This window comes from Eschrichtius robustus, chromosome 2 (assembly GCF_028021215.1).
Source record: "Eschrichtius robustus isolate mEscRob2 chromosome 2, mEscRob2.pri, whole genome shotgun sequence".
Lineage (NCBI taxonomy): Eukaryota > Metazoa > Chordata > Mammalia > Artiodactyla > Eschrichtiidae > Eschrichtius > Eschrichtius robustus.
The window spans coordinates 8,859,746-8,978,379 of NC_090825.1; the positions used below are offsets into that span (position 1 = coordinate 8,859,746).

General features: G+C 46.1%; 1 protein-coding gene and 1 non-coding gene across 2 annotated transcripts; one reads left to right on the top strand and one right to left on the bottom strand.

Annotated features, from left to right (window-relative positions):
- Nucleotides 1–3,968: 3,968 nt before the first annotated feature.
- Nucleotides 3,969–91,534, top strand: ANKRD33B (ankyrin repeat domain 33B). The gene is made up of 4 exons (XM_068531893.1): nucleotides 3,969–4,322; nucleotides 57,258–57,387; nucleotides 80,872–81,012; nucleotides 90,705–91,534. Exons 1-4 carry the CDS (start codon nucleotides 3,969–3,971, stop codon nucleotides 91,532–91,534), a joined length of 1,455 nt encoding a protein of 484 aa, XP_068387994.1.
- On the bottom strand, nucleotides 54,266–54,338 carry TRNAQ-UUG (transfer RNA glutamine (anticodon UUG)). The gene has a single exon. It is a non-coding gene; the product is annotated as a tRNA-Gln (tRNA).
- Nucleotides 91,535–118,634: the final 27,100 nt, after the last annotated feature.

Here is a 118,634-nt window from a genome sequence, read left to right on the forward strand (position 1 = left end):
ATCTGCTCTTTATCCCCAGCTACACTGCCTTCCAAAAGAAAAAATAAAAAGCATTTCTCATTCACCTCACGTGAGCTAGTTCTCTGGCAAATAGGGCAACACATTTGGAGAAGCAGCTCTTGCAGAGCAGTTGTATGATAAGTCGAATGGATACTTTAAATTTAATAATAATGAAAGTTAACAGTCATTTGTATGCTAAATTCCAGACAACGTGAAGTGTTTAAAATCATTCTGCCGTTGGATCCGGAGGTGGGGTGTTATTTGGTGAGCAGTGGGGAGGGTTTGAGTTTGCTCCACCGTTAGGTCCCCCATCCTGCCCCCCCAGCACTTTGCCTTCTAAACATAGTTGCGGGAGGAGGCCATTACAGGTGCATTTGGTTTTCAAGCTTTAAATACACTGCTTGTAATTTTGAAAGATCTTCCTGGTGTTACAGGTGTTACAGTTAGGTGGCCTCTTTGAGAACTATAAAGTAGTGAATCTTTTTTTTAATGGCTCAAGGACAAATTATTCAACTAAATCAACAAGTTGCTTAATTGCCATACATACACAACACTTAAAAAATCATAAATTAGAATAGTTCATTGAAATTGAACAGTTCTGGATAAAATACAGTTTTTTGTTGTTGTTGTTGTTTTAAAATTTATTTATTTTTATTTATTTATTTTTGGCTATGTTGGGTCTTCGTTGCTGTGTGTAGGCTTTCTCTAGTTGCAGCGAGCGGGGGCTACTCTTCATTGCAGTGTGCAGGCTTCTCACTGCGGTGGCTTTTTTTATTGCGGAGTACAGGCTCTAGGTGCAGGGGCTTCAGCAGCTGTGGCTCACGGGCTCTTAAGAGTGCAACCTCAGCAGTTGTGGCGCACGGGCTTAGTTGCTCCACGGCATGTGGGATCTTCCCAGACCAGGGCTCGAACCCGTGTCCCCTGCATTGGCAGGTGGATTCTTAACCACTGCGCCACCAGGGAAGCCCTAAAATACAGTTTTGCACGATGTTGCTCATTTAAGAGTTATTCTAAAAAAAAAAGTTATCCTGAGTGTGTTGGCAGTTTTGATAAGCTACTTTCACCTTCTTATGTAGATTTTGTACATATAATATGCAACGTTGACTTTACAAAAACTCTAAATGCCTAATTTTATGTTCTTTTACAACACTGAGAATCTCTTGTCTTTGTGGTAAAAGGGGTGCATTTTTTTAAAATTTATTTATTTAATTTATTTATTTTTGGCTGCATTGGGTCTTCGTTGCTGCGCACGGGCTTTCTCTGGCTGCGGCGAGCGGGGGCTTCTCTTTGTTGTGGTGCGCGGGCTTCTCATTGCGGTGGCTTCTCGTTGTGGAGCACACGTGGGCTTCAGTAGTTGTGGCACACGGGCTCAGTAGTTGTGGCTCACAGGTTCTAGAGCGCAGGCTCAGTAGCTGTGGCACAAGGGCTTAGTTGCTCCGCGGCATGTGGGATCTTCCCGGACCAGGGATGAACCCGTGTCCTCTGCATTGGTAGGCGGATTCTCAACCACTGCGCCACCAGGGAAGCCCCAAGGGGTGCATTTTTGAAGGAGAAAATAATCAGTTTAGATTTGGAGTCCGATCACTCACAAATGACGAGTCCTTATTCAGAGCGGGCTGTTTCAGAAGTTTACCTTTAAAGGTTAAACCATTTAGTGCTATTTGCACCCAAATTTCTGAGGAAGGAAAGGAGGAAGTGGTGAACTCTAAAGATAGAGCTTGAATTTTGTTGCTAAGTGACCAGGGATGAGGACCTAGGGGCTGCCCACTCCAGAAGAGGGTGCCCGGTGCTCCACTCCAGGACTGCAGCCAGGAAGGCCACTGCCCCAACTCCACCAGGACCCTGTCACAGGCCTCTGGGGTACCCTGTGCCGGCTGGGGGGAGAGGAGGGCCAGCAAACCCAACCCGCCTTGGGGGTGAGGGGGTGTTGGTCACTTCAACTTGTAAATCCCCTGACTTCATTTAACAGGCCTCTGGAAACACCAAAACAGCCATCAACTTTGAAAGGGGGAAATTCCGAGTGGGAATGTACGTAAATACGGCTAGTTACAGAAAAAGGTAAAAAGCAAACAACGATCTGGGGTATTTTGGGCTTCGGAGAGAAAGCCCCGGACTACAGAAGGAGGCCAGTGCACGCAAGTTCACTTCTGGCTCAGGGCTCGCTCACGCGTCCAACTGTCTTCACCAGAAGTCGCTGTCCTCCGGCCGCGGCCCTCCCTGCCTCAGGAAGCCACGTTCCGAGCCCGCCCCGAGGACACTGGAGGCCAGCGTGATCACCACCGCAGTTCCAGCCCAGCGCAGGGTAACGCCAGGGGCTCAAGATCAAGCGGCCTTCGGCAGGCAGTTCAAACCTCACTCTGGCCTCCACCGCCCACCCCGGGTATTTCTGACCGCGTTCCCCACTGTAGCCCTCAGCTTGCCCTCCCGGGGCCTAGGGTCTTCTGGTTTGTCCCCAGTGCCTGCGGCGGCCCGGTTTGGTTCACCTTTGCACCCCGAGGGCCTCTCACGCGCTGGCACCTGGCAGGCACGCTGTCAAGAGCGGTGGAAAGAAAAGAAGGAAAGGAGGGAGAGGGGACAGAGAGAAAGAGGTGGTGTTTGCCTTGTGGTCTCCGCATCTGCCCCTGGATCTGCGATGCTTTCTGTCAAAGATGCAACACCGCCACCCCAGGCTCGGCGCGCCCTCACACCGCGCCTCCACGCAAAGCCTTTTCCACGAGGATCTGGCCCACGGTGCACCCTCCTCCAGGAGGTCAGGGGCTCCCCGCAGCTAATCCTCATCCCCTGCACCGGGACGGACGGGGAGAGGCCGAGCGCCGGCCAGGGAGAGTCCGGGGATGGGCCCACGGCCGTCGCCCGCGGGGCTGCTCTCTGGGTTTGGTGGCCAGCCGCGGAGTCAGCGCCCTGTCTCGGCTTGACGGGGTTAATCCGTCTCGACTCCGCAGATCCAGGGCACGGTGACATTGGCCAGGGGTGAAGGAGGAGGGAACCCTACTGGCCTGGAGGCGTCCTGTCCCACCCAAATGTTACCCCCAGAGGCTCCTGGACACCTGCCCAGGGACGCTTTTTTAGGAGTAACCTGAAAGCCACAGCTGGTCCGGGTTCTGAGTGACCTGGGGACTCCGCGAATCCTCCCCCCGCGCCCCACGCCCCGCCCCGGGTTGGGACTAGCCGGTGGCAGCACGGAGCTCCCAGTTCAGAGGGGCACCGGGGTGGACACCACCTCCCACGCATCCACTTGTCCTCCGTGCCCAGTGCGCCCCGGGGATGCCCGGGTCTGAAGCCGGGAGTGAAGCTGGCCCCGGAGCCCAGACTCCTGGGAAGATGCAAAAACGGGCTCGGTGCCTCGGACGCTGAGAAACTTCCCCCACCCCAGCCCGGGGGCCTGACGCCCTGGGCGGCTCCGGGCCTCGGGGATCTGGGCGTTCCCGACGCCAGAGCAGGCTCTGCTCGCGGCGTTCCCCGACCCCTACCTTCACCCTCATCCCCGGGGCCGCCGGAGGGGAGGGGCGGGGCCGCCCGCCACAAGGGCGTTCGGGTTCTGTAGTTATTGCGTCTGGTTCTCCCGCGCGTGCATCTCTCCGCTCCCCGGCAAAGCAGCCGGGTGCGCTGTCCCCGCGGCGCCGAGGAGCCCCTGCTTCGCTCTTAACTTTTGCCAGGATCGGGCCTGCCGGGCGCGGGACCCGGGGCGCGCGCCTCCTCCGGCGCGACCGCCCCGCCCGCCCACCCGCCAGCCGGCCGCGCTCGGAAAGCCCCCGCGGCTCCGCCCACCCCCTAGGGGCTTTCTCCAGCCTCCAGCGACTGGAGTCCTGGAGCGCAGCCGCCGGGCGCGCGTTTCCGCCGAGCTGGGGCGCGCAGAGCATTGCTTTTCTGGGGCCGCAAGAGACAAGAGGCGGTGACCTCGGTGCGCGCCCCGCGTCCCCGGCTCCCGGCCAGCTCCCCGGCCCCCGGCCCGCGCCCCGGCCGCCAGCATGGTGCTGCTGGCCGGGCCCGGGCCGGAGGGCGGCGGGGCACGCCGCGTGTCCCCGCAGTCGCCGTCCCCACCCCGGGACGCGCAGGCCGGGGAGGACCCAGCTGACTTCGAGGAGTACGAGGACTTCTCGAGTCTGCCCGACACCCGCAGCATCGCCTCGGACGACTCCTTCTACCCTTTTGGAGGCGAGGAGGAGTACAGCTCCGTGAGCGCGGAGAGCGTCCCGGAGGCCGTGCCGGAGGCGGCGACCCTCCTGCGCGCCGCCTGCGCCAACGATGTGGGGCTGCTGAGGGCGCTGGTGCGGCGGGGGCCCAGCGCCGAGGAGGTGCAGGAGACCGACCGCAACGGCCGGGTAAGCGGGCGTCTCCGCAGGTTTCGGGTCCCCTCCGCGTTCCTCCTATTGCCCGCGCCACCCGGATCCTGACTCTGTCCAGCGCCCGCGGTGAACCCTTTGCCTCGCTCTCTGGGCGTGGGGCACGTGTGGAGCCCTGGGTGGCCTGCCCATCCCGGCTGGGGTGGGGCGGCACGACTGATCTGCCGAGGTCACAGCGCCGCGGGGGCCGCCGCTAGTCCCGCGTGCTCACCGCAGCCCCCTCTCGTTTCCCGCCCCCGGAGTCCTCTTACTCCCGCCTGAGGCCCGCGCCGGGATCTGGGTTGGAAGCCTCTCGCCGGTCCCCTTCACCCTGGGTCCCCTCTGACCGTCACCCTTGCTCGCCTGCCGGGGAGAGCCCTTCTGCCCAGAGCCCCACTTGCCCCCAGTCCTCGGCCCTCGCGCTGCCCCTGCACTTTCCCTTCCAAGCCCGAGCGCGGATCGGCTTGCTCCAGCCCCCCGCGTTCGGAGTTTCCTCTGGGACCCCCTGCTTACCCGTACCCCTCCCCCCTCCCACGCCCGGCCGCTCCTGGTGACCCACGCGGTGACCTGCCAGCGTGATGTCCGACTTGGCTGTCTGCACGGTCACCGCGGAGAGCCAGGCCCCGGGGAGGGCCGCAGAGGGGCGCGTGCCCAGCAGGTAAGGCAGGCGGGCGTGGAGGCGGGGAGAGGCACGGGGTACGCATCAGTCAGGGCGAGACTCAGAGACGATGAGACACACTTAGAAAGAAAAAGTTGGCTTGAGAGGAACTGGCTCTCAGAACACAACCCACCAAAGCAGCTGGAGGGAAAAACCGCAGGGTGACCACGGCGGCCAAGTGCCCGTGGTCTGTGCTGTGTGCGTAGTGGCAGAGATCTCACCTGATTGTCACATTTCCCGGTCCCCGGGGGATCCGCAGCCTCAGCCTGGCACAAATCGGGAGGGAAAGTGCTTTTGCTCGGGAGCCCATGCCTGATAAGAAAGATGTGCATTTCCCTGGGAACTGGTGGGACCCTGTGCCTTTGGTTTATCTCAGGGGGCCAGCTGGTTCGCCCCTGACTCTGGTCTGGGCCCGACTTACGCAGACAGGAGCCCTTAGGCAGACAGGAGCCTGGGGGAGGGTCATTTTCTGCTGCTACACGTATGGTCTAACTTGACACAGCATTTGAACTTGGGGAAGGTTCTACACTTGGTGTAATGTGTCAGGTGGTGCGGGCCCAGAGGCCCCTAGAGCTGGGGGAGCTAATCTGGGGTCCTCGTGGGCAGATCACGCTGGTGGCGCTGGGACACCCGGCAATGACTGCACCTCAGCCCTCCCTCTGGTGTCCAGGCAATGGGTGCTGTTTCTGCAGGCTCTGCTTTCACTTTTACTAAGGTGACTTTTCACAAACAGATGCTTATGTGAGACCTCACTTTCCTGAAGCAGGTAACCAGGGCTGCTTTAAAGGAAGCCCGATAAGCATCAGGAAGAACACGGATGGGGTAGGTCTCTCCTGGGTTTCGGGCAGCCTGGGGTCTCCAGTGGGCAGGGGTGGGCCTGGCTCACCCAGCCCCCACTCTGAGGCTCCCCTGGGCTGGGCTTTGTTGTTTCCTTTGGGGCCAAAAAATAAAAGTTGGAAAACAGCTGCACTGGAGACCACTGAGAACAACGTAAACCATCCCCAAGGGGCTTGGGTCTGACGGACTGAGTTTCTGGGCCACTTTGAAAGCCCCTCCCTCAGTGCAGAGTCAGAGGAGGCTGGCTCCATCCTCTGAGTGCCCCTCTGCCTCAGTTTACCCGTTGTGATGTAGGGCTGACAGCAGCTCCAACCTCCTGGGGTTGTGAGCACGAGATGCCCTAACACACAGCACTCTGACATGGCCGTGTTTACTGTCTTGTCCTGTTTTTCACTCACCTACCTTCTCCTTGCTCGGAAGAGCCGTCCTCCAGCGTTTTATCTTTCTTCCTTCGACCAGGCAAAGCTCTTTTTCTCTCTGCTTTTGCCTTTGATTAAAGAGCCTCCCTTTGTTTTTCTGCTTTGAGTCTCCTCCTCTCTGCTCCCCACCAAATCAGGATGGAGAAACGGCGCTCGGCCCACCAACAGCAAGACCCCTGGTTCTTTTATCTTCTGATCAGAAGGAGGGCGTCCTGGGTTCTGGGCTTTGAAGGGGTGAGGCGAGAGCTTCTGTTCTTCCCAGTGGCTTCTTGATGCTATTATCAAACAGCCTCTGTCTATTCTGAAACACTTCGAAAGAATAAAGTGTCTCAAGGTCCAAAACATGACCCTGTAGCGAATGGGATAATGAGTCACCGTTGAGTGGTTATTGCAGACCTACTGTGTACAAAGCACGGTTTGGCGCTGCAGGAGACTCCAAGGTGAATCAAACAGTCTCTGCCTTTTAGTTGAGGAAGAACTCAGAGAAATAGTACCCAGTGCTTAGAGAGTAATAGTGCTCAGTGCTTAGAGCCAGAGGCAGGATGTGAGAGGGGCCCTATAAAAATGCAAAGCAAATGTCTTGGAAGCAGGGAGCTGAGGACAATTCTGGAAGCCCAGCAAGGGGAGCCTTTTGGAGATGGTGGTGGGAAGACATTCGAGCCAGACAGATGGAACGAAGGGGGTGGTGGCAAGTGCCGTGTGGTTGGTCGCAGTGCGGGACGATGTGGGTGCTAAAGCCGGAGAGGCCTCCCGGGGGGCTAGCTGATGAGAGGCTGGCCTGGAGCAGCCCGCTAAGAAACAGAAAATCGGGAAACAATGTGGTTTCAGCGTGCCAGGGTCCGGCCTTGGGGCTGTGGTGTGCCTCCCCAGATGGCCATTCACTCACTGCCTTCAGGTTCTGGTCTTAAGGGCATCTCCTCAGGGAGACCTTTCCTCCCATGCCTAGCTAAGCCAGTGGCACTGGGAGCTGGGGACGACAATCCAGGTGTTCAGAGACTAAGGGCTGAAATTGTATATACGTAGGGTGGTCATCTGAGAGGACAGGTGACATTCAAGTAAAGATGTAGAGAAGATAACTCGGGCAGAGCACTCCAGACAGAGGGCACAGCATGTGCAAAGGCCCTGAGGCAGGAGCCCTTTGCGACTGGTCTATGATTAGTAGCAGTAAAAAAGCTTACAGAGCTTTTGCCGGAGGAGTGAGGTAATTGCATTAACTATAGAATTACAGGTGCTGCCGGCAGCAGCTTCGCAGAAGAAAAATATCTCTAAAGGTGTTTTGGCGGGGGGGGGGTGTTTTTGTTGAGCTGTTGATCTCTGGTCAGTTAAGAAGAGAGTTTGCTTGAGCTGACAGAGGTTTCATTTGGTTGGAGTAACTAAGGATCATGTTTGTTTTTAGGTGTGTTCTTTCCTGGCTCCTGAGGTTCATAGAATTTTGGGTGTGGCTCAGCACAGTCTTCTAAAATAGTTATTGCCCTAAAAGGATGGTGTAATTGAATATGCAACCTATAAATATCTGTCAAACAATTCTTCAGCAATATTCAAAGTGTGCTCTGCTGTCTCATACATTTATGCGTGTTTTGTTCCCACTGACGCTGGGACAGTGGAAGCTACCACACTTCTCCTTCTTAATTCTTCACTTCTCTCTCAAGGTTCAGCCTGACAGCCCTGACAGCTCTGCAGACAGTACTGAAACCAAAGGAAGTGTTTGTGCTGTGTTCACTGTTACAGAACGGCAGTTTGAATGTCAGGCAGCTCTTGAACCAAATTAGGCCCAATTATGCTAAATTTAAAATATTGTACTCCTTTCTTTTCTTTTTAATTTTTTATTTATTTTTACTTATTTATTTTTGGCCATGCCCTGCAGCTTGCAGGATTTTAGTTTCCCGACCAGGGATTGAACCCTGGCCCCCAGCAGTGGAAGTGCGGAGTCCTAACCACTGGACCGCCAGGGAATTCCCACTCCTTTCTTGATATAATTCTTCTCGTGCATGTTTAAATTCCAGGGCCTCTTGCTGAAGTTTTTCGAAGGCCTCTCCAGCCATTTGCTCTATGGCTCAGGAAGGCCCACACTGCAGACCCAGTATGGGGGTGTCTCCCTTTGCTCCTGGGGGGCTTAAATGTTTCATAGATTTGTAGCAGTGATTGGGACCTTTATCTTGACATATACGTGAGAAATGTTTTGTTTCTGTTTTTGTTGTTTTTTTGAATGCCATAGTAAGATATATAAACTTTGGAATCACCTTTCCCTAAAATGAGAATCAAGTTTGAACTCACACCCCCTTCTGCATTTACCAGGCTTCAGTATTCATGGGCCTGCATGCGCTTAGAACTGGCTAGTTGGTACAGAAAGCGAATTCTGGCCTCAGGCCTCCATACGTCTGTCAAGGGTCATCCAGCAGAGAAGGAGCCTGGCTTTGCTGTTTGGGGATGTATCAGTATGTTAGTGTGTTAGCTGCACATTCTGAAGTGTGGGAAAGGGGGTGAGAAGGGAGAATGAGCAGATTAGACTGGGAGCCCAAGGGGCCAAACCAGAGAAGCTGAAGTGAGCCTGGGAAAGCCTGGGCTTGGGACGGGCAGGCTGACAGGTGTTGGCCTTTTCCTTCTCCACTGACCAAGGTAGGGGCCGCTCTGGGCCCAGAAGCAGTTGAAAGCCTCATTTGTTTTGTTTTTTTCATTTAAAAAAAAAAAAAGGACACAATTTTTTAAAGAGCAGTTTTAGGTTCACAGCAGAATTGAGGGGAGGGTACAGAGATATACCCCCTACCCAGCCCCCCAGACACATTCTGCCCTGCACCCCCATTGTCAACATCCCCCATCAGAGTGGTACATTTGTTATAACTGATGAACCTACACTGACACATCCTAATCAGCCAAAGTCCACAGTTTACATTAGGGTTCACCCTTGGTGTTGGACATCCTATGGGTTTGGACAAATGTGTAATGACGCTTATCCATCACTGTAGTATCAAAAATTGTCCCATGTGTTCTTCACGTAAGTGTATCAGTTATCTGTGGGCACAGCAATGCTGCATAACAAATAACTGAAACCTCATGGGTGTATACACCAGTCACATTGTGCTAAGGGTGGCCCAGCTCAGCCAGCCTCAGCTGGATTTGCTTTTAGCTGGGTTTGGCTGCAGATGGCGGGACTGGGAAGGTCTTGGCTGGGGTGGCTGGTCTCTGCTCCATGTGGTTTCTTGTCCTCCAGCAGGCTGGCCCAGGCTTGCTCTCCATGGCAGGGGCAGGGCTCCCAGGAAGCAAGCAGAGAGAATAAGGTTCAGTGTCAGTTCTGCTGAAGGAAGTTACAAAGCCAAGCCCAGATTTACCCTCTAAGTGTGAATTTGCTTTTGTTTGTAATGAATGCTATTCCCTAACCCTAAGCATTTCTGTTTATCTAAAATTTATTTTTATTGAAAAACATTTCAGATAGGTGCCCAAGAAGAGGGTATCAAGACCCTCCCATGTCCTAATCATTCAGCATCAACAAGTGTCAGCCCCTGAAGGCCGGTTTTAATTTTGATGGAAAGGATTATAGGATTTAATGCCGCTTTTGGGGGGTGTGTGTGTATGAAGGTTTCAGAAACCTAGGAGGACCATTGTCAGGGGATTTTGAAGCTGGAATGGATTTTAGAGGCTAGTGGTCCCCATCATTTTGTTGTAGAAGAAAGTGGGGCTCAGAGAAGAGGGCAGCTAGATGTATCAGGAGAGCTGGGTTCTAGAATGATCCGGAAGCTGTTCGTGATCCTCCTTTTGACCCCCCCACGGGCCTCTCCAAGGGGCTTCTGAGCCTCCCCCCTTTGCCTCCTGGCTGCCCATGAGGAATTGGCTACCTAGAAATTCTGTGGGGTGGTTTGGGTGATTTTGAACATTTGATTTCTTTTCCATCCTATGCTTGTAAAGGAAGACTAAGGCAGGTGTTATAAAAATCTAAAACAATAAGAGAGCTTAGGGACTCTTTTGGAATCTCATTTATTCATCTAACATTCATATCAATATAATATGTGAGCTATTATTCAAAACTACTTTGAATGACAACTTCTAGTAGATATGGCTACAGTATAGGAAAAGCTTTAAATGTTATTTAGCTAATTGTAAGTTACTAAAATTCAATTCCTCCTATCAGACCTTTAGGTCAGTAACTAATGGTTATAGGATTGTTCAGATTTTCTCTTTCTTCCTGAATCCATTATGGTAACCTCTATTTTTCTAGGAAACGGTTCCATTTTTTTATTCCCCTAAGTTTTGTTTTGTTTTTTTAAAATTATTATTTATTTATTTATTTGGCTGTGTTGGGTCTTCGTTTCTGTGCGAGGGCTTCCTCTAGCTGCGGCAAGCGGGGGCCCCTCTTCATCGCGGTGCGCGGGCCTCTCACTATCGTGGCCTCTCTTGTTGCGGAGCACAGGCTCCAGACGCGCAGGCTCAGTAGTTGTGGCTCACGGGCCTAGTTGCTCCGCGGCATGTGGGATCTTCCCAGACCAGGGCTCGAACCCGTGTCCCCTGCACTGGCAGGCAGATTCTCAACCACTGCGCCACCAGGGAAGCCCTCCCCTAAGTTTTAAAAGTTAATAGTATGAAGTTTTTACAGAGTTCTCTTTTTAATCTCTGCTATAACATTATTATATTCTGTTTTTCTACATTTTTGAATTTATGCTGTCTCTCTTTTGTGACATATTGTCAAAAATATTTTATTAGTCTCTTCAGAGAATCAGCTTTTGTTCTGGATCTGTTTCCTTCCTCACTATTTCATGAATTTCTGCTTTTCTTTTTATTATTTCCTTCCTTCAGGTTTGTTCTACATATAACTTTCAAAGTATCACTTTTGGTTTTTTTCCCACAAATTTTGATATGTAATATTTTATTATTGTTGTGTTCTCATTTACGTTATGATTTCCTCTTTTTTTGACCTAGAAGTTATTTAGAATGGTGTTTAAATTTTTTAAATACATATTGTTAAGCTTTATTAAAATATTTCTTTATTTATTTATTTTGGCTGCATTGGGTCTTCGTTGCTGCACGCAGGCTTTCTCTAGTTGCAGCGAGCAGGGGCTACTCTTCGTTGTGGTGCGCGGGCTTCTCATCATGGTGGCATCTCTTGTTGTGGAGCACGGGCTCTAGGCGCGCCGGCTTCAGTAGTTGTGGCACGCGGGCTCAGTAGTTGTGGCTCGTGGGCTCTAGAGCGCAGGCTCAGTAGCTGTGGGGCACGGGCTTAGTTGCTCCATGGCATGTGGGATCTTCCCGGACCAGGGATCGGACCCGTGTCCCCCTGCAATGGCAGGTGGATTCTTAACCACTGCGCCACCAGGGAAGTCCCTAAAATAATTTTTAAAACCTGATTCAGAGACTATGGTCTGCATGATATTTTGAAATTTCTTGAGACTGGCTTTACAGCCTATTGGGCCAGTAATTCTAAATCATAACCATGTGACATTTTATGATTTCTCCAGATTAACTCAAAACAGTTCCATATATAAAACAATATATAATTCCCTTTAATTAAAGGAAATAAGAAGGATGTAGAGAAGTTGTTAAAATATGTGAACAAAGGAAATATGCTTCATTCCAGACGGTTGGGAAGTAATTCTTTTAGACAGCTGGTCGAATGAAGGTGTTTATATGGCTCTGTGTGTGTGTGTGTGTGTGTGTGTGTGTGTGTGTGTGTGTGTGTTCTTAAGAGGTCAGATTTTATGATGAAGTAGGATGTTAGGAATCCTTGATGTCACTCAGTGTGTGTGTACAAAAAGAATAGAGACTGTTTTTAATGGTGCTCCTGAATTTGAAAGACAGTTGAAGGTGGCATTTACTTATTTATTTCTTCTAAGTCAGAGACACATAAATTCAGGTAGACGTGAAATCCCAAGTGACAGTTGGCTTGGTGGCAAAATTGGATTGGAGTGGTGGGATTTGAGAGCAATTTCAAAGTAACAGAAAAGCAACGTACGCTTACAAAGGCACATCTACGTCAGCTCCGAGGAAGTTCACATCCAAAGTCGGCATGTGATGCGGCGGAGGACCAAGCATTTCCCTCTGGCTTCTGTTTCTGGAATTTAACTGACTCTCGGGTTAGAGGCCAGCCCTGGTGAGGGACATCCAGAGGAGGGGGGTGTGGAGGTGAGGCTTCCGAAGAGGCACGAGCCCTGCTCAGGGGCAGTGCCTGCCAAGTAAAGGGTGTGAAATTCACAGTAGCACATTTTCCGGAATAAGGGAAGACACGTAAAGTCAGTGTAAAAATAAAGGAAGATGGAGAAGTTGGGCTGAGTGAAAAAAAATTCCATCTCTAAGGATTATATGCTGTATGGTTCCGTTTATGTAACCTTCGCAAAGTAATGCAGTTGGAGGGAGGGATGGAGAACAGCTTAGAGGTTGCTGAGGTTAGAGCTTTGGGGAGAGGAGTGGGTGGTACTCTCACTGGGACAGGCCTGCTTCTAGATTGTGTTGGTGGTGGTTATGGGGAGCTGCACGAGGGTTAAAATGGCAGAGAGCCACACACACACGTGACTGGGGACACCTGAACACGCTCTGTGGATTGCAGCAATGGCCATTTCATGTTGTTCTTGTACTGCAGTTATGCAAGATGTTGGTATTGGGGAAGAACGCCCAAGGGGGGAACTTCCTACCAGTAGGCAGACAGAAAGGAAAGGTGAGGCTCTGTGAACCGCTAAGATGGAGACAGATTAAGGAGTGGCTAGTTACCCAAGAGTTTGAGCCAAGCTTCAGACACACACTATTTCAAAATCAAAAGTTTAGTAAAAATGAAGGAAGGCATGCATTACCTTTAATCTGAAGCCCTATCGCATGAATAGACTGGATTTTGGAAACTAAAGCAGGATCAGCGCTGGTTACGGGGGAAATGGGACCGACTGGGAATACTGGGTGTTTGAACCACTGCTACTCGAGTGTGCTAAAATGAGTTAGCAGCGTGCCTTCCTCTGGGAGTTTTTCCCAAATGCAGGATCCCAGGCCCTCCCTAGGCATACAGAACCAGAATCGACACTCGCTTTAAGCTGGTCTTGGTGATTGGTATGTACGCTTGTTGGAAGAGCTCTAGAACTTTATTATGAGAGTAGAAAACAAGTGTGGCGGCCAAAGATAGCAGGCTTAGGTTGGTCACATGATCCTGGACAAGTCACATGATCTTTCCATCCTCAATTTCCTCTAGATCCCCATCTAGAAAGCGGGGATGCTTTTTATGAGGCTAACGACACCTCACAGAGGTCCTAGGGCCTAAAAAAGTGACTTACACATACAGTGGGTACCACATCATAGGCGCCTGGTGAGTGCGGCTGTTGTTTCTATGGGTGAGTTAACCTCAAGATGGGTTTCCAGTCCTGCTTTTTCAATTTCAGCCAAGGGAAGAGATGGGAGCAAATTAAACGTCTAACCAAAGAGGAGTGGTCAAGAAAATGGTGTGTCCGCTTGGTAAGGACCCTTTTGTAAATGTAAACATTAGTTAAGAGGGTCGATCTCCTGTTACGTGTTCATCCCGCAAGGAAAGTGGCAGTTGGAGCCATGGGTGCAGGTGAAGCAGGGCGGGAGGGGGAGGAGAGGCAGGGCAGGGGCTGGGGCCACATCTGGGCACATCTGGGGAGCACCTTTGATTATGGGTGGGTGGAGGCAGAGGCTTGGAGGAGAATGAGCGGGGTCCAGACTGATGACCAATGAGGAAGGAGAGCACCCCGAGGAGGGCAGAGATAACCATCGTGCCAGGGACGGTCACGAGCCCTTTTCCTTTCTTCAGCATTTCCTGTGAGTTCAAGTTAGGGCAGAGCCCCTGCTGGGAGCCCTCGTGCATCCCGGGACTTTCAGGGCCTGATTCTGTCATGATGTCCTGCCATGAACAAGCAGCTGCTATGGGTGCCCAAAGTTTCCTTCCATTTCTGCTTCTCCTCCACTTTGTCCAGCCAGGCATCCCCAAGGGCCTGGCCCTGCCCACTCCGATCAGGAGGGTCAGGCTGCATCGATTCCTTCTAGACCTTCCAGCTCTTGTATTTGGAAACACAGTAGTCGTGCGCTAAAAACAGCAGTGGTGACACAGCTGCCGGGAAGGTTTTGCAGAGCTGTGAGTCAGGCCTTCTTTCCTTGGTCATAGGAAATGGGTGGGTTTCTAGGAAATGAATTCCATGTACAGTGGCGCCGGGATGGCCCGATGGCCCGATGGGGGTGAGGAGACCTGTGTCACCTGGCGACGCTTCTCCCTGCTGACCGTCATGCTTCAGAGGATCCAGTTGCTGGGGGAGCCAGTTCATCCGCAGTGAAAAGGGGCACAGGAGGCACTGTGGAGCAGGGGAAGGAGTGACTCTGGTGTGTCTTGTCACCTACACATCCTCCTCTCTTGAGGTCCCCAGGCTTACCCTCCACGTGCTGTGGCTGGTGGGAAGCATCCGCTGGCCCTGCAGAAGGATCAGCTTGCTCTGGTCTGCCCAGGATTTTCTCATGTTGGCACAGAAAGTCCCACATCCTGGGAAACCCCTGTGCCCCCGGCCAACTGGGGTGGTTGGTCACCCTACCTAGGAAAGCCACTCCCGTGTTGGGGCCACACACAGTGTCACCTCAGAGAAGCTGAAAGGCCCACTGACTGCAGAATTCCTCCTTTAGCGGAATCTGGAAACCCTACTTTGGAGGAAAGCTGCTGCATTAAGTTATGGTATCCAGGGCACGCCCACTGGGAGGGAAGCTTTTGCCTAAACGCAGTCGCTTAGACTGGGTTCTTTGATCACAGGACAGAGCTATCTCCCAAGGGGGACATTATCTTGGGAGGCTTTTGGGAGACAGCAGAGCCCTTGATCAGGGGGGGCCCATGGCGGGAGGGCCTGGAGCGGGGTTAAGTCTCCACCGCCATACATGAAAAGTAGAATAAATACATTTTTCTAAGAAATTCAGCTACTTAAAATGCACCAGGGAATCTCTGTTGAATTTGTTTTTAATAGAAATAATTATTTTAAAATGTTGTTTGGTGTACACAAATCTAAATCCTTTGGGTTTGTTTAGAATGAGGTACAAGTGTATGGGGTTAACTCATTTCATTTGTGAAAGGCAGTGACTTACAGTGGTTCTGCTAATAATACTATTGGGTCCAAGAATACTTAAGATACTGTTACATTGTTTTTTTTTTTAAATAACCTAAGGTTAATTTGGTTGAGTGGCCTTTGAAAATAACTGAAAACTCATTAACATTCTGTTTGCATCTGGCAAGTTCCATCTATCAATCTGCACATAGCTTGATTTCAGCGTAAGTGTTTTAGCAAATACGCGGAGTCTGTCTTTCCTTATCAGTAGCATGCGTACTTTAGAAAGAAGTCAGCGTAAGAAGAAAAAAGGCTTGTTTTTCAAAGAAGTGCATATTCCTGAATGTTGAGTATTAAAACAGGTCTTAGTCCATTTGGGCTGCTGTGACAGAATACCACAGACCAGGGGGCTTATGAAAATCAGACATTTATTTCCCACAGTTCTGGAGGCCGAAGTCAAAGATCAGGGCCCTGCGGATTCGGTGTCTGGTGAGGGCCCAATTCCTGGTTCGTAGACGGCCGTCTTCTGTCTGTGTCCTCACCGGACAGAGCGGGGGAAGGAGCTCTGGGGGGTCTCTGTAGGGACAGTCATCCACCCGCATGACCTAATCACCTCCCAAAGGCCCCATCTCCTAGGACCATCACACCTGGGGGTTAGGATTTCAGCATATGAATTTTGGGGGGACACAAACATTCAGTCGATAGCAAAACACATCAAATACTGAAGGAATCAGTAAAAAAAAAAAAAAAAAGCATTTAAAGTGTCTTTCCACTTGCAGAAGAGGTACATAATTTTTCAAAATTTGATATGTGTAAGACTTTCATTCAGAAAATTCCAGAGTCTCTATGTGGAACATTGGATGGGTTTACATATAGAGAATCTCCATATCTAAAAATAGGGAATCCTGCTATTCTGTGATTTAAAACAAAAGTTCAGGTGAATAAAATGAAATCGTTGAAAATTAAGTAGTCACAAGATGCTTAGAAATAGAAAAAAAAAATTCTCAAAGAAAACAGAGCCTTTGAAGTTCTAAGTGATGGGAAATCCCCAAAATGCAAAATAAAAGGAAGTAATCTAAAAAGGAAAGTGAAGAAAATGGATTGTTTTTAAAAAAAGCAGTATTGATATATAATTCACATACTATACAATTCACCCATTTAAAACCGTACAATTCAGTGATTTTTTTCGTATATTCCCAGATAACGGGCAGGCGTCACTGCAGTCCATTTTAGGACATTTTCATCACCTCAAAAAGAAACCTTGTACCCTTCGGCTGTCACTCCTCTATTCCCCATTCCCTCCAGCCCTAAGCAACCACTAGCTCCTTTCTTTGTTTACATTACTTATAAAAGGGTTTTTATGAAAGATGAACTATATGCCAACATATCTTGACAGTTTTCTCAGCAAAGGAATACAACGCACTTCACCACAAGAGGTGCCTGCCAGACAGAGTGACGTGTGTGGGTTCTGCCTTCAGGGTCTTAGCTGTAAGTTTCCTATAAATTACGGTGTATGATAAAAAATTACGTTCTTTACAAAGTATGCAAAGCCCCAAACTTGAACCATTTCACGGTGAGCCTTGGGCCGAGCTGTCCTTTTGTTCACCTCTACTTGGGCTTGCTGACCTGTCGCTGAGGTCCTCAAAGTGTGGCCTCCGCTCAGCAGTGTCAGTGGCACCGGGGGCCTCGTGACTCGGGAACTCGGGTGGGAGCAGCACGCTGTTCAACAGCCTCCCAGGGGATTCTGATGCGCACTTTGGGTACCACTGGTTGATTGCACTCCCATCTTCTCTTTAATGTTTCTGCCAGCTCCACCTAGGAGACTCTCTCTCCACCTGGGCACGGCCTGGCTGTCTATCTAGTTTGAAGAGAGGATGGAGGGCCAGCCTGGCTTTGTCCTTGACCGGGCTTCTGGGGCAGGGGGCTTGGGAAGTGCCCAGTGAAGGCCGTGGATGGACTGTCTCCGCCATCCCTGCCCCTCTGAGCGCAAACCCCTCCCCCAGTGGGCTTGGTCCCCACTTGCCGCTGACCCGGCCACTGTCCATCGCCGCCTCTCACGGCCTCTTCCATCTCTCCCTCTCTGCTAGCTCTTTCCCTTCTTCTTACAACACCTTTGGATCTCTTCTGTCATAAAAAAGAACACACACGCACAAACTCCAAATCAAACAAGCCCAAGACTCACTTGCCTGCAGGCTCCTGAAGTCCTCTGCTTCCCAAGGCCAAGGGTGTGCGGGGCTGCCCAGCCTTGACCCGGGGGCTGGGGGGCTCTTCTGCCCCTGCTCGCTCTGTTCCGGCACCTTCTCTGGCTGCCCCTGCAGCTCGGTCTTCAGCTTCATTGTTGGGTGTTGTGAAAGCGTCCCTTCCTGGGTCCGGGCCTCACCCTCTTGAGCTCTGATTTCTTTCCTCCCAACCCACCCCTGGAACTGCTCATGGCCATGGCAGGGCTGCCTGCCTCCCCTACCCCCCAGCATTTTGGGCACTGTTGTCTGCATGATCTTGACCGTGGCCTGACTAGGGGTGGAAGCATCCATTACCTGCAGCTGGGATCACGCCCCCAGAAGCCACTTCCTGGGACTCCATAGGTCTCCCACACATTGCCCACTTCCGGTTTCCCCTGGGCCTTCTGGTTGCCACTTCTTTGCCCTGAGGCTCTCTTAACCCGCTTCTCTCTTTACTCCCTGTGGTGGTTTTTTTTTTTTTTTTTTTTTTTTAAACTTATTTTTGCTGTGTTGGGTCTTCGTTTCTGTGCGAGGGCTTTCTCTAGTTGCGGCGAGCGGGGGCCACTCTTCATCGCGGTGCATGGGCCTCTCACTATCGCGGCCTCTCCCGTTGCGGAGCACAGGCTCCAGACGCGCAGGCTCAGTAGCTGTGGCTCACGGGCCCAGTTGCTCCGCGGCATGTGGGATCTTCCCAGACCAGGGCTCGAACCCGTGTCCCCTGCATTGGCAGGCAGACTCTCAACCGCTGCGCCACCAGGGAAGCCCATGTGGTGGTTATTTTTAAGTGTCAGCTGGGTTAGGCTATAACACCTAGTTATTCAACCACACTAGTGCCATGAAAGTGTTCTGTGCATGTGGTTAACAGCCATAATCAGTTGACTTGAACTCAAGATGACCACGGACAGTCTGGGTGGGCCTCATGCAATCAGTTGAAGGCCTCAAGAGCAAAAGCAGGTTTCTTGGGAAGAAGGAATTCTGCCTCCAGACAGCGGCATCAGCTCCTGCCTGAGTTTCCAGCCTGCCAACCCCACCATCGTGTGAGCCAGTTCCTTAAGTGTCTGTATCCCCTGTTGGTTCTGTCTCTGCAGAACCCTGACTCGCGTATTCCTTGGGAATCTCACCTGCTTGGCAGAGCCCCCCGGGCTTGTACAGCTGATGCCAGCTCTCAGCCCTCGACTGCTCTCCCAAGAGTCACACTTGCATTCAAGATCAACTGCAGGGTTTCTCCTGCCAACCTCCCAGCATCTTGTACTTTTCTGTGAACTCATCCCAACGCCCCAGCCCCAACTTTTGGGCACCATTTCGGTTGCCAAGACTTTGTGGGGATGTAACCTGTGCAGCTCCAGCGCTCCGTGTTTGAGAGGGCCTGTGTTTGGGGTGCTGCTCTGCTGTTGCTGTCTTGAAATTCTTAATGATTTTGAACCTGGGGTCCCTTGTTTTCACTTGACACTGGGGCTGCAAATTACGTAGCTGACTCTGATTGCCCCATGCTGCTGGCTGCTCATATTTGCAACCCTGGAGGTGACCCAGCCTCGCTCAGCTCCCATTTCCAGTCGTGTTCTAAGCACTGCACAGTTCCGGTGATGGTCCCCACTTTTCACTGGAGTCTCACCACCTCTCTAACTTGAGGCTTTGAGACATCTCACTTTAACAAATGTGGTACTTCCTCTCCGGTCTCCCCACTGCATCTCACCACTTTCCGGTCTGTTCTGCGACTATTGGATTTATTTTCATTTGTGTGGCTCGTGTTATAACAGCATCATCTTCAGAAGCCCTTCCTTGAAGGCCCCTGACAATAGTGTTTCAAATGCCTGCCTGATTTTCCACGGTTTCCTTTTGTGTCACAGAAGCGGGTGACTTTCTGTCCCCACAGCCATGGTAGATCCTTATTCTCCCTGGGACACACATCGTTCCCTTCTCTCTACTGCAAGGCAGTGTCACCTTCCCCGTGAACTCCCATGCCCCTTGCTGGATGGTTTCTCTCTGACTTTGGAATCTCATCACAATTTGCAATTTGTTTATGAAACTCCTTTCTTTCTGCTTTGTTTTATAACGATTTGTTGATGATTGATGTCTCTGAGCTTGATGAGCTCCATGAGGGAAAGTCCTCAGCATCATTCATTCAGCTTGTGTTCTCTTCAGTCAAACAGAGTTTGTTGCACATAGTAGGTGATTTGTATCTGCTTATCGGATAAAATTGGGCTACTGTGTCTTGCTGCCAGTTATAGAACCTTGATTTGAAAATACTTAAAAAGATAGTTTCAGGTCTTACATTTAAGCCATTAATCATTTTGAGTTGATTTTTGTGGTTGGTGTAAGATAAGGGTCCAATTTCATTCTTTTGCAAATGGATACAGTTTTTCCAATACCATTTACTGAAGAGATTATCCTTTTTCCATTGTGTATTCTTGGTGTCTTTGTCTAAAATTAGTTGACCATACATGGTTGGGTTTATTTCTGGGCTCTCTCTTCTGTTCCATTGATTTATGTGTCTGTTTTTGTGCCAATACTATACTGTTTTGATTATTATAGCTTTGTAATATAATTTAAAATAAGGAAGTGTGATGCTTTCAACCTTGTTCTTCTTTCTCAAGATTGCTTTGGCTAGTTGGGGTCTTTTGTGATTCCATATGGATTTTAGGATTCTTTTTCCTATTTCTGTGAAAAATGCCATTAGAATTTTGATAGGGATTGTGTTGACTCTGTATACCTCTTTGGATAGCATGGACATTTTAACGATATTAATTTTCTATATCTTTCCATTTATTTGTGTCTTCTTCAATTTCTTTCACCAGTGTTTTATAGTTTTCAGTGTAAAGATCTTCACCCCCTTGGTTAAATTTTTTCCTAGGTATTTTATTCTTTTTGATGCCATTGTAAATGGGATTGTTTTCTTGATGTCCTTTTTTTGGATAGATCTTGGTTGGTGTAAAGAAATGCAATTGATTTTTGCATGTAGATTTTGTATCCTGCAACTTTACTGGACTTGTTTATTCTAACAGTTTCTTTTTTGGTGGAGTCTTTAGGGTTTTCTCTATATAGGACCATACCATTTGCAAACAGATAATTTTACTTCTTCCTTTCTTATTTGGATGCCTTTTATTTCTTTTTCTTGTCTGATAGCTCTGGCTAGTACTTCCAGTACTGTGTTGAATAGATATGGTGAGAGTGGTCATCCTTGCCTTGTATCAGAAGTTAGAGGAAAGACTTTCAGTTTTACCCCATTGATTATGATGTTAGCTGTGGGCTTGCTATAAATGGCCTTTATTGTGTTGAGACTTCTCAACCTTGGCACTACTGACATTTGGGGCTGAATAATTCTTTGTTGTGGGAGCTGTCCCGTGCATTGTAGGATGTTGAGCAGCTGCCCTGGCCTCCACCCACTAGATGCCAGTAGCACACCCGCCCTGCCCCAGCGTGACAACCAAAAATGTCCCCAGACATTGCCAAATGTCCCTGGGTGGGTGGGGGGAGCAAAACCACTCCCTGCTTGAAAATTACTGAAATAGAGAATAAAGGCAGCCAAATTGTTTGAGTTGTGGACAAGAGTGCCTTTTTACATGGAGAAATTCCCGAGGTTGTAGAAGGATCTAGAGTATTTGTCAAGCCTGGTTGCTCTCTCCTCCCTCTTCTCAGTGAAAGTTGGGACAGGTGTTTTTTAAAGTTAAAGAATTTACATGGCTTAGCAGAAAAATTATATCCACCAGCTCCTCCGAGTCCACAAAACGAGAGAAACCTATGATTAGAATTCCCAGCACTTGTAAACACTCCTCAGTTTCTTATTTGGAGTATTTCTGGTTAGAATCTTAACATTTGACCGTACTTTCCTTTTGAAAAATACTCATAATTGGACAAGTTGTGCTTTTAAAAATGTAATACGAGGAGATTAGCCCCAGGAGGCATGACACATCCACTCCAAATTTCATTGAGTCTGCCTTTCACGATGATCACTCCATCTTTCTCCAGACCCAGGAGGACCTTGGAGGCGGCCACCACGTGCTCAGTGGACATTTAATTGATAATGAAGCTTATGAGGAACCAGAGATGACCACTTCATGCCTAGCAAGATGGCGTGCGGTGCATTCTACCAGGAAAACTTATCAAACGCTGTGCAGCAGTTCCTCCTTTAAAAAGAAATATCACAAAAAAGTGTGTACCCTGCACCAGGCACTGTTCTAGGGAACAGAGCGCTGAGCAAAGGGGGAAATTCCCATTCAGATGGGGCTCACATGCTTTTGGGGAGGAGGAGAGGTAGACCAGGCAGGGTACGGGTTATGCAGTGTTGGGTGGATGCTGAAATTCTCCCTGAGGAGAGAACCTTCGAGTAAAGACACTGTGGAGGGGAGAGTCTCCCTGCATGGTTGTAGAGGAAGATTGGTCCAGGCAGATGGAGCAGCAAGAACAAAGGCCATGAGGTGGAGGACCCGGAATGTTCTGGAACAGCCAGGAGGCCAGAGGGGCTAGTGCAGAATGAAGTGGGGGAGCTGACAGGAGCAGTGGTCTAGTGATACTACCCAGAGACAGACTTGGGCAACCAGTTAGAGCAGAAGAAAAAAGACCCACTTCCACTCAGATGTGAACGTTTTAGCAATGTCTCACTGAGATTTGGTGCTCTTTCAGGAGGACAGAGTGTTCCAGGCCAGAGGTTTTTTAGGACTGGTGTGGTGAGCTTGTCTCTTGCATCATACCTAACTGGACTGCTGCCTTTTCAATATTCATGTAATTAGATCATCAGCTATTTCACGGACGCACATGGCATTTGAAATTGGGCTCCCCAAACACTGTCCTTAGATTGACAGATCCGTTTTTGGGCTTGTCATCCGGTGTCCTTAACCTTTGGCTTTTTATTATTTGTTTGTTTGTTTATTTATTTATATTTTTTGGCCGTGCCGCGCAGCATGCGGTATCTTAGTACCCGGACCAGGGATCGAACCTGCGCTCCTTACAGTGGAAGTGCAGTGGCTTAACCACTGGACTGCCAGCGAAGTCCCAAGCTTTGGCTTTTTAGTTCTGACTTCAAGTCTGGGGGATCATTTCTTGAACAGGAAATTTAAGAATGTGATTATGTGAGTCTGTGGAACACGAGGCTTCCCTCTTATGAAAGGAAACCCCGAGAAAAACCCCTCAAGCTAGAAAGCACTTCCTGGGGGCTTGCGGCTTCCCCTGTTGGTCCGTGGCCTGGCTGCCCCGAGGCCTGTCTGTCTGAGAGGTGTGCTGGGTGCCCGGTCGGAAGAGGAGGTGCTGGGCCATGGGGTTTGACGGGTTTCCACCCGGGTTTGAGAATACCACATGGGGCATGCGTCAAACAGAGAGATGCGAGGTTCTGGGGTCAGAGATTCAGGACGGTACCTCTGAGCCCTGCTAGGCCCCTCCCACCTCCTTCCTCACCTGCATGGAGGCACCCATCCATCCTCCACCCTTTCCAGATCTTCCCTGATGCCTTCTCAGTGCCCAGGGATGATGCCTTCTGCATGCCAGGCCCTGGGCGGGAGCCTGGAGGCCCAGAGAGCTACAAGTCCTGGGGCCCCATCCTCAAGGAACCGACAAACAGCAACATGGTCTTGAGAGTTTCTCCATGAGCTCAGTGCCACGCTGAGTAGTACAGTGGACCATTGAACAATGGGGGGTTAGCGGCTCCACCCTCCTGTGCAGTGGAAAACCCACATAACTGCCACCTCTGCCTGAAAAACAAAGGAATTGATAAGTGACTCACCCAAGGGCAGAAAGCGGAAACAGTTTGGACAGTCTGGACTCAAAGCCTAGTTGTTTTGCTTTCATATGTTGTGATCTCTAATCGGACAGAAACTTTCCCTCACACTTAGTTGATTTCAAGATCTGTAAAATGAAAATACATACTATATTTATTGAAAAAAGTACATGTGTAAGTGGGCCTGTACAGTTCAGACCCATGGTGTTAGAGGGTCGGCTGTATTTCTTTTTTCCATTATGTGATAGTAGGAAATCATGCAACTCTACAGGAAGGAGAAAGAGCCAGGGGGTCTTTACCTGGTTGGGAGTCATTGTTTGAATCTGATACACTGTGAAAACACCATGTGGATGGGTTCCTGTAATTCACTGTGTGTGTTTACATATGTGTATAATGTTTTCTTATCTCTATTTTCCATCTAGTTCATTACAACATTAGACCAACAGAATGGTTCTTGTCTGGTCTTTTCATGCTTAATTTTTTGGTGTGCTCTCTTTTGTGTGTGTGTGTGTGTCTGTGCTCTCTTAATGAGTAATTGAGGAAATTGCTATTGGTCTTCTGTAGTCAGAGCTGATTCAAACGGGAAAAGATTTTTCCAGTGCAAATGTGAGCCTTTTCCAATACATTTACATTTCTCTGGTCATTATCATGTGTTTTCTGGCTCTCAACAGCAGTATGTGCTTGGCTAAGAGGTTGGGAGACTCTTTTGCTTGCTGAATTTCAAGGGGCAATGAAGTTGGGGTACATGAAGGTTTCATTGGGCAGACGTTTCTGATGTTAATGATTTGCGAAACTCCTTCTGGATAGAGCTTGATTTTTTGCTGTGAATGAATGATCACACCATGCTCTGATCCTTGCTCCTTTACTCTGACATTTAACAGTAATATTTATTAGATATTTCTTTCTGCTTCCGATAGAAATATTTAGGTGTGGAAAATGGAAAAAAAAAAAGTACAAAGGAGAAAATAAAAACAAGTGACCAGTACCTGGAGATAATGAAGTTAACATTTGATATGATCTGTTCATTTGTTTATCTATCTCTAAAGTTTATCTTATAAATAAAATTTTGGATCCTGCTTTTTTCACTTATAAGCATACTCTGAGCTCATTTCTATATTAAAAGTACTTTAGAATCTTGATTTTTTCAAAACCCATTTCTGTACACATCATAGTTTAGTTAATCATTTTTGGGCATTTTGGTTGTTTCTGAGATTTTGCTCTGTGAATAATGCTCTGATGAATGGATGTCTTAGTATATCTTTTATTGGTACTTGGAGCATTCCTTTTCAGATCAATTCTGAGAAGGTATATTATTAACTTTACGAGTATGAGCCTTTTAAAGGCCATCTTACTTTCTAGGAAGATTGTACTAATTTCTCCTTCCACCAGCAGGCAATAAAACTGCCTGTTTTGCTGTATCCTCATCATGCAGCACATTAATTATTAAAAATGTTGAAATGGCTTATTGGTCTTTGCAACATTAAAAATCATACATGCTTATTGTAAATATTCAGATAACATAGATAGGTAAAATGCCAAATATGAAAATCGCTGATCTAGAGATAATTAAATTTTTTTCGATATAAGTTGAGTCATTTCTTATGCTACATGTAATCTACTTTTTTCCTTAGCAACTTATTGAGGCAATGTTTCCATTTCTGCACATACACATCATTATTTTTAATTACTGCAATATATTCTGTATTTTGGATATTTTCACTTTTTAAACTTTTGACTTCCTGATGTGCACTGAGGTTATTTCGAGTTTGTCATTTACGAGCACTACAGCGATTTGCATATGTCTTTGCACATTGATCTAATTATTTTTAAGGAACTGTTGGGTCTTGAGTGTGGATCCACGTGGTGGGTCCTATTATTTTCACAAAGACTTCTGCCTCTCCCTGGAGCAGTAGACTTCTCTCTCTGTAGCCTCATGTTTGGCTGGGCCTCTTGCTCTGGCAAATTCAGTGTGAGAAGTGACTTGAGTAACCTTGCTCATGATTTTTAAGACCCAGCATATGATCTGCCATACCCTCTTTTCCCTCAGTGATGAAACTTGTGATATTCCAGGTAGAGGGAAAACAACATGGGAAGGAGCTGCAGCCCACTTACAGTGGACATGTCATGTGGGAAAGTAGACTTTTGTCATAAGCCATTGAAATTTGGGGGTTGCTTGTTACTGCCACACGACCTACTTATCCTGACTGACTATAATACATGGTAACAAAGTGCCCTTTTTAGGAAGAGTGTACCTGCTTGTGCTCACCAGCAAGATAAGAGCGTGCCTTTCCTTCCACTTTGCCAAAGCTAGTTATTTTAACTCTTTTTAATCTTTTCTAACTCATGGTCAAAAAATGATAACTCACTTTAACATGTGTGTCTTTGATGACTAGTGAGGTTAAAACATGTTTCCTATAACATGTTTACTAGCCGTTTAGCTTTCTTCTTTCTTTGATTTACTTCTTCATATCCCTTGCTCTTTTTTGGGGGGGGGGTTAATCTGTCTTTTCTTCCTGAGTTCTGAGAACTTACAAAATATGCTTAAGATATTATTCTTTGTCTAGCACATGTTCCACATTGTTTTTCCAGTTGGCATGTATTTTTTAAATCTTATCTGGGGTTTATAGAATTTCTTGAATTTTTGGCTTGATATCTTTTGTCAGTTTGGGAAGATTCTTTGCCACAATCTTGTCAAATATTGTTTTGTCTCATTCTTCCCCCCCGCCCGCCCCCACCATTCTATGACACCACATTCCCATATATTAGACCTTTCTACCATGCTCCAGTATCTCTTACGGTTTTTTTTTCCCCCTATCTTTTCCATCCTTTTTTTCCCTGTCTGGGCATTTTTGGTTAACTCATCTTCCAGTTTACTAATTCTCTCTTTAGTTTAATCTGCTTCTTAATTCCTTTTAAAATTCTTAGTTTTAGTTATTATATACTTTATTTCTAAAACTTTTGTTTGATTCTTCTTTAGATTTCAGTTCTCTGCTAAAATTCTCCTTTTGTCATTACATGTGAATTATGGTCTCATACCTTCAGTATCTGTGTCTCTTGGAGATGTTTTCTATTGTCTGTCTGTTTTTCTCTTAGTCCTTTCTCCTGATATCTCTGGTAATGTGTGTTTTTTTTTTAATGTTAGACACTGTATATGAAAAATTGAAGTAGTTCTAGATAGTGTTATCTTTCACCAGAGAAGATTTAATTTGCTTCTGGCAGCCAGAGTGGGGCAGATGATAGTAGGCTACATAGGTCTTTGTAAGGTCTGTCCTGTCTCTGGCTTGCCTTACTTGTGGGCCTAGCCTTTTGGGCTTCCCACAGAAAACGTGGGGTGTTCAACAGGCCTGTCACCCTTGGCAAGGCGTGAACTCCCATGCTGTCTCCTTAACCCTTGAGACTGTGATCGACTCTGCCTGAGGCCTCTGATCATTGCTGCTCCTCTCTGCTTGGTTTCTCAGTCTCTTAGCCTTTATGAATCAGCAAATACCATGATGGGAAAAGGGATGAGAGTGGAAGCTTATCTCAGGGCGTTCACCTTCTTTCTTGGACATTGGGCCCGCAAGTCCTGGTTGTCTGTGAAGTCTGACGCCTCCAAATAGATTTAAAAACAAATTGTTCAGTCTTACTCATTGTTCTCAGTGGGAGAATGGATCAAAGCTGGTTTTTCATGGCTGAACTTGGAAGTTTCTATCATTTGCCTTTTTACTTTCTTTATACTATTTTGCTGAGAAGGAATAGATTTTTGTTTAGTCAGATTTATCTGTCTTTTTCTTTATGGTTTCTGGCTTTGCTGTCATGCTTCAAAATTCTTTTTTAAAGCAAATTTAATAGTTATCTAGATTTTCTTGCAGCATTTTTATGGTTGTATGTTATTTAATGATTCATTTTGGCATAAGATGTGAGGTAAAGATCCAACCTTATTGTTTCCCAACTGACTAGGGCATTTGTCCAACACCATTAATTGAGTAATCCATCTTCTGTGAATATCTGAAATACAATCTTTTTTGTTAAGTATGTGATGTCTCATTACTATTTTAATTCGCTTACTAGTCATTTTTCTGTTATTTATCCATTTAAAATATTGTACTCTTAGTATATTTACGCTGATATTTAATATATTTCTGTGATTACTTAAATAATCCTGTATATGTCATTAATTTTGGTTGCTGCTTTTAAATTTCCTTTTAATTTTGCTTATGATTTTTTATATAAATGGAAATTATGTTTTCATGTACAGTAGAATTTTTATTTGTTATTTTATTCATTGTTATAATGCTATTGAAACCCTTCCTTGTCTCATGATCAGTTAACTATTTTAGGATGTAAATATGTATGTATATATTTATTTTTGCTCTTAATTTTCTTTGATCTGTATTTTGATATATGTATGGAATGTGTGTGTGTGTGTGTGTATTTTTCCTGCATAATTGTCAACTTTTCAACAATGTTGGTTAAATAACCCATCCGTTTCCCAGATTCTTCCTTAAACACACCTTGACCTTTAATGACAAGGGTCTTATTTTGGGCCATTTGCTTAATTTTTTCCCATTTAATATACTTCTTTATCCTTCTTAGTATTTTGCTCTCCTCTTCCCATTTTTAAAAAACTGAGGTATAATTGACATATAACCTTATATTAGTTTCAGGTGTACAAGATAATGATTAAATATTTGTATATACAGTCGCCCTTCTGTATCCACGGGTTCAGCACCTGCAGATCTGCATCCATAGATCAAAAATATTTGGAAAAAAAAATTCTGGAAAGTTCCCCAAAGCAAAACTTGAACTTGTTGCCAGCTGGCATCTATTTACATAGCATTTACATTGTATTTATAGCTATTTACATAGTATTTACATTGTATTTATAGCTATTAACATAGCATTTACATTGTGTTAGGTATTATAAGGAATCTAGAGATGATTTAAAGTATATAGGACAACGTGTGTGGGTTACGTGCAAATACCATGCCATTTCATATGAGGGACTTGAGAGGCTGCTGATTTTAGTATCCGTGGGTGTCTTGGAACCGATTCCCTGGGGGTACCAAGGGCCGACTGTCTTGTGAAATGACCACCACAAGTCCAGTTAACATCCATCACTACACATTAGCACATTTTTTTTGCCTTCTGATGATAATGTTTAAGATCTTCTCTCTTAGCAACTTTCAAATATAAAATACAGTATTGTTAACTATAGTCACCGTGCTGTACATCACATCCTCACAGCTCATTTATTTCATAACCGGACGTTTGTACCTTTTGACCCTCTTCCTCCTCTTCAGTTAAAGTCACGCACATACATGGTAGAAAAGAGGCTCTTACAGATGGGCTCCTATGAGCAGCTGCAGCTACTCACCCCAGACCATCCCCTCTCCTGTCTGCTTCCCAGGACTGATAACCATCCCCACTTCCATTTCTTCTGGCAGCCACTCCCTGCTGATGTACAGCTTGCTCATAATGGGCACCTTGATTTATCCATTTGGGAGAATACCATTGACTTCCTGCAGTGACAGATGGAGTTTTTGCTGAACTGCACTCCTTTCTCCCCCTCTCTCTAATCAGACACACCCACCCAGAATTCTTCATATTTATGGTTCTAATGCCTTGTTGTTTTGTGTGTTCTCAGCCTATTGACAGTGACGCTGTAGGCTAGGCCCGCCTGGGGCACTCACCTGGGCCCACTCTACCTGTGGCAGCCTCCACAGACATTTCCCCACCAGAGCCAGGGTCATGCCTGGACCAGCCCTTGTGGTTCTTCATAGGAGTGCAAGGCACACGTCAGCCACAATCAGCAGCAGACTTTGAAAGAACGAGTTTTATTACTTTCAGGACCTGTAGGGCACATGGCATGCTTGGGGCCACACAGCAGAGGGGGTGAGGGTTGTCGGGGAGGGGAGAGAGAGAGAGAGACAAAATGAACACCTGGGGTTCTGCCTTTATTGGCAGGGTGAGGGCCTAGGGTTCACTCTTTATGGGTGAATTTAAAACAAAAGAGTGGGAGTTAAAGTGCAGGAAGGGAAGCTGTCCGTCCACAGCTATCTAGATCACCTGGAGGTTTCTAAAAAGAGGAACGTTATGTGCGGGGCCGCCTGCCTCTTTTTATAGTTGCATAGCTGGCGATGTGTTTATTCGAGATGGGTGTCTTTGAAGTGGATGCCTCAGCAATCAAAAGCTTAATGTCAGGCACTTACATTACAAATCACAAAAGCTAATCGTCAGGCACCTACACATGTATTTTATTTCAGCCTTGATTTCCTTTCCATCAGCTCTAGTCAGTATTTCTGGATTTCTCCTTTAGGGAAGGACATTCCTGGCCTTTCCCTACCTCCTCTGCCCCCATCACCTCTTGTTGTGTCCTCCTTATCTTTCTACTGACAAGATTAATAACATTTTTTTCTTTAATCTGTAATTAAGCTTATGTACACCTCGATTTTATGTGTTGATTGATTCTAACAGTTGGAAACAAGACATTTATATTACTATTATAACAATGAAACTCTTGTTAATTGAAGAATTGAGTGTGCTCAGACCACCTTTCCTTTTCTATGCAATCACCCATTTTAAAATACGGCATATATTTACTCTATATTTCTTTTTCATTTCTTTTTTGTAAAGCTTTAGTGTTAACCTGTTACGCTCTTAAAAAAAAATAATAATAAAATAAATAAAAGGCCAGTCTTAGCTTTTATAGCTGAACTGTTGAAATTTGAATGTAGCATAGGACTTCCTTTGCTCTGAACATCATTTCAGGCATCAAAACTCTATAGCCAGGGAGGGCTTCCCTGGTGGCACAGTGGTGGAGAGTCTGCCTGCCAATGCAGGGGACACGGGTTCGAGCCCTGGTCCGGGAGGATCCCACATGCCTCGGAGCAGCTGGGCCCGCGAGCCACAACTACTGAGCCCGCGCACCCAGAGCCCGTGCTCTGCAGCAGGAGAACCTACCGCAATGAGAGGCCCGCGCACCGCAATGAAGAATAGCCCCTGCTCGCCGCAACTGGAGGTAGCCCGCGTGCAGCAGCGAAGACCCAACGCAGTTAAAAATGAATAAATAAAACAAATAAATTTATTAAAAAAACCAACCAACCAAAAAACAAACATTATAGACAGGGAAATGTTTGCACCTTCCATTCGGTTTTGCTGTGAACCTAAAACTGCTCTATTTTTATTTTTTTGGCCGTGCGCCACGGCCTGTGGGATTTTAGTTCCCTGACCAGAGATGGAACCCGGGCCCTTGGCAGTGAGAGCACGGAGTCCTAACCATTGGACCGCCAGGGAATTCCCTAAAACTGCTCTAAAAAATAAAGTCTGCTGCAACAACAGCGACAAAATGTTGAGGGTGTGTGTTTGGAACATTTGATCAACTTACATGCTGATTTTGGAAGGACCCAAGGCACATGTCACTCTAAGTAAGAGACCGGAAAGCAGAATGAATTAGAGGCGGCAGGAGAGCGTCAGTGTTAGCTGTTCATTAGTCTGTGACTTACAGGTGTGTTCTGTGCCAGGGTACCATCTTCCCGTGGGTAAATCTTGTGAATGTAAAATTCTCCTTAGTTGGGAATTAGGAACCTGGTGTAGTGAGTGGGCTGAAAGCTGACGGGCTCTGCTCGGAACTCATGTTCCAGAGAACCGTAAGCTCAGGCGAGGCCTGGGGTCTCCCTGCTGTCGATGTGGGATCATGCGCTTTGATGGTGCCAGTGGCCCAGGTGGTTTGTTTTCTTTGCATTCAGCCACTTGGAAGGAACAGCATTCATATCACAGGGCTCTATTTACAGAGTATTCTTTCTGTTCATTTCCCTAATCAGCCATATTTTTCCGTTTATTAAAAGTTGAGGTTACCAGTGGCTGGAGGAATAAAAACACTAAGCAAATTACCAGGTATTTTGAGCATTTTACTGCACAGCATGGTTGGATCTTATTTTTTGCAAATGCACCAAACAACACTTGCCTCTACCACAGAGGTGTCTCCGACATTCATGGTGCCCTTTCAGGCTGGGGACGGGGGCAGGGGCCAACCTGGGCTTTTCTTCCTGAGGGTAACCAGGGATTTGCAGGAATTGACTTTTTTGAGCTGGGAGAACACAGGAGTGAGTGTAGAGGGTGGAGGGGAGTGAGGCAGGTGATCTGATGGGGGCTTCTTGCTGCCATTGCTGGTGGGTGAGGCTGGACCCACGGCTGTCATCCTGAGCGGGAGAGGAGGGGGAAGGTCAGGTGGAAGGGTTGCTCCGAGGATGCAGGGTGATTGTGGTGCGGGAGCATCGATGTATCAGTTTCCTAGGGCTGTCGTAACAACTTACCACAAACTGGGTGCTTTAAACAACAGAAATTCATCCTCTCCCAGATCCGAAGGCTAGAAATCCAGAATCAAGGTGACAGCAGGTCCGTGCTCCCTCCGAAGACTCCAGGGGAGGGTCCTTCCCCGCCTCTTCCAGCCTCTGATGGCCCCAGGCATTCTTGGCCTGTAGCTGCATCACTCCTATCTCTGGCCATCTTCACATGGCCTCTCTCTTCTGTGTGTCTGTGTCTCAAATCTCCAGAATGATCTCATCTCAAGATTCTTAATCTAATTCCATCTGCAAAGACTCTATTTCCAAGTGAGGTCACATTCGCAGGTCCCAGGGGATATACTTGGGACCTGTGATATACTTGGTATATCTTGGGTATACTTGGGTATACCTTTTCGGGGGGACACAATTCAACCCACGGCAGGCGGTTAGCGAGTAGGTGAGGGAGAGAGGTCATGGCTCAGACGCCTGAGGGGAGGGAGGCGTCTCAGAAGAGGCCTCTGGGAGGCAGCATGCACCTAGGGCGGGGGCGTCCTGACGGCCCCTCCGCAGGTGAAAGGGATCCTCAGAGGGTCATTGCCTGCGATGCCGCCTTTCTGGGCTGATCCCTGTACCCCTAGTGGATATTTTGTCCTGTTTTTTCTAGCTGCCACCATCCAGATGATGATGACGCTGGAAATCTGCCCATTGTTCATTTTTTCCCCTTCTTACTGGACGGGCAGGTATGAGGTATGAAGCGAGGACGGAGGCGGTGGAGGATGCCAGGGCAGGGGAGGAGGGTCCCGAGATCTGGCCCTTGGTACAAAAGAAACTGTGTTCACTGACTCATGGGAGAGTTTGCGGTGATCCTATTTCGCACGTACCTGGGGGAACACATTGTTTTTGGCATAAGTCAGGCCATTTGTTCCTGGGCAGAAAAAAGCAAATTGAAACACGCCAACAAAACGACTTCATATGCCCCAGTACCCTTGGAAATTATACTTTCTACTATGAACCTCTGATTCAAGTTGAATGTATCTTGTGTGTCCCTGTGATGCTTCTTTTAGTTGGCTGCAGATTTCTGGGCCTTCATTTGTTTACCAAGAGTCCTGGATTTTCTTACTGTGTTTCTTTTCTTGGCAGATGACTGATATTTTCTTAGGGCCCCAAGTCAGAAGCCATTCCCCAGGCTTTTCGTCCCCTCCCACATCCATGTGTCTATCCTGCCTCACGAGTTCGGGGTTGGCTTCCCTCTCAGCCTCCCGAGGCCCTCACCTTACTCAGTGGAGTCATGTCTCCCTGGGGGACTGAGGACGCTTGTCATTGGTTTCCCACCTCTGGCCCTGCTTTTCCTTTGCCACACCCTTCCCAGCACTATCAATGCCTTATTGCTTTTTAACCATATTTTGTGGTCATAGCTGTTTATTGAGGTACAATTTGCATACAGTAAAGCGCATAATAGATTCTAAATGGACACCTGGATGATTTTTTTTTTTTTAAACATCTTTATTGAAGTATAATTGCCTTACAATGGTGTGTTAGCTTCTGCTTTATAACAAAGTGAATCACTTATATACATACAATATGTTCCCATATCTCTTCCCTCTTGCATCTCCCTCCCTCCCACCCTCCCCATCCCACCCCTCTAGGTGGTCACAAAGCACCGAGCTGATCTCCCTGTGCTATGCGGCTGCTTCCCACTAGCTATCTATTTTACATTTGGTAGTGTATATATGTCCATGACACTCTCTTACCCTGTCACATCTCACCCCACCCCCTCCCCATATCCTCAAGTCCATTCTCTAGTAGGTCTGTGTCTTTATTCCCGTCTTGCCACTAGGTTCTTCATGGCCTTTTTTTTTTTTTTTTCCCCTTAGATTCCGTATATATGTGTTAGCATACTGTATTTGTTTTTCTCTTTCTGACTTACTTCACTCTGTATGACAGACTCTAACTCCATCCACCTCATTACAAATACCTCCATTTCATTTCTTTTTATGGCTGAGTAATATTCCATTGTATATATGTGCCACATCTTCTTTATCCATTCATCTGTTGATGGACATTTAGGTTGCTTCCATGTCCTGGCTATTGTAAATAGAGCTGCAATGAACATTTTGGTACATGACTCTTTTTGAACTATGGTTTTCTCAGGGTATATGCCCAGTAGTGGGATTGCTGGGTCGTATGGTAGTTCTATTTGTAGTTTTTTAAGGAACCTCCATACTGTTCTCCATAGTGGCTGTATCAATTTACATTCCCACCAACAGTGCAAGAGTGTTCCCTTTCCTCCACACCCTCTCCAGCATTTATTGTTTCTAGATTTTTTGATGATGGCCATTCTGATCGGTGTGAGATGATATCTCATTGTAGTTTTGATTTGCATTTCTCTAATGATTAATGATGTTGAGCATTCTTTCATGTGTCTGTTGGCAATCTGTATATCTTCTTTGGAGAAATGTCTATTTAGGTCTTCTGCCCATTTTTGGATTGGGTTGTTCGTTTTTTTGTTATTGAGCTGCATGAGCTGCTTGTAAATCTTGGAGATTAATCCTTTGTCAGTTGCTTCATTTGCAAATATTTTCTCCCATTCTGAGGGTTGTCTTTTGGTCTTGTTTCTGGTTTCCTTTGCTGTGCAAAAGCTTTTAAGTTTCATTAGGTCCCATTTGTTTATTTGTGTTCTTATTTCCATTTCTCTGGGAGCTGGGTCAAAAAGAATCTTGCTGTGCTGTATGTCATAGAGTGTTCTGCCTATGTTTTCCTCTAAGAGTTTGACAGTGTCTGGCCTTACACTTAGGTCTTTAATCCATTTTGAGTTTATTTTTGTGCATGGTGTCAGGGAGTGTTCTAATTTCATACTTTTACATGTATCTGTCCAATTTTCCCAACACCACTTATTGAAGAGGCTGTCTTTTCTCCACTGTATATGCTTGCCTCCTTTATCAAAGATAAGGTGACCATATGTGTGTGGGTTTATCTCTGGGCTTTCTATCCTGTTCCATTGATCTATATTTCTGTTTTTGTGCCAGTACCAAACTGTCTTGATTACTGTACCTTTGTAATATAGTCTGAAGTCAGGGAGCCTGATTCCCCCAGCTCCATTTTTCGTTCTCAAGATTGCTTTGGCTATTCGGGGTCTTCTGTGTTTCCATACAACTTGTGAAATTTTTTGTTCTAGTTCTGTGAAAAATGCCAGTGGTGGTTTGATAGGGATTGCACTGAATCTGTAGATTGCTTTGGGTAGTAGAGTCATTTTCACAATGTTGATTCTTCCAATCCAGGAACATGGTATATCTCTCCATCTATTTGTATCATCTTTAATTTCTTTCATCAGTGTCTTATAATTTTCTGCATACAGGTCTTTTGTCTCCTTAGGTAGGTTTATTCCTAGATATTTTATTCTTTTTGTTGCAATGGTAAACGGGAGTGTTTTCTTAATTTCATTTTCAGATTTTTCGTCATTAGTGTATAGAAATGCAAGAGATTTCTGTGCATTAATTTTGTATCCTGCTACCTTACCAAATTCATTGATTAGCTCTAGGAGTTTTCTGGTAGCATCTTTAGGATTCTCTATGTATAGTATCATGTCATCTGCAAATAGTGACAGCTTTACTTCTTCTTTTCTGATTTGGATTCCTTTTATTTCTTTGTCTTCTCTGATTGCTGTGGCTAACACTTCCAAAACTATGTTGAATAATAGTGGTGAGAGTGGGCAACCTTGTCTTGTTCCTGATCTTAGTGGAAATGGTTTCAGTTTTTCACCATTGAGGACAATGTTGGCTGTGGGTTTGTCATATATGGCCTTTATTATGTTGAGGAAAGTTCCCTCTATGCCTACTTTCTGCAGGGCTTTTATCATAAATGGGTGTTGAATTTTGTCGAAAGCTTTCTCTGCATCTATTGAGATGATCATATGGTTTTTCTCCTTCAATTTGTTAATGTGGTGTATCACATTGATTGATTTGCGTATGTTGAAGAATCCTTGCATTCCTGGGGTAAACCCCACTTGATCATGGTGTATGATCCTTTTAATGTGCTGTTGGATTCTGTTTGCTAGTATTTTGTTGAGGATTTTTGCATCTATGTTCATCAGTGATATTGGCCTGTAGTTTTCTTTCTTTGTGACATCTTTGTCTGGTTTTGGTATCAGGGTGATGGTGGCCTCGTAGAATGAGTTTGGGAGTGTTCCTCCCTCTGCAATATTTTGGAAGAGTTTGAGGAGGATAGGGGTTAGCTCTTCTCTAAATGTTTGATAGAATTCGCCTGTGAAGCCATCTGGTCCTGGGCTTTTGTTTGTTGGAAGATTTTTAATCACAGTTTCAATTTCAGTGCTTGTGATTGGTCTGTTCATATTTTCTATTTCTTCCTGGTTCAGTCTCGGCAGGTTGTGCATTTCTAAGAATCTGTCCATTTCTTCCAGGTTGTCCATTTTATTGGCATAGAGTTGCTTGTAGTAATCTCTCATGATCTTTTGTATTTCTGCAGCGTCAGTGGTTACTTCTCCTTTTTCATTTCTAATTCTATTGATCTGAGTCTTCTCCCTTTTTCTCTTGATGAGTCTGGCTAATGGTTTATCAATTTTGTTTATCTTCTCAAAGAACCAGCTTTTAGTTTCATTGATTTTTGCTATTGTTTCCTTCATTTCTTTTTCATTTATTTCTGACCTGATCTTTATAATTTCTTTCCTTCTGCTGGCTTTGGGGTTTTTTTGTTCTTCTTTCTCTAATTGCTTTAGGTGCAAGGTTAGGTTGTTTATTCAAGATGTTTCCTGTTTCTTGAGGTAGGCTTGTATTGCTGTAAACTTCCCTCTTAGCACTGCTTTTGCTGCGTCCCATAGGTTTTGGGTCATCGTATCTCCATTGTCATTTGTTTCTAGGTATTTTTTTATTTCCCCTTTGATTTCTTCAGTGATCACTTCGTTATTAAGTAGTGTATTGTGTAGCCTCCATGTGTTTGTATTTTTTACAGATCTTTTCCTGTAATTGATATCTAGTCTCATAGCGTTGTGGTCGGAAAAGATACTTGATACGATTTCAATTTTCTTAAATTTACCAAGGCTTGATTTGTGACCCAAGATATGATCTATCCTGGAGAATGTTCCATGAGCACTTGAGAAAAATGTGTATTCTGTTGTTTTTGGGTGGAATGTCCTATAAATATCAATTAAGTCCATCTTGTTTAATGTATCATTTAAAGCTTGTGTTTCCTTATTTATTTTCATTTTGGATGATCTGTCCATTGGTGAAAGTGGGGTGTTAAAGTCCCCTACTATGATTGTGTTACTGTCGATTTCCCCTTTTATGGCTGTTAGTATTTTCCTTATGTATTGAGGTGCTCCTCTGTTGGGTGCATAAATATTTACAATTGTTATACCTTCCTCTTGGATCAATCCCTTGATCATTACATAGTGTCCTTCTTTGTCTCTTGTAATAGTCTTTATTTTAAAGTCTATTTTGTCTGATATGAGAATTGCTACTCCAGCTTTCTTTTGATTTCCATTTGCATGGAATATCTTTTTCCATCCCCTCACTTTCAGTCTGTAGGTGTCTCTAGGTCTGAAGTGGGTCTCTTGTAGACAGCATATATATGGGTCTTGTTTTTGTATCCATTCAGCCAGCCTGTGTCTTTTGGTGGGAGCATTTAATCCATTTACATTCAAGGTAATTATCGATATGTATGTTCCTATTCCCATTTTCTTAAATGTTTTGCGTTTGTTATTGTAGGTGTTTTCCTTCTCTTGTGTTTCTTGCCTAGAGAAGTTCCTTTAGCATTTGTTGTAAAGCTGGTTTGGTGGTGCTGAACTCTCTCAGCTTTTACTTGTCTGTAAAGGTTTTAATTTCTCCATCGAATCTGAATGAGATCCTTGCTGGGTAGAGTAATCTTGGTTGTAGGTTTTTCTCCTTCATCACTTTAAGTATATCCTGCCACTCCCTTCTGGCTTGCAGAGTTTCTGCTGAAAGATCAGCTGTTAACCTTATGGGGATTCCCTTGTGTGTTATTTGTTGTTTTTCCCTTGCTGCCTTTAATATGTTTTCCTCATATTTAATTTTTGATAGTTTGATTAATATGTGTCTTGGCGTGTTTCTCCTTGGGTTTATCCTGTATGGGACTCTCTGTGCTTCCAGGACTTGATTAACTATTTCCTTTCCCATATTAGGGAAGTTTTCAACTATAATCTCTTCAAATATTTTCTCAGTCCCTTTCTTTTTCTCTTCTTCTTCTGGGACCCCTATAATTCGAATGTTGGTGCGTTTAATGTTGTCCCAGAGGTCTCTGAGACTGTCCTCAGTTCTTTTCATTCTTTTTTCTTTATCCTGCTCTGTAGTAGTTATTTCCACCATTTTATCTTCCAGGTCACTTATCCTTTCTTCTGCCTCAGTTATTCTGCTATTGATCCCATCTAGAGTATTTTTAATTTCATTTATTGTGTTTTTCATCATTGCTTGGTTCCTCTTTAGTTCTTCTACGTCCTTGTTAAATGTTTCTTGCATTTTGTCTATTCTATTTCCAAGATTTTGGATCATCCTTACTATCATTATTCTGAATTCTTTTTCAGGTAGACTACCTATTTCCTCTTCATTTGTTAAGTCTGGTGTGTTTTGACCCTGCTCCTTCATCTGCTGTGTGTTTTTCTGTCGTCTCATTTTGCTTATCTTACTGTGTTTGGGGTCTCCTTTTCACAGGCTGCAGGTTCGTAGTTCCCGTTGTTTTTGGTATCTGTCCCCAGTGGCTAAGGTTGGTTCAGTGGGTTGTGTAGGCTTCCTGGTAGAGGGAACTAGTGCCTGAGCTCTGGTGGATGAGGCTGGATCTTGTCTTTCTGGTGGGCACGTCCACGTCTGGTGGTGTATTTTGGGGTGTCTGTGGCCTTATTATGATTTTAGGCAGCCTCTCTGCTAATGGATGGGGCTGTGTTCCTGTCTTGCTAGTTGTTTGGCATAGGGTGTCCAGCACCGTAGCTTGCTGGTCGTTGAGTGAGGCTGGGTCTTGATGTTGAGATGGAGATCTCTGAGAGATTTTTGCCGTTTGGTATTACGTGGAGCTGGGAGGTCTCTTGTGGACCAGTGTCCTGAAGTTGGCTCTCCCACCTCAGAGGCACGGCCTTGATGCCTGGCTGGAGCACCAAGAGCCTTTCGTCCACACGGCTCAAAGTAAAAGGGAGAAAAAATAGAAAGAAAGAAAGAAAGGAAGAGGCTATAATATAGTGAAGTAAAATAAAGCTATTATAAAGCAAAGCTGTACAGACAAAATCTCACCCAGAAGCATATACATATACACTCACAAAAAAAGGAAAAGGGGAAAAATTAATATATCCTGCTCCGAAAGTCCACCTCCTGAATTTGGGATGATTCGTTGTCTATTCAGGTATTCAACAGATGCAGGCACATCAAGTTGTTGGTGGAGTTTTAATCCGCTGCTTCTGAGGCTGCTGGGAGAGATTTCCCCTTCTCTTCCCTGTTCACACAGCTCCTGGGGTTCAGCTTTGGATTTGGACCCGCCTCTGCATGTAGGTCACCTGAGGGCGTCTATTCCCCACCCAGACAGGACGGGGTTAAAGGAGCCGCTGCTTCGGGGGCGCTGGCTCACTCAACCCGGGGGGAGGGAGCGGTACGGAGGAGGCGGGGCGAGCCTGCGGCGGCAGAGGCGTCGTGACGTTGCACCAGCCTGAGGCGCGCCGTGCGTTCTCCCGGGGAAGTTGTCCCCGGATCACGGGAGCCTGGCAGTGGCGGGCTGCACCGGCTCCCGGGAGGGGCGGTGTGGAGAGTGACCTGTGCTCACACACAGGCTTTTTGGAGGCGGCAGCAGCAGCCCCAGCGTCTCACGCCCGTCTCTGGCATCTGCGCTGATAGCCGTGGCTCGTGCCCGTCTCTGGAGCTCGTTTAGGCGGCGCTCTGAATCCCCTCTCCTCGCGCGCGCCGCGAAACAAAGAGGCAAGAAAAAGTCTCTTGCCTCTTCGGCAGCTGCAGACTTTTTCCCGGTCTCCCTCCCAGCCAGCTGTGGTGCGCTAACCCCTTCAGGCTGTGTTCTCGCCGCCAACCCCAGTCCTCTCCCTGCGATCCGACCCGACCGAAGCCCGAGCCTCAGCTCCCAGCCCCGCCCGCCCCGGCGGGGGAGCAGACAAGCCTCTCGGGCTGGTGAGTGCTGCTCGGCGCCGAGCCTCCGTGCGGGAATCTCTCCGCTTTGCCCCCCGCCCCCTGTGGCTGCGCTCTCCTCCGTGGCTCCGAAGCTTCCCCCTCTGCCACCCGCAGTCTCCGCCCGCGAAGGGGCTCCTAGTGTGTGGACACCTTTCCTCCTTCACAGCTCCCTCCCACTGGTGCAGGTGCCGTCCCTATTCTTTTGTCTCTGTTATTTCTTTTTTCTTTTGCCCTACCCGTGTACGTGGGGGAGTTTCTTGCCTTTTGGGAGGTCTGACGTCTTCTGCCAGCGTTCAGTGGGTGTTCTGTAGGAGCAGTTCCACGTGTAGATGTATTTCTACTGTATCTGTGGGAAGGAAGGTGATCTCCGCGTCTTACTCTTCCGCCATCTTCTCTCCTCCCCTGGATGATTTTTGACAAATTCATGCACTTGTGCAATCATCCCCCAGCTCAAGAGAAAAAGCATTTGTATCACCATGGTTAAATTTCCTCTTAGACCTTTCTCCCCAGGCCCTGCCCTTCAGATTTCTATCACCATGAACTAGTTTAATGTGTAAAATATACAACGTAAAATCCCTGTTTTAACCATTGTAACCCGCTTACAATTCAGTGGCATGAATTACATTCATGATCTTGTGCGATCGTCACTGCTATTTCCAAAACTTGGTTATCACCCCAAGCAGAAACTCTATAACCATTAAGCAGGAACTCCCCGTGCCCTCCTCCCCCTAGTTTTGGTAGCCTCTAATCTACTTTCTGTCTTTATGAATTTGCCTAATCTAGATACTTCACACAAATGGACTCATACAATATTCGTCCTTTCATGTCTGGCTTCTTTGGCTTAGCATAATGTCTTCAAGGTTCATCCGTGTTGCAGCATGTTTCAGAATTTCATTACTTAATTTAAAGGAATAATAGTCCATTATGTGGATGTGCCACGTGTTGTTTATCCATTCATCTGTTAGTGGACACTTGGGTTGTTTCTGACTTTTGGCTATTGTGAATAATGTTGCCACGAACACAGGTGTACAAATATCTGTTTGAGCCCCTGCTTTAAATTCCTTTGGGTGTACACCTAGGAATGGAATTGCTGGATCATATGGTAATTCTATGTTTAGCTCTCTGAGTAATGACCAAACAGTTTTCCACAGTGGCTGCACTATTTTACATTCCTATCATCAGTGCCCAAGGGTTCCAATTTCTCCACGGCTTTCCCTGTGGAGAAATAACACTTGTTATTTTCTGTTTGTTGTTGTTTTATTTTTAATTGTAGCCATCCTAGTAGGCTTCTAGGATGTAAAGTGGTATCTCATGGTGGTTTTGGCCATTTGTATACCTTTGGCTAAGTTGTGTTTTATGAGATACAGTTTACACACGGAGAAATGCATAACTCTTAAGGGTACGGCTCAATGAATTTTGACAGGTGAATATAAACATATAAATATCACCCAGATCAATATATATGATGTTTCCATTACCCTAGAAATTTCTCACCTATAGTAATCCCCTTCACTGTTTTTTTTTATCGCCATAGATCAATTTTGTCCATCATTGGATTTCATTAAATGGAATCAAATAGCATGTACTTTTTTGTATCTGGCTTATTTTGTTCCATGTAATGAGTTTGAGATCTGTTTGTATTGTTGCCTGTATCAGGATTTTGTTCTTTTTGGTTGCTGAGTGGTATTTCTAAGTTTGAATATAGCAGAGTTTGCTTATCCGGTCTCTTGATGACGAATATTTGGGTTGTTTGCAATTTAAAGCTTCCCTAAACATTCTTGTACACACCTTTATGTGGATATAGACTTTATCTGTCTTGGGAATATACCTGTGAGTGGAATTGCTGGATCGTAAGGTAGGCGTGTGGTACGTTTTATTAGAAACTGCCAGTTTTCCAATATGGTTGTTCCGTTTTACACTCCCACCTGCGGGGAGCCCCGAACCATCACCAGAATTGGGTATTGTCAGTCTTTTTAATTTTAGTCATTTTGGTGGGTGTATCTCAGTGTGGGTTTAACTTGCATCTCCCTGATGACTAATGATATCAAGAACCTTCACATTAGGAAAGGTTATAATTTAAATTTTTACATTAAAAAGAAAATCAAGTTGCAAGACATTAAGGAACACCTGGAGCACAGACATCCCTAAGCCCAGAACAGAATGTTCTGTTGAAGCTGTCCGCCCTGACAGCCATGAGTCAGACAGACAGATGTCAGTTTCAATTACATCTTAAATCACAAAGGAGTTGCCAAATCAGTTAAAAAAGGCGAGTGGGGAGGGCACATATTTAATGACTATTTTGGAAATAGAAAGAAGAAAATGGGGAGGCTCCCCCCTTCCACCTCTCCTCTCACCTGAGAAGCAGGATTTTCGAAGGAAAATCTGCTCATGACACATCTTGCTTAAGACCTTGAGTGGTTCTCCATTAGCTTCAGGTGCAATTCAGACTCCTTAGCCCATGTCAACCCTTAGGACTTTATGAGCTATCTTCCCCTCCTGTGTGGGCAGCCAGGTGAATCTACTTGTAACTTCCCCCATTCCCCACGAGCTGTCAGCTCCCAGCCTTTGCTTGTCTGACACTTGGACCACCGTCCCCGTCCTCCCTGGCACCCTGGGATTCCTGCCTTTGTTTGGCTAACCAGGCCCAGCTGGGTGGGTGCCTTCCCCGAGCCTGGACCTGTTTCCAGTCCTCTGTCCTCTGTCCCCTGGGGCAAAGCTTGTCATCACTGTTGACTTTCCTGTCTCCTTCCTCAGGCTGAATTTCCTAAGGGGTAGGACTGTCTGATTCCAAAGTCCATCTTTGTCTTCTCAACACCCAGCCCAGGTACCTGTGGACCATCACACCAGCTTGTTGGATGGGGACCGAATGCTCCTGGCTGGGGGAGAGGGAGTTCTGGAAGCAGTGCCACCCCCGTCCCCTGGGAACCTGCTTTCCATTGCGTTTGTTCTATTACATACATTGTAGGGCTAAGAGTCAATCTATAAGGCAAATTACAAACCACAGAATCTTGCTATCTCACATTCTCTCTGTGACTTCTCCATCCCAGCCCAGACAAGAGGATGCGATTCACCCTGGTGAGACCTGGGATGACTCAGGGTGAGGGATCAGGGAGTAGGTGGCAGACAAGACCACTCAGGGGGCATTTGAGAGGGTACTGTTGGCACCTGGGCTGGGACCGGGTGAGAATTTGATACATGTATGACAGGGACTGGGCATGACAAGAAAGTGGACACACCTCCCCACAAAAAGAAAAACCAATCAAAATTAAAATTAACAGGAAAAGCAAGCTGAGCTCTGTTTCTGAGATCCCGGAAGATGTGACCGAGAAGTCTGTACCCCAGGCTCCCAGGTGTAGCGATAGCAACCATCACTGTCCCTCTGAGAGCCCCAGCCTGTGCCCCGGGGGCCCTCACACTTTACGTCCTATGGACCAGCCGTGGGCTTGTGAAAATGTAGGCTCTGATTCACTAGGTCTGGGCTGGGGCCCAAGGGTCTGCATTCCTAACAAGCTCCCAGGCGATGTTACTGCTGGTCCAGAGACCCCCACTTTGAGTGGCCAGGGTCGACCCCGAACCAATCAGAACACAGTAGATAGATTATTTGGGGGAATAATTACCCAGGTTGTTTATCCTCCATCGATTGGATTGGATTGTACTAAGTGATGCCACCTTCTATTGTGACCCAACCCAGTATCTGTGCATTACAGACCTAATATTTGAGGAAGAAATGGCCTTGCAAAACAGTTGTAGAGTTTTATTATCATGAGTAGAACGTACCTACAGCAGAGAGCCTACAGCAGAGCAGCTGGATGGGAGCTTTGGAGCGAGAAGCACTTGGAGTAAGTTAAACGTCAACGAGGGTTTCAATTCTTTGAGGCCAACGTAGTAGACAACTTGGATTTCTTTCTTGAAACTCTATGGAGGGTTTTTGTAAGAAACTCATAAAGCTGCTCATAATCTACAGATCCTGAAAGGTCCAGTTTGTTTTTCATTTACTGATTGCTTGCTGGACGGTCAATTGATTTAAACCCTCCCCAGTTCTTTCCGGAAGAGGGTAAGCAGCAGCTTTCTCTTGTTTGTACTGTTTGCTCCCAGCCTACGAACTTGCCATTTACTGCAAGCAGGAGATCGGGAAGCTTTATCAGAACTTTTCTTCCTTAAAAATTTAAAATTTTCTGATTACTAAATAGAAGTAAGTTCATGATAGGAAAAAATGGGACTTTTTACTACAGAAAAGTATAAAGAAAAAGATGTCACCTATATGTCATCAGCCAGAATCAATCACTACTGAAATCTTGGTGCATTTCTTACTAGTTTTGTTTTTTTTTTTCATGCATTGTTGATGCAGAATTTTGCAGGCTAGTTTATTTAAGTGTATATATTTTTCATTTTTAAGTTAAGCCTTTCCTCATGACTGAAATTCTTTATATACCTCATTTTTACAAATGTTTGATAACATATAAGATTATATAATAAAAACATGTTCTTTAACTTTTTTAAATTTCAAAAGGAGAACATTTTTGAAAGAAGGAAAAAATAGCATTGTTCTCATATTTTCTGAGAATGTAATGAGTCTTGATTTAAGCCCAAAAGGAAAATTTTCTTAGCTGGTTTGTAGCATTAATTATATCTCTCTTGTAACTAGCATAATATCTAGTAGTAGCTCTTCAGTGGCTGATTATTAATGAAATACTAGTACATTTTATTTAATTATGTATTTCTTTATATAAGCATATATTCAACCTGAATCCAAGGATCCAGTTCTCAGGATGAATTTATTAACATAAATTGTCGCAGACCTACTAGAGAATGGACTTGAGGATATGGGGAGGGGAAAGGGGAAGCTGGGACAAAGTGAGACAGTGGCATGGACATACATACACTACAAAATGTAAAATAGATAGCTACTGGGAAGCAGCCGCATAGCACAGGGAGATCAGCTGGGTGCTTTGTGACCACCTGGAGGGGCGGGATAGGGAGGGTGGGAGGGAGACGAAAGAGGGAAGAGATATGGGGGCATATGTATATGTATAGCTGATTCACTTTGTTATAAAGCAGAAACTAACACACCATTGTAAAGCAATTATACTCCAATAAAGAAGTTTAAAAATAAATAAATAAATAAATTGTCTTAGTACCTGTGGGCTTCAGAAGACTGTGATTGGATTTTGGATAGTCTATCCTTAGGACTTGCTGGTGTTTGTATTACTTATCTAATGCGGCATGGCATCACCCCCAAATATAGTGGCTTAAAAGAACAATTAGCATTTATTTTCACTCACAGTTCCCGAGGCTCAGGAATTCAGGGGCAGCTTGGCTGGGCAGTTTTGACCCAAGGTCTCTATGTGAGGTTGCTGTCAGAGGTTGGCTGGGGCTGTATGAGCTGAAGGCTTGACTGGGGTTGGAAGACCAGGCCCCTGGTGTGCGGATAGGTGCTAGGGCAGCGCGCCCCGTGGGAGCTCGTTCTCATTGGGGAGGGTGGCTTCTGCTCCAACTGGTTTTCTGTATTTTGCTCTTCCAACTGTTCTCTCTCTTGAAAGGTGTCTGCTGAGCTTTGTGTATCCATTGTAAAACTTCCAAGGCTAACTTCAAAAAGATTAAGTAAATAAATGGTGAGGGGAACATGTTATTATTGATGACAATTGACCTGCCTTCAGGTCAGCTGTTAGTTAACAGGTGTGGTTTTCCAACACTGAATACTTGTAAGGGGACTATCTGAAACTCACAGTCATTATTGGGAAAATTAGACAATCTTCTGAGATTAATACCCTTTGCATTAGGAGTATATAAATGAAATAGAATTAGAAGTATTTGGAGATGTGTGTGTGTGTGTGTGTGTGTGTGTGTGTGTATAAAAAACTGGATTTGAGAAGAGACTATAGTTGAACAAAGTAGTTTCCTAAAATCATTAACAATCTAAGATTATAAATCCAGTGATAGTAAAATTCACATTGTATGCAAAATTTAATCCATAGGGAAATTATTTTGAATTATGACAACCTTGAATTTATCCACTTCTAATCTAAAGATAAGCCCTGCTGCTGAAAGAATTCTGCTGATATAATTTTATATGTTTTATCTTTAGTAATGTTTGTTATTTCTTTATTTAAAACAGTTTATTAGGCATCTCTTTATTTAAAGCAGGAAAGCATGAATAAAAATTAAATATCCGCTGTAACCTCACTGCCAATATGACTTTATTTGTATAATGAAAAAAAGTGAGTGCCTCGAAAGGACATTGAAACAGATCCCAAATACATAATACAACTTTGAAGGCTCCTCTCTCACAGTTTGTGGATTGAAGGTGGCCAGTTAAATTTCTTATATCCTCTTTCAGAAAAATAAAAGATCTTTTATGAACAGTGCCATTGCAGGAGCCACGCACACATTTTAGAAGTTCACACAAAAAGAGGTCATATCATACACCGTTGTCCCTTGGTATCTGAGGGGTATTGGTTCCAGGACCGCCCCCCCATACCAAAATCCACGGATGCTCAAGTCCCTTATATGAAATCATGTAGTATTTGCATAGAACCTACACAATCCTCCTATATACTTTATTATTTTTTTAAATTAATTAATTAATTTACTTATGGCTGCGTTGGGTCATCGTTGCTGAGCGCGGGCTTTCTCTAGTTGCAGCGAGCGGGGGCTACTCTTCATTGCGGCGCGCGGGCTTCTCATTGCAGTGGCTTCTCTTGTTGTGGAGCACGGGCTCTAGGCACGTGGGCTTCAGTAGTTGTGGCACACGGGCTCAGTAGTTGTGGCTTGCGGGCTCTAGAGCACAGGCTCAGTAATTGTGGCGCACGGGCTTAGTTGCTCCGCGGCATGTGGGATCATCCTGGACCAGGGCTCGAACCCGTGTCCCCTTCATTGGCAGGTGGATTCTTAACCACTGCACCACCAGGGAAGTCCCCCTCCTATATACTTTAAATCATCTCTAGACTATGTATAATATCTAATCCAACGTAAATGCTATGTAAATAGTTGCCAGAACACAGCAATTCAAGTTTTGCTTTTGGAACCTTCTGGAATTTTTTTCCCAAATATTTTCCATCCGCAGTTGGTTGAATCCAAGGATGTGGAACCCGTGGATACGAAGGGCTGAATGTACACTGTTCTGACCTGTGGTTATTATTATTTTTACTTAATGCTACCCTGTGAAGATCTTTCCACATCAGCTCATGCATTTTAGCCTCATTCCTATTGGGGGTGACATAGTGCCACATAGAGTGTGTGTTTCATTAGCCCATCATCTCCATGTATAATTTATTTGGGTTGTTTTCAGGCTTTTGCAGGTACAGATCCCTTGACGTACTTTTGATGTCCCTAAGATGAATCCTTCCGACCGCTTTCGTTTTCTTTGAATGTGGCTGTTGTTTTCATGCCTATATTATTCAGTCCCGAATCAAAAGCACCAGCTTAGAGCGATACTTACCACACTAAAGGCAACTGTCTTCTTTGAGGTTTTCTTGGGACCTCAGGTCATTTCCTTACTTGAAGGTGGAAGTAAGATAAAAAGCCCAGAGCTCATGTCATCGTGTGTCAGCATCTTGGTTCAGAGTAAGTTGAGTACTTGCTCGAGGTAGGAGGTTCTGACACATCTCAGGGGCATTTCATTCATTCAGTAAATGCTTATTGAGTGTCTTGCAGACATGGGGCACTGGGGAAAAGTTAAAAAGATGTGGTCTTCCTCCGCTTGGAGCTTACCTCCCAGTGAGGAGTGGAGTGTGCAGGGCAGCCCAATGAGAGCATCAGAAGATGAGTAGAAAAGGGCTGAACCAAGATGTGGAGGAGAATCGGACGTGCGACAGGCAGGCTGGGTGATGGGGGCTGGAGGGTGGGAGGAAGGGCACCCCAGGCAGAGGTGCCTGCACGACCTGCAGAGGCTCGGAGGCAAGGAAACTGAGGTAGGGGTAGGGACAAGGGATGGCTCTGGGGAGAACCCAACCATGGGGACTTGATAGTTCAGAAGCCCTGGGTGGCACCACGCTCAGGCACTAAATGGTACCCATGGAACAGTGGTTCCCTGGTTGGTGGACTGGCCTCATGTAAAATGTTTTTGGAATATGTGGCATGACATGGTTACCAAATTTTTATTTTTCAAGCTAAGAAAGAAATTAAAAAGATAACCCTAAACTTCCTATCCCTGTCATTTTTATAAAGGAAAGTACGTTTTATGCCCAATCAAGTGGCAAAGACATAATCTTAAAGGACAGTTCTTTCCAAAGAAAAAATAAAGAGTAACTATTGACACATTTATAAATATACACTACTATGCATATTATATAATAAGTTATGTTTGGATAGGGTATTTTAACTGTGATAACATACAGCCCCAAATCTCTGGGGTTTAAAATAACCAAGTCCTGCTTCTTGTTCATTCACGCTCTTGCGGGTTGGCTGGAAGTGATGGCGGGGCTCTGGGCTCCGTGCCTGCACACACCCAGGCTCAGAGAGAGACATTCCGGCTCTCAGCTTCAGGGAGAGTCAAGGCAGAAAAAGAAAAGGGAATGTGGCAGGTCCTGCTCTGTCCCTTAAAACTTCTGCCCGGAACTGACACATGCCATTTTGCTTGCATTTCACCAGCCAATCAGAGAGTCCAGTCAGAGGTCAAAAAGGAGTGATAAACGCAATTTTACCACGTGGCGGGAGGAGTAGATGATGTGGGAACAGTTAGCGACGACCACAACCAGTTGTCCTTGTGTTTTTGTTGTGTATCTAGTTTTTGTTGTGTGCCTTCACCAGCTCCTTCCTGGCCCATCACATACTTGGGTGAGTATGCACCCTCTACATGCCAACGATAGCATAAGTGAAAGAGAATGGAGAATGCCCATAAGGACGTTTTGGAAGAATCCTAAGGCTTACTCAGGACAGCAAAACACACTAGGTGGTGAGCTTCCAACTATTTATTTTTCTGCTAGACTCTGAGTTCATTTATTATTTATAGCTTGACATTATTGAGGCAACAACTCTCCACAGCAGTTCCCTTTGCCCCTTTCTAGGCGACAAAAGCCTATTCCTGGCAATCTGAGCACGTCTTAGGGCATCTTCTTAGGACCTATTGTCTCATTAATGTCTCATGAAAAATTTTAATGTCGATTACATGTTAAAATCATAATATTTTGGCCATGTTGGGTTAAATAAAACAGTACATTATTAAAATAAAGTTCACCCATTTCTTTTTGCTTTTCTTAACATGGCCACCAGAAAAATTTAAAGATGTGGCTTACATTTGTGGCTCCCATTATATTTCTGTTGGATAGTGCTGACTGCAAATATATAAAGAACTCAGGCTGATCAATAAGGAAAAGAAGCCAATAGGAAATGGGCAGAGGACATAAATTATTCACTGAAGAGGAAGTGAGGATGGCCAGTACACATATTGATTAGATCTGCAATCTGACTGCCAGTCAGGAGAATGCAAGTTAAAAACACAATAGCAATGTATACGCATGCAGTTGGTGAAGGTTGAAAGTCGGTGTTGACTCACAGTATTGGGTATTGATGAGAATGAAGAGAATTGTAACTTTCACACACTGAAGGGGGCGTTTAAGTAGTTGCAGTCACTTCGGAGAGCATTTTGGTACATGTTTTACCCACAGCTCGTCCACTTAATCACGGGGGTTCTCACCAGAGAGGTGATTTTGCTCCCCAGGGGACATTTGGCAGTGTCTGGAGACATTTTTGGTTGTCATGAATGAGAGTGAGGGATACTACTGGCCTTTAGTGAGTAGAGGCCAGGGATGCAGCTAAACATATCACAGTACAGGGGACTGCCACTCAAGCTCAAGAGCTATCAAAGGGCCCCCAAAGGAAAATAGTTCTGTGGTCCAGAAACCCTGACCTAGGCGCGGATTCCAAGGTTGCCCTAGCCTAGGTGCATCAGGAGATACAGATCAAAGTTTTCATTCCAGGGCTCCGTATTTACAATTGGGGGAATTTGGAAACAACTTAAATGTCCGTAAGTTTAAGGGATAAATGACTAGTGAGGGACCCCCCTGCAGAGGTACTTTACTAGTCACTATGTGGAAAGATCTCCCATCCAGCACTGAATAAATCAAGTTGCAGGCTCACATGTACGTGGAAATACTATTTTCCATAAATACTTAAAATACAAAATAGTACTTTATGTTTTAGGTATTGTGTATAGATGCATGCATGCAGAGTAAAAATTCAAAAGCAAAATCAGGAAGGTTAACCCATCAGCACCAAATAGTGGTTGCTTCTGGGGAGAAAGGTACACGAGGGAATTACTTCTGGAATGTTGACTTCGGACAGAAGTTTGAAGAAATTATGACAAAATATTAGCTTTTGTTATTGTAGCCGATGAGACATGGGTGTGTGTTATATTACTTTCTGTTTTAGTTTTCTCAATCTTGGATTTTTTTTTTTTCCACGATAAACACGCCTGCATACTTGCTGAAATGCGCCGCGGGGTCGGTAGTGCCCGATGCAAGCCGGTGATTGGGCGCTGTGCCTCGTTCTGTTTGGTTCCCCAGTGTCGACGTGGGCCCTGGCACAGCTCAGCCCATGTAAGTGTTTGCTGCACAAGGTGTACATGGGATGCACCGTGGGGTTCCGTACTGTGTGCTGGCTGCTGAGAGGTGCTCGGCCACACCCTGCAGTGCGATGACCCCTCGGGACCTGCCTGCTGGCCAGGTGGTCACCCCCAGGCCCAACCCCGCCGCAGCAGACCTGGACATGCCCTTCACCCTCTGAACTTCTAATGGCATATTGCAGAGAGTAATCCAGCTGAACATACTAAAAATCACACCTCCAGTGTCTCGTGTGTGTTCAAAGGGAAATAGATGTCATAGCATGTAAATTGCATGCAAATCGGAATGCCTGGGGAGACACTGCAGAGGGGAAGTCTGCTGTTTGGGCTTTGCTGTTGGGTTCATTCGACAACCCTGACTCAGCTGGGAAGGGTTTCACAGCACCATTTCATAGTTCAGTGAAGTGTTGAAGACCAGCAATGGTGGGCTTCCTCACAAGCGGCATGTTTTAGGATTCTCCACCTTACAGGGGGCGCCCTCTCTCACGATCATTCCAGGTTAGGCCCATGGAAAGGATTTCCACCTGTGGAGCTGGGCTTGTAGCCTCATTACCCACCATTTTTTCTGTAATACGTTGAAATAATGAACCGATGTCATGGGAAAATAGAATTATTAAGGCTTTTATAAGATACCCCTTCCCTTTAGAATCTCGGTGGGAGAATAGCTTAATTAGACGGTCGGAAGGTGTTTTCAAAAGACTGTCAGAATGGAAAATCCAAGTCAGTCTTGCGCTGGTCTGTGTGTCTGCATCACTGAGCAAGGCTGAACCGGGAATCCAGTCCCTCATGGGGACCTCATCCCTCTTACTGTGACCAAATGGTATAATTGTACCATTGTATTTGCTGTGATCAAATGGTATAATTTATTTTCATGCTGGATTCCCATCTTTATCCCCCAGTGGAATATCCTTTTCTTAAGTCCCGGTATTAATTTGCATCGTCTTTCAAGTTAACAGAGAGAAACTTTGCTGCAGTCTTAGTGCGAGAAGGCCAGCCTAGTAGCTGTTTTATTACGTCTGTCTGACAGATTTTCAGGCTCACCAACAGTCCTCCTGAGATTATGGGCTTTGCTGACTACCTCCCAGCAGCCCCTTGACCTCATCAGCTATCCCAATTGTAAACATGTCTCAAAGAACCCGGAAACAATCCTCAGGGTAAAACGTCCTGTCACACACATTTGCAAAAGTGTTTTTGTTTGTTTGTTTGTTTTGTTTTTTTGGGTTTTTTTGGCCTCACCGTGTGGCACTGTGGGATCTTAGTTCCCTGACCAGGGATGGAACCCGGGCCCCCTGCAGTGGAAGCGTGGAGTCCTAACCACTGGACCACCAGGGAACTCCCTGCAAATGTTTTATGAGATACATAACACCAAAGCCACATTTACAGAGTGATAGTTTCGATGAGGATTATTTAAAGTCTGCAAGTTCCGACATTGTTACTGTGATAGTTGCTGGACTCTTTTGCCTTCCACCAAATGTGCAGGACTGATGCCCGTAAGTGTACGTGCCAGGCTGGGGTTGGGCAGTGCCTGCTGCCCAGACGGTCCCGGCCATGCTCTCGCCATTGAATGCGATGGTGCAAAGTTCAGATCCGCTTACCATCTAGGAAGAAACTTTACCGAAGCCCTAGTCCTTGTTCATTTATTCAACAACTATGTATCAGCTCAGCTATGTTCTCAGAGCTGGGGACCTGGCAGTAACCAACATAGATCAAATTTTCATCCTGGAATTTACTTTCTTGTCATGGTGGTTAATCATAAATGAGATTATTGAAACAATGGCTAACACATTTTACCCAACAAATTATGCCCACAATAGCGGTGATGCATGGTCACCTTTTAGAAACATAGTGTAGCTTAAGAAGACCAGAATTCTCAAGTTCTTTCATAAAGTCACATAAACTTTTCCCTGCCCCCGTTAGTGGTATTATTATGGAGAAAGGCATAGAAATCAATTTTCACGTAGCTGAGTTTACTCCCGGTTCTGAACCTAAGAGTTATACAATGAATGGTGGAGTTTTTCCTTACAGTAGGAAATGGGCAATGTCCTGTTTCTTCTGTATGATCAGGGGAATTACTCTATTATTGTGCCATATGGCTGTGGGGTTTGTACGTGCATCTTGGTGCCTCAGTCTCCCCCTTGTTTGTCACATCCTGTTTCTTTTGCCCACTGCCCCCCTCCCCTCTTCACAGATGGTTCTTTTTTTTTAGTTGTTCACAGTTGTTGTTATAAAACTGTATTTCCTCATGAGACTGTTGTTAAACACCGTGTTTGCTTTCTTGTTTTTCATTGTGAAGTAAAATCGTGTAAGTTCCTCACGAATATGGCTTTGTTTTAAAGAATTCTAATGGTACCGAAATGAAGTGAAAAGTGAAATTAGTTCTCTGAAGTGTTCCTTCCCCAACTACCCTGTATTAATCAGGGGTCTCCAGAGAGCTAGAACCAGTAGAGAGTGTGTGTGTGGTGTGTGTGTATCTATAGATATATAGAGAGATACATGGTTAGAGATATATATATATATATATATATACACACACATATATTGATTTTTAGAGAGATACAGCTATATAGTTAGTGAGATTTATCCATAGCTGCCCATTTATATCTGTATCTCTGTATATGGCGGGGATAGAGACATTTATTTTAAGGAATTGGTTCACACAATTGTGGAAGCTTGGGCGAGTCCAAAATCGGCAGGGTGGCCGGCTGGAGACCCAGGGGAGAGGTGTAGATTGAGTCCAAAGGCAGTCTGCCAGGAGAATTCCTTCCTGCTTGTGGAGGGGGGGTCATTCTTTTTCAGTTCAGGCCTTCAACTAAGTGGATGAGGCCCACCCACGTCATGGAGGGTAATCTGCTTTCGTCAGCATCTACGGATTTAAATGTTAATATCATCCAAAAAATACTGTCATAGAAACACCTAGAGTAACGTTTGACCAACTATCTGGGTACACATAAAACTAACAGACCTCTATTCCCCTTTCTTCTACAGAGGATGCTAATTCAGTATTTTGGTGCAATCCTTCCAGATGTTTTCTGTGCATTTTCTAGCGTGTGTGTGTGTGTGTGTGTGTGTGTGTGTGTGTGTAGTGAGAGGTTTAACACACTTAGAGGATGATCCTTTTTCTTCTCCCTCCCCTTTAATCTGTTAATGTAATAAATGATGTTGCTAGAATCCTAGTGTTACATCATCCTTTCTTCCTACAAGGAATGGGGTTTTGGCTTGTTTATCTTTGGTTTTTCATGTACAAATGCTTACAATTTTTAAGCAGAAACATCTCAACTTTATTTTGTTATCATTGCTCTGACTTTTCCACTGTATGTAGGCTTTGAAAATTAGGGTTGTATTTCGAGGGCCTAGAGTTTCGAGCTGACCTCTAAATGGGGGCTTCCACTTGTAGGTAGCTTACTTTTTTTCCCCTTAATAATAATATTTTATTCTCATGAATGCTTTGTTTGTAATTTAAAAAATAAGCTGTCTGTGGCTTCAGGGAACCACGTGCCAGTGGGCTTCTGATGATTCGGCAGGTGGACAGTACTTTCCTTTGTGACAAGTCCTTTGTTGAATGGTCTTGGGAGGCCATGGTCAGGGGTTGCTAAAGATTGTAGCTCCCCTCCCAGCTTCTTGTTGGGGCCACCAAGATGACCCAGCCAAAACAGAGTTTAAGTTATAGCTAAACACTAGTTTTAAAAATGGAAATGTCAGCCGTTTGGAACAGATTCCCAGAAAATAGGTGATAAGGGTAATGATTTTTAGTAGTAATGGAAGTCTCTGTGGAGACTAGAGCTACTGCTTCTGTGTTCAATACCATTTTATCCTGAGCCCTTAAATTGCATTATCTATTTTTTTTTTCCTGATAATCTTCATTTCTGACCTAAGGTTATGCCAAGATTTCCAAGGCCACCATCAGAAGGGGCTTACTCACATTTAGGGAAGGCTTACCTTAGGGGCTGGAAGGGGCTGTGGTTCTAGAACAGACCCCCTTTTGATTGGGGTAGGAAGAGGTGGAGGTGAGGCTGATTCCAAAAGAACCAGGAACTTCAGGAGCCCTGGAGAGCATCCCTTTATTTATTACCTGCCAAAGGGAAGTCTTCCTTTTAACCCGGAATCCTTTTTTTTTTTTTTTTGCCACACCACGTGGCTTGCAGGATCTTAGTTCCCTGACCAGGCATTGAACCTGGGCCCTCAGCAGTCAAAGTGCAGAGTCCTAACCACTGGACCGCCAGGGAATTCCCTGGAATCCATAATTAATGGTTGGGTGGCAGGATTGGTGAAAGTAGATGTCCTTTGAGATGTTTCTGAAGGGCGGGTTTGAAATATGTGTTAAAAAACTTTCAAAATAACTCTTGCCTTTAATCCAGAAATATAGCTTCTAAGAATGTCCTCTGAGAGAATAAGAAATGATATGCACACAGCCTCAGCTCTAGGAATTTTCATTGCGGGTTTGACTCATAATAGAGAAAAACAGGAAAAAAATCTCAGAGTCCAAGAGTAGGGATCCATTAAATAACTAAGATTCTGCAATATGTATGATACCCAACTGCCGCTGGAAATGTTGACACAGAATTACTTTTATTGGTAGATGTTGCTGTATATTCCTGACAAACATATAGGAAATAATCCTGTGTTTTGGTTTAAAATTTTTTTTAAAAGTGTGAGAGTGTGTGTGTGTATGTGTGTGTGTGTTTGTGTGTGTGAGATTGTGTGTCTGGACTGAAAATTTTTTTTCTAATCTATGTTTCTGGATTTTTTTTCTGTAGTAAATATGAGCTCCTTGTGGAATTATATAAAAAGGAAGTGGCTATATTTTGTACAACATGCCTCATTTATAAGTCAGGAGATGATTGTAGAATATTTGAGAAATACTGTCATCCAAAGAAACTCAAAGTGAGATTGCAGCATTTACGATGTGGGGAATCCCAAGTTTTCTGGACCATTTATGCAGCAGTGAGCTGACAAGTTAGCTGGGAGGATGCAGGTGTTGGTGGCAGTGACCTCTGGTTATCAGAGACACTGAAAGCTTAGACGTAGAGCCTGCCTGGGCTGACTCCATGCTTGTTTCTCCTTAAAATTAAATTATTGTGAAACATTTCATTCTCTAGATAGAATGACCTATTTCAAAGAATGCACAAGCAGGAAGGTATTAGATAGCCTTTACTATAGTCACAGAATTATACAGTTCACTTTGCTGCAGTATGCATGTCAGTGTTAAAAAATGAATGGTATTCTCTAAAACTTTAAAAATTCTAATATTTGACATTTAATATATTGCGAGGGCAACTAGGAGCCTTATTGAGATAAGCGTGAGGGGTTGCCCATGCCCTCTCCTCATTCCATGAACAATTACATTCTTATTAAAAATCTGGTAAAAATAGAGCTGGGCCACTGTGGGATTGCCCTAAACTTAAGGTTTGCGTCCCCGAGCGCTGGTGGGTGCAGCTGGCAGGGCTCAGAGTCACTTGATCATTAACTCTGGATCTTGAATTCTTACTCTGTGTTGAATTTTAGTATCTCACTGAATCCCTTGTTACAAGGTGACTTAATCAGCTTGGGATGCTATAACAAAATACCGTAAAATGGTAGCTTAACAACAGAAATTTATTTCTCACAGTTCTGGAGGCTAGAAATCTGTGGTCAGGGTGCCAGCACGTCGGGTTCTTGTCCTGCTTCCTGGTGCATGGTGACCACTGTCATCATCTGTCCAGCATCTGCAGAAAAAAAACACCCCGTGGTGTTTTTTTTTTTTTTTTCCTGATGTCAAGCGCTGGGGTTTTCTCTGACACCAAATCCATGTCGTTTTTCCACACCAGTTCTCCAATTCTCCAACACCAGCGGGGTGTCTAACAATTCAATTCAATTCTGACACTATCTAGAGTCAGCAAGGACCCCATAGGTTAAGGGCTCAGTCTCCCAAGACTGCCCCCAGCTCAGATGCCAGTCGCAGGACCCACGGGCCACCTTCAGCCTGACCGGCTATAAATTTGGGGTCTCCCGCAGCCCCTCCTCGGGTTCAGTAATTTGCTAGAACGACTCACAGAACTTGGGAAAGTGCTTTACATCCTGCCGCTGCTTTATTATAAAGGCTGTAACTCAGGAACAGCCAGATGGAAGAGAAGCACGGGACCAGGCATGGGGGAGGGGTGCGGGGCTTCCACGCCCTCTCCCGGCACCTCCGTGTGTTCTCCAACCCAGCAGCTCTCTGAACCCCGTTGTTTAGGATGTTATGGGGGTTTCATTAAGTAGGCGTGATTTGCTCAGCTATTAAATCCTTGGCCATTAGTCCTTGGACTCAGTTTTCCACCCTCTCCTCCCCACCCCCGAGGTAAGAGTAGGCGTGGGAGGGGCCGTGGAGCTTAAAGATCGAACCTTCTAATAAGCTCCTCTAGAGACCAGCCCCCATCCTGAAGCCACCTAGCACCCGCCCTCACCAAGAGTCATCTCGTTAGCATCCAAAAAACCGAACTCTGTGTGCCAGGAAACAGGGTCACCACAGCCCCACCCGGTCTCCCTGCTTACACTCTTAGAGTCTGTTTTCCACCCAGCAGCCAGAATGGATGCAGATTATTGACAGCGGACTGCCCCAAATGTTCCCCATCTCGCTCAGAGCACACTCCAGTCCTGCCCTGGCCACTGAGGCCACCTGTGGTCACCAGCCTCCAGGCTGGTCCCTGGGCAGCCGGGCGTGGCCTTCTGCCTGCCCCTCCCCCTGCAGGTCCCCTTGGCGTCTTCCCCCACCTCCTCGGTCTGTGCCCAGCGCCCCATCTCAGTGACCCCGCCCCGGCACCTGTTCCAGACTGAGCCGTGTGGCCCCGGGGGCTCACAACTGCCCTGACCCAGTCTACTTTATCACACATTTACATCTTAGGTCTGTAGTTGGTGCCTCTTCCTCCCGTTAGAATGGAATGCGAACACCCCGAGGGCGGGGTCTTTGTCCCCGAAGCTGCCAAGCACAGCACCTCGCTCTCCTCCGCGCTCGGCACACACCTGCGAATGGACCGTGGCCAGCTGCTCTGACCTGGTGCTGAGAACCGGGACCGGGTCCTCACCTCTCTCCTGCCCGTCCTGCCCAGCAGGGCAGGGGAGGCACGCTGGTGTTGGGTGGCGATGCTTGCTCTTCCCCTCTGACCTGCTTCCCTCTTCATTTCTAGACCGGCCTCATTGTCGCCTGCTACCACGGCTTTGTGGATACTGTGGTGGTCTTAGCAGACTGCCCCCACGTTGACGTCAACTGGCAGGACAGCGAGGGCAACACGGCCCTGATCACGGCTGCACAGGCAGGTAAGACCCAGCTTCCCTTCCCTCCCAGGCAGTGGTGCTGGGGGCTGCACTTGACCTCGCTCCTGAGACTGACCGCAGAAGGATGTAGTTGATCGGAGGTCGTGCTTTACTGCTAAGAGGGGCAAGGAAAGGGCTGAAGGTGGGTGACATTCTTTTTGTGTGTTTGGGACAGTGTGTTGCTGAGTCCAAGCTCATACCGCTCTCTGCATGACAGGCCGGTCAATCCAGAGGTGAGGTGTTAGGGCGAGGAACAGTGACTTTATTCAGAAAACCAGCAAACCAAGAAGATGGTGGAGGTTGACTAGTGTCCCAAAGAACCATCTTCTGCGAGTTAGAATTCAGGCTTCTTTTATACTAAAAGGGGAGGGAGTGTGGCTGGTTGTTGGAAACTTCTTCCTGCCAGAATCCTTTGTTCTTGCAGCTGTCTGAGCAGGTCTGGTCACAATGTTCCTATAAATCTCCAACAGGACAGTTGTTGTTTTCTGTTTTGCAACTTTTTATCTCTATGTGAATGGAAAAGTGTTACATCTTTAAAGGTCAGGGCCTCCAGAATGAGCTATCCTGTATATTTCAGGCTATAGGCAACATTCTTTTACAAAAGGTGCAGAGCCAGCATGACTAAGAACCGGGGACAGAGCACAAAGGTGAGAGCGAAAGGAATAGACCTAGTAGGGAGTCAGGTCTGCTGTTTGTTACAAGTGCAGCTTACGCACTTGTGCAGGACTCAGTGTGGGGTAGAACTAGCTCTGAAACTGCCCGAAGTCTTTGAACACGAAGCTGCACCAGAAAGCCAGCTGCACATCCCCTCCCCCACAGCACTGCACCCAACCCTGTGCTCCCGGGATCCGGGAGATGCTGGTGAACTCATGAGTGGAAGAGGCACTAGTGACAGTTAATGTATGAAAGTGGACATGTTTATGACGTAACCTTGCACTTGGCCTGGGGATGTAAAGGAAACCAGGGGCTTCTTGCGGAGAGGGTATCAGTGTAACAAGGTGAGGCTGGTAGTGAGAGCGCCTTGTAAAGGGTAAGTGAACTTCGTCCTGGGATGTTCACCTCCAGAGGTGGTCCTTACGCCAGCATTGCCAAGTGCCCTGTGCACAGCTTTCCTCTTCTGGAATTGTACTCGGACATTTTGGGGACAAACGTGAAACTGTGCTTGTCCCTTCAGAACTGCACTTCCTTTGTAACCGTGGTACTAACCGGGTTTGTAATTGCCCACTTTCAAAGTTCTTGGCCTTCAAGATTACGTCTATTGCATCACTCAGGTTCTCAGTTTCCAGCGGAGAAGCTACTTCCGGCTGAGTGAGGAAGAAAAGGCGTTCGTTTATTAAAGAATGTGGGTCACCGTTGCCGAGAGTTGTTGAGAACCAGACTCAGGGCCGGGACGCTGCAGAAAATGCCCCAAACCACACAGCAAGTTGATTCTGGAAAGGGAATTTCTGCCGCTGCCACCCAAGGGGGACTTCCCTGTCCTGTGTTTCATCACAGGCCCCTGTGTCTAATCCAGCGTGGGTGACTGACTGCGGAGCCCAGGGGAAGCAGAGACTCAGCATCTTGCAGTTTCGTCCCCGTAACGGGAAGTAGTCTGTGCTCACCTGCTTTTCAATCGAGATGCCTAAGGCAGAAAACCCCCCAAACTTAGCCAGGTGTCAGGGCTGTGCTCACACACATCTACCTCGTCAGGTGTCAGGGCGTGAAGCTTTCGCTCCACGGAGGCACTCCAGACTTTGAAAGCCCAGGTGCACAATGTCCTGAACAGCAAAAGAGTAAAAGGATATTGTGAGAGGCGGTCAGTGACCGTGACCTTATCACTCATTACCCGCCACTGGCCAAGAACCTGGGCAGGGACCAGGGGTGGTGAAGTGAAGGGCACTTCTGCCCTGGAGTAATTGTCCAGATAAATAGCCATCTGATGGGGCTCTGATGAACAGCTGCGCTGGGAGCCTTGGCGTGAGAACACCCCGTCTAGCCTGGTGGTTTGGGACAGGGGTTGTGGAGGGGGGGTGGGCATTGAGCTGGGCATTGCAGAGGTCAGAGGGAGGCCATGCCAGCCATTGCACCGCAGAGCCTCAGGACCAATAGGGAGCCCGGCATGTCTTAGGAATAGCCAAGGACCATGTGCATGTAGGATGGGGGAGGGGTGGCCCCATGAGGAGGCAGGAGACCAGGTCATCAAGGGTCTAGATACAATGCGAGGGAAGGCATTTGAGTGGCGTGAGGCTGGGTTTGTGGTGACAGGGGCGAGATGATCCTGGTGAGCACAGAGGCTGTTTCAGAGAGCAGAGAAGGAGCACAGGCCGAGTGGCAGAAGGCTCAGGTCCTGGTGGTTGTGATGGTGGACCATAGGGGAGAGGTGGGTCTGGGCTGGCTTTCAGCCTTTGGAACGCCAACTCAGAGGGGTGTACGTGAAAGGAGAGGTGGTCGGAGAAACATTGCCTCCACTCGGTCCCCAGGACTTTGAAATGCTGAGCCATCTAAGTAAGAGGTCTTCACGGCAGGAGGAAAGTGTGGAGTGCCAGACTCCAGTCCCTGCCAGAATACAGACGGGTTGCCAGGCGTTCCTGGGCAGCAGGGCCAAGGCATGGACGAGAGCACGAGTCTCATCCCGGAGTATGAGAAAGTACAGGAAGGCAAGGTTACTTATTGATTTGCGAGAGCTCTTTATGTGTGTAGGGATATTAGTGGTGGTTTAATACCCATGAGGCGCTTTCTGAATTCTTGCCTATTTGAAAATGTTTTTATTTTGTTTTCACTCAGAAAATAACAACTTGTCTTTCGCTTTTTTAAAAAAAAAAAAATTTCGTGATGCAGAGGAATAGTCTGAGTCCAGCCTGATTTTTGTCTTTGTTGATGCCCTGTTTCTCAGCCTATAAAGATCTCCTGCCCCCCATCCTTGAGAAGAACCCAACCAACCACCACCAACAAAAAAACCCCAAGTGTCACTGTCGTATATTTCCATTTCTGCTCTCTGTGTTTGACTTATATTAGGCGTATTCTTACTTCAGGGAACACTTTTCTGTTATCTCTTTGAACACTGCATCTGCCTTGCTTTGTTTTTGCTTTCTGGGGTTCCCTCTTAGGTGTAGGTTAGGTCCTCACGTCACAGCTTTCTCTCATCATTGTTTTTTTCTTTTCTTCTTTTACTCCAGGATCTGTGGAAATGCTTCATATTTCTTCATTAGTTTGTTTTTATGCTGTTCATTGGGTTAAATTTACTTTCTTCTTCATGAGCATACTAACGTCTTAACCCGTTTGGGCTCCTATTACCAAAATACCATAAATTGGGAGCTTAAACAACAGAAATTTATTTCTTACAGTTTTGGAGGCTGGAAGTCCAAGGTCAAGGTGCTGGGCCATTTGGTTCCTGGCATGCATGTGGCATCTTCCGGCTGTGTCCTTGCACGGTGGAGAGAGCAAGATCCAGGTCTCTGGTGTCTCCTTTTATAAGGACACCAGTCCTATTGGATCAGGCACCACTCTTCTGACCTCATTTAACCTTAAGTTACCCGCACAAAGGCTCCATCTCCAAGTACAGTCACGTTGGGGGCTCGGGGCTTCAACATAGGAATTTGGAGGAATACAACGTTTAGTCCATAACGCTCATCTTTAAGCAGAGCCTGTGCTTCCCTGAACTGGTTTAAGTCAAAGATGACACAGGTCCTTTCAAGGTTAGAGAGAGGCCCAGCAAAGGGAGAAGGAAAGGGCTCCATGTGGTTTCCGGGCTCCGGGTCTGAGGCCTGGGGTGCAGAGGGAGAAATCCAGGCAGGGCTGAGGGCAGTCACAGCAGCGGCTCCCGTCCCTGGGCTGCAGGCGTGCGGTGGGGCAGCGGTCTGTGCCGGCCAAGGTTGAGCACCACACACCCCTACCTGGTGTCGTTTCTGCTGCCACAGGAGCTGGGAGTGGGAGCCCCTCGGGTCTCCTGCTTGGCTCGTGTGCCTGGGGCGTTGGAAATGGCATCAGTGGGTCTCCGTGCATCCCTGCAGCCCCCCTTTTTCCCTGGGGCACTGCTGGAGTTGCCCCAGGTCTACTCAAACACATGTAATGCACAGACTCATAGACTTAGAGAGTGGACTTATAGCCACCAGGGGGGCGGGGGTGGGGGGAGAAGGGATAGTTAGGGAGTTTGGGATTGACACGTACACACTGCTATGTTTAAGATGGATAACCAACAAGGACCTACTGTATAGCACAGGGAACTCTGCTCAATGTTATGTGGTAGCTTGGATGGGAGGGGAGTTTGGGGGAGAATGGATACATGTATATGTATGGCTGAGTCCCCTGAAGCTATCACAACATTGTTAATCTGCTATACTCTAATATAAAATGAAAAGTTAGAAACAAAACCAAAAACAAAACTCTGTAATGCCCCATCCTTTCCTACAGCTGGCTCCTGTCTCCACTGCCTCCGACAGAAATTCCTTTCTGGAATTCTGGCCAGTGGATGGTGTCCTTCTGTGGTTTCTAGTACCGATAAAGCTTCTCCCTATTGCTTTAGTCACGGGTGGGAAACTGGGACAGGGGACAAGACTCCTGTGTTCATGGCCCTCCTGCTGTGACCTCAAGAGCGCTGGTGGTCCCCGGTGGAGCCTCCCCTCCAGACAGAGTTAGACTGGAGGGCAGTTGGCAGGACTCACATGGCTGGGGTGTGTTTAAGTATATGGGTACCAGAAGTGAGGGTGTGGCAGGGGGGCGGGGATGTGACCCAGACCGGGTCGTGCAGGAGGCTGGCAACGTGGTGGCCGTCCTGGGTGCTTTCTCCACTCAGCCTTGCTGATGTTCTTATAAGCTGATTGTAAAAAACGATACACAATGTTTGGAAAAAAACAACACATAAGCAATTAAACATATAAAGCAATTAAACATAAGGGTGAAGATCTCTTAGCTCCTCACTCTTAGTTCTTTCCCATTTTACTTTCTAGAGGTAATAACCATTGTTAACGACTGGATGCATAGATAAGTTCTTTTCCATCTTCTTTTATAGAAACAAAATATTGTAACGTATTTTCTCTTTTTCCTGGCTTCCACGATCCTCAGCCTATTGACTGATTCGTCCAAGTTCTGTCTGTAGTGTCTGTTTCTTAACCACCCTCTGCGTGGTACATGCTCCCTCCATGGGGGCTCTGAGCCCTGGGACACCCACCCAGGCCTTTGGGGGTGGGGGAGGCTTCCTGGCTCTGCCCACCAAAGCTTTAGGATTGAATTGTTTAGGGGGAGGGGAAGGAGGGGAGTACGGTTCTTGTGCTACTTTAAAAGAAGTCCAGTTAAAAAGTGTTCCCTTCTTTCTCTTAATTGCCTCTATGTAAGGAAGCGATTTCTCCCTAACTTATTGCCGCAGGTGGAGGTCATGATCTCAGGGGGCTGCTTCCCTCCCTGAGAGCACCATGACCTTAGAACACAGCCTGGTCCTCAGCCTTGAGCTTGTTACTGAACCAAACTTGCGTCCACTCGCCCCCAGGCAGTAAAGCCAGTGTCCTGACACCAGGTGTGGTGGAGGACAGGGCAGCGTTTATTGCAGGCACCAAGCAAGGAGTCCAGGCAGCTAGTGTTTAAAAGGCCCGAACTCCCCAGAGGCCTTCAGGGAGAAGTTTTTAAAGACAGGGTGAGGGAGGGGGCTGTGGGGTGTGTGATCAGCTCGTGGACATTCTTCTGATTGGCTGGTGGGAAGTAACTGGGAGTCAACATCATCAACCTTCTGGTTCCGACCCGTCTGGGGGTCTACATGCCTGTGGGCAGCATGCAGTTAACTTCTCCCACCTGGTGGGCACTTCAGTATCTGCAAAACAGCTCAAAGGACATGGCTCAGATTCTATCATCTGTAGCCCTTGAGGAGGAACTCAAGGGCCTTGACTTTGTTTAATGGCTAAACCATTATTAATTTGTCTTGCTTGCCTGTTTTCCTTTGTTTCTGCATTTTCTCACTTCTCTGATTAAATTTGTTCTTTGGAACTTGGGGGAGGCCTACGAGGCTAAAGTTTTTCTACCAACAAGAGGCAGGCAGAGGACATGGGGGATGGTGGTCTGTCCTGTGAAGGCCTCATAGGGCCCTGCTCGGTCACAAGTGGGATCACTGTCACCCACAGGTGGGTAATCTATGTTTTAACCCAGATCTGGTTAAAACACAGATTTCTGGGCCCCGCCTCTGGAGTTCTGGATTGTGTAGGTCTGGGGTGGGGCTCGAGACTGTGCCTTTCCGTGAGTTCCCCGGTGACGTTGATGCCGCTGGTCTGGGGACCTCACTCTGAGAACTGGGGCTTCACATGTTCCTATACAGAATGGTGACCCAGGGTGCCTGTCAGTGGGTATAAGAGCTGGGAGTGGGGTGGGGTGGTTCATGGACCTGGGTGAGATGTCAGTGGGACACAGAGCTGTCACTAAGTCAAAGGGAGAAGAAAGGAAAGCAACTGAGCATCTGCTCATGACTTCCATGTACTGTTTTACCAAAGAGAGGCTGTTTGGGCTTTCAGCTGATAGAATCAAATGCTGTCCCGTTTTAATCCAATTCCATAACCAGCTTTATTTATTTGATGATGTCTTAATTCCAAAAGATGTCTAGTAATACATGCTTACAGTGAAAAATCACCACAGAAGTATTATTATATAAAAAAAAGAAGTCCCTTTTCACCCTCCCCAATTCTCTCACTGACTGACCATGTTCCAGCTGGTTACGTTTCCAGAACTCGCTCTCTCTCCTTTTAAACACAAAGGGTATGCACGCACCTTTTATTTACGTGAATGGGGTAATCCTGTAGAGACTGTGATTTTAATTTTTTTCACTCAGTCTATCTAGGAGATCTTTCGGGGAGACTTGTGCACACGAGATTTCCCTGCCTCTTACAGCGGCACACCTGAGTGATGGTGTGTTCGGGGCCACGTCCCCCGAGTCCAGTAACTGGGACAGTTCAGTAAGCCAGGGGTCATCCATTCTATACAAGATCCTCTTCTGAAACAAATGTGTATTCAGCAGTCACTTCACGTCCAAGGGCTGTGCTAAGTGCTGGGTCTACAGGGCGGGCAAGGGCACACGTAACCCCATCTCCCAAATTTAAAGTCTAGTGTGCACGGGTTTCCGAATGAGGCTGTTTCAGACCACGCTGGAGTGGAGCCCTTTGTGTTGACGAGGCGGGGAGGAGGGGCGCATCTCTGAGGAGGGCATACCTGTCAGCATCCCGGCCGGAAACAGGTGGTGCAGCAGGTGCGCTCAGAGTCTAGACTGAGGAATGGGCAAGGGAACTGTGCGTAGAGGTGGCGGCAGAGCTCAGGGGCAGGCCCTGGAGAGAGAGAGAGCCCGGGAGGGCTGCCCCCAGGAGCTGGGACCTGGGACACCTGAGCCCCTCGAGGAGGGAGGCGGGCAGGGGACAGGGGCTCATACCCGCCCTCCTTCCACCGGGCCCCTGCTCAGTCACACCTGAGACTTCAGGGCTGAGGAGCCCGGCAGGTGTGGTCTGTGGCGGTCAGAGCCGGGCAGAGGAGGAAAGAGAAGAAATGCATGGATAGATTCTCAGAACTCAGCCGCTTCATCAAAGGACGCGCACCTTTTAAATGTGCACATTTACGTAGCCCCTGCCAAGTGGCCTTTAGGAAAAGCTGTACCAATTTACATTTCCCACCACGTTCCCAAGGGTTGAGAGTTTGTCAACTCAAAATGGACTTCGCTTGCTGTTTGTGTTTCCCTGATTCTTATTGGAGCCTAGGATCTGCTACGGTGCTTTTGGGTGCAATCTACTGAATACCCAACAAAACAAGCTTCAACGATGAGGAAACAGTCTTCTCTTGCAACATGATGTGTCTGAAGGTAACAGTTGGGGGGTTGCTTCGTTGCGTGGCTTCCTGATGTCAGGACCTGGGGCCGGCTTCTCAGAAATGCTCTTGACCTGTTGCCTCATGGTCCCAAGATGGCCTGGCAGCTCCAAGCAGCGTGGCTTCACGTTACAACACAGGAGGCTTCAGGAAGGAGGAACAAATCCCTGCCCATGTTCTGTTCTCTAAGACGGGAAAACATCTCCAGAAGCCTCCAGCACAGCTTCAGTTACATCTGCCAGCGTTGCATCACACACCCTGCCCCAGGCAAAACAAATCGCTGGCCAGGGCGGTGGAGTGACCTCAGTCAACTTTGGCCCCCGCAGAATCTGTGTGGTTAAGGAAAACTGTAAAGAGACCACATGTTTATATTATTTGATATCGCAGCTGTGTAGCTCGTCTGAGAGTCGGGAGTGTAAATTAGGATGCAAATGCCTGGGTCTGCCTGTCTGGTGTTCTCTCCAAAGTCTCACCTCCTCAGGTCCTTATGCAGAATAAAGATACAGCTGAATCTGAATTAGGCCTTTACCATGGAGAGGATATATGAAAATAAAGCCTCAAATAATCCCTAAATCTCATTCAGCCAGTAATTTCAACCTCTACCTTACTTCCCCTAACAAAAGTATAAAGTAGGATAACCAGAGAAATGAATTGCACGCCCCGGGGGTGGCGTTAGGTGTTTACTTTCTCCGTTTCTTCTTCCCTTTGAACAGAAGAGCAGGAGTAAGGTGAAGTGAGAAAACTGCAGGGGTCTTTCTGAACCGGTGATAATACCAAGCTGGTGCAGTACAAGTAACCTCTGGTGCATCCTGAAAACTTGTTATTCCTTGAACTTATCTTTAAGATTTTGGAGGAAATGCACTGAGAGCCAGCCTGGCATTATTCATGTCACTTGTTTGCTGGGGACAGGGTGGCAGTGAGGCTCCCGGGAGTGGCTGGCAGGTTCAGGCTGCCTGTGTGTGTTCTGACTTGTGAACTGGACTTGGGGAGGGTCCCGCTTCAGAGGAGAATGTGTGACTTGGCCTGAGGCAGGCCAACGCCTCTTCATCGTATTTATCTTATTATCGCTACAGCCGATCACGATTTCTAGTCTGACTTCATTGTGATTTGTATGGATTTTTGAAGTGTTTTCCTTTTACTCGGTTTCTACTGTTTTAAGTACATTGGAACTTGGCACGTCTCTGAGGTTTCCCAGCATCGCCTCGCCTTTTCCCATAAACTCCAGTTTTTGGAGCCTTTCTGGTTGGGCACAGCAATGCCGCCTCCTTCGCAGCAGCTGGCCCTGCTCCTCAGTCAGACAAGAGGAAAGCCTGTCTGTGCTGCCCGCCCCTGCTCCCCTTGTGCGTTTTCCCCTCCTCCGGATGGGGACCAAGAATCTGTTCTCTTCATCCGTGCTGCTGGGACCTGATATTTCCGATCAACAGTTCCCTCTACTGGCCTGGTTTGGAAAAGTATATTTTGAGTACCTGGTGTCAGACCAATCAAGTCTTTAGACAACCCTAATTCCATTTTTAGGTCTGCACAGGTTTATTGTCTGTTTCCTTTCCTTGAATAAAGGAATAAACAAGACTTTTAGCCCATCATTGGTACCCAATTACATGTTGAATTAATAATTGTGATGGCCATGTAACCTTAGTTAATGTGGGTTATGGCTTGAAAATTAGCAACCTTTTTGATAAGTGAATTTTTTCAAGGGAGAAGTAGGAATCCTTCTGCCTTTTTACTTACTAAATATTTATTGAGCTTGCAGTCAGTTGGAAGTTTTGGAATTATGAGCAAGATTGGTGGCTGTGGGAATCCACGGCCACATGGAAATGTGGACCATGAAGGCATCATGGTTCAGGTGCCTAATCCAGGCTTGGGGTACCAGGGCAGAGCTTCCAGTGGAAGGGAAGTCTCATCAGGTAATTGGGTAGAAAGCAAAGAAAGAGTATACCAGGCGGGGGACTAGCCTGGTGCAAAGGCCACCAGATTAGAGAAAGTGTGGTACACGGCTGAATTAAAAAGAGAGTTATGATTAAAGAGTCGAGGAGAAGGGCATTGGTGCATGAGCTGAGGATGAAGAGGGGATATAGGGGAGGAAAAATAACCTTCTCTCTACCCTTCTGGGTTCCCAACTGAGACCCCTGTAATAAAAGACTAACAAGAGAGGACCAGACATCTATAAACACGCGTGTATAAATGGGGGACACCCAGGGAAAAATGAATAACTCAAGGAGGTGGCTTAGAACTCTGGCTTATATGTCATCTTCCATAAAGAGCAATACATTTGTGGAGAAATGACAGGACAAGGGAAAGCAGTTTTTGAAGAGTTCTCATCACAAAGAAGAAAAACCATCCCCCCCTGCCCTTTTTGGTACCTATATGAGATGATGGATGTTAACTAAACTTACTGTGGTAATGTTTCACAATATATGTACGTCAAATCATTATGCTGTACACCTTAAATTAACACAGTGATATATGTTAATTATATGTCAGTAAAACTGGGGAAACAAAAAGGAATAAAATAAGAAAATTTATGTCCTGCTTTTAGGCAAATGGGGGAGGGCAGGGAACTTTTCTTGTAATTGCTTCTTCTCAGTTGCCTTCAGATCAAAATAATTATGTCAAAGTTGCATGTTTTGAGGTGGCATATTCTGCTACCCTTCAGAGAGCTGGGTCAGATAAAAAAGGAGCTAGCTGATTAAAGAGTTGAGACTTCATCTAAAGAGTAGAAACCATGAAGGGTTTTAAGTAGTAGTTGTGTTGGTCAGAAGAGTTTCTTGCTGATAGTGTAGAGAATGGGGCAGAAATCGGACCAGGAAGTCCAGGTAGGAGAGGGGTGGACCCCAGCAAGGATGTGGTGGCCCTCATCCAGGTTAGAAGTGGGGATGGAGAAACACGGACAGGTTTGGAAGATGTTTAAGAGGTGGCATTGGCAGAATTCCATGATACTTGGATGGGGAAGGGGTAGGGGAGGGCTGAAGAGAAAGCCCAGATTTCTGTCTTGGGCACCTCTGTCAGTTATTGGTGGTGTTCATCACCGAATAAGGAATGTGGGTGGGAGGAGCAGGTTTGGAAGAAACATGTTTTGGGTTTGATGTGTAGAGTTTGATTTGTTGGTGGGTTGCCCAAGATGAAATATCCAGTAGACAGATATTTAGGTAAGAAACTCAGAAAGAGAGATTAGCTAGCAATAAGTGATCCAGAAGTTTTAGGATGATAACTTGATCCATGAGAGGGGATAGGATCACCAAGGGAGAGTGTAGGGGATGAGAAGAGGGCTTAGTCATACATCTGAGGAACAGTGGCATTTCAGAAAGCAGAGAACAGAATTCACAAAGAAAATTGAGTGGCCAGAGAGATAGGAAGAAAAGCAGAAGGGTGAGCTATCAGGACATTTGCAGAAAGTGTTTCAAAAAGGATGGAACAAGCAAGTGGTAAATGCTACGGAGATGTCTAGTAAGATGGGAACTGACTAGTAACCATTGGATATTGCTACAAGACAGTCATTGGGGAATGATGGAAGACAGTTTCAGGAGAACTGGTGGGGGGTATAAGTAGCAAGAGTGAGAGTATAAGACTCTGGAAGTTAGACTGAAAAGGAGTTAGATAATTGGTGGTGGGTGGCAGGAATACAAAGACAGGTTCATGGGGATTACTGTTGGTCACTGCAATGAACTGGATGTTTATGTCTTCCCTCCAAATTAGTATGTTGAATCCTAATCCCCAAGTGATGGTAATAGGAGGTGGGGCTTTGGGGAGGTAATTAGGCGATGAGGATGGAGCCCTCATGAATAGAGTTAGTGCTTTAATACAAGAGATTCCAGAGAGCTCCCTCACCCCTTCTTCCATGTGAGGACACAGCAAGAAGACACCCTATGAACCAGGAAGCGGGCTCTCACCAGACACTGAATCTGCTGGCATCTTGACCTTGAACTTCCCAGCCTCCAGAACTGTGAGAAATAAATGTTTGTTGTTTAAGCCACTCAGTCAATGGCAGTTTCTTACAGCAGCTTGAATGGACTAAGGCAGTCATATATATTTTAAGATGGGAGACCCTTGAGCATATATACCAGCTTACTGCTGCATGACAACCCCCAAACTCTAGTTTAAAATATGTTTATAGTTGATGCATCTGCGGATGGGCTGGGGATCGGCTGATCTAGACTGCCTTTGCTCGTGTGTCTGTGGGTGAGCCGGACCATTCAGCCAGGGCTGCTCTGCTCCGTGCATCTCTCGTCCTCTACCTGGGACCATTGTATCAGCCTGGCACGTTCTTCTTAGGGAGATAGCTGAGGCACAAGTGTAGAAAGAGTCCCATCAGTGAGTGTGTTTCAAGCTTCTGTTGGCATCATGCCTGTAGATGTCCTGTGAGCCAACGTTCTTCTTGACAGAAGAACTTTGAAGCCACGTGGCAGAAGGCAAGGTGAGGAATTTAGGCCGTTAATACAATCTGGTGGGAATGAATTTGCAAGGCGGGAGAGGTTGAAGAGAAAGAGGAAGTAGTTTGTAGCACAAATATATTCCCCAGAAGTAGATGGGGAGTGGCTTTAAAGTACTGCAAGGGGAGGAGAGATTGGCATCTTTAAATAAGAGAAGAAACACCCTCCTTTTCACTAGGAGGGATGTGGGGAAGTTTTGGGGTTGAGGGGGTTCCCTTGTGGTTTCAGTTCCCTCTATGCAGTAGGAGGTGTGTCATCTCCTGGGAGGGGTTTGCTGTGAGGTAGGTGACTTAAGAGTGGGAAAGTTTAAAATTCCCCCCTTGGGGTTTGGGAGATTGTTGCTCAGTGGAAATCAAGAGTGGATATGATGCTTCTAAGAACATATAGATATTAACCTTTTTTCTTTAAAACCATGACAATGAACCGAAGGGAGCTTTCCTTTTCTTTGGTAACATAGATAGCTTGAAAGATAGTCCAGCTTGGCTACCATGGACTTCTATCCCCCGTACACTTTCAGAGAAAATGCCATTGGCCATCCAAAGTGAAGCCAGAACCCTGGGGCTGGGGTGGTACCAGGAGTCATCTTTGACTTTTCTCTTTCTGTTACTTGGCTCAGCCCAGTAATCACCAAGACCTGTCCATTCACTTCGCTCTGAGTCAACAACTCCTCTCTACCCTCCGGCCCTCCCCGGGGGCTGGCCACTATCTCCTCTGTCCATTGCACACCCACTCAGTGAGCACCCCGCCTCCCCCACCACTGGTGAGGCTTGTGGATGGTGTGGATGGGATCCACACCCGGCAGCCAGTCAGGAACCATCGTCCCTACCTTGCAGTCTTATCGAGTGGCCCTAGCCTAGATCTCCCTTTCATAAGATGAACTTTTGATTTTAGAATAGTTCAGACTTACAGAAAAACTGTAAAGATTGTGCAGAGAATTCCTGTATACCCCACACCTGGTTTCCCCTGTCGTTAGTCTCTTACACTAGGATGATACCTTGGACAAAACAAGTAAGCCCATATCGATGCATTTTTTTTGAATTTTATTTTATTTTTTTTATACAGCAGGTTCTAATTAGTTATCTATTTCATACATATTAGCTTATACATGTCAATCCCAATCTCCCAATTCATCACACCACCACCCCCACCCCCGCTTCCCCCCTTGCTGGCCATACATTTGTTCTCTACATCTGTGTCTCTATTTCTGCCTTGCAAACTGGTTCATCTGTACCTTTTTTCTAGATTCCACATATATATGCTAATATACGATATTTGTTTTTCTCTTTCTGACTGACTTCATTTGTATGACAGTCTCTAGGTCCATCCACATCTCTACAAATGACCCAATTTCGTTCCTTTTTATGGCTGAGTGATATTCCATTGTATATATGTACCACATCTTCTTTACCCATTCGTCTGTCGATGGGCATTTAGGTGGCTTCCATGACCTGGCTATTGTAAATAGTGCTGCAACAAACATTGGGGTGCATGTGTCGTTTGGAATTATGGTTTTCTCTGGGTATATGCCTAGTAGTGGGATTGCTGGGTCACATGGTAGTTCTGTTTTTAGTTTTTTAAGGAACCTCCGTACTCTTCTCCATAGTGGCTGTATCAATTTACATTCCCACCAACAGTGCAAGAGGGTTCCCTTTTCTCCACACGCTCTCCAGCATCTGTTGTTTCTAGATTTTCTGATGATGCCCATTCTCACCGGTATGAGGTGATACCTCATTGTAGTTTTGATTTGCATTTTTCTAATAATTAGTGATGTTGAGCAGCTTTTCATGTGCCTCTTGGCCATCTGTAGGTCTTCTTTGGAGAAATGTCTATTTAGGTCTTCTGCCCATTTTTGGATTGGGTTGTTTGTTTTTTTAATATTGAGCTGCATGAGATGTTTATATTTTTTGGAGATTAATCCTTTGTCCATTGATTGGTTTGCAAATATTTTCTCCCATTCTGAGGGTTGTCTTTTCGTCTTGTTTATAGTTTCCTTTGCTGTGCAAAAGCTTTTAAGTTTCATTAGGTCCCATTTGTTTATTTTTGTTTTTATTTCCATTATTCTAGGAGGTGGGTCACAAAGGATCTTGCTGTGATTTATGTCATAGAGTGTTCTTCCTGTGTTTTCCTCTAAGAGTTTTATAGTGTCCGGTCTTAAATTTAGGTCTTTAACCCATTTTGAGTTTTTTTTTTGTGTGTATGGTGTTAGGGAGTGTTCTAATTTCATTCTTTTACATGTAGCTGTCCAGTTTTCCCAGCACCACTTATTGAAGAGGCTGTCTTTTCTCCATTGTATAATCTTACCTCCTTTGTCAGATTAGTTGACCATAGGTGCGTAGGTTTATCTCTGGGCTTTCTATCCTGTTCCATTGATCTATATTTCTGTTTTTGTGCCAGTACCATACTGTCTTGATTACTGTAGCTTTGTAGTATAGTCTGAAGTCCAGGAGCCTGATTCCCCCAGCTCCGTTTTTCTTTCTCAAGATTGCTTTGACTATTCGGGGTCTTTTGTGTTTCTACACAAATTGTAAAATTTTTTGTTCTAGTTCTGTGAAAAATGCCATTGGTAATTTGATAGGGATTGCATTGAATCTGTAGATTGCTTTGGGTAGTATAGTCATTTTCACAATATTGATTCTTCCAATCCAAGAAGGTGGTATATCTCTCCATCTGTTTGTGTCATCTTTGATTTCTTTCATCAGTGTCTTATAGTTTTCTGAGAATAGGTCTTTTACCTCCTTAGGTAGGTTTATTCCTAGGTATTTTATTCTTTTTGTTGCAATGGTGAATGGGTTCTTTCCCTAATTTCTCTTTCTGATCTTTCATTGTTAGTGTATAGGAATGCAAGAGATTTCTGTGCATTAATTTTGTATCCTGCAACTTTACCAAATTCATTGATTAGCTCTAGTAGTTTTCTGGTGGCATCTTTAGGATTCTCTATGTATAGTACCATGTCAAACAGTGACAGCTTTAATTCTTCTTTTCCAATTTGTATTCCTTTTATTTCTTTTTCTTCTCTGATTGCCATGGCTAGGACTTCCAAAACTGTGTTGAATAATAGTGGTGACAGTGGACATCCTTGTCTCATTCCTGATCTTAGAGGAAATGCTTTCAGTTTTTCACCCTTGAGAATGATGTTTGCTGTGGGTTTGTCATATATAGCCTTTATTATGCTGAGTTAGGTTCCCTCTATGCCCACTTTCTGGAGAGTTTTTATCATAAATGGGTGTTGAATTTTGTCAAAAGCTTTTTCTCCATCTACTGAGAAGATCATATGGTTTTTCTTCTTTGATTTGTTAATATGGTGTATCACGTTGATTGATTTGCATATATTGAAGAATCCTTGCATCCCTGGGATAAATCCCACTTGATCATGGTGTATGATCCTTTTAATGTGTTGTTGGATTCTGCTTGCTAGTATTTTGTTGAGGATTTTTGCGTCTATATTCATCAGTGATATTGGTCTGGAATTTTCTTTTTTTTGTAGTATCTTTGTCTGGTTTAGGTATCAGGGTGATGGTGGCCTTGTAGAATGAGTTTGGGAGTGTTCCTTCCTCTGCAATTTTTTGGAAGAGTTTGAGAAGGATGGGTGTTAGCTCTTCTCTAAATGTTTGATAGAATTCACCTGTGAAGCCATCTGGTCCTGGACTTTTGTTTCTTGGAAGGTTTTTAACCACAGGTTCAATTTCATTACTTGTGATTGGTCTGTTCATGTTTTCTGTTTCTTCCTGATTCAGTCTTGGAAGGTTATACCTTTCTAAGAATTTGTCCATTTCTTCCAGGTTGTCCATTTTATTGGCATAAAGTTGCTTGTAGTAGTCTCTTAGGATGCTTTGTATTTCTGCGGTGTCTGTTGTAACTTCTCCTTTTTCATTTCTGATTTTATTGATTTGAGTCCTCTCCCTCTTTTTCTTGATGAGTCTGCCTAATGGTTTATCAATTTTGTTTATCTTCTCAAGGAACCAGGTTTTAGTTTTATTGATCTTTGCTATTTTCTTTGTTTCTATTTCATTTATTTCTGCTCTGATCTTTATGATTTCTTTCCTTCTACTAACTTTGGGTTTTGTTTGTTCTACCTTCTCTAGTTCCTTTAGGTGTTAGGTTAGATTGTTTATTTGAAATTTTTCTTGTTTCTTGAGATAGGATTGTATTGCTATAAACTTCCTTCTTAGAACGGCTTTTGCTGCATCCCATAGGTTTTGGGTTGTCATGTTTTCATTGTCATTTGTCTCTAGGTATTTTTTGATTTCCTCTTTGATTTCTTCAGTGATCTCTTGGTTATTTAGTAACGTATTGTTTAGCCTCCATGTGTTCGTGTTTTTTTACTTTTTCCCCCTGCAGTTGATTTCTAATCTCATAGCGTTGTGGTTGGAAAAGATGCTTGGTATGATTTCAATTTTCTTAAATTTACTGAGGCTTGATTTGTGACCCAAATTTGATCTATTCTGGAGAATGTTCCATGTGCACTTGAGAAGAAAATGTAATCTGCTGTTTTCGGATGGAATGTCCTATAAATATCAATTAAATCTATCTGGTCTATTGTGTCATTTAAAGCTTGTGTTTCCTTATTAATTTTCTGTCTGGATGATCTGTCCATTGGTGCAAGTGAGGTGTTAAAGTCCCCCACTATTGTGTTACTGTCCATTTCCTCCTTCATAGCTGTTAGCATTTGCCTTATGTACTGAGGTGCTTCTATGTTGGGTGCATATGTATTTATAATTGTTATATCTTCTTCTTGGATTGAGCCCTTGATCATTATGTAGTGTCTTTCCTTGTCTCTTGTAACATTCTTTATTTTAATGTCTATTTTATCTGATATGAGAATTGCTACTCCAGCTTTCTTTTGATTTCCATTTGCATGGAATCTGTTTTTCCATCCCCTCACTTTCAGTCTGTATGTGTCCCTAGGTTTGAAGTGGGTGTCTTGTAGACAGCCTATATATGGGTCTTGTTTTTGTATCCATTCAGCGAGCCTGTGTCTTTTGGTTGGAAAATTAAATCCGTTCACGTTTAAGGTAATTATCGATATGTATGTTCCTATTACCATTTTCTTCATTGTTTTGGGTTTGTTTTTGTAGGTCCTTTTCTTTTCTTGTGTTTCCTGCCTAGAGAAGTTCCTTTAGCATTTGTTGTAGAGCTGGTTTGGTGGTGCTGAATTCTCTTAGCTTTTGCTTGTCTGTAAAGCTTTTGATTTCTCTGTCAAATCTGAATGAGATTCTTGCTGGGTAGAGTGATCTTGGTTGTAGGTTCTTCCCTTTCATCACTTTAAATATATTGTGCCAGTCCCTTCTGGCTTGTAGAGTTTCTGTTGAGAAATCAATCAGCTGTTAACCTTATGGGAGTTCCCTTGCATGTTATTTGTCGTTTTTCCCTTGTTGCTTTCAATAATTTTTCTTTGTCTTTAATTTTTGTCAGTTTGATTACTATGTGTCTCAGCATGTTTCTCCTTGGGTTTATCCTGCCTGGGACTCTGTGCTTCCTGTTCTTGTGTGGCTATTTCTTTTCCCATGTTAGGGAAATTTTCGACTATAATCTCTAAATATTTTCTCGGGTCCTTTCTCTCTCTCTTCTCCTTCTGGGACCCCTATAATACAAATGTCGCTGTGTTTAATGTTATCCTAGAGGTCTCTTAGGCTGTCTTCATTTCTTTTCTCTTTATTCTGTTCTGTGGCAGTGAATTCCACCATTCTGTCTTCCAGGTCACTTATCCGTTCTTCTGCCTCAGTTATTCTGCTATTGATTCCTTCTAGTGTATTTTTGATTTCAGTTACTGTATTGTTCATCTGTGTTTGTTTGTCCTTTAATTCTTCTAGGTGTTTGTTCTTTAATTCTTCTAGGTCCTTGTTCAACATTTCTTGCATCTTCTCAATCTTTGTCTCCATTTTTTTTCGGAGGTCCTGGATCATTTTAACTATCATTATTCTGACTTCTTTTTCTGGAAGGTTGCCTATCTCCACTTCATTTAGTTGTTTTTCTGGGGTTATATCTTGTTCCTTTATCTGGTACATAGCCCTCTGCCTTTTCATTTTGTCTATCTTTCTGTGAATGTGGTTTTCATTCCACAGGCTGCAGGATTGTAGTTCTTCTTGCTTCTGCTGTTTGCCCTCTGGTGGATGAGGCTGTCTAAGAGGCTTGTGCAAGCTTCCTGATGGGAGGGACTGGTGGTGGATAGAGCTGGGTGCTGCTCTGGTGGGCAGGGCTCAGTAAAACTTTAATCTGCTTGTCTGCTGATTGGTGGGGCTGAGTTCCCTCCCTGTTGGTTGTTTGGCCTGAGGTGGCCCAGCACTGGAGCCTACCTGGCTCTTTGGTGGGGCTAATGGTGGACTCTGGGAGGGCTCACGCCAAGGAGTACTTCCCAGAACTTCTGCTGCCAGTGTCCTTGTCCCCATGGTGAGCCACAGCCGCCCCCCACCTCTGCAGGAGACCCTCCAACACTAGCAGGTAGGTCTGGTTCAGTCTCCTATGGGGTCACTCTCCTTCCCCTGCATCCTGTTGTGCACACTAGTTTGTGTGTGCCCTCCAAGAGTGGGGTCTCTGTTTCCCCCAGTCCTGTCGAAGTCCTGCAGCCAAATCCCGCTAGCCTTCAAAGTCTGATGCTCTGGGAATTCCTCCTCCCGTTGCCAGACCCCCAGGTTGGGAAGCCTGACGTGGGGCTCAGAACCTTCACTCCAGTGGGTGGACTTCTGTAGTCTAAGTGTTCTCCAGTTTGTGAGTCACCCACCCAGCAGTTATGGGATTTGATTTTTATTGTGATTGTGCCCCTCCTGCCATCTCATTGTGGCTTCTCCTTTGTCTTTGGATGTGGGGTATCTTTTTTGGTGAGTTACAGTGTCTTCCTGTCAATGACTGTTCAGCAGTTAGTTGTGATTCCGGTGCTCTCGCAAGAGGGAGTGAGCGCATGTCCTTGTACTCTGCCATCTTGAACCCATCTTCTCAATGCATTTTTGTTATTAACTCAAGTCCATTTTTTTATTCAGACTTCCTCAGTTTTCCCCTAGTGTCCTTTTTCTGTTCCAAGATCCCAGCTAGGATCCCATGTGACATTTTGCTGTCATGTCCCCTCATGCTCCTCTTGGTTGTGACAGTTTCTCAGACTTTATGACTTTGACAGTCTGGGGAGTGCTTGTCAGGTACTTGTCAGGTAGAGTGTCCCTCAATTTGTGTGTGTCTGGTGTTTTTTGCATGATTAGAGTGGAGTTGCGGGTTTTTCAAAGGAAGACTACAGAGGAAAGTGCCGTTTTCATGACATCATATGAAGGGGTTTGTTAAAGAAAAAGAAATGTTCAATGACACCTGTTAGAGATGGTCAGGCAGACTATTCAAAAATCATCTCGGTAGGTATGAGGACCATCACAATGGGATTTTGCACCGGGGGAGAGGGTAGGCTCAACTCCGATTGCAGCATGGATTCGTGGGTGTTTATAGCCAAGGAGCAGGGTAGGGGTCTGGGGACGGGAAATGACTAAGAGGAAACATCAGGGAGATTCCGGCCAAACCGACCTAACAAGATTCTTGCGGAAGACAGGCCAGGGTGATCGGATGTCACCTGGGGGCTGGTGGAGGATGAGGAATGACCAGATAGCACGGTGGGGATGAGGGTGGTTCTTGTTAAACTGACTTATCAGCAGGGATCTTGCTAAAAGTAGATTTTACAAGGAAGGGCACAGATGGGCTTGGGGAGAAGGTTCAGGAGCCTGACTGAAGTTTGATCAGGCAAAGAATCTTTGTCGGCACAGGCTCTGGACATGAACGTTGACCCTGATCACCAGGCTGAGGTCATGTTGGCCATACTTCTCTCTTGTGAGATTACCGCTCCACCGCCATCCCCAACATAGTCTACTCTTTGGAGGGGAGTCTCTGTGCACAGCCCACAGGAGAACGAGTGGGTGCTTATGTGTCACCTCCTTGGGAGTGGAGCAAGTGCATAAGTTATTTGGAGTTTTTCTGCCCAGAAATTTGTCTGTTAGGCCCTTTTTATACAACACCTTTATCTCCTGTCATTTTCACAATTGTGAGGTTGATATTATCTCCCATTTTCCAGATGTGGAAACAGAGACTCAGTGAAGTTGACCTACCTCCCCAGGCTCACCCAGATTTTAAGTGGCAGGCTGGGAGCTTGAATTTGGGTGTTCTCAGAGCCAACTCTCTTAAGTACTCAGTTCTCTGTCTGCATGGCCATTTAGTTACTCCACTGAAGCTATGTCATCAAGAATTAACTTATTCCCTGGGCCGCTTAAGCCCTTCTCTTAGGCAGGGTAAGACTCATGGGGTTGGTCGAGGATGTCCTTTAGCTCTGTGTGGTCAGCCCACTCGTTAAGTCCACTCTGAGGACTTCAGGAACCAAATCCTATTCCATACGGTCAAAGTTGGACTAGACTCAAACTAGATTTCCATATGGGGCACATTCTGTTACGCAAGGAAGGCTGTGTTCTTCCTATCATCCATCTATCTATCTATCCGTCTATCTATCTATCATCTGTCTATCTATCTATCTATCTATCTATCTATCTATCTATCATCTATCTATCTATCTTACTGAAGAAAAAGAAAAAAGCTCCTTTTGGTTAATTGTCATGATTTTAAAGAAGAAAGGTTAATATCTATTCAGATTAATACCTATTCATTCTTAGCAGCACTGGGTCCATCCTTGATTTCAGTTGAGCGAGGTTGTCTCGTGCTAACAGGTGTTGTTCTGTCATCCTGGGAAAGCCAGTGGGGAGCTGAGAGTGATTTCATGGGTCACTGACAGCTCGAGCCTGTAGTCAGTAGTCAGAACGAGTGGACTGCACGTTGGTTTTTCTGATCTCTACATAACATGCAGAACAGATCTGTATAATGGGCCGTTGGTTTTGTGGATTGTCAGTTTTTTCTCTCACCGCCTGTTCAAAGTGTGTAGGATATGTCGGTGCAAAGGACATCGTGCTGAAAATGCAGTGGCCACGCTCTTTCACTTTTTTAAAGAAACGGCTCCAAACGAATTGCAATTCGTTTCACTATGACCCTGGCTAAATCTAACTGACCGGTGCTGCAAAGTGTTTAGCTGGATGACAAACCCAACTGAGATCAAAGGACTCCCCTCCCCCGCCCCTGCTCCAACAGTTTAGAGCAGTTAAGCTGCTTTGGGCACCTGACAGCCAGCATCGTCCCCTGGCGGGGGTGTGCTCTGTAAAGGAGAGCAGAAAGCAAAGTGGTGTGAATGACTCAAAAAGCGTCAGCTGCTGGTTGGAACCTGTGAGTCACAGAGCGGGAAGGTCCCACCCGTTTGCTTCTGGCTTGCTAACCCCCTGACACGATCATATTAGTCAGTGCTTATCTCAGAAAGTCAGAAAGCTGCATGATTTTTGTGATGAGTTCAGGAGGTGGGCTGAGGCCCATGGTGAGGGGACAACACTGCTTCTGGAGGAGCCCACACTCTAGTTTCTGTTGCTTGTTTCGTTTTTAACTTGGAAGTTGAGGAGAAGGATGCACTGTTGCTTGGCCAGCAGCCTGCAGTGCCTGGGTGCCACTCAAGGAGGGTAACTGGGTCCCCGCCTGCACTCTGTCTGTCTCGGTCGGCGTGCCATGGGGGGACGGAGCTCCCGCCGTGGGAGGAGTTACTGGTGGGCGTGCACAGCACTGGCAGGACCCGGATGGAGGCCCCGGAGACGTCGCTGCAGCAGGGGAGGGGTGGGGTCTCCACGCTGCTGTGCTGGGGGCCTCCGCGCCCTCGGCCTCCCAGTCTGCAGGGCGACGGGGGCTGCATCTCGGGAGCACCTTGTGTCCCATGGCTGCCCGCCCTCCGGAGGAGGCCTCCCGTCCTCTGCCACGTGTCCAGTCTCACCGAGTGCGCTTCCTGATAGCAGCCGGGGACGGAGCCTCAGGGGTCCGGGCTTCTCCGTGGTGCACAGGCCTCCCTGCGAGCAGCTGGTGGTGCCCAGCAGCAGAAGTCGCAGTGCAGTGTCCACCAGGCGTCACACCTGCAGCCCTGACAGTGGGGCTTCCGGGGGACATGCATGGGGTGGGGATGACGGCGGCATTTCCGAGTCAGTCCTCGGCGTGTAAGGATGGAGGCTGGGTCCCCAGGCCTTCCATCCAGGCTCAGGTGAGAGCTTCTGCAGACTGCCCACCCTCCCGAGGTGTGTTAGCCGTCACCGTTAGGGCCAGGATGGAAATGGCAACCAAGAGGCAGGCTGGCGGGTCAGGGGTCAGGGAGAAGGTGCGCAGGAGAGGAAGCCGTCCTTCCACCTTGGTCCTGAAACAGTGAAATCTGAGCCTCTAGGACAGTGGCTCTCAACAGGGGTGATTCTGCCACCACAGGGGATATTTGGCAACGTCTGGACACATTTTTGGTTGTCATATCTGGGAGGGAGGAGGGGTATGGTAGCTACTGGCTCTAGTGGGTAGAGCCCAGGGATGCGGCTAACCGTCCCACACTGCACAGAACAGCCCTACAGCAAAGAATAATCCGGCCCCAGGTGTCAAGAGTGCCAAGGTTGGGACCCTGCTCTGAGGGACTAAAGAGTCTCGGGGGGGGGAGGATGGCGTGTCATTTCACTCGAGGACTTAATAAATGTGGCCAGTGGGCTTCGGGCAGCATGGGCATTTGACCCCAGAGCCTCTCGATGTGGCACAAGCGTCGTTGGAGGACCTTTCTCCGGGTGAACCACGAGCGTCCTGGGAACACTGCTTCTCACGGGAGGTTCTCCTTATTCACCGCTATCCAAGAGCGCGTGGGCTTTTCGAAAACCCTCTGGGAGTGAGCAGAAAATCAGGCCCTTTTTTGGAAGTGTGAGGCGATAAAGGGGAGAAATCTGTATTCTGAAATGAATATTCTTACCTGCTTGGGTTTATGGATAAGGGTCTGGGTAGCAATACTCCCTGGGTTCCCTGCCTCTGTGTGTGTGTGTGTGTGTGTGTGTGTGTGTGTGAGAGAGAGAGAGAGAGAGAGAGAGAGAGAGGAGAGGCCCTGGATGCGTCGGCGCCCAGCAGGAGACGCCGATGCAAAACCAAAGATGACCCTCGGAGCCATTTCCCAGAGCTCCAGAGCCTCAGGGAGGAGAAAGTCTTCATCCCATCATCATAACAACAGGATATGCCAGTGCATACTGCCACCCTATCACCACTCAGAAGGTTCTCTCTCTCTCTCTCTCACACACACACACACACACACACCCCAGAGCGGCAGACCATGCCACGTTTCCCTCTGTCTGTGTAGGAAGGCCGCTGGAATGCCCGCTGTTTGTGGAGTGTGGTCCATACATGTGTGCATTTCTCTTTGCAGGGCACGTCACCATCACCAACTACTTGTTGAACTATTTCCCCGGTCTTGACCTTGAAAGGAGGAACGTGTTTGGGTTCACGGCCCTGATGAAAGCCGCCATGCAGGGCCGGACGGAGTGCATCCGAGCCCTGATGCTATCAGGTACGTCCCCACCTGTCCCATGCAGTCCCAGGGTCCCGGGAAATGCTGAGTTGGCTCCTTTAAAGAATATGTGTTGAAGGGATGAATGCCCCCCATAGAAACCAAGCCTAGTGGATGCAGCAAAGAAACGTTTCTTTGTTGAGATGTATGGCTGCCATCATCCGAGTTGAAACAAAAACCAAAGCTCCTGCTTTCAGGGTGGGTGGGAGGCCACAGCACTGGTCACTCCGTAGGCCAGCCCTCCTGTTTCCTCGCCCCCTAGCCTCCTCCTGCCTGCGTTTGTTCTTCACAAACGTGTGCTCTGGTCTTGACGCCGGCAAGATGGTCCTATTGAAGGTGGGCAAAGGGATGGCAGGGTCTGCCCAGGAGCCCTCCCGGGTGTCCGCTTGCTGGTGGGTGGAGTCACGTGGTCATGTGATGTTGTAACTGAGCAAGGGCTTGTGTGCCCGCAGTGCAGAAAGCCATACTCGAATGATGGCCGGTATTCGCAGCAAAGTAAGGGTTTATTTGCAGGGCACCAAGCAAGGAGTACCGGCAGCTTATGCTCAGAAGACCTGAACCTCCCGATGGCTTTTAGGCAACGGTTTTTAAAGACAGTGTTAGGGGAGAGGGTCGTAGGTTGCCTGACCAGCTTGTTGACCTTCTGATCAACTGGTGGGTGAGGTAACAGGGTGATGCTTCAGGAATCTCAATCTCAACCTTCGGGTTCCAGCCGGTCTGGGATCGAGTGCTTGTGGTCAGCGTAGAGTGACCCTCCTCCACTGGGAGGGGGGGTCTTAGTTTCTGCAGAACAACTCAAAGATATGCACCAGACTGTCACCTATATCCCTTCAGGAGGAACTAGGAGTCCTGTGACTCTGTTGTCCTGGTCATTAACTGCTTAAGTCTGCTCTTTGGAACTCGAGGAAGGCCTAGGAGAGTAAAGCCTTTTTTATACAAACAAGAAACAGGGGACACGGATGGGCTTTTGCACCCGGGAAGGCCTCCCGGGGTCCTGCTCGGTTTCAATCCCCCCTTTTCTTTGATGTGCATCAATCCTGAGGAGAACAGGAGTGGGACAAGAAAGGGATTAAAGTTTTAGGTAGAGAGGTTCATCATAAATTGAGGGCATGGGACTCGGTTTTAGGGGTCTTGGTCTCCGTGTGGGGCAGTTTCTTTCTGGCCGGCATCACAGCGGAATGTTCTCAGGCTGGGCCAGCACGGCAGGCCCCCCTTTGCGCTTTTGGCCTCATCATCTTGAGGGAAGCCCCTCCTCTGAGCCTCTCTGTCCTCATCTGTGAAATGGGAGTAATGACTTCTTCCCCACCTCCCTGAGGATGAAATACATCACTTTGTAAACTCTCTGGGGCTACACATATTTAAGGAATTACTGAGCTGAATTCCTTGTGACTAATCTCTAGTTGTTTTCCCCCTCACTCTAAAATGGAATCAATGATCATTGTTAGGGCACACACACCTCATTGGGTTATTCTGACAATAAAATGAGAAAATGTATGTGAAGCACGCACCCAGGGTCAGGTGCAGAGGGAGCATCTCGAACAGTGGGAGATGCTGTTGTCGCCGTTATTTAATTTCATTATCTTAGTTTATTTTGTTTTTGTTCTTGGCACTGGGTTCAGCCGGTCTTGCTTGGCCCTACGAGCTCCCAGAGAGGCGGCATCCCCTCCCGTCTCAGTATCTTGAGGACCACGTTAAAATCCTTCCAGGCACCAGCCTAGGCTAGTAGCTCTGTTTAGACAACTTGCTTCTTTTTGTAAATAAACCTTCATTTGGGGATAATGTTAGGTGTATGGAAAAGCGACAGAGATAGTAGAGACAGCACCCACAGAGCCCCGACTCAGCACCGCCCCCCCCCCCACCATGTTAGCATCTTACGGAGAGGCAGAAACTGCACAAGTCACTGAAGTCCAGACTTTATCCAGATGTCACCAGTTCTTCCACAGATGGCCCCTTCCTGTTCCAGCATCCCAGCCAGGCTCCCACACTGAGTTGTCACATGTCCCCAGTCTACTCTGGTCCCCGGAAGTTGCTCAGTCTTCATGCCTTGTTCGTGACTTGGTCTTGACACTGGCCAATGAACACTGGTCCCCCAACCTGAGCCCATCTGTCTTTTTTCCTTGTGATTAGATTGGGGTTACAGGATTTGTTACAAACCTACTTTGGATTGTTTTTTTTCTCCTGCTTTAACTGAAGTGTTTTAGGGGATGCTGCAAGAAACATAAATTCAGTAAGCGAAGACAGAGGCTTCGAAGACGAAAACCTTCTTGGAATTAAAAAAGATCCTAATTAAAATTAATCTCATTGGTTGTGCTTTTGACTCAGTGACAGTTTCATTTTTTTAAAGTGAGATAGCCATTTCCACAGGGTTTATCAATGACATCAGGGAGGGACGGTGCCTCCTAATTTAATGGTGATTAGGATGCTTTTGTGTTTTGCGGGGTGCTTCATCTGCTTTTACTGCTCCTGGATCTAGTTATAATTGAGTGTAAATTAGCAATTCACTTTTACAACCAAAAACTTTCGATGTCAATCCAGGCATTTTCCCCAATGAATTAATTTGAATTACAAACTCTCTTGTTTTCAGATTAATTACCTTCTAATCAGTCTGGACCCTGCATGGGCTTTGCTGTCATTTTTTCCTCTGAGTCTGGTAGAGGTTTCAGGCATTTACAGATCACAGAACCTTTCAGATCTCGCGAGAGATGGGCCTGCTTAAGGGCAGTGTGTTCAATGCTAATGTGTTTTTCTTTCTTTTCCCTTAGTTATTTGGGTAACAAATTTGGCATTAGGTTTTTGTTTTGTTTTGTTTTTTGTTTTTTATACTGACACATATTCTTTTTTTTTTTTTAATAGCTACTTTATTTATTTATTTATTGTTGGCTGTGTTGGGTCTCTTAGTTTTCGTGTGAGGGCTTTCTCTAGTTGTGGCGAGCGGGGGCCACTCTTCATCGCGGTGCGTGGGCCTTTCACTATCGCGGCCCCTCCCGTTGCGGGGCACAGGCTCCAGACGCGCAGGCTCAGTAGTTGTGGCTCACGGGCCCAGTCGCTCCGCGGCATGTGGGATCCTCCCAGACCAGGGCTCGAACCCGTGTCCCCTGCATTAGCAGGCAGATTCTCAACCACTGCGCCACCAGGGAAGCCCTGGCATTAGGTTTTATATACCCTACCTTTCCTGTTCCTGTCAACGTGAGCACAACCCCATCAAAGTCTAGAATAATCCACATGAGTGCAGACCTCTAGTGCCTCCATTCCTGAACTGTACCTGGTCAGAGCAGAATGGCCAATAGAACCAACTAGGAAATCAGGACCCCTGGTTTCAAATTCCAGCCCCACCATTCAGCCTCTCTATACCCAGGGCCAGTCACCTCCTGCTATGGGCCTGTTTCTTCTATAAAATTCGGTGAATGTCAGTAGTTACTGCAGGAGGTCATGATGTGGATTGAGTGAGTTCACACTGGACAGCTCTCGGGGGCTCGCCTGGCATGGAGGAAGCCATCAGTCATTGTAGGTTGTCATTGTTATTGGTGACTTTATGTGTTCACTATTATTTGTTAAATGAGTGAAAAACTATGGTATATTTTTCCTTTTGAAAATATCCTTGTGATCAGATACTTAAACTTTCTTATGGAGGGTGACTCAGGTTTATTAATCTTGGCGCTGTTGATGTTTGGGGCCAGATAATTCTTCGTGGTCGGGCTGGCCTGTGGGTTGTAGGATGTTTAGCAGCATTCCTGGCCTCTGCCCACTAGGTGACTGTAGCACCCCCCAGTTTTGATGACCAAAAATATCTCCAGACATTGCCAAACGTCCCCTCGTGGGAAAGTGGCCTCTTGTTGAAAACCACTGATATAACTAATGTAAATGGGAAATGAAGGGAAAAGTGAAAAGAAAATCTGACACCTTTTTCAGGGAGCTTTTGAGCTGCCCTCTAAGGCTTTTATTGTTTAACTTATAGAATATTTTCATTTTTTACTATTGCCACTAAGTTACGTTATACTTTTTCCCAGGAAAGTGGGTCACATTTTCTTCTTACAGATGAGTGTGTATGTTTTAAAAGAAAAAACAATATGTGATTGAATGCCTTTCCTGGGTTTGGTACATAGCAATAGGATACTTGCTGAAATGTTTAAACAATTTGCAACAGTATTTTAAAGTCTTCTTATTTCCGCTTGGATTTATCAATATTAAGAAAAACTAAGCCTGTAAAGATCCTAAAATCTGGGTATTTCTTTTGGATTGATGTTTACAGAATCAGGTCATCCTATGATCATTTTAAAAGCAAAAGGCACGAGCATTACTACATATTAATAGTTAGGATAAAACTGTGTATCTCATTCTCATTTTTTCCAGTGCCGTGTTCTTCTGAACCTGAGTGTCTTTCTGCACCTGGGTTGAATTTCCGAGTTGCAATTTCATAATATTCAATAAGAACTATTTCCTTTTGGAAATAATGAATCATTGAATTGAATGCCCCCCCAAACTGTTTAGATTTTCCAATAGTTCATAACCTGTAGGTGCATATCAGCTCTTATCTTACCTTGTTGGGCAGAACGAAATAGTGTCAGAATTACCAGAACTCAGGCTTTTAATAAAATTATAACCAAGTTCTCGGGCTTCCCTGGTGGCTCAGTGGTTAAGAATCCACCTGCCAATGCAGGGGACACGGGTTCGAGCCCTGGTCCGGGAGGATCCCACATGCCGCAGAGCAACTAAGCCCATGTGCCACAGCTACTGAGCCTGCGCTCTAGAGCCTGTGAGCCACAACTGCTGAGCCCACGCTCCACAACTACTGAAGCCCACGCGCCTAGAGCCCATGCTCTGCAACAAGAGAAGCCATCACAACGAGAAGCCCGCACAACGCAATGAAGAGTAGCCCCCGCTCGCCGCAACTAGAGAAAGCCTGCGTGCAGCAATGAAGACCCAACGCAGCCAAAAATAAATAAATAAATTTTAAAAATATATATATATATAACCAAGTTCTGAACAGCTGATTTATTGGCTCTTTGGTTTTTGGCTTCCCGAGGAGTAACGTCAGCTCTGCTGATGAGATCCCAGGGGTTGGGGATAGGGCTGCAGAGCCTTGTTAATTCAGTGCAATATTAATGCCCCCAAGTGACAGGTGTATTTAATAAACGGCTCTGAGAAGCCGTATGAGGGAAGCCGTGACTATCTCTGAAGAGAAGCAGAACCCGGTGGAGGTTGGCAGGTTCCAGACTGGCTTAAGAGAGCTGGCTCTCATACCTGAGGTGTTGGTGTCATTGCTGTGGCACTTGGGGAGCAAAAACAAGCAAACGGAAGCCTTGAACCTCCCTGGGATTCCGGGCAACAAAGCAGACAGAAAGGAAGGTGTAGGAGCTCGTTTCATGAACAGAGAGTAGAGGCACTCCCGCTGTACACTGTGTGTTCATCCTTGTCTTAGGCAAGCCCTGACTGTGTGTTTCTGGAAAGCCGAAGGATATGATACCACCAGAGAGGTTTCTTTCTGTTTACAGAGGAAAACATGAATTTTCTGTGACTAAGTTGGAATAGTGTCAAGTTATTAGGCAGAGAAAGGGCTAAAAATCAGGCATTTTATATCACCAAGGGCACCGTCTTAGCTTGGGCACCCACAAGAGCCAACAGTGAGACAAGCGGGCAAGTGGTTGTTCTGGAAAGTCACCCCTGGAAGCCGGTCAGGGATAAGGAAGCCAGATTGGGAAGACTGGAAAACGAACCCGTGTGAGCTCATTAGCTGGTTACCCTGCAGGCTGTGGGCTTGAGCCCTGCTGAGACCCTCTGAAAGACTGAAACGCTTGAGGGTAGGGTGGGATCACCCGCCCCACCCCCTTCAAGGGCTCTTCCCTGTGACCCTGCATCCTGACTTAACATCCTGATTATACCCCAAGTGCCCAAGATACAGGCCAGAGATAGCACAGGAGGGGGCCTGTAAGGACCGGTCCACAGTGGTCTTGTGTGACTGTCACCGGCGGAAAATGGCGATTCCCTCAGTTCTCGTACTCCCGAAGAGAAAGAATTCAGTCCAGAGACATAGAGCAGTTTTAAGCAGCAAGAGCTTTATTAAGCAAAGCAAAAGTACACTCCGGAGAGAGAGAAGGGGCGCGGGGTTGTTTGGAAACTGGAAGCAGCCCCGCGGTAGGGCTGGGGTTGGTTTTTCAGAGTGGTGGAAAGCCCCTCAGGTCCTGCATCATTTGACTGCCAAGCTGATTGACAGCTTTAGGTTATATAACTTCTTCCTTCTGCGCAGGCGCTTACCCACAGGCACCCGAGCAAAACCCACAGAAGGGTGATGGGTGCAGAAACCACATTGCTAATTTATTACAAACACAGCGTAATGAACCCCGGGTTACTCTGAGTCACCTTTTAGGTCTTGGTATGCCTTCACCAACCTGTGCTGGCGGTTTTATCTTGTTTGGCGTTGATAAGGCTGGAGACTTAACGGTCCTTGACCACAAAAGGGAGGCTCTCTGGGCATGTTCTAATCACCAGTGTCCAGGTGGGGGAGGGAAAGATGACCCCCGTCCAGGATGCGGCAGGGACCTGCTCATGTCTAACTATCTAACATGACCAGAAGGGTCTCTCGGCAGGAGGGGGACCAGATTGGGGCTCTGAAGGGTAGATAACATGGGGATGGGGGCTTATAGATAAATAGGAAAGGAAGTGACGCACCCTGGGCTCTGCCTGCCTCCTGCTGGTCCCACGGACCTGGCCTTGACTGTTGGGGGAAAGCGTCCTAAGAATGAGCAACGGAAGGTAGATTGTTTTCCTTTAGTGCCTTTTAGGGTGCTTTCTGCTTCCAGTAACAGAAATCCTGACTTGACAGTGGCTTAAAGAAAGCAAGTGTCTGTCTCACCTCACTGGAAGTCACCGTGCAGAGCTTGGCCCCGGACTCCGTGAGGACGTCACAGACCCAGGTTTCTTCCTCTCGTCCACTCAGCTCCACACGGCCCCCCAACCACCTGCCAGTGTGTTGACTGGTCACCTCATGATTGCACGATGGTCACCAGAGCTCCAGGCCTCAGGTTCATCGGTCCCTTCGATCAGGGTGCAACAGCCTTCTCTTTGGGGCTCACTAAGGGAGGCTGGGGGAATGGGGAACAAGATGGCAGGTCATCGAGGTTAGAACTATAATCCTCGATGGGGTGGGGATGTGTGTGATTCCCCCAGGGGACATTTTTGGTTGTCACAACTGGTGGAGTGCTACTGGCATCTAGTGCCCAGAGAACAGGGATGCTGTTAAAAGCCCTACAATCCCCAAAACAAATAGTCATCTGGCCCCAAATGTCAGTACTGCCAAGTTTTGAAACTCAGGGTTAGACCAGTCATGATGCATTGCCTAGAACTGAGTAGTTGCTGCCTTGAATAAAATAGAGGATTCTGTATAGACAGCTCACAGCACTCAACGTGGCAGCAAATGGACTCATTGGCAGGAGCCCAGCCTTTGCACGGCTGGAGACCTGGGCGAAACAACATGGGGTGGGAGATGAGGATGCCGATCGTCTCTTGGGCAGGCGATGGGTACTTTGGCCTTTCAGAGGTGCTCCGTATTCTCTGAAAGATGTAAGTATAATGTGCTAATCATCAGTACTTGCCTTTCATGATTTAACGACTATGCCCAGGCCTTTAATATTACCCTTAATAGTACTTTCTTAAGGAAGTGAATCCCTCATTTATAGCATGACTCAGATTCTTGAGCTGCATTACAGTCAGAAGGGCCTCTGTTCTTTACAGTGTTTGTATTTTCCAAGATGATTTTGAAAAGGAAGAGGCGCACTCAACTTTTGACAGCTGTTCCTTTAGTTTTCCATTAGCATTTGAAAAATGTCTCCTTCAAGCAGCGTTCATTAAGATTTTAATTTTTCAGTTTGCTCCTTTTTTTAAGTGACGTGCAACGAATTAAGGTTTAATGTGTCATCTATTTTTTGCAATGACATTTTTACTGCCCCCTTTTCATTTCAGCCCGTTTATAAATTGTACTGTAGCTAATGAGTTCCATCCTGATTTCCAGTTCCCAATAATTACCACTCTTCTAATATGTTAACGTGTCACAGAATTAAGAGCATTACCGGACGAGCTCAGGTGAGCTGGGTCTGCCTCGGCCATGGAGCCACTGAGGGCTATGGGGCAGGGAAGTCGCTGAGACCCCCTGCTGCTCTTATTCGTATTCACCAGCCATCGCATGTCGGACACCCGGGTCTGTGTGGGATGTAAATGCAGAAGCTTCTGCCGGTCCTGGTCCCTGGGTAGACTAGATAATTGCCCTACTTCCCACATTGCTTTGCCAGTGGAAATATGACTAATGGGACTTGAAATCCTGAACGATTTTTAACTGTATATTCGACTGAGATTGGACCAAGATTAATTGAATAGCAATCCCTGATTAATTTCTATTTTACCACCAAGCTGAAACTTACGAACATTTCATCAAGTTGAGCTGAAGTTTAACTTTGCAATATTAAGAGGAGGCAGTGGCTGGTATGGAGGAGATTTATTAAGGAAGTGACCAGTGTAAGGGAGACCGTGAGGATGTAGGAGATGCAGCCTCTGTCCTCCAGAAAGACAGAACCGATGGGAGATATATATTAAGAGATTTATTTTAGGGAATTGGCTCACGTGATTTGGGGGGTTGGTAAGCCCGGAATCTGTAGGACAGGCCAGCGGGCTGGAGACTTGGGCAGGAGTGGATGCTGCAGTCTTCAGGCTGAATTCCTTCTTCTCCAGGAAACTTCAACTTTTGCTCCTAAGACCTTGGACGAGGCTCACCCACATTTTGGGTGGTAATCTGGACTTAAAGTCAACCAGTTGTGGATGCTACCGCACCTACAAAACACCTTCACAGCGCACCTGGATTAGTGCTGGGTTAAGTCCCTGAGTACTAGACCCTGGCCCTGTTGACACAGAAAAGTGTCACAGAGGAAGAGCCCCTCTGCAGGGTGGTGGGAAGTGCAGGCAGCTGAGGGTCAGGACCCAGGTCTGAGCACTTCTCTCTTACCAGCTTCGAGGTCTCCAGCAGTGCCCTCAGCCACTGGGACCACCATCCATTCTGTAACAAACGTTTATTAAACGCATGCCTCCTACCAGCCAGAACTGTATGCGTTCAGGAAGCAAAAATGACTTAAGTTTTTGCTTAAACTGCCTCTGTCCTGGAGAAGCCCATGACCCCACGACCAACTAACCACCAGCATGAAAAGTGAAGGACCACACATTTCCTGTAAGATAAGATCCATAATCGTCCCCACAAGAGATCTTGGAGGAAAAAGGGAGATGATAAATAAATAGGACACTGAATGCTTTGCCCGTGAGTTACTGTTAGTATTTATAGAACATTCTAGTAGCATCTGCCAAGTGTTACAAAGCACCTTTGTGGTCTGATTGTGTCTCCATTGCTGGAAAGCCGTGAAATCTTATTTCTATAAAAAAAATTCCACGGTTTAGGTGCTGAGTTTAGGGGGTTTTATTTAGGAAAGATAAACCATTAAGTGGAGCACTTAAAGGTTGGTTGTGTTACAATAGTAAACGCAACAGGTGTCGGTCAGGTGTGGGTTCATCCAGGTGGCCCAGCTCCAGGGTAGAGTCTTGTTAGAAGGTTTTGGAAGTTTCGCTTTTGATCCATTTCACTGTCTTTTCGTTTATTGCCTGTGGAAGGGATGTCTTATTGCATCCACCCATTCCTGTTTCTACTTTGCGGTTTTCAGGGGCAGATGTCCACGCCAGGGACCCTCACCGCAGGATGTCGTCCCAGGAGTGGGCTACTTACACGGGACGGTTTGAAGCGGTCCACGTCATCCAGAGGCTGCTGGAGCGACCCTGCCCAGAGCAGTTTGGGGAACAGTACAAGCCAGAGCTGCCGCTGGCCCCCGAGGCGGGTCCGAAGCCTGCGGGCTCCAAGAACTGCTTGCAGAGGCTCACCGAGTTTGTGCGGTCCATACTGACCTCCCGCTTGCGCCAAGGCCTGGAGGATGGGGGCGTCCTGGACCACATGGTCAGGATGACCACGAGCCTCTACAGCCCCGCCGTGGCCGTCGTCTGCCAGACCGTGTGCCCCGAGAACCCCCCCTGTGTGGGGAAAAGGCGGCTGGCGGTGCAGGAAATCCTGGCGGCACGGGGGGACCTGGACACGCAAGCCCAAGAGAGGGACAAAGCGGAGGGCACCGAGCAGCGATTCCGGACCTCCCAGGCCGCGGGGGTCTCCAGAGAGGGGGCCCCCAGAGCCAGCTCCACGTCTTCCCAGCTGCCAGCTGCCCCGCGGAAGGCCAGCCTCCTGCCCCTGCAGCTGCTGCGGCGGAGCAGCGTGCGGCCGGGCGTGGTCATCCCCAAGGTGCGCGTCAGCAAGGCGCCCGCGCCCACCTTCCAGCCCGAGCGGGCGGCGAAGGGCAGCACCAAGGACAGCGCCCACCTGCAGCTCCCCAAGTGGCGGTACAAGGAGGCCAAGGAGGAAAGAAGGAAGGCGGAAGAGGCAGAGAAGCAGCGACTGGCCACGGCGCAGAAGGAGAAGCGGGCACCGTCCTGGAGGAAAAGGACGTGAGGCGGGGGTGGGGGTGGGGGTGGGGGGGCGGTGGGGTGTCTGGCGCGGGGAGGAAGGACGCAGAGCCCGGCCGGGGATGAGATGCTGCCCGGAGCCCCAGAGGAGGTGGCGGGGAGGCCGGGTGGGCTCCTCCCTGGGAAGGAAGCGCCTCCGCCCGGCCCTTGCCTTTTACGCACCACACGTCCCTGTGCCCGCAGGCTCCTTCGGGCCCGAGAAAACGTTTTTGTGTTTGTTCAGGTTGCACCCAAGAGTGAACTGGGCATAGCACTAATCGATTTGCCTAAAACCAGTTCCCTTAGCAGTCAGTACACTTAGTGGGCGTTTTACCTAAAAGTTTATCTTTAGAACCTCAGTTAAGAAATTTTTAAGACCAATTTATCAGAAGGGCATTTTCTGTATAATTTTGTATTTTTAATCACAGTCAAATGTGCAGCACTTTACCAGCCCCATACAGAGATGGAGCTCTTTGTACTTAGGATGGTTTTAATGCATTTGTCTGAAGACCCTTTATTTAAAGTACCGTTTCTAGCAATAATTACTTGTGACACCTCTATGATTTCACACAGAATTTGTGGCATTCTCCCCCCTTTTGCTGTTTGTTTGGGTCTTTGCCTTTCCATCTCATGTGGGTGCCCATGAGCACCGCATGTTCTTAATTGGATTAAGTGATGCAGAATATTTCTTTCCATTTGATGGAGGCATTTACTTTACAGCAAAATGATCAAGTAAGATAGAGGAATCAGATTTCCTTGTACATCCAGTGCTAAAAAATGATGAAAACCCGGTTGTCAAAGTAGGAGACTGCATAGAGAAGCACGTATTTATTGCTAGAACTAAACTCATTTTAAGCAAGGGATTTTAGATAAACTGTATACAAAGTCTTGAACATATTCAAAAATAGATATTGACATAAAAAAAAGTATTTAAGAAAATAGGGGCAAATTTAATAATTATTACTGGAAACAAAAGTAAGTTATGTGCTCTTAGATAAATTGAATTCAGATATCCTTAAAATGTAAAAAAGATGCAAAAAACATAAGGAACCCACAGTTCTGCAGACTGCTGAAATGGGTGCAGGCGTAAATTTTTAGAGAAATAGGGATTAGAATTGACTATTAAGCAAACGTGTTTTAGGCAAATTTGCCTGGAGTGAGCTGGGTTGCTTCCTCCTCCTGACTCAATTCCAAGGAATCCCTGGTGTGGAATTAACTTTCTTTTTTCCTTTGATGACTGCCCCTGATGTTCAGTTCACCCTCATGGCGACCTTGTTGACTTTCCAAGATGTCGGGACTTTGGCAGAGCATGTATGTGATTTGCCCCGGGCCCTGAGCTCTCCGAGGGAGTTATCTCCAAAGCACTGAGAAATTCTAATGAATCTCTGGCCATCTGGGTTGCAGAGTCTCTCTCACGTATGCACTACCAACAGCACTTTATTTAAATATTATCCTGTTCAGAAGCCATAGATTTAAAATATTACAGACCAGTTTGGAAGCTCTTTATTATAACCCTAGATTCGCAGGGGAAATCGCACTCCCTGGCTATGCGGTAACGAACACCTGTCTGTCTCATTATGTGGGCGGGGTAGCACCGGCTCCCCCTCTTCCCCCCCATCCTTCAGAATTGAGCATCTCACACTCACCTTCCCCAGAATCTCAATAGACCATCAGGCTGCACCCAGACTGGTGGGAGACGGGCGTGACGATAATACAGCTCTTAAAGTCAGATTTTAGTGAGTTCCTCCCTCATCCCAGAAGGGCGCAAGAAGAATGGCACAGAGGTCTGGACCCACTTTGAGCATCACTGATACAGTTGGCTGTTGGGTCACTTTCGTGCCTAAGAGTTGAGGTTGGCCAAGTCCCCTTGGATGAGATGAAGGCTGGTCCCCGAGGTGGAGAGAAACACCCGTTTCCCTGACAGTCCAATCCATATCCTTTGAGATCATTTTCGTGTTTATGTATTTTCGTTGCTTTGAATGGTTGGCTGCATTTTTCTCACCAAGGGGTCAGCCCTCCTCCCTCCCCTCCAGTGTCGGTCAGGGATGGGGCACTGATGAGCAATGTCCCCCCCCCAGCTCTGTCACCATATACATTCCCTGCTGACCCCTTTGCCTCCTTTTTTCCTTATTTGCTTTTTCTTTGTTTTGCCTGTTTCCTGCTCCAGATTTAGCTAAATGCCTTGATCATCCCTGGCCCCACTACTCTGAGATCTAAAAAGGGCGGAAGAGCAAGGCAGTGCTGAGAGATCAACAGTGTCCCTGTGGAATTATCATGTCGTGCCCTCCAAACACCCAAGAGTGAATGAACGGCAGATTCCGCCAGCTGCTTCCGTGCAGAATGTTGGCACAACTCCCCCACCTCCACCCCGCACTTTCCCCCTTTTTTCTCTTTCGGGAGGGAGACTTGGTTTGCTCTCCTAACAGGTGATAGCACCGCCCTGCGCCCTGCCGTACAGAGCAGGCGGGATCCGGTGTCTGCTTGCGCTCCTGATGTCTATTAACTGTAAATAGTGAATCTCAACTTGACAGGTACCCTCTCAGGGATTTATATATAAATGCAGTTAGGGGAAAATCTGAAGTCTATTTTAATACTTTTTAGCATCTGAGTGAGTTATGATTAAACTAGGTAGAAGAAACATTTCTAAGACAACGTCAGTGCTGCTGTTTTCTGGGGAGAGGCCTGGGAATCACCCCTCGTGTTGAGATTTCTTGATTAGTAGAAACTCGGGACTCTGGCAGCTGAAATGGCTTTGGAGTGGATGTGAAGTCACTTCAGTGCCTCTCAGCTGCCTCTTGTGGATGTGAACCCTTGTATCAAAAAAAAAAAAAAATTCAGCCTTTATGTACGTAGAGACGGCTGTGACAGCACAGATGGACCATTCATCGCTTTCACCTCTACAGCTGTTTCCTCCCCATCTGATCCAGGGGTGTGTGGTGTGACGGTGACAGTGTTTTCTATCTGCTTATGTGAATCGTGTTCTACAGTCAGCCGAGCGCCAAGCTCACCGCTGGGAGCGGGGAGGGAAAAGCTGGAATGACCGCGGTGTTCAGAGACTTCGCGTGTCTTTGGCTACCTTTGAGAAATGCAACACACGACACTGTGGACCTTCGTGACTTTTTCTGCAGCACCTCCCCACGAGCTCCTGGCGGCACTAGAGGCCTCAGAAATAGGGTCGGAAATTGCAGTAGTTCGTCATCTCAACTTCGGGCACTCCTGTTACTCGCTCATTCTGCAGTGGAGGATAGAGTTCGTGATGTCAGTTGGAAAGTGGGATTTGTGGAGGCAGGGTGGCCAGGGCAGGCTGCCTCTGCCCGCTTCCTTCCGTGCTGTGGGCGACCAGGTCTCTGGAAGTCCACTGAGTGGAGATGAGGCTGTGAAACAATCCCGTGAGGTGGGCCACACCCCAATCCTGAAGTGGATGCAAAGCCTGCTGTCTCCAGGGAAGAATCATGGGTACCGAGTTACTATGAAGAAAAGCACCCCTAAGGGGTCAGTAAATGAGCTAAGACTAAGAAGTAGGGACGATCTGACTCTTGCAGCCTCTGGCAGGATCACTGTATTCCCCGCTCATCCACGCTACGTTAAGGCGGAGACTGTCTTTTCATCATTCACTGGAGCTTGCTCCGCGAAAGGAGTTCTAGCCCTGACGGATGTCAGGTGCAGTGTTTACCCCCAGGTTCACTTGGAGACCTGTGCTCGCTCATTTCCCATCCTGATACAATGCAGGTACTTGCTGCAGGGCTAAGATTATCAGGAACTATTGTAAGCTGCTAATCGAAATCCATCTTTTATAGGATGAAGTGCTGACACTTTTTCTTTTTCACAGTATTTGGGGAAATCCTAACGCGCTACCCAAGTATTCCCTCGCGAGCCTTTCCGTCCCACGTGGGTAACTGTTTGGATTCTGCACTCGGCTGTGGGTGCCCGGCTCACAGGATCCCTCAGGGCTCTGGTCTGTGTGTCTGGTTTCCTCGGCGGCAGGCTCACACTGGGCCCCTTTCAGCTGGGCCTGGCAGATCATGGTCTTCTGGGGAAGGAATGGCAGAAGACCCATCACGCCTGCTCCTCATAAAACAACAAAGTCCCATTTGCAACAACAGCTGGCATTGGGCACATAATCACGGCAGCGGGAGGGAGGGCTGTTGCCACGAAGAACTTACAGCAAACCAGCTCTTCCTGCAAACGCTGGTTGCCGCCCTCTCCATGCATTTAGACTTTGTTTCAGACGTCCGTGTGACGCTTGAATCAGCTCCTTGTGGCTGTGCCCTTGAATCCACATGTTTCTTCATTAACATTTAAAATAAGTGGCTAAAAAAATTCCTCTGGAGGTTTTTTATTTTAAAGAAATAGAAAAAAACAAAAAACCACCACTGCCTGGTTTGATGTAGCTCATCTCTGAGGGACTCAGTTGAATGCCAGGGCTGCGTGCAAAGTCTCTCCTTCCCCTGACCCAGCCTGAACTAAGGCTCATGTGAAAGGCATGGCCCTGCGGTGCTCTGATGGCCCTCAGCTGCAAGTGGAGGTGTGTGATGTGATGTGATGAGTGCGCGCACACACACACACACACACACACACACACACACACACACACACACACACACACACACACACACACACACACACACACACACACACACACACACACACACACACGAAGGAGTCCGGGCTTTGTGCTCACAGACGGGACTGCCATTGTGGCTCCCAGGTAATGTCTGGTGTGACCGGATTGGATGGCATGTAGTGGAGGATGGGACAGCCCAAGACCCCCACTGGGAGCGTTCCAGTGTGTCCACTGTGGCACAGGACACAGCCAGTGTGTCATAACGCAGGTCTTGTCGAAAGGTGGTGTTGGCCTGGGCGGCTCATGTAGGAGCTCCTGGGCGAGGTTGTGTAGCCGGGCCTGGGCCGTCGCTCTGCTGTTGGCTGCCTCCTTGGCATGGAGGGGCAGAATCCAGAGGGGATGCTTGGGGAGCTCCACCAGGCATTCACCCCATGGCAGCAGGCTAACCACAGAATCAGCGTCTTACCCTGCGGAGGCACTGAGATCTTCCCAAGTCTGCCCAAGTATCAGTACTCTAATTAATCAACGCTAACACAGTTTGGTTTTTGAGAGAATCATTTCATCATAATGGGACACCTTTATATTGTTTTTGAAGAACATGAAGACGAGAAACAAAATGAAGCCAGCGGTTGCAGGCACGGCAGTGGCCTGTGTGGATTCGATGCTTTATGAAATTTTGGGAGGTCGCATTGAAGCACTTTAACACCAGTTTTTGAGCAGAAGTTCTAGAAGCTGGTTTGGAACCTCACAGCTCTGTCAAACAGGATGAAAACCAGAAAAGGATGCTATAAACCTGGCCATGTTACCAGCAACCCTGTGAGCCTCTCGGCCATCCTAAGGAATTTGAATACTAGACCCCATTCGAACAAACAGGCAAAGCTAATCTCATTGGAATTCTTTTCATTCAAATCCTTGTTCTGCCTCACATGTATTGGGTGTCTGAGAATGTGTGTTTTTAACAAGGGTGACTACGAATTGTATGGACTCTGCACAGGTGCCAGGTTTCAGGTTATGTCATGTTGGTATAAGCTTTGTTTTCTGAATGTAAAACTATTTTCATTGTCATTTCTAAAAATCCCGTAGATTTCCGGATATTGTAAAAATGTTGAATAAGGATATAGGTGTGTAAATTTCATAGTGTTTTATTTTGAGGTGAGAGTTTTGTTACAGTTTATAAAAGATATTTTTCTATTTAGACCTCAGGGCTATTTGGGGACCTACAAATAAATGTGACCCCAGCAGTTTCAATTCTTGATATCCAAACGGTTAATAATCATCTTTAAGTTAAATAGGATATATTATTCAGCAGAAAGAATGTGTCTTTCCCTTTTAGCTTCTCTTTTAACAAACTCTGTATCTAAAGTTTAAAACGTGTAGCAAAAAGGATGTGGGTCATATAAAAATGTGGGGAAATTGTGGCTACGGAATTTAAAATCACTTGTGAAATAAAGTCTTATGGTACAACGGTGTGATACTTGGATAAACCTAAGTGTGTGTACATTAGAAAATGATACAATGATACCAGTGTTTTTAATGTTACTTATTTTGATCGAAATAGGCGTGCACTTCCTTCATCTGACATGCTTTTATTTTTCACGTTTCAAAAGTAAGACTTTTAAATTCATGAGCTATCTGTGAATACCTCTGCACGTGTTAAAATAATCTTTTTACATTCTGCCTCTTCTCAGAAGTACCCACTGGTAGGGAGGCATCCTTCAGCTGTGTTTCTGTGGATTTATTTACCTGTGTATATAGAAACAAATTTAGTTTTGTTATTTATTTATTATTATTATATAATATGTTATATATTATATAATATAATATACATTATATAATATAATTTTTTTTGCCTTGTTAATCTCTGTCATTTTTTTTTAAAACATCTTTATTGGAGTATAATTGTTTTACAATGGTGTGTTAGTTTCTGCTTTATAACAAAGTGAATCAGTTATACATATACGTATGTTCCCATATCTCTTCCCTCTTGCATCTCCCTCCCTCCCACCCTCCCTATCCCACCCCTCTAGGTGGTCACAAAGCACAGAGCTGATCTCCCTGTGCTATGTGGTTGCTTCCCACTAGCTAGCTATTTTACTATAATTTATTTTTGTTCGTTTAGTTTATTTTTTATTAGTTGATTTACAATGTTGCATTAGTTTCAGGTGTACAGCAAAGTGATTCAGATATAGATATACTTTTTCAGTATAAAGTATATATATGTATACGTTTTCAGATTCTTTTCCATTATAGGTTATTACAAGATACTGAGTATAGTTCCCTGTGCTATACAGTAGGTCCTTGTTGTTCATCTGTTTTAAATGTAGTAGTGTGTATCCGTTAATCCCAAGCTTCTAATTTCTCTCTCTGCACCTTTCCCTTTAGTAATCATAAGTTTGTCTTCCATGTCTGTGGGTCTATTTCTGTTCTGTAAATAAGTTCATTTGTATCATTTTTTTTAGGTTCCACATATAAGTGATATCATGATATTTGTCATTTCTCTGTTTGACATAGAAATATATTTTTAATGTTTTCTCCCCTTTGCGTGATGTACAGGTAAGATAGTGTGGTATATACAGTTTCACCCAGTGTTCTTGTGGATTGCTGTGTAGTATTCCTCAGGAGAGCTGCACTGTGGTACATTTAACCGTGACCTCATGATGGACTATTACAGTATTTTCAGTTCTTACCACTTGTAAGTAATGAAGAGCCTTCATCTGACTTACCTATTTGTATACACAAGTGAATGTTTCTCTAAGACAAGCGTGTAGAAGTGGGACTTGCCAGGTAGAAGGGAAGACGAATTTTATTTCAGTAGTCACTGCTGTGTTGCCCTTTTCAAAGCCTGATGAATATTCACCTGTCAGCAATGGACAAAAGAGGCCCCTTTCCCCCTGCAGCAGCACTTGCTCTTTGCCAGTCTGATGGTTAAGAAATTGTATCTCATTTTAATTGCCCCAGTTACTGGTGAAGTAGAGCATCTTTTCATGTGTCTTTTGACCATTTTTATTTCCTGTTTTAAAATTTTCTTATATATATCTGTTTCTTATTTTTAAAAAAATTACCCTTTGGTGTCATTTTTGCTGATTTATAGGAGTTTGCTATAAATTTTGAGTCAGTTCTTTGACACATACGTCATTTTTTTTCTCCCATTTTATCACTTACCTTTAAGGTATCTTGTGTAAAAGTCTTAAATTTTGATTTAGTCAAACTTGCCAAACTTTTTAGTTTATATTTGCATTTCTTATTTAAGAAGGCCTTTCCTACCCCAAATCAACATTTTTCTTCTATAGTTTTATCTAATGATTTGTAGCTACTTTTTAAAAAGACATTCATACACAATTCATCTTTTCAGTAAGTTTAGATGGGACTGAAGTCAAACAGCTCCTATTTATTTGGGAAGTTCTATTCAGCAATTGAAAAATCTGAAGTCTGACACGTTAAAAACCATAATTTTAGTCATTAAATTCTACTCATCCAGAATCATAATTATTAAGGAAGGACCTACATAGGAAGTCAAATTTTAAATAAAGTTTTGTTCTAGGCCAAGATTGTTATTGGAGATTATTTGTATTTATTGTTGTGAAAGACAAATGATGTGAAGGTAATATACAAGGAACTGTCCTTATTAGAAAATCTGAGAACAGCGACGTCCCTGTCGGTCCAGTGGTTAGGACTCTGTGCTTCCACAGGTTCGATCCCTGGTCGGGGAACTAAGATCCTGCAATCCAAGAGGCACGGCCAAAAAAAGAAAGAAAATCTGAGAACTGACATGAAAAGTGAGGGAGGTGGTCTTTATTCCCCCGACTGAACCTGCGTCGAGCGCCCTGAGGCTCTAAGAAGCACAGATGGACGGATGCTCTTCCCGTCCGGCGGCCCGGCCCCAAGAGCAGTGCATCTGCACTGGGCAGTCGTGCGGTCAAGAACGTTGCCCCTTGAGGACCTCGAGGGCTTCTGCAAGCAGCCCTTCACGTGGTCACCAGCTCCCAGCAGGTCACTCCAGCTGTCTCCCTTGATAACCTGGCTGGTTTCCAGCCAGGGACGTGAAAGGTGGTCCGAAAACCCCCAGTCTGCCGACAAAACCAACTTTGATGTGCAGATTGCTCAGGTAAATTGTTAGCTCAACCGCAGCTCCCAGTGCCAGGGGGCCACTGCCCCCTGCAGCAGGGGCAGCCGATCACAAGCATGGGCCAGCCACCCTGCCCACTCGACATCCTCTGCCTGGTCATCCCGCCCAAGCTCATTACTGCTCTCACTTAAAAACCCCCAAACCTAACAAGATGTTAATACATTTTCCTGGATAAAAGAAATTGTAAGTATATAAATGAAACTCAAATCCACCTTGCTATTTCAAAAGCATGACACAAAATCAAGAAGTCAGGTAGCTGCAAGGATATGACATCAATTTTTCATGAGCTTTTAGAAGCACTATTAGGGCCAAGAACTGAGTTGAGAAGCTGGACCAGGAGGGCCCCTCTCTGGACCATCAGAGACAAGAGGGTTTGGGAACATGGGTTGTGATGGGGAAGTTGTCACCCTACAGTGAGAAAGGTTGCAGAATGTCCCCGCTCCCCGGCAAAGGAGTCCCTTAGCCATCCCATGGCCCCTTCACGCCCTGCCCCTGGGGGTTGGGGGACCAGCTTTTACCTTCTAACCTGAGTGATCATTGAAAGGTGCAGACTCGATGTCCTTCCTGACCAAACTCCATTGCAATGGGCCTCCCTTGGTTGAAGTGCCTGATGCCCTCTGTAGGGTGAAAGGTCATAGGTTGGGGGTCGAAAAAGCCACCCCTGCCTGCCTTCCCTCCCACTGCTGTGCAGGCGCTGGGCCCATCCTGAGCCCCAGCCTGTGGTTCTCTAACTCTACACGTTCCTAGTCCTGGACTCCGGCCAGGTGACTCTGGAGAGATTTGGGCAACCCTCATGTTCCCCCTGAGCTGGCAGGTGGCCCTCTGCGGTTGCGTAAAGCAATGGTGCTTGAAGGGCCGGGGTTCCCGGGACAGACAGCACCAGCACCACCTGGAAAATTTTCAGAAATACACCTTCTCAGGCCGAACCTGTATTGGTTTCATGTGATTGCTGCGACAAATCACCTGGATGGCTTCGAGCAACTGACATGTATTCCCTCGCAGTTCAGGAGGCCAGATGTTTGAAATCGCTGTGTCAGCAGGGCCACGCTCCCTCTGAAATCTCCAGGGGAGGATACTTCCTCACCTCTTCTGGCTCCTGGCAGTTGCCAGCAATCCTTGGCGTTCCTTGGCTTGTGGCAGCCTCCGCCTGCCTCTGTCACCACACGGCCGGCTTCCTTCTGTGTGCCTGTGTCCACACTTCCCACTTTTTATAAGGCCACCCGTCATTGGATTAGCACCCGCCCGTCACTGGATTAGCACCCACCTGTCACTGGATTAGCACCCGCCCACCCTAACCGAGTATGGCCTTGTTCTAACTTAATTATATATGCAAAGACCCTGTTTCCAAATAAGGTCACATTCACAGGGACTTAGAGTAAAACCTTTGGGGGGACACAATTCCACCTACACCACCACCCCAAGCTACTGAGCCAGAGACGCTGCGAGTCTGGGAGTGCACCCTCCCTAACTCTGCACGCCCGCTGGGCTCCCACCCAACACTCACGCTCTCTCCCACCTTGCTGACCACGGGGATCATGTCATTACCATCCCTTCCCCCAAACCCAGTCCCCACCCTACCCCTGAAGGCTAGAAGCCGGTTCCATCCTGGGGACCCTTCTCTGCCGCCCTGCCTGGGCCATCTCAACAGCTCATGGCTTTAAATGCCAGCTAGAGGCTGCCGACCTTCAGCTGTGCCCTTGGCCAGCACCTCTAGGCCAGGGGCCCACAGCCCACAGTTCAAATCCAGCCACTGCCTGTTTCTGTCAATGCAACTGTATTGAAACACAGCCCTGCTCGCTCAGTGACATATTGTCTATGGTGGTTTTCACTCTCCAAGGGCACAGTGGAGTAGCTGTAACAGAGGCCGTATGCTCACAAAGCCTAAAGTGCTGACTGTCTCAACCTGTACAGAGAAAGCTTGCTGACACCTGCCTGGGCACCAATCCCACAGGTGGTGGATGCTTCCATCTGGTGTGGAGTAGGCACTGAAGACCTAATGTGCCCAGACAGCTCTTTTTTTATTTTCTTTTTTAGTAATTGAGATATAATGGACATAAAACATTATATTGGTTTCAGGTGTACAACATAATGATTTGCTGTTTGTAGGTATTGCAAAACGATGGCCACAACGTCTAGCTCACATCCATCACTACACATTGTTATAGTGTTTTCTCTTGTGATGAGAATTTTTAAGATCTACTCTCCTTAGCAACTTTCAAATACACAGCACAGGATTATTAACTATAGGCCCCATGCTGTCCGTTACATCCCATGACTTATTATTTTATAATGGGAAGTATGTGGCTTTGGACCCGTTCACCTGTTTCACGCCCCGCTCCACGTCCTGCCTCTGGTCACCACCAGTCTGTTCTCTGTACCCGTGAGCTGGGTTTTTTGCTCTCCATTTGTTTTCTTAGATTCCTCGTACAAGTGAGATTAGACAGTACTCGTTTCTCTCTGACTTACTTCGTTTAGCGTAATGGGTGGGACTCCCAGGTGACTGAGTGGAGCTCTGAACACTGCCCCTTCCCCCGCCCCATCTCCGCACCCACCCCGTCGCTTCCCATCGGCTCTGAGAGCTCCTCGACTTTACAGAGGCCACACCCATGACCTGCCAAGTCTTTCCATCCTGAGACTGAAAGTACGGTTACAGCTGGTTCCTGCACCAAATGTACTTAGTGTCCTCCAGACCAAAGCCCCTACGCCCCACGGAGGCAGGACCAGAGAGAGACGAGCCTCACTTCGCTCTCCGTTTCCGCCCCGGGACAGCCTTGAGGGCTGAGGCTGAGCCCCCATCCCCGGGTCATCCAGGGTATCGAGGGCCTCCCCACCTGGGCTGTGCCGCCTTCTGAGCTGCTCTCTGTGCGTCTCTGGAGATCGTTCCTGGGGCCTGAGCTCTGTTGCTGGGAGATGAGCAGGGGCTGGAGGAAGCTTGAAACACACCTGGGGCAGCCGTCCGGCCCTCACTTCCTCTGCCCGGGAGTCACGGAACTGACCGGCCATCAGCTGCTTCCCACTGGCAGCGGGGGTGGTGGTGGCCGTCCTGCTACCAGGTGCCTCTCGGGACGTTGCCGATTAGATCCTGTCGATGAGGGCGCTGGTGTTTAACTAGGAGAACGTTAAGTGACAGCGGACACGAGCTAGATCGGCTCGGTAGAAGCAGCAATGTGGAGAATACTCTGCGCTATCAGACTCAGCCTGTCTCTCCTCCCAGAAAAGCATACGGGGAAGAAGATGCTCTGCTTGCTTAATTAAACCAAATGACAGTAGGCATATTCAAAGCTGTGTGGGGAAGGGTCTCTGGAGACTGACAGACAAAGGTCTGGTCCTGGCTTTGCTACATGTTTCCTTTGTGATCCTGGCGGGGTAGTCATTTCCTTGCAGAAGAATGGGTCTCTGTGTGAATGCTACACACCCTGCCTGGTGCCCGTCCTGGGCACAGGGATGCTGGGGGCCACTCTGAGCACAGACTCCGTGCTCATGACCTTGACTGACAGTCCTCAAGGGCTCTCCATCTCTTCTCTGCCTCCATGCCCAGCAGGTGATCAGGAATGTCTCTCAAGAACCCCAGTGACTCCCTACGGAACGTAGATCAGTGTAATATGGCCGGCAGTGGGGGTGAGGCGAGATGCGTGTTTGAAAGGCCCTCTGAGTGCTAGTATCCTCCGCAGGGAGAATCAGGCCAGAGCCCTTCAGCCCCAGGCCCTGTGTGAGCCCCAGTTCTGGCGAGGTGCCTCAGACCACACATGGTCTCCGAGCACGTGGAGAGGTGATCTCAGCTCACACTGCAATCGTGGTCTCGTGGACTCTGACTTGTGATTGACTTAGTTGCTGTGGTGTCCTCAGTGCCCAGAACAGTGTCCCAGACTGTCTGGGTCAAGATCTTTCCAACCACGGTGAGAAGGAAGAATGGTAGCCCCAAGGATATATAATGGATTTCTCCCCAGAGCATAAGTGAAGCCTGGCTAAGAGGTCCATCCTCAGGAGGAGAACTTAGAGCTGGATTTCCATGCAGTGAAAGTGAAATCTAGTCTTTCAAGATATTTACCCTTTCCTAATCTGGCCCAGTGAAGACCTTCAAGAAGAATGGGTTTCAAATTTCTCCTAGGGTTACCCATCCTGAGAGCAGCACCTAGACGTCTCTGAGGTGCCAATCAGGGTTTGACAACCAGAGCACCTTACTGTTCCTCCAACTCTGGGGGCTCTACTGTCACCTGGGGTGACATTTGCTGGTTGATGGGAACTGTATAAGCAGAGGGACATCTGAACTCTTCTGTAAGGAGACAGAGAACACCAGAGATGGCCTGGTGGTCAGAGGGTGGTGATGGAAATTAGATGGGTGGGGGATGGATTAAGTGTGGAAATGACAGTGGAGTGTTCTGGTCTTTAAAGATTGGTGGTGGAAAGCATAGAAGTTGGTGTCAGATTGATCTTAGCTTTGCCATCTACTACTTATATAAATTATTTTTACCACACTAGGCCTTAGTTTCCTCGTCTGTATAATAGCAATAATAACAATGTCTACTAAGTAGAGTTGCTATGAGTTCCTGGTACATAGTAAGTGCTCAATAAGGTGAGAAGGATGGCAGTGGTGGTGATGATAGTGATCATGATGGTGGTGATATGATGATGTTGGTGGTAATGATGATGGTGATAGTGGTGTTGGTGATGATGATGGTGGTGGTGATGATGGTGGAGGTGGTGAAAGTGATGAGGATTATGATGATGACGGTGATGATGATGATGGTGGTGGTGATAGTGATGATGACGTTGGTGGTCATGATGATGGTGGTGGTGGTAGTAGTGATGGTGATGAGGATGAGGATGAGGATGATGGTGATGGTGGTGGTGATGATGGTGATTTAGGCTCAGAATCTCTTCCTGTGGGTAATCTGTCTACTTGGATGCTTTTGTGATTCATGAAAATAGTCACTTCGGTTAAGTTTATATAGTTTAAACAAAGTGTTAATTAGTAAATGCCCATTTATCATGTCTTCTTATGTTCAGGTTATCTAATTGTCCTTGAAAACTACTTGTTTATCAAACTAATGCCAGTTCTCATTCTTAGATGTTGCAGGTTGTGCCTGCAAATTAATAATCTTTTTTTTTAAACATCTTTATTGAAGTATAATTGCTTTACAATGGTGTGTTAGTTTCTGCTTTATAACAAAGTGAATCAGTTATACATATACATATGTTCCCATATCTCTTCCCTCTTGCATCTCCCTCCCTCCCACCCCCCCATCCCACCCCTCTAGGTGGTCACAAAGCACCGAGCTGATCTCCCTGTGCTATGCGGCTGCTTCCCACTAGCTATCTATTTTACATTTGGTAATGTATATATGTCCATGACACTCTCTCACCCTGTCACATCTCACCCCTCCCCCTCCCCATATCCTCTAGTCCATTCTCTAGTAGGTCTGTGTCTTTATTCCCGTCTTGCCACTAGGTTCTTCATGACCTTTTTTTTCCCCCTTAGATTCCATATATATGTGTTAGCATATGGTATTTGTTTTTCTCTTTCTGACTTACTTCACTCTGTATGACAGACTCTAACTCCATCCACCTCATTACAAATACCTCCATTTCATTTCTTTTTATGGCTGAGTAATATTCCATTGTATATATGTGCCACATCTTCTTTATCCATTCATCCGATGATGGACACTTAGGTTGCTTCCATGTCCTGGCTATTGTAAATAGAGCTGCAATGAACATTTTGGTACATGACTCTTTTTGAATTATGGTTTTCTCAGGGTATATGCCCAGTAGTGGGATTGCTGGGTTGTATGGTAGTTCTATTTTTAGTTTTTTAAGGAACCTCCGTACTCTTCTCCATAGTGGCTGTATCAATTTACATTCCCACCAACAGTGCAAGAGGGTTCCCCTGTCTCCACACCCTCTCCAGCATTTATTGTTTCTAGATTTTTTGATGATGGCCATTCTGACCGGTGTGAGATGATACCTCATTGTAGTTTTGATTTGCATTTCTCTAATGATTAATGACGTTGAGCATTCTTTCATGTGTCTGTTGGCCATCTGTATATCTTCTTTGGAGAAATGTCTATTTAGGTCTTCTGCCCATTTTTGGATTGGGTTGTTTGTTTTTTTGTTATTGAGCTGCATGAACTGCTTGTAAATCTTGAAGATTAATCCTTTGTCAGTTGCTTCATTTGCAAATATTTTCTCCCATTCTGAGGGTTGTCTTTTGGTCTTGTTTATGCTTTCCTTTGCTGTGCAAAAGCTTTTAAGTTTCATTAGGTCCCATTTGTTTATTTGTGTTTTTATTTCCATTTCTCTAGGAGCTGGGTCAAAAAGGATCTTGCTGCGATTTATGTCATAGAGTGTTCTGCCTATGTTTTCCTCTAAGAGTTTGATAGTGTCTGGCCTTACACTTAGGTCTTTAATCCATTTTGAGTTTATTTTTGTGCATGGTGTCAGGGAGTGTTCTAATTTCATACTTTTACATGTACCTGTCCAACTTTCCCAGCACCACTTATTGAAGAGGCTGTCTTTTCTCCACTGTATATGCTTGCCTCCTTTATCAAAGATAAGGGGACCATATGTGCGTGGGTTTATCTCTGGGCTTTCTATCCTCTTCCATTGATCTATATTTCTGTTTTTGTGCCAGTACCAAACTGTCTTGATTACTGTACCTTTGTAATATAGTCTGAAGTCAGGGAGCCTGATTCCTCCAGCTCCATTTTTTGTTCTCAAGATTGCTTTGGCTATTCGGGGTCTTTTGTGTTTCCATACAAATTGTGAAATTTTTTGTTCTAGTTCTGTGAAAAATGCCAGTGGTAGTCTGATAGGGATTGCATTGAATCTGTAGATTGCTTTGGGTAGTAGAGTCATTTTCACAATGTTGATTCTTCCAATCCAAGAACATGGTATATCTCTCCATCTATTTGTATCATCTTTAATTTCTTTCATCAGTGTCCTATAATTTTCTGCATACAGGTCTTTTTTCTCCTTAGGTAGGTTTATTCCTAGATATTTTATTCTTTTTGTTACAATGGTAAATGGGAGTGTTTTGTTAATTTCACTTTAAGATTTTTCATCATTAGTATATAGGAATGCAAGAGATTTCTGTGCATTAATTTTGTATCCTGCTACTTTACCAAATTCATTGATTAGCTCTAGTAGTTTTCTGGTGGCAGTTTTAGGATTCTCTACGTATAGTATCATGTCATCTGCAAACAGTGACAGCTTTACTTCTTCTTTTCCGATTTGGATTCCTTTTATTTCTTTGTCTTCTCTGATTGCTGTGGCTAACACTTCCAAAACTATGTTGAATAATAGTGGTGAGAGTGGGCAACCTTGTCTTGTTCCTGATCTTAGTGGAAATGGTTTCAGTTTTTCACCATTGAGGACAATGTTGGCTGTGGGTTTGTCATATATGGCCTTTATTATGTTGAGGAAAGTTCCCTCTATGCCTACTTTCTGCAGGGCTTTTATCATAAATGGGTGTTGAATTTTGTCAAAAGCTTTCCCTGCATCTATTGAGATGATCATATGGTTTTTCTCATTCAATTTGTTAATATGATGTATCACGTTGATTGATTTGTGTATATTGAAGAATCCTTGCATTCCTGGAATAAACCGCACTTGATCATGGTGTATAATCCTTTTAATGTGCTGTTGGATTCTGTTTGCTAGTATTTTGTTGAGGATTTTTGCATCTATGTTCATCAATGATATTGGACTGTAGTTTTCTTTCTTTGTGACATCTTTGTCTGGTTTTGGTATCAAGGTGACTGTGGCCTCGTAGAATGAGTTGGGGAGTGTTCCTCCCTCTGCAATATTTTGGAAGAGTTTGAGAAGGATAGGTGTTAGCTCTTCTCTAAATGTTTGATAGAATTCGCCTGTGAAGCCATCTGGTCCTGGGCTTTTGTTTGTTGGAAGATTTTTAGTCACAGTTTCAATTTCAGTGCTTGTGATTGGTCTCTTCATATTTTCTATTTCTTCCTGGTTCAGTCTCGGCAGTTTGTGCATTTCTAAGAATGTGTCCATTTCTTCCAGGTTGTCCATTTTATTGGCATAGAGTTGCTTGTAGTAATCTCTCATGATCGTTTGTATTTCTGCAGTGTCAGTGGTTACTTCTCCTTTTTCATTTCTAATTCTATTGATTTGAGTCTTCTCCCTTTTTCTCTTGATGAGTCTGGCTAATGGTTTATCAATTTTGTTTATCTTCTCGAAGAACCAGCTTTTAGTTTCATTGATTTTTGCTATTGTTTCCTTCATTTCTTTTTCATTTATTTCTGATCTGATCTTTATGATTTCTTTCCTTCTGCTGGCTTTGGGGTTTTTTTGTTCTTCTTTCTCTAATTGCTTCAGGTACAAGTTTAGGTTGTTTATTAGAGATGTTTCCTGTTTCTTGAGGTAGGCTAGTATTGCTATAAACTTCCCTCTTAGAACTGCTTTTGCTGCATCCCATAGGTTTTGGGTCGTCGTGTCTCCATTGTCATTTCTTTCTAGGTATTTTTTGATTTCCCCTTTGATTTCTTCAGTGATCACTTCGTTATTAAGTAGTGTATTGTGTAGCCTCCATGTGTTTGTATTTTTTACAGATTTTTTCCTGTAATTGATATCTAGTCTCATAGCGTTGTGGTCGGAAAAGATACTTGATATGATTTCAATTTTCTTAAATTTACCAAGGCTTGATTTGTGACCCAAGATATGATCTATCCTGGAGAATGTTCCATGAGCACTTGAGAAAAATGTGTATTCTGTTGTTTTTGGGTGGAATGTCCTATAAATATCAATTAAGTCCATCTTGTTTAATGTATCATTTAAAGCTTGTGTTTCCTTATTTATTTTCATTTTGGATGATCTGTCCATTGGTGATAGTGGGGTGTTAAAGTCCCCTACTATGATTGTGTTACTGTCGATTTCCCCTTTTATGGCTGTTAGTATTTGCCTTATGTATTGAGGTGCTCCTATGTTGGGTGCATAAATATTTACAATTGTTATAGCTTCCTCTTGGATCAATCCCTTGATCATTACATAGTGTCCTTCTTTGTCTCTTGTAATAGTCTTTATTTTAAAGTCTATTTTGTCTGATATGAGAATTGCTACTCCAGCTTTCTTTTGATTTCCATTTGCATGGAATATCTTTTTCCATCCCCTCACTTTCAGTCTGTAGGTGTCTCTAGGTCTGAAGTGGGTCTCTTGTAGACAGCATATATATGGGTCTTGTTTTTGTATCCATTCAGCCAGTCTGTGTCTTTTGGTGGGAGCATTTAATCCATTTACATTTAAGGTGATTATCGATATGTATGTTCCTATTCCCATTTTCTTAAATATTTTGGGTTTGTTATTGTAGGTGTTTTCCTTCTCTTGTGTTTCTTGCCTAGAGAAGTTCCTTTAGCATTTGTTGTAAAGCTGGTTTGGTGGTGGTGAACTCTCTCAGCTTTTGCTTGTCTGTAAAGGTTTTAATTTCTCCATCAAATCTGAATGAGATCCTTGCTGGATAGAGTAACCTTGGTTGTAGGTTTTTCTCCTTCATCACTTTAAGTATATCCTGCCACTCCCTTCTGGCTTGCAGAGTTTCTGCTGAAAGATCAGCTGTTAACCTTATGGGGATTCCCTTGTGTGTTATTTGTTGTTTTTCCCTTGCTGCTTTTAATATGTTTTCTTTATATTTAATTTTTGATAGTTTGATTAATATGTGTCTTGGCATGTTTCTCCTTGGGTTTATCCTGTATGGGACTCTCTGTGCTTCCAGGACTTGATTAACTATTTCCTTTCCCATATTAGGGAAGTTTTCAACTATAATCTCTTCAAATATTTTCTCAGTCCCTTTCTTTTTCTCTTCTGCTTCTGGGACCCCTATAATTCGAATGTTGGTGCGTTTAATGTTGTCCCAGAGGTCTCTGAGACTGTCCTCAGTTCTTTTCGTTCTTTTTTCTTTATTCTGCTCTGCAGTAGTTATTGCCACTATTTTATCTTCCAGGTCACTTATCCGTTCTTCTGCCTCAGTTATTCTGCTATTGATCCTGTCTAGAGTATTTTTAATTTCATTTATTGTGTTTTTCATCGTTGCTTGGTTCCTCTTTAGTTCTTCTATGTCCTTGTTAAATGTCTCTTGCATTTTGTCTATTCTATTTCCAAGATTTTGGATCATCCTTACTATCATTATTCTGAATTCTTTTTCAGGTAGACTGCCTATTTCCTCTTCATTTGTTAGGTCTGGTGTGTTTTGACCCTGCTCCTTCACCTGCTGTGTGTTTTTTTGTCTTCTCATTTTGCTTATCTTACTGTGTTTGGGGTTTCCTTTTCACAGGCTGCAGGTTCGTAGTTCCCGTTGTTTTTGGTATCTGTCCCCAGTGGCTAAGGTTGGTTCAGTGGGTTGTGTAGGCTTCCTGGTGGAGCGGGCTAGTGCCTGTGTTCTGGTGGATGAGGTTGGATCTTGTCTTTCTGGTGGGCACGTCCACGTCTGGTGGTGTGTTTTGGGGTGTCTGTGGCCTTATTATGATTTTAGGCAGCCTCTCTGCTAATGGATGGGGCTGTGTTCCTGTCTTGCTAGTTGTTTGGCATCGGGTGTCCAGCACTGTAGCTTGCTGGTCATTGAGTGAAGCTGGGTCTTGATGTTGAGATGGAGATCTCTGAGAGATTTTCGCCATTTGGTATTATGTGGAGTTGGGAGGTCTCTTGTGGACCAGTGTCCTGAAGTTGGCTCTCCCACCTCAGAGGCACAGCCCTGATGCCTGACTGGAGCACCAAGAGCCTTTCATCCACATGGCTCAGAATAAAAGGGAGAAAAAATAGAAAGAAAGAAAGAAAGAAAGAGGATAAAATAAAATAAAATAAAGCTATTATAATAAAAAATAAGAAAAAAATTATTAAGAATAAATTTATTAAGAAAATTTTTTTTTAATTTTTAAAAATAGATTTATTAATTTTTTATAATAATAAGAAAAATAGTAAGAAAAATAATTTTTAATTTTTTAAAATAAAACATATGAAAAAACTTATTAAAATTTTTTTTTAGTTTTTAAAAATAGCAAATAAGGAAAAAATTATTAAGAAAAAGCATTTATTAGGAAAAAAAAATTTTTAAGTAAAAAAAAAGAAACAAAAATACAAAAAAAAAAAAAACCAAAAACGGACGGACCTAACCCTAGGACTAATGGTGAAAGCAAAGCTATACAGACAAAATCTCACCCAGAAGCATACACATATACACTCACAAAAAAAGGAAAAGGGGAAAAATTAATATATCCTGCTCCCAAAGTCCACCTCCTGAATTTGGGATGATTCGTTGTCTATTCAGGTATTCAACAGATGCAAGTACATCAAGTTGATTGTGGAGCTTTAATCCGCTGCTCCTGAGGCTGCTGGGAGAGATTTCCCTTTCTCTTCTCTGTTCGCACAGCTCCCGGGGTTCAGCGTTGGATGTGGACCCGCCTCTGCGTATAGGTCGCCTGAGGGCGTCTGTTCCCCGCCCAGACAGGACGGGGTTAAAGGAGCAGCTGCTTCGGGGGCTCTGGCTCACTCAGGCCGGGGGGAGGGAGCGGTACGGAGGAGGCGGGGCGAGCCTGCGGCGTCAGAGGCGTCGTGACGTTGCAGCAGCCCGAGGGGCGCCGTGCGTTCTCCCGGGAAACTTGTCCCTGGATCACGGGAGCCTGGCCGTGGCGGGCTGCACAGCTTCCCGGGAGGGGCGGTGTGGAGAGTGACCTGTGCTCGCACACAGGCTTTTTGGAGGCGGCAGCAGCAGCCTTAGCGTCTCATGCCCGTCTCTGGGGTCCGCGCTGTTCGCCGCGGCTCGCGCCCGTCTCTGGAGCTCGTTTAGGGGGCGCTCTGAATCCCCTCTCCTTGCGCGCTGCGAAATAAAAGAGGCAAGAAAAAGTCTCTTGCCTCTTCGGCAGCTGCAGACTCTTTCCCGGACTCCCTCCCGGCTAGCACCGAAGCCCGAGTCTCAGCTCCCAGCCCCCGCCCGCCCCGGCGGGTGAGCAGACAAGCCTCTCGGGCTGGTGAGTGCTGGTCGGCACCGATCCTCCGTGCGGGAATCTGTCCGCTTTGCCCTCCGCACCCCTGTTGCTGCGCTCTCCTCCGTGGCTCCGAAGCTTCCTCCCTCCGCCACCCGCAGTCTCCGCCCGCGAAGGGGCTTCCTAGTGTGTCACCTTTCCTCCTTCACGGCTCCCTCCCACTGGTGCAGGTCCCGTCCCTATTCTTTTGTCTCTGTTATTTCTTTTTTCTTTTGCCCCACCCAAGTACGGGGGGAGTTTCTTGCCTTTTGGGAGGTCTGACGTTTTCTGCCAGCGTTCAGTGGGTGTTCTGTAGGAGCAGTTCCACGTGTAGATGTATTTCTACTGTATCTGTGGGAAGGAAGGTGATCTCCGTGTCTTACTCTTCCGCCATCTTGCCCAGACCTCCCAAATTAATAATCTTTAGTTTTGTTGTTGTTTCACAGGAAAACTTTTTTTGGGAGATCCTTTTGATATGTTAAGAGCCTTTATGAGGACAGTTAAATGACTTACCCTATTAAGTTGAAACAAATTAGTATTAAGTCAGAAAAAGCTTTAGCTGTGAAACCCAAACAATAAATATATGAGGGACTTTATTATTTTAACTGGCATGGTGGGCTAAGGGCTGTTAAGTATACATGACGTGACATTATATGTAATTTGAGGGGGTTCCCTTATTATGCTGTATGGAAACCTCACTATGGTTACCCCAAACGCTGTTTCTTAGGTTTTGTTTATGGTTTTGGGGTTTTTTTTTGGTTATTGTTGTTTTTGTTCAGGGACTCTTGCTACTCTTAAAATCTCCCTTCTTAGGTCCAGTGTGTATTTGGCTGAGAGGTGGCACTTGTCAGGACGTGGGTTTCTCACACGGGTCCCATTAGGTGAGGATGGACGTTCACCCACAGCACTCTGGTTTCCAGTTTTCAGATAGACTGAGAAGGTCCGGGAACCACCAACACTTTAATAGCCTTTCTGGTTCTGATATGATACATCTGATGCTTGTTAACTTTGGTGACCGGGATTGAGATGGGTCTCCCCCCAACTGAAAGTACTGCTCATTTACACTGAATGACTTGGGTAGTCCCACACGGCTCCCCCCGTTAGTAATGGCACCCTGACAAATCACGCTTTCGGGAAGTGACTGAGCCTGACAGTTGCTAGCCAAGTGACGTACAGAGGCCTCAGCGTCCTTGGCACCCAAGGTAGAGAATTTTGTGACAACGCATGTGACTTTTGCAAACTTTTGTTCCATGAAATTTGTCTTTTCTATGCCTTGTGATGTAATCTAGTGGTACATGATGCAGCTAAAAGTAGAACCAAGTCATTGAGCATTTTCAGTACCGAGGGATGTCAGCCTTCCAGGTCTACAATCTAGGTAGTGTGGAGTTATGGTTAAGTTCCAGGGGTAAGAAGTGGCCACATTCCCAAGAGTTCACAGCTAGCCTCAGTCCTTCTGAGATAGAAACAAGGATTTGAGGAGGGGCGGCGGAGGGGTGGCGGGGGGAGCTATGCTAGGAGACGGGGATACAGGAGGAGGACACAGCCCCGGGTTGAAGGCGAGCTCCACCCACGCAAGTTTCCCCTCCGGCCAGTCAGGCTTAGCTGCTCGCTCTGCAGACACTCATTTTCCTCTTCTGCTTCCTGCTCCGCCGTGCTTACTGACAGCTCTGAGGTTAATCAGCTTGAGACACACTCGGTCTATTTTGGAAAATAGGCTACAATTGTTTGGAGTGGAGTTTCTATATAGATCTTCTTTGGAGAACATCACAGTAGCTGAGCCAAAAGGCTGAGTGTTTGTCCCGCCTGCCCTGGGTGTGTGAAGCCACCCAGGGAAACTCATCTCTGCTCCTCTTTGTATCCGTGTCTGAGAAAACAGTCATTATGCTGTAGAGCTGTTGCACACTCTCCCTGGAGGAAAAGGCTTGCTTTATCTAGAATTTTCCATGGCATCCAGGAGCAAATCTGCATCATAGCAATTTGTTGTTTTCTGCTCCAGGGACTGAAAAGCATATACAAGCGTGAGCTACTTTAGCTGCTTCCACAAAATGTGCCCTTGTCACTGACACCCATGTAAAACTTTCTTCAAGATTCAAGGATGAGGGGAATTTGCCTTTAATTGTTTAATTGCGTTACTATAAGAACAGGACCAATAGAGTTCCTCAACCTCGGTACTGCTGACGTTTTGGTCTGGATACTTCTTTGCTGCAGGGGCAGTCCTGCACATGGTAGGATTTTTATGAGTATCCCTGGCCTCCACTCACTAGATGCTACCTGCTAGCATTCCCCTCCCCTCTTATCCCCAGTTGTGACAACCAAAGATGTCTTCAGACATCACCCGGTGTTCTCTGGGGCTAACATTGCCCACACACCCCACCCTTCCGGTGGAAATCACTGCCCTCGAGATAATGAAGATCCTTACTAATACTCCAAGCGCATCCCATGCTCTCAATGCATCTCTATTTAAAGAATGACACAAATGGGTTTCTGGTTAATTTGCACAGAAGCTGAGCCCTTGTGCTATAAAATGTTGAACTCTCTTTTTTAGGTGACCCTCGGCAGCACAGAATGACAAAGCTGAAATGTAATCAAAAAGCTCGTTCAAGGCTCCTGGGTAGAGTCCCAAATCCTCCAGATTATATCAGTTCATTATATTAAATCATGTCGGGTCTTTTCTAGTGGACAAATTGGATTTTTTTTTAAAGCATGGAAGTTGGATTTATAATAATATTTAGGATTAACAGGGAGGATGTGGGAAAAATTATTTTCTCTTGTCATGAATGCCCTTAATTGAATTTTAGAATGTCTGTTTGTAAGAGCAAGTTAAATGTTAGACAGAATGTAGTAAAGATGGGGACTTCCCTGGTGGTGCAGTGGTTAAGAATCCACCTGCCAATGCTGGGGACATGGGTGTGAGCCCTGGTCTGGGAAGATCCCACATGCCGCAGAGCAACTAAGCCCGTGTGCCACAACTACTGAAGCCCGCACACCTAGAGCCCGTGCTTCGCAACAAGAGAAGCCACCACAATGAGAAGCCTGTGCACTGCAATGAAGAGTAGCCCCCGCTCACCACAACTAGAGAAAGCCCACGTGCAGCAATGAAGACTCAACACAGCCAAAAATTTAAAAAGATAAAAAAATAAAAAATAAATTAAAAAAAAGAATGTAGTGAACATGTGCAGATGCTTCCACGTGGTCAAAGTAGAAACAGATCCAAGATGTTCAAGGATTCCCAAGAAAAATGAACTACAGTAAACTCTTGTGATGGTTCATTTTATGTGTCAACTTGGCTGGGCCATGATGCCTAGATATTTGGTCAAACACTACTCTGGATGTTTCTGTGAGGGTGTTTTTGGTTGAGATTCACATTTAAATCAGTGAACTCTGAGTGAAGCAGTTTACCTTCCATAATGTAGGTGGGCCTCATCCAATCAGCTGAAGGCCTGAAGAGAACACAAGACTGTCCTCCTCAGAGAAGAGTGAATGCTGCCAGCAGAATGCCTTTGGACTTGAACTGTATTGGCTCTTCTCCCCGCTGGCCCACCCTGAAGATTTTGGACTTGTGAGCCTCCATAATCACATGAACCAATTCTTTAAATCTCTTTATCTATCTATCCATCTACCTATCATCTACCTGTTTCTTTATATCTGTTATATCTATCCATCTATCATCTACCTAGTTCTTTATATCTATCTATATCTATCATCTATCATCTATCAATCATCTATCTATCCATCTATCCATCTATCATCTATCCATCTATCTATATCTATCATCTATCATCTATCTATCAATCTATCATCTATCTATCATCTATCTATCATCTATCTATCCATCATCTATCTATATCTATCATCTATCATCTATCTATCCATCCATCTATCCATCTATCCATCTATCTATCCATCCATCACCTATCGACCTATCATCTATCCATCCATCTATCCATCTATCCATCTATCTATCCATCCATCACCTATCTACCTATCATCTATCTATCCATCTATCCATCCATCCATCTATCATCCATCCATCTGTCTATCCATCTATCCATCTATCTATCCATCTATCCATCTATCTATCCATCTATCATCTATCTATATCTATCATCTATCTATCCATCTACCTATCATCTATCATCTATCATCTATCTACCTATCTACCTATCATCTATCTATCACCTATCTATCCATCCATCACCTATCTACCTATCATCTATCCATTCATCTATCTATCCATCCATCTATCCATCCATGTATCCATCTATCCATCTATCTATCCATCTATACATCTATCATCTATCCATCTATCTATCCATCCATCTATCCATCTCTCCATCTATCCATCTATCCATCCATCTCTCCATCTATCCATCCATCTATCCATCCATCTATCCATCTATCCATCCATCTATCCATCCATCTATCCATCTATCCATCTATCTATCCACCTATCCATCTATCCATCTATCCATCTATCCATCCATCCATCACCCATCCCCTGTTGCTCTCTCTGGAGAGCCCTGGCTAACACCCCTGCTGAGGCTATTTCCAGTGCCCGGCATTTCCTGTTAACCACCACCATCCCCTCACCTTCTCTCCACTCTTCAAGAGCGGATGGCTGTAGACGCCTCCTGGGAGGGTTACGAAATGCTTGGTTTTTTGTTTTGTTTTTGTTTTTATACTGCAGAGGCAGCAGGATGCCAAGTCTTGGGGAAGAAAAGTTTACTTTGGGGTTTGTAGAGGGAAGCATTTAACCAGCATGGCTGCTGTGAAGTTAGAAAAAGCTGCAGGACCGCAGAAGAACCCCACAGACCGCAGAGGCAAGAGGCAGATGTTTTAAAAAGAATTCATTGATTAAAAACCCTCTGGGTCTGGCAGTATCTCCCCACCCCCCGGCCCTCCCCACTGCCCTGCCCTTTCTCGGGGTGCCTGAGCCGGTGCCCATAGGGGTCGGGCAGCCCCTCCACATCACATGGGCCTGTCACACCTGCAGCCTTGCTCCTGAGCACACACGGGCTCACTGCATCCACAGCCGGCTTGTGGAAGAGCCAGGACCAGGTCCGGGAGCAGGATCGTTTCTCCACATCTTCATCAACGCTTGTTATTATTTGGATTTTTGATCCTAGCCATCTTCGTGGGTGTGAAGTTGTATCTCACTGCGATTTCGATTTGCATCTCTCTGGTGACTCATGGTATCGAGCACCTTTCCGGTATTTATTGGCCATTTGTGTATCTTCCCTGGACAAATGTTGGCTCACAATGACTCTGGACCCTGGGCACCGAGCTTCAGTCTTCCCATCTGTAAAATGGGACGACCACTGCCCCTGCAGCACTCTTACAAAAGACAAGATGTAGGCTGTAGAAACACTGTGACTCTGATCCGAGGACACGTGCAGTTGAGAGCTGCAGTCTCAGGAGCTACTGAAACCGGGGGTAGACAGCCCCCCGTAGCCTGGGGGCACCCACCCCTTGGCACCTCTGCCCTGCTCTCCTCCCCTTACCCCTGCACACAGGCTTTGACTGCTTGTGGCCAGCAACACTGTAACAAAATCTGTGGCGGGTGAAGCCTTCTCATAGTAAAGCTCATTCAGGAAAGCAATTTACCAAATGAACAGCGGTTCAAACGGTGTGAGCTGGGAGCTAGGTTTCTGGCTTTTCAGCACATGGTTGATGTCCTGAGTGGAATAGTGTCTCCCCCAGAAGACATTTCGGGTCCTAATCCCTAGTGTCTGTGAATACGACCTTATTTGGAAAGAGGGTCCTTGCAGATCTAATTTGTTGAGATGAGGTCACACTGGATCAGGGTGGGCACTGGTCCAGCGACAGTTGTCCTTGAAGAGGACGGAAATTTGGACACAGATACACAAGAAGACGTCCATGTGACAACAGAAGCAGAGACTGGATTTATGCTGCGACAAGTCGATGATCGCCAAGCATTGCCAGCAGCTGCCAGAAGCGGAAGGGGCCGAGAATGACCATCACCTGGAGCCTTCTGGGGGAATATGGCCCTGCCCACACCTTGATTGCAAACTTCTAGCATCCAGAGCTGTCAGGTAACACGTTTCCGTTGTTTTAAGCCACCCAGTGTGTAGTACTTCGTTATGGTGGCAATGGGGAACTAACACAGGTGACAAGGACGTTAGTAACAATGTGCAAACGCCCTGGGGTGGAGGGGAGGATTCTGCTCCGCAGTGAGTGTGTGTTTGGCATTTCTATTCATATTTGTGTACCGAGAACGACTCTCTACCCAGTGACACTAAATGCATAGATCCTCATTCCATCCTCGAGTTACTGGATTGGCCAAAAAGTTGATTCGGGTTCTCCTGTAAGATGTTACAGAAAACAACCTGAATGAACTTCTTGGCCAACCCAACGGTAAGGGAGGTGGACGCGTGAATACAAACTGCAGTGTCCAGAGGTGACCCTAAGGGCAAAGGAGAGGTGAGGG

What these genes read in the sequence shown, in the direction of transcription:
- ANKRD33B (XM_068531893.1), top strand. Translation starts at nt 3,969, where the DNA reads ATGGTGCTGCTGGCCGGGCCCGGGCCGGAGGGCGGCGGGGCACGCCGC. An exon ending in GATCACGGCTGCACAGGCAG is followed by an intron (nt 57,388 to 80,871) that starts GTAAGACCCAGC and finishes TTCTCTTTGCAG; the next exon opens with GGCACGTCACCATCACCAAC. An exon ending in CCGAGCCCTGATGCTATCAG is followed by an intron (nt 81,013 to 90,704) that starts GTACGTCCCCAC and finishes TGCGGTTTTCAG; the next exon opens with GGGCAGATGTCCACGCCAGG.